Source organism: Nicrophorus vespilloides, unplaced genomic scaffold (assembly GCF_001412225.1).
Source record: "Nicrophorus vespilloides isolate i.1.1-1 unplaced genomic scaffold, Nicve_v1.0, whole genome shotgun sequence".
Lineage (NCBI taxonomy): Eukaryota > Metazoa > Arthropoda > Insecta > Coleoptera > Silphidae > Nicrophorus > Nicrophorus vespilloides.
Genome location: NW_017098109.1, coordinates 1 through 119828, shown reverse-complemented (window position 1 = coordinate 119828; position 119828 = coordinate 1). Strand labels below are relative to the sequence as shown.

Sequence of the window (119828 nt, the reverse complement as noted above, 5' to 3'; positions counted from 1 at the left end):
GTATATGTATATGTATATGTATATGTATATGTATATGTATATGTATATGTATATGTATATGTATGTAATTAATACATATTGAAGAAAATGTTAGAATTATTATTTTTTGTAACTAATTTATATAAAGTTTTATACAAAAAGGAAGCAATGCGATAGTTTATAATTTAAATAAGAAATATTATATATATATATATGAAAATTGATCAAAATAATATAATTGGGTTGATAATAAAGTAATCTAGGTTTTCACAAATTGATAGTGTTATGTTTGTTTTTAACGACTTCTGTGAATGTTATCATTTTTTTCCTTTTGTGATCATAAACCTTTCGACATGTACGTTTAAACTCAAGAAATAAGCAATTTTACACGTATGTAGAAACTCAACACTTGGCCTTACAGTAATAGAAAAGTATCAATTTCTAAAATGCACTTTCTTTCCTTTCATCTTGAAGAGGGTTTAATACCATGTAACAAATCAGTTAATCCAAACCAAACTATTTTGGCAACCAGTGAGATAATTTTTGTTTTTCTATCAATGTAAAAACAAATGTATGATTTCATATTAACAATCTTAATAAGTACATTCTTTTCATATAAATAAATAAATTCTAACATAAAACAAAAATATATATATATATATTAATAGGCTGGTCAAAGGACTAATGACCGGGGTCTTTCCGCCCAAACAATCTTATTTTTATGGAAACAAATCATAGTAGTAGTAGCGATCAAAAGAGTATGATTATAAATCCATTATAAACCATTGAGGTGTGATACCGTTATTCCTTATCACTCCTTCCTGATATTGTCATACTACGGGCTGAAGTGAGCCGCACAGTACAGGGCAGGAGTGAGACGCCTTAGTAACGGAATAAAGGTTTTCAGGGGAATAGGCTAAATTAATTATAGTTAATATAACAACTCAATAATGCTATTAACGTATGTTATTTTCGTATTTTTAAACTATCGCATTAATTGAAATTTTCAGATGTGTTTAGCTGTTTCGATTCATGGGGATACAGTAAACAATGGACGAATTTTGAAATATTCCGCCCAATACTTAATTGATGATCATGGCAAATTTACATGTTCTATCGACACAAATATAGCTTACGAGAAGAAATAATTGTTATATGTTTCAAATTATGTATATGTTTTATTTTAATAAATTACTAGTATTTCGTTTTCTACAGAGGAAACAATGTTATTATTTATTATTAAAACATGGAATATTTTTTTAGGGATTTAGTGAAGAATAATACAAACATTTCATCCAAAATTAAAAAAAAAAAAAAAAAAAACAATATAAATTATGAATTTACAAACATTAACTGTATTAATATTTAGACAAATTGTCTTAAAGTTTTTTCAAAATTATGAGTACATCTTTTTTTGTAAAAAAGCCATTGCATAACAGTTCCTTCATATTTTTGTCGGAGAAGTGTTTCATGTGCAGTTGGCAGTTCGTTTTTCTGCTAACAATTCAATTACTGTATCATTTCCTAGCCGTGTAATTTTGGTGATCAAAATTGGCCGCCCAGGTTTATGCCAACAAACCCACGACCACGACATTTTTATGCAAAAAGGTTATGGAAAACTTCGAAAAAAAGAGTGTCTACGTGCCAGCAAAGCCGATATGCTATTCCATATCAAAATTACTTCTTGCATGAATTTTGGGACACCCTTTACAAGAATTTAACGATTTTGTTTTGTCTAAAAATTTGCGTTTTCTTTTGAATGACAAGCATACTCTTATCAATAAACTACCGTCATTAAGTTTTACTGTAAGTACACAATTCTTGGAATCTTATGTCATCATCGATTAATTATAGTTTAGTTCCCTTTATTGGTAAGATTTATCGGGAAGACTGTTAGTCAACTGATAATGGTGGGAAGTTGTTGTATGTCCTGGTTAGAATTTTTATGTCGCATTCAATGTGAGCGTGTGTTCGTAAATGGATGTGTTTAAAGTTAATAGTTGTGATTTCAAAATGTTAATATTACTTCTTTTCTTGTGGTTTGGTAATTTAAGTGGCGAAGAAGCAGCATGTGAAATAACTAAAGAATGCAATATATTTTGTAGCTATAAAGCTATAATAGAATTAAAATATTTTACTTCATGCAAACATTTTAATGTAATCAAATTCCAGTACACCGATATTGATAATAACCAATTGCAAAATTTGAATAATTATTCATTTGAATATCTCGATCTGCAGTCAACTAAGAATATACAGAATGTACGTTATGCAATCAAGGGATTAAATATTCAAAAATTGCGTATATATGGTCATAATATTAAGGAATTTAAAGCAGATATGTTTATAGAAAGTGGACCTTTCATTCTAATATCACTGACTTGCAATAATATTGAGGTTTTCCAACGAAAATCGATTCCTAAAGCAATATGGGTATATCTAAACCAAAATTTAATTAAAACGTTAAGTGCAGATATGTTTACTGACATATCGTATGTGAAATATTTGATTTTAAGAGAGAATCATATAAAGAAAATTACGGCTTCATCACTGATGGGTTTAAAAGCATTTAATTTGGATTTAAGCTATAACCATTTAGAAAGTTTAGAAGACAACTCAATTCCCGAAGTAAAAAATGTGTTCTTGAATAACAATAAACTGAAATCAATATATTCTCAAATGTTCGTAAACATTTCGAATACAAAACTACTCGATGTGAGCTACAATAGTATCAGTAATTTTAACTTTCAAAACGCGGATATAGTTATACTAAATATGAGCGACAATAAAATTACAAACATATCGCAATATAGTTTTTCTGGAATGAAATGGTTAAGAAATTTATCACTGTCAAATAATCTGATTGCATCACTTGAAATGAAATCAATACCGAAAGTTGAATATCTAAATTTGAGTTACAATTTACTTACATCCATTGAATCAAACATGTTCTTCAATCCGAACCATCTAAAGTATTTGGATATAAGCCAGAATTGTATCGAAAAGTTAAATTTAAAATTGATGAAACAATTGCACATTTCAATCGGAATTTTGAATGAAAATTGCATGTTCAATACGTATACAATTGTTATATCGCAACGTACACTTTATATAATTGGAGCAGTCATATTGGTCACTATTCTAATAGGGATTATACATTCAAGTGAGTAAGTTCAAAATTATATTGTAAACATAATAGTTTTGATAAATGTTTTAGGACGGTTCGTCAAATGCTCAAGACAGGTATTTCATTTATTATAATAATTGTATTTTATGTTAATTTAAATTAGATTTTCATTTAAAATTTATTTTGTTTTAGAATTCGGAAACTTCAAAAGCGGCTGATTATGGTAATTATTTGCTTTAGTCACTTCTTTAAATTAACGTTAAATGTAAATAACTCCCAATTTTTTTTTATTGAAAGAAAACTATTTCCATGGAAATTCATCACAATTATTAAAAAGTTTTCTTTTTATTATTTGAAACAAAAATTTAATATAAATTACATTTGAATCATTTTCAATTTCCTTTATTTACATTAGTTTGCGGTAACAATTATCAATTATTCAACTATGAGTAATTTTATTTAATATATTTTATCTATTTGTAGAAAATGTCCTCACCTAGATTTCCTATAAATATAATATTTATCATCGGGTATGAAAACCGAAATAAAAATGTAGTATTACCTTCAATACTGGTTAAATGCTTAACCGGTTATGATTACTAAAATTACTTAATTTATCATCCATTTTACTAAAAATATCTTCCAATAAACAAAAATCACGATCTGATAGTAACATAAATATTATTGAGCCTAAATTATACGAATTTTACTTCTGACTATTGAATACATTTCACGAATCCCAATAACATATTAATTAAGATAAATCTTCAAGATAAAAAGTAATTTCACTTGATTATTGTTTTAGATCGTATTTCAGGTGCAATAGTTAATGACATCGACACGGGATACATAGGTACGTAATAAAAGAAAACAATTCATTAAAAAGAAATTAATAATTGAATAACATCTTTTTTAGAACCCACAAACGTATATGAAGGTAATCATGGCATAAATCTTAAAGTAATAATTAATTACAGTTTGTATAACGTTTCAGAGATCAACAGTATATTTTCAGCACGAGAATCCAGTAATTGTGAGTTATTTGTTGTTTTCGTTTTTTTTTCAATGCATTAATTGAAACTTTCAGATATGACCCCTCGCTCAACGGCACGAAGATACAATCTCTAATGTATTTCTATGCTTATTGTATAATATAATTGTAATAATAATATTAAACGAATTGTTAACACTTATAAAATTAATTGCTTTTGTATAAAAAAAAACATGTAATAATCGTTTTATATAGTGAGGAATCAATGAGATAAAATAATAAGTAAATAATTAAATATTAGATACATGTAAAATAATAAATATAGTTTTATTTTGAATATTAACAAAGAATAAAAATAATACAAAGTATACTTGGTTCTCTTTTTATGCGGAAAACGCATAAAAATAAATCGCACAAAAAAGGACTAGACACACGTATAAAAATAAAGGATACGTTCCATAATTTTTTAAAACCGCATAAAACTAAATCAGTGAGTTACAATATACCGAAAATTGCATAAAAAAGGGTTTATTAAATTTCAGATAAATAATTAGTCTTACTATATTCTTTCTGAAATGTTTATTCACTATTTTATAAAAACGTTAACAATCATAGACAAGTTTATTAAATTTCAGAAAAATATAATCTTAACATATTCCTTTATACGGAAAAATTTTACAAAAAAAAATACAGAAAATTTTGATGAAAGTTAATATTTCTTCACATTTTTTTCTTTAGAATTATCGTCGCTATATGAGAGTGTTCGGCATAATTTGCGAACTGGTTCGAAATCACTTTCATCACTAGAAGAGATAGTCAACATATCAGAACTATGTCCTGAAGATAATGATTCTTCACAAGTAAAATTACTCTCAACTTCGCATGTTAATTTTTTCCCTTTGACAATATAATCAGTGATTAAACTTTTCGATGGCTTTGCTATTTTTTTGTACAATTCCTGATATCAAGAAATGCAATTCTGAAGCTCGCGTTGAAACTTGAATGCTCGTTCAGAATTGTCATCTTTTTTGATGAAATGGTTTGTCAATTTGTGTCAAAACGTGTCAAAATGGCTTAAAATAGTTATTTAAAAAAAATGCTTCTTGAAATGAAAACCGCATAACTTCAAAACCGCATAAAAAGAGGACCTAGTGTAATAAAAAATCAATAATTAAGACGAAATAGTGTGTTGAGAAATATTACTAAATGATTAAGAAAAATAACGAACAGTAGCGCTGTTACCAATTCACGGACTTCAACTTCTTCTCTACTTGCTTTTTTCTTTCTTCTTCGTTTCTCACCCCTTCGCCATTGTCGCGACTGAAACAAATTGCGAGACGGGCATTGTTTCAATGTCATCAATAAAATCCATTTCCCTCCTCCTTTGTTATTCGTTAAACTGTAGAACACCCCCCCTTTCAACGACGTTGCATTACACTCGAGAGAAAGTGCGAAACCGAAAAGCCCTTCTTCAACACTTCTCTCCGTCTTTCTACTCTCATACTTTCTCACTCCACTCGAGTACAATGCGCCAATTACACTTAATAAAATTATTGTAAGGAATTCGGGTGAATTTCTTTGCTCCGGGCTCTGCGGAGTTCTCCGAAGGGAAAGGGCCCTAAAAAAAATTTAATCTAAGCAAACAATTCGGCTCGTTGTGAATGTGTGTGTATGTGTGTGAGAATGGTCGAAGGAGGGTATTATTAAATTGACGCAGTGGGCTTTTTATGTATTTTATCCTCGCTTTGGGGGAGGTGGCCTGGGGCACTTCAAGTGCAAGGGCCGACCCCATTGTTCCGCAAAATCTAATGAATCGTCCCACCCTATTGTAACATACTCCAGAGCGCAGTGGAAATAGCGAGATTCGAGCACACAGTGCACTTTCAGTTGAATCTTTTTTTGTGAGATAACTTTTTCGAGCGTATTTCTCAGCCCGAACACCAACGAATTTCTCATGTCTCATTGATTAAAATAGATTAAAAAACTCTAAGTTTTCCGACATATTTGAACTATCTATGTATTTAGATAGATTTCCTATATTGTTAAAAATAATATACAATCCAATCCAATCACAAATTATGATTCAAATAATAAGTTTAAACTTTGTAAGGTATCAACTTTTTCAAGCCTAAACCACCAACGAATTTCTCATTTCTCATTGATTAAAAAAAAAGAGAAAATTTTAAGTATTTCGACATATTTGAACTATCTGCCTACTTAGATAGATTTCTAATATTGTAAATTAGTTTGTTTTTGTATGATAACAACTTTTTAAGCGCATTATTAACACCAATATTTTTATAATTGAATTAAAAGAATTTACTTTTTTAAGAATTTTCACATATTTTTACATTTATAGGTCTGTCTAGTTAAATAGATTTCTAATTGTTTAAACAATTGCGTACTAATCACAAATTATAATTCAGAAAATAATTTTACACTTTGTAAGGTAAAAACTATTTCAAATGCAGTTTTCAAGTTGAACACCAACAAATTTCTCATGGAATTGATTAAAAAAAATAAGAAATATTACAGTATTTGCAAAAAAAAATAAATTTATTTTAATTTTTACTTTTGCCCAATTAATTAGAATTCAAAAGTTCTAAACGATAATATGATATTTAAAAAAATATTATTTAGAAGAAAATAAGTTTTCCGAGAAAATGTTCATTGTGAATCCCAATGAACTTTGTTCAAATAGAATAGAAATAACAAAATTGTCTACATTTTAAAAAATCTTTATAGACGTTTTAAATGTATGGTAATAAAAAGAACGGAATTATTAGGAATGATTTGTTTACTATTTTTTATTGGTTTTAATTTGGTTCAAAAGAATGAAAGAGAATTAAATAAATTAGTACAAAACTTTGTAGTTTACAAGCTTAGTATAAATTATAATGAAACTATTTGATGAAAGTTATTTATTTCCAAAATATAATACAATTTATTCTAATTAGTGATAATTATTTTATTTTGTTTATAAATTATATTGTAATTAATTGTAAGTATTGCAATAGGCTATTAATTTCATAGAATATCGAATAATATACGATCTTCTAATTAAGGAAAAATATAATTTAATAAAAATGTTATAATACTCTTATTATTAATTATAATTTGTAATATACATTAAAAACATATAAATATAATGAATAATGTATATAAAAAAGTTTTTCTGCTCTAAATATAATTTATTTTGCTAATGAGGAGGCTAAGTACACATCTTTGGAGGGATAATATTCTTGTATAAAAAAAAATGTGAATAGACATGATAATTAGTGAGGAATAATTCAAGGCAACGTAAGAAATTTATGAATAATCGGGTAATTATTCGGCGGGCTTAAAATTAATTTATTAAAATGTGTGTTTGGAGTGTTGTTGTTACAGCAATTAGGGATGAAAAAGAGGGGAGGCTGAGAACTTGTGCGTGTGTGTATGCAGTGCGTGGGTGAGGCTGTATTAACGGATGGGGGAGGCCATCACCCTTGTTAGGCCGTACGTCCATCAGGATTAAGGTTTTCGTTGTGAAGGGTCCCCTCCATCGCGCCGAATAAATTTGCCAGAATAGAAGAAGAAAAAAATAACAATGAAAAGGGAAAACAAGGAGGAGAGAAAATATTATGGTAATGCGCAATAGCCTCGCATGTATCATAAGCAATATACGAAGGGAATCAGTTGTCACCGATGTATATTTATTTAGATTGTTTTTTGGGGACGACGATGAAGAAGAAGTGGGAAGAAAACACACCAAATTGGATTCGCTATCTCGATGTCCTAGGGTTGGAGTCCTATAGTTGAGGGGGCGCTACTGCGTGATCGTTGCCACAGGAACCAGGATACAAACAAAAGCGTTCCATGTTGTCAATGACAGGTGGAGGTGGACGTAAAGAGTTCGTAATAATAAGCAATAAAACGCGATTTAGCAATATCGGAGTTTTATATGTGCGGTGGCAGTAAAAATGAAATTGAAAATTACGCTGGCCAAAGAGGCGGTACATAAAGCGGCGGTCACGTGCGTCGGCTGGAGCAGCACCGAGGAAGTTTATACCGCTGGGTAAGGAAAACATCAACGTCGTCTTATGTTAATCCTAAGAACAGCAGTCTTGATTTTATTCCATATATTTATAGAGACGATAATCAACTGTTGAGTTGGAATGTATCTAGTAATGAGTCGACGAAGATTGCACAAATGGGAGAAGAGCTTCTACCAACCGATTTGCAATTCCTTCCGAGGATCGGTGGAAGCTTGGGTAAACTTGGTGATCTGATACTTATCACGTCTGCAGATGGTAAGTTCCACGTGATGAACAGGAGCGGAAGGATAGAGAGGAGCGTGGAAGCTCACAAAGGGGCTATTCTCGTAGGCCAATGGAGCAACGACGGAGCCAGTCTCTTAACAGGTAATCATTATACGGTTTCCATTCAAATAAGGATCTGGATCGACGAATTTCCGAATAAATTTGTTGAGGCCGAGCATCGGTGTCTGTCCAATTCCAAATGTATCAATATTTAAATAAGGTGCGACGCGCAATTTATGCAATTCCCTATTTGCATTCGACAGTTCAATGTTTAAACAGTATATCGATATGCCGTATACCTTTTGCTTTGTTTTTACAAAATTATTATTCCTTGTGGCTTTCCACTACATTGTAGTGACTACAATAACTGAATTATATAATATTAATAAGAGAACCCACCAGCATCAATAACCGGCTACCCCTATACTTGCGAACAAACGAGTTTTTGTCATATAATTAAGTAATTCACAATTGAAAGTAGCTACTTTCTTATACATTATTATTATGAACTGAACTAATAATCTGATTATTTAAACACTTAATTTACAAAATGTATAAAGGTATCATCATTTTATTTTTACATTTTTTTTATAGTTTTGTAGAAGTCATTAACATTGACAATCTAGTTCAAATTCTTAATCATTTACATTTTTTACTAAATCCGTTGAAAATTTTCATGTTATTATGTTAGTATAATTTGTGGAAATTAAAATTAAATATATTAAACATTAAGGAATTTTCTAGAACAGATTACTTTATGATATATTATCAATTGTAGCAGCGTTTCCCAATCTTTTTTTTGTGGACTTATTAATTTTTATTATTTCCAAAATTTAAATGTCTAGGTTTTCCGGAGTTTCTTTTGTTCGAGTCGGCTGTGCTTTCGTAGCTTCATGTGATCTTATGAAACGTCATTGAACATTGAGCAATTGGAAATGAAAAAAAAATAAATTTTATGTATGAGTTGATCAAAAATTACTTCATGATTGATTTTTGACCAACTGTGACCTTTTTTGCAACAATTAGCATAACATAAATATTGATTTTTCTTCATTTTTATCTTTCACTTAATATAGATTATTATAAGAAACTTCATAATGTTTATGAAATATTAATAAATACAGGTTATATTAATGTAAATAAGTTGATTTCAAAAACAAATAAATTGCCCACACTTAAACTATAGGATCATAAAACAAAAATCTTATGTAAACTGATGACATGTAATATTGTTTGAAGCTTAAGTGCAAATTGACGGTTTTGTGATGCCATCTAAATTGAACTGACTACCATGTATTTCCGTTGCCACGTCTCTGTTTCTCCCTCACGCTTTCAGCGATGATAGCAAACGTTTCATAATCAGATCAAACATCCGGTGGTTTAATTAGATAAATATTTTGCGATGTCCCCTTTCCCGAAAGGAAGATCCATCCGCACGTCAAATTTTGACTAGCTGCGCCCGTTCGTCGTCATCCGCCGCAAGACATCAAAAGCACATAATGCGATTAGTTCACAATGTTTACTCGTTGTATTAATTATCCAGCGTTTTCTTATTCAATTATCGAAGTTGGTGGGTGGATAGGGAAAGGGTGGTGCGGTTTGAAACGGTGCCATTCATTAGAGATGTATCTGATTAAACTGGTGGAAAAGTTTGCGGCGAGCCCACATTTAAACGTTACCGCCAATACCGAAACTGCACCATCGACTTCCCTTATTTACATATCGAAACGTTTTAACTCAAAGTATCAATTACCAATAAGATCCACATAACATCAATTACCAGATAGTCATCAATTCCGTACGAACTTCAGCTGCGCTATTCCCACTAATCAAGACTATCTTTTTACATTTCATTAGAGAAAATACCTTTAGTTTAATTAAATTGCAAATTATCTGATTTATTTTGTTTAAACATTGGCTATAGACCAGGTTTTTTCGTCTAATTATATGAAGTAAATTAGAAACATTGGTCTAAACATGTAAAAAGTTAAATTTTCCTAGTCATTAGTCAAGTATCGTGTAGTAATTAAAGGATATGTCTAGTCGTGTGACATTTTTATGTAATAATATTGCAAAATATTTATCTAATTAAGACGAGTGTTGTTAATTTTCATTAGTAACACTTATATATCATCAATAAGATATTTGATACTTAGAAAAGTTAAGCAACATATGTCAAGTGATTATTGACAACTGACAGGTATGACATTTAACTATTGACAAGTCTAAATTTGTCATTTTGTCAGTGACAGTTGTGTTTGTAATAAATCAAAGAAAAGGATGTTACTTATAGGAAATAAGTTGTATTAATTAGTTGGAAAAGTACGAACTTCAGCTGCGCTATTCCCACTAATCAAAACTATCTTTTACATTTCATTAGAATTTAGTTTAATTAAATTGCAAATTATCTGATTAATTTTATTTAAACATTGGCTATAGACCAGTTTTTTTCATCTAATTATATGAAGTACATTAGAAACATTGGTCTAAACATGTGTATTAAAATAATATTGCAGCCATGTACGTTAAAGTTTTTATACTAAAAAGTTAAATTTTCCTAGTCATTAGTCAAGTATCGTGTAGTAATTAAAGGATATGTCTAGTCGTGTGACATTTTTATGTAATAATATTGCAAAATATTTATCTAATTAAGACAAGTGTTGTTTGATTTGATTTGATCTGATTAGAAGACGTTTGCCGTCATCATAGGATATGAGAGAGAAGCTGAAATGCACACGCAACGATGGCATTAGTTCTACGTTTCAATTTAGACGACACCGCAAGACTTCCGTGCAGAACTGGAGCGTGCTTCCTGCTCTCCGCTCCGAACCGAAGATGAATTGCAAATGGCATTTTAATTAATCAACTAGTCATTCCATTTACATGAATATCCAATGTGCGCGCCTTCGTCTTTGTCCGTGTCACTGCAGCTGTAATAATTGTAACAATTGTTTTGAAGGCGGCGAAGATGGTTTCATTAAAGTTTGGTCCCGAGGAGGAATGCTACGATCGAGCGTGGTTTCTAGCGAAAATTCAGTGTACGGGGCGAGCTGGGCCCCGGATAGCCAAGCAATTGTCTACACTCAAGGAAGATTGCTAGTAATTAAACAGCTCGCACCAAACACGAAACCTGTTAAAGTATTCATCAACCCAGTTTCCATCTAATGGCCCCGTTTCGCTAATTGATTTTTCTCTTTGTGTTTCTTCCTCTTCCCGTCGTTCAGTGGAAGGCGCACGAAGGGCTGATCTTGTGCGTGTCCTGGGGTTCGTCGAGCGAGTGGATAGTTTCAGGTGGTGAAGACTGCAAATACAGAGTCTGGGATGGTCAGGGTAGACCTCTATATTCCAGCGGGCTTCACGACCATCCGATCTCATCTATAGCGTGGTGTCCGGGTGGGGACCTCTTCGCCATCGGATCGTACAACACCCTTCGACTTTGCGATCATTCGGGGGTGAGTATAGGGGAAGCCCTTTAATGATTCAATTTGCCCTAAATAAATATTGATACTACTGCGTGTCTACAGTGGTCAAGATCGTTAGAGAAACCTGCGACGGGATCCATTTATAAATTGGCCTGGTCGTCGGACGGCACCCAATTAGCAGGGGCTTGCGCCAACGGCCAAGTGATCTTCGCCCACGTCGTCGAAAGGTCCATCGAATACGCTAATTACACTGCGACCGTCTCCGAAAGGAAAACTGTAACGGTTCACGACGTCACCACGGACACTAAGGAATACTTAGACGTTCCCGAAAGGGTCATACAGCTTTCAATGAGATATTCCCATCTTGTCCTTACAACACCCAAGCAATGTTACATCTACAACTCGAGTAACTGGAACACACCGACCATCTTCGACTTGAAGGACGGCAGCGTCATCCTTCTGCTCCAATCCGAGAAGTAATTATGCCGTAACAAACGCATCTCGGTCCGATCTTTAATTTAAACTTTCTCCTCCAAAGGAATCTATTGCTGGTCGAGCGGAGTTCGGTGGGCCTCTACAACTATCAAGGAAGATTAATCGCATCGCCACGCTGGCCGAACATGCGATTGGAGGCTTTAAAAGTCCAACACATTTCCTTATCGCCCGATACTTTGGCTGTTAGGGATGTCTCTGATCCAAAAAGTAACTACAACAACTTATTTCATTATAATACTCAATCCTGAAACTTATCTCGCAACTGCTTCCATTCCCACAGCAGCAAAACCCTACAATTTAGATAATACGAAACACATCCCAACATCATTAATCTAAAGATCAATACAAACTACTCATCAAATAATTAGTCACTTAACGTATAAGATTTATGATTTATCATCTCCATTAAGCTTTTTCTAATACTTTTTAATAGTTATATAAGTTATAAAAACAAAGAGTTTTCATAAATATTTTCCTTTTCAATAACGTCAATATACAAGAAATATATTACAGTATCATTAGTTTATAGAAAATTTTGATGTGACGTTGACGTTTCGTACAACACTAATCTATAATAATTATTAATATTTACCTCAGAATGCGTTCAGTGTAATTTAACTTAGTGTAATCAAACATGTAATTTCATTAACTTAATCCCATATCTGCAATCATAATCTAAATATTGGTTGGTATTAGGATTATAGTAATTAATAGTATAGATTAATAGCTATTAATTAATCTGGAATTATTTCCATTAATTTAATTTATAAAGAAGGAAACGTGTAAATAGAAATTCAGATTTAATATTATCATCACTTATTTGTATATTTTGACATTATGTTCACGATCACAGACGTTGATGTTTATTATAATATTACTCCTTATTAACAACGTCAATTACAAAACGCACTAACATAATTATTTACTTTAGTATAATTTGACCTAGTCTATTCACGCATGCAATATCATTAGTTTAATCCTATTGCAATCAGCATACCAATTATTGATAGGTATTAGGTTGATATTAATTAATGTAAATAGAAATTCAATTTTTCTCACCTCCTCTCTTGTGCAAACACTTTTTCACGGATATCGATTTTCGTTCAGGAATTGAATAATTCATCAGTTTATAGCTGAGCTTTTAAAACTCATCCCCGCTCTTAAAACGAAACTCAATCATTTTCGATTTATTCTTGCAAAACCGAATTGAAGATTGGTTTTATTTATTTCCATAAATCTTTCAGTTCAATTGTTAATATGAAGATTTTATTAGATTTTAAGTCAATTTAAAAAAAATGGTAATCAAAAACTTAAAGTTAGTTTATAATAATTATTATATTTGTTAAATCATTATTCTCATTACTAACAAGAAACTCTGGCAAGTCTAGAAATGTTCATCCATTAGCTTCTACACGTTGCTTAACTATTTCGTAATTAATAAACTTTCGAATATCTTTTTAAAAATTGAAATTGAGACAAATTCTTAACGTATGAAGAAACTGATTGTTGTGCATATATTTTCAGTAGGTTAATTTTCATTGTTTTCGTTAATCGATGCACGACTAATTTATTGATTAACTTGAATATAACTTGGATTGTGGCCGAAATGCGAAACGTAATACATTCATTCCACGACTGCCATTAGCTCGCATTGTGCGATCATTACGTGCATTCTCTCAATATTATTTTCCATGCACGCACTTACATTACGTAATCTATGACTAATCTATATTCAATATTTGCATGTGTTTCGCATTAAATATCGATAATTCCGGTTAATATGCGGTAGCTTCCAATTACAGCAATTAACGTAATAAGCTCTCTATAATGGAGTACCTAGGCTATGTTGAGCATTATTAATTATCATCATTTCAATATCTAAAACGATTGTTTGCAATGAATTTGTAAATTATCATTGTAAATAACATAATTGTCTAGTTGGAATCGATTAAAATTTAAATAGGATAGTTTTTATAAATCAAGCGTGGTTTAGCTTAGAAAAGTTAAGCAACGCATGTCAAAGAAATTATTTAGATAGGTGACTGTTAACATGTCTAAGTTTAAAATTAATTTTCATTAGTAACACTTATATATCATCAATAAGATATTTGATACTTGGAAAAGTTAAGCAACATATGTCAAGTGATTATTGACAACTGACAGGTATGACATTTAACTATTGACAAGTCTAAATTTGTCATTTTATTATGTAAAAATAGATTATTATTAAAAAGTTAAGCAGTGTTTATTAAGGATATTATTTTGATAGGTGATTTTTGGTATTTGTTAGTATAAAGATGAATTGAAGTAGTATTGCTTTCCTATCAAAGTGTCAGTGACAGTTGTGTTTGTAATAAATCAAAGAAAAGGATGTTACTTATAGGAAATAAGTTGTATTAATTAGTTGGAAAAGTAAATAATTTATCTGGAATTTAATGAAACGAAACCTACAAAGTTTCATTTTGGTTCTATTGGGGTAGAAGGAAAAAAACAAGATGTATCCGTCATTGATTAAGAGCATAACTTTCTGGCGGACTTAATAAAAGTGGACGTGAAATCAATGTTAATATCGTTCGCTCCGATTCATTCGGCCGTTGCCGGTCGAGCCGCAGAGTGCAGGGTTTTAATTTGATTTTGATGTTTTAATTGTCCTTACAGCTCTTCACATAATTGATCTGGCCTCGAATCGCAATATGTCGGAAAACGTTTCCACCATCCAACATGCAGGATTTATAATTCAATTAGCTTTGGATCAATCTGGGACGGCATCGGAGCGGCGTGTCGCTGTGATGGATAAGAATCGAGATTTATTTATGGTCGAAGTACGGGATGGTCATAAAACTTTCCAGAAATTGGGTTAGTCTTTATCCATTTTTATTTAGTTAATGATGGGTTGTGTTATGTGGGGAATTGTTGGGTTTTTAGGTGGTCAAATTCAGTCATTCAAATGGAATAGCGATGAGAACATGGTGGCTGCAGTACAGGACACCCGATTAATAATTTGGTACTGTCCTAGCGCCTGTTTCGATCGGGACATTTTGAAACTTTGCTCGCTGCAATACGATTCTCACGAGCTGGGTAGATCGCCGAGGATTCATGATTTCGTTGGGAATTCTGTATCGATCCGAAGGGCCGATGGGTCGCTTCTAAACGTTCCCATTTCACCGTTCCCATCTTTGCTGCACAGGTAACAAACGACTTAATCCTTGTCTTACTCTTCCACAAAATTCCTTCATTGAATTACAATGATTTTATTGGAATCAGATGAAATAGTATAGACTCATGACAACATACAAAGTTTAAGAGACGAAACATATTTTTTTCTTTAGCCCGGCGCATCCACTAAATATTGAATTAACATTTTCTTATGTACCGAAAAAAAAACTTAAATTTCACAGTTAATTACGCCAAAACCATAATAATTACAAATCTCTCCATTTTATGTAGCATAGTCTATAGTTTTTACTTTAATTAGAGTAATAATTTAAATTTTATCCTTGAATAATTGCCAAACAAATCGATAAAATGTAAAGGCTTTTTCGAAGCTCTCAAATATATGTTTATCAATTTGTACAGTTAATTATAGGAATGTTCATCATTTTATTACTATAAACTATAACAGCTACAAATGTAAAGTCTATATATTTAACTTTAATTAACAAATTAATTATTATTATTCGTAAATAATTAATTAAATGTGATAAAACTTTCTTTTTTTTCAACTTTGGCAGTTTATTGCAGGAAAATCATAGTAACAATCAATCTTTGTTAATGAACCTATTTGTATCTATAATTGGAGATTAATTGACATTTGTGAGAATGTTTACGGAGAAATACGAGAAAATGTGAAGACATTTTTTAAGGCCCTGAAAAACTCTTTTTTTTTCAATTTTGATAGTTCATTACAGGAAAATGATAATAACAATAAATCTGTCAATATACGTATTTGACATTTGTGACTTAATATTTATCGAGAAATATGAGAAAACTTAATACAAAATTTCATTAAAATTGTAATGAGTGTCAAAATTGTCAAATTTTCATTTAAAATGATTCATGTAACTTTTGGTTATGAAAAACTATATTAATGAATTTTGTTGTTTTTTTTAGCTATATACAAAGCAACAAATGGACTGACGCTCTGAATCTATGCAGGAACATCAACGAAACATCTTTATGGGCTTGCCTAGCAGTGTTGGCAACTCAATCAGATACCGAAGCCCTTGAGATTGCCGAAGAAGCCTACGCAGCGATCAACCAATACGACAAAGTCCTTTACATACAACACATAAAGGTATCCACAAAGTGCGAATCCAGAAAACCACCGTTTCTTTACAAAATCATCTTATTTACAGGAACTATCGCGACCTCTTCAGTTGGCCGGCGCTGCCCTTTTGGGAGGTCAAATCCATCATGCGGAATCCGTCCTCCTTCACAACGGAATGGTATACTACGCGATCCTCAATCACATCAAATTGCATAATTGGAGCAGGTCGGTTAGCGTTGTTCGCTGCATTCAGCTTCTCATTGCGATTTAACTTGTAGGGCCCTCGAATTAGCGGTCAGGCACAAAACTCACATCGACACGGTCCTCTATTTGAGACAGAAGTACCTGAGCAAATTGGAAAAGCAGGAAATCAATAAGGACTTTATAAACTTGAATAAAACGGTGAGCATTCGCGGCGACTCGAATTCAGCAGACCGAAAATCTTTAATCATCTCTTCCACAATTTTTCAATGTATCGCTTTTTTTTTTCTTTTCATTTTCATTCTGTTTCAGATTAATATTGATGAGAGCAAAATATTGGAACGAATGGAACTGGAGAAACGCAAACATTAATCTGTTATCTCGCATCAAATATGTGCGGGATTCCGATATTACAATATTATCGAAATGGAATATTTCATTTGAACTTTGCGGTTTTGTAAATATGTGCGCTGCGGATTATAAGGAAACTCGATTTCAATTTATGCAAACAGTGGGAAAACATCGCAGAAGCGCGAAATTGGTGAAACTTTGAAAACCGGGATTCCGGAATTGCATTAACGATCACCTTATTTTTATTATATAATCACTTTTTAAGCAATAATAAAAGTTGTTAATTTTATGTTTGTCTCTGCTTACATAGCAATTCCATTACATCTAGATGGGTTTATATAACTATCGAAAGTTAGTTTAACTAAACAGATAAAAGATCGAATGATGGATCAAAGACATAATGAAAGACAACGATTTCGAATCTAAAGTGGTGATAGCAATGTCTGGAAACATGTTTTTTTTTTCGTGAAATGCTTATGCCATTGACCATAGATCTGAACATCCCCTAAGAAAGGAAATTTCTCTCTTGGGACAACAAAATTGCTACATTAAGAAAGAACCATTTATACAACTGTAATTGGGGGAGCTCAAATCTTTGCCTCATTCTAGTATTTTATGATTGCTCATCAGATATGTCAACATGTTCAACATGATTTTGATTCATACCATCTTTTGGTCTTCTTTAATCATAACATAAGGATTAAAGATTCTAATAAGTTTTCTCTTTCTTGAGACTTTTCAAGGAAAATACTGTTTAAGTTAAAGATATTTAGATTTTAAGCTTTGTATAAAATCTCTCATGACTATGAATATAAAAAATTCTGAATCCTATGTTTCTAAAAGCATGAAAATCCAACCAATATAAATTAATTTTATTGTGATTCATTGGAATTGGGTAATAATTTTGATTTAGTTAATAATTTGCGTCCACTGAGTGCAATAATTCGAAGAAACGAATTCAATTTAGTAATATTGAATATCCCCTAATGACAAGTTCACAATAATCGAAATTATTCCATTATTCCGTAATTTAAATTACCGTAAATTTCGTATTGCGGCATTCATATACCAATAAATAGATAGTATAATAAAACCAAAAATACATAAATCCACGTTTCATTATGTCCATGGAAATTTAATGAAGTAAAATATGGTTTTTCCAGTTCGAAATATTAAAAAAAAAATACAATCCAACCTATATGAATGATTTTGTATGAATATTTATATTTTTCTATTTAAAGTATCAAATTTAAATTAAAACAAAATACGTATAGCAGTGTATCCTGACCTTTTTGCTATGACGTAAGGTGACAGCCGTAATTTCCTGATCCATTAAATGTGACCCAATAATGGTCTAATGTAAAATCAATGATCTAAACCAGCGTTTCTCAACCTTTTATGAATTGCAATCCAACCTACAGATGTCTGTAATTATAATGCGACCAAATTGCTAAGAGTATTTCGCCAATTCCTAGCTTTGAAACAAGATGACAGTTATCTTTTCACGACCCCTTAAAAATATAAAAAATATATGTCGGTGAAGTTCTGAAGTATTTAAAACCCTTGAATTTAATTTTCAGATTTGCATTATATTACTAGTAACAAAGAAGAATTTGTTATTGGGAATGTGATAAATGATTATAAAACAATATAAAAAAAGATAGGTATAGTTTCATTGTAATTGGTTGTAGGTATTTGATGTGAATAGTGAAAAAAAGAACAGCAGTGGAATGGTAATTCAATGATTTATTATTTTGGGCACCAAAAACAATTGAGCCCTAAACACATTTAATTTGGTGAAAACAAACAAGGAATAAACAAATGTTTGATTTTTGTAAAAAAAAAAAAAAATGCTTTGTATCCGATTCAAATAAAACGCACAAAAAGCATTTTATTCTGTGCATATACAACGGACATGGAACAAAATGTGGATATTTGTTACACAAACTATACAACAGGAAAACAAATACACGCGTGCAGATCGCCGATGAAAAAGCACGCGAATATCGCTTTGATTTCCAAATAAAAATCCGCATACGAAACTAACAAATAATGAATTGATGCTAATCAATATTGTTCAAACAATCGTTGTAGTGCCCTTTCCTAAGCGGATCGATTTGGATCAACGTTCTGAAACAGTCACCATCCGCAGCCACGCTGTTCCCATCACGAACACCTTTGGTTAACCAACTTTTAGCAATGTAAATCCCTGCAAATTATATTTGCAATTAATTAATGAATTTAGTTAAGGTAAAAATACTGTACATTTGCAATCGGGGTCGAGCTCCTGCAAGGACTCCAGCTTACAGAGCATGTCTTCTTTGTGCTTTTTTGTTACATCCTGACTGCTCAGGATCCATCGCAAGTAGAACCACGCGCTGCTATCGGCCGGATCAGTGAACACAGCGTTTTGCACTAAATTGATTTCCTCGTCGAGCGATTCCTGATTCAATTGCTTCAAAGTGCTCCTATAATGCCACGACGAGTAATTCGAGAAATTAATGTTAATACGTTCAGTGGAAAACTTCCGTTCGGCATCGAGATCGATTCCGATTTTCTCGAGAATCAGTCGCCTGTAATCCCAACAATGAACTATTCCCGGATCGAGGGCAGACATAAGTTTTGGAAGTAAAGAAATAAATACGAAGAGAATAATATTGAAACGTTATCCATATTATATATTCTTTTTTTTGTGTGTATACGTACAATTCCTGTCGTCCTTCATGAGGTATAGGGAGCACAATGCGAATTCGCCGTTCCAGTCCGGCTTAGGATGACGATCCAATACCCAGAATCGGTGATACCACGATCCGTACGACTTCGGATTTGCCAGAAGACATTGCTCTGTTAATTTGATTTCACTGGTCATGAACTTTCCTAACTCTTCTTCATTACTTTTATCACTGTAAATAAAAAATAATAATCTTAAAATATACGTTCATCTACTTTATTCTCATATATTTTACCACAACCTACAGAATATAACATCAAGATACAAGATGCACATTTCCTTACATAATTGCAGTATAAATCAATCAATTTAGGCTTTACCCCATTATGACATGGAGGATAGAATTCCAATATTTTTGCATGCATACATAGAATTTTAATTGCTGAATATCATAATTATCCATAAGAATTCACTTTTACCCCACTTGGGGTAATTTATCACGGTTAACCGACCACTGTTCGAAAGACATATTTTATTGCTTATATTTTATGCTTATGTTCATTTCATACAAAAAATGTAATTGAGGCAAATAATGTATAGATATTTAATAATTAACATGAATCTTTTTTGACTCTTTCTCACGTTTTAACACTTAAAATTGATAATCTTCAGACTTCTCTTCATTCCTGTTTTATATTTAAAAATTAAATCATTTCAATCAATAATGTTCATTGAATGCATTGATGTAATTGATCTTTAATAGCTGATATTATATTATTTTGATCACGTAAAACTTGAAACTTTTGCTCTACTCTCTTATATTTTGAAGAATATATAGTTGAAGAATACAATTATACTGCTGTTAACGCTATGATACCGAAGCTTCTATATTACGAAGTCCGCTCTATATATATGTTCATTAACCACTTTTAAAACTAGAAAGGTGGTGGCAATCCCGAACTATGTACCTTCTTCATACTGACTGACGATTTGTAAAAACACATCACGCCATTTTAGAGTAATGTGTTTAAGGATTAACATAGTCTATCAGACGCCACGCGAGTTTTATAATATTACTTTACCATTTTTGCAAAAGGGCAAGTTTTAGTGATTAAATTGTACATAAAAATGAAATTAAAAGTAATCATTGTTTATAGGTGTATCAAAATAATGTTTTTGATCCTCAAAATGAAACTGTTGTACAGATTTACAAAGGAATCACACAAAGAGAAACAGAAACAGACGATACTAGTAATGATGAAGATATTTTATTACATATTTATATATAAACAATTATATATTTATATAAATGAATTACTAACGTTATATTTAACGGAATTTCTCAGACACCACGCGAGTATCGATATTACCAAAAGATGCGTAAGTAATGAAGAAATTTGAAATTTTAATGAATTGAAAGAATTAAGAAAAAGTTATTATATAAAACATACATAATGTTTCTAAGTTTTTCAAAAAAAATTTGCTATGAATTCCAAAATACGTATAAAAATTTAAATTGTAATAACAAAGATTCAAGATTGTATAATCAAGTTGAATTGGAATACGTAGGAAATGCATGATTCGTGCAGTAGGCGTCGAAAATTTGTATGCCCTTTGAATTTGACAATATTATTAATCAGATATTTATTGTGCGCGTGTATGATTATGATACTAATGCATTTAATCCGTCTCCAATTATGGAAGTGGATGGAGTGCGTGTTTGCAACATGTATGTAAATACTTCAATTAAATTTGCACCATGGGCGGAATATGGGCTGACGCTGCAGCGGGATTAAAATGATTTATCCCCGGCCTACGGATCTGTGTAAGCGTCAAACAAATATGTCTGGATTTGTCGTTAAACCGACCGTAAATGTTGCTGTTATTTCTATGCCCTTTGATCACTCCCCAATCTCATTTTCAACACTCATTATGTGAATACAAAATGCACAGTTTATACATTTAATATTTCTATATTCTCTCATGAAAAATTGACATTGTTTCGTCATTAGAAAAACACTTACAAAGATTATAAATGCAGTTGAAAGTCTAACTATGATTCATCATTCTCTCCATCAAATCAATTCCAAATATAATGTAACAGAAAAAATTATATATAATATCATTACAATTGATTTTTCCATTGAAACATTCGATGATTCACCCAATATAATCAATATATTAAAACATATTTTTATATATCATAAAGTATTTTGTGAACTAGCATTTTTTTCTTCATTATATAAGCTTATATACTTTTAAAATACGAAACATATTTAAAGAAGTTGCTGTTAATCTTTGATAAACCTTATGGACTAAATGATTATTATATAATATTAGGAATGAGGGTATAAAAATTAAACTGAAATGAGTGCAGTGGTAATAAAAATTAATACTTCATGTATTAAAACTATACTAAATTAAAAATAGACATCATATCCATACTTACTATATTAAGTATTTGATTAATTGGAATATTAAAATAAATTCGTAGCTTAGGCAACCAAACAAACAGGTCTCAAATATCAATAGAAACGCAAACAAATGATGCATATCTGTTTTTTTTTTTCTATAAATATCCTAGTAATTCTAAGTGTTTACCTGGTTTCAATCTCCTGCAAAATGACCTCCTTGCGATAATTCCACAAAGTGGAAATGTCAGGGTTTGCAATCAGAAGTTGGGAGCAAATAGCAAAACTCGTTTGGTTGTAAGGCACTTCATGCCTGGTGGATAAAATCTGCTGGAATCCTTGCCGATACGCCTTGAGTTTCTCCTGCTGCTTTTTCTCCTTGATGAGCTTCTGCTCTTCAGTTGTTCGAACCTTTAACCTTCCATGCTAAAAAATAATACAGCAAATATTAAATAAACTTTTAAGATATAATTAGACCAAGTTTTCACCATTTTAAAATATTCGTTTAATTGATAAAATTAAATTTAATAAAGTACTTGTGGAAATGATATGAATTGTAAGGAATGTCACAGTCACAATAGATGTGAACACACTTGAAGTTAGCAGTTGGATCAATTTGATTAGAGTTAATCTAATCTGAACTTTAAGTAAAGTTTATTTTCAAATTTTACTAATATGTACGTTGCTTTATATTTAAATTTAGTTATAGAATAATTTAAAATAGACAAATTTGAACCTTTTATTATAAACATAACTTTCAATTCCTATTATACAAGGCTCTTAAATAATCAACCATTAAATGACAAAATAAAAATAAGGAAATTTCAGGAATTGTTGCTTTTTTTATATTAAAAAAAAATAATAATTTTGTACAAAAACATGTGTTGCGCAACGAACGTAGTTATATAATTCCTGAAATGCTAAAGTTTTAAAGTCTTATACGATTCCAGCTATTAAAATTGCAAAGTTTTTTTTTTGTATAAATTTTGGTACTAAGTAATTTTTGTGTGTGTATCAAATTGGAATCGTGTATAGGATTAGTATAAAAACGTAAAGAAAGATCAAATTTTGCAAACTTGTAAGAAACTATCGTTTATTATTCGCCAAGTCGCTTAAAAACTATCGAAAAGAAATGTAATAATTGAAAACATACTATATCATAATATTTATATGTATATATATATAAATTAAAGAAGGGACAAATTATATATACAGAATTTAATTTTATTTAATCCTTCTTAACATTTAAATACGAATCGCGTGTAAAAAATAAATGAGAGAAAGAAAAGAAGAAAAAAAAACAATTATATCATAAGTAATCATCAGTTTTCGAGGAAAGAAACGAAATCGGTGAGTTTGTATAGTTGATCTTCACTAGAAATATGTCCACTTGGCTCTGGACTGGGCCTCACTGGATGAACCATCCTAGTGTCAGCCTCAATATGCCAGCCCTTCTCAATGCATGCAGCACCTGCCACCTCGACGGTAAGCCCCGTCATCTGGGCAACAGTTTCCAACGTGATTGACGAATAGGCGTGTGATATTAAGTCTACAGCTCTAAGGCGCACTTTATCTAAAACGTAAATTAAAAAACAAAAAAATAGAACAATGCATGATTTTTTTTAAATGAGAGATGTACCTTGAACATGTTTCATAATTTCCGCTACAATGTCTGACCATTTAACTGCAGTCAGGGCTTTGTAAATTTGGGGGAATTCCCGCTTCCACATGTGCTGACCCACAGCCCAGATCTGGCCCAGCTCCGCAGTGGATGACTTAATGTTTGCTGGTATACGCTTCCATAAACACTTGGCATTACATCTGTCAAAAAAAGAAAATAATGGGAGAAGAAAGAAAGAAAATTGGGGTTTCAGTATGATATACAATTTTTTTTTGTTTTTGCAAAAGGGTGTAGAAGTTGTTCGGCTGTGGTGGGCCTGCACTTACAAATCATTCTGATATAAATAAATAGCTAATAACTGTTCGTAAACTTGTGTTGTCGCTACGCCGTTCGGGGCCTGGAAACAGTCCAAAACAGAGGAACAGAGGTAGTAGAGAAAAAACGAAAATATAACCTGCAAATGCGAATGTCACCTACCTCGAGCTCTTGCCTTTCTAATTCCTCGGCTAATTTATCTATGCTCTCCAGTACCATTGCGGTCGGCATAAATATCTAATAGTCACAGTCTTAAATAGATTTTATTATTAGGTTCACTTTGTTCTCTAAATATTTTATATACTATTTACATTAATAAAATTAAGATCATTCTCAAATAATGACAGCCGACATTTTTATTGTGAACCGGCTGCGCGCATCCAACGCACAAACATTAAAAACTTTTTTGATATACTGTTCAGTACAGTACGGATTGTGAAGAAGCGTTTGCAATTCACTATAGCCGATCACTTCTTATCGAATCGATTTTAGGTTGCTTTTGTATCAAAGGACTATTCCAGAAACCTAAATTTCAACTGTAACGTTCACTTGCTACTATCAGCAACCAGAGTTGCATTGGAGACTTGTTGGTTGCATAGCTTAGATCAATGTTTAATCCTCATATACAGAGTGGACATGATATAACCACCTGAGTTATGATACTATAGTTTTAAAGAATATTTAGAACAAGCTATCAAGGCATACATAATAAAGAACAAACACTATTTCTTTTTTTGATTATATTTCATATTAATTAAAATTGAAGGCTGTAATAAATGAAATTACACAAATATTAAATAAAATTGGACGTAAATACTGAAGTTAATAGCCTTTACTATGTATGTAGAAGCACATATACAATAAATTATGTTAATTATATAACGATTATTGCAAGTAATGCAAAACTAAATAGTAAAAACATAATCCTATTGGATTATAACATTATTCCTTTATATTACAGTAATAATAATTTATATTATATGGTTTCTTGTATTTCAGAAATGGAAGCAATTGTATACACATAATAAAGAACAAAAACTATTTCTTTTTTTTGATTATATTTCATATTAATTAAAATTGAAGGCTGCAATAAATGAAATTAAACAAATATTAAATAAAATTGGACGTAAATAGTGAAGTTCATTTACTATGTATGTTGAAGCACATATACAATAAAATATGTTAATTATATAACGATTATTGCAAGTAATGCAAAACTAAATAGTAAAAACATAATCCTATTGGATTATAACATTATTCCTTTATATACCAGTAATAATAATTTATTTTATATGGTTTCTTGTATTTCAGAAATGGAAGCAATTGTATACACATAATAAAGAACAAACACTATTTCTTTTTTTGATTATATTTCATATTAATTAAAATTGAAGGCTGCAATAAATGAAATTACACAAATATTAAATAAAATTGGACGTAAATACTGAAGTTCATAGCCTTTACTATGTATGTAGAAGCACATATACAAAAAATATGTTAATTATATAATGATTATTGCAAGTAATGCAAAACTAAATAGTAAAAACATAATCCTATTGGATTATAACATTATTCCTTTATATTACAGAAATAATAATTTATATTATATGGTTTCTTGTATTTCAGAAATGGAAGCAATTGTATACACATTAAAAATATTGCAGAACTTATAATATATTAGGTTTTCTTTATTATGGAATAAATAGATCTTTAACATCAGTAAAACACTAACAATGTTCAATGTATACATAGAAGTAATGAACAATGTATCTTCAATTCAATGTATTATTGATAAGAAAAAAGCTTAAAGTAAAATTTATAAATAAATTCTTAATAATACTAAAAATATAGTTGACTTTTGTAGAGTATTTTTCTATTTTCTTGAACAATCCAATAAGTTAGATGTTTTGGTCACTTTATTAAAATTTCATTTTTTTTCTTTTGAACCATACTTACCTTATGTTTGATTTGATTATGAATATTATTGCATCACAGTTTCTGTATAAAAATCCAAAATCTTGAAGCTGATACTGAAATAATATTTATTAAAACATGGAAAAATGAATTTCAGTATTTTCGTGTTAATTATTTTATTTAGAACAAAATTATTAGTTCGTAATGCTTTGAATACAAATATTAAAATGTTCATATTTATCGAATTAATAAATTTGATATTTGTCTTAAATATAGTTTTTCAGACATTTTCAGTGAAGATTTGAACCTGATACAAAAGGTAATAGATGCCATTAAATAACAAAATTTGGGCTGTAATTATTAAAAAAAAATAGTTAAAATAAAATTACTTTCGATGTTTTTAATGAGTTGTTAATTTTCGAACTGATACAAAAAGTTTCAAAATTCAGACATATATCTTTATAATTACAGTGGAACCTCGCTTAACGAGCAATAGAAATTGTAAGAAAAATGACTCGCAAAATGAAACACATTATTTTATATTACATTGGTTTATATGGGGAAAATTGTTTCACTACAAATCCCAAAATTTTGGAACATATTATGCTTGTTAAGCGTATATTCGTTGAGTTAAAATTTAAAGTTTATATTAATAATCTTGATATCAAAATCAGTCTTAAATTTAGTTTTAAAGATATTTTTTATTAAAGATTTGAACTTAATACAAATGGAGATATGTGCCTTTAGGTAACAGAATTAGGGTCTTATTGATTAAAAGAAACAGTAAAAATTTCATTACCTTAGCTGCTTTAATAAATTATTAATGTTGTTATTAGTATGAAAATCTAGAAATGAACCAAAAATCAAGTTTAAATATGCTTCAGTTAATATTTAAAGTTCATATTAATAATCTTGATATTAAAATCAATCTTAAATATAGTTTTTCACAAATTTTTTAGTCAAAAATTGAACTTAATATAAAAGGTAGCATTAGGTAACAGAATTAGGGTCATATTAATTACAAAAACAGTAAAAATTTCGTTACTTTTGTTGTTTTTAATAAATTTTCTAATTAGTTTTTTTTATCATTGAGGCCGTAATTCTGTTATTTAATTGCACTTGTCACCTTTTGTATTAGATTCATTAAATGATAGAATTAGAATCATAATGATTAAAAAAAAATAGTTAAAATAATTATTATGAAAATTTTTGAAAATTCAAAAAAGATAAAAGGAATTCAAAGGATAAAAGGAATTGATGTTTTGAGGGATGTATGAGGATGTAACAAGTATTATCTGAAGAGTCGTGAAATATAACAAGAACCTTAAAATATTTTATTTATTGAAATAGTGTTACAATAATAAATTTTACACACTTTAAAAAAGAAGGTAAAAAGATAAAGAAGAAACGATAGAGATAAAGAAGACAGAAAAAAAAGGGGAGAAAAAGTCAAAAATAATACATAATAATATTTGTATATATAATATGAACAGTTACAGTGTCGGATAAAAAATAAACATATAACATCGTGAAAATACAGATATACAGAAACAATCTAACTAACATACAGAGAGAGATACAGTAGTCATCATTGATTTAAGTTTTAATTAATCAATCATTAATTAATTTCGAGAGATGTACAAGAAATGAGAAAGTAGAAATAGATCCGTAAACCTAACATACATTTATTACATATCGGTTATTTATGCGATTCTCATCTTAAAAATCTATGTATGCCGAATAAAAAATAAAAAAGGAGATTAAGAAAACAAAAACAATAAAGAATAAGTATACATATTTATATAGAGATATAAAATATAATGATAATAATAATAAAGTAGGTAACATAATTTAAAGGGAGAACTTAAACAATAAGTAAATTATAAAATAAAAGGGGATGCTGAGTATTTAAAGTATAAAATTTAGCAAAAAAAAAACTGGCATTAAATGGCAAGTTATTAAATATATAGTAAGTATATAATTATAAAATTTAATTAATTAAACAAAAAAGAAAAGGAGATAATTATTATAATGGGGGGGGGGAATAATAAACATTTGTGCTTAATTTAATCCTAGAACATTTAGAGCCCAAGTACACAGTACTTGGACTTCACATCCATGCAGATTTACCATATTAAGAGATATATATTATTATTATTAATAATAATAGTTTTCTGCCACACAAATCAAATTTGTACAGTGAATTCTGCGTTTTTTTTTTTGCTTTCATCTTTTTCATAATCAAAGATTGAAGCTGAAGGATGAACATGTATTTATTGAATTATTAAAAAAAAAGCAGGTACAAATGTTGATTTTGTCCATTTGCTTCTTCGCATCTCTTCAAATTTACTCTGCTCAAACAACACATTCATTTATATTTATTTATTTAATATATTGCATGGCTCCCGTATGCCCGAACCACAATGCTACAAAGAAAGAAAATAGCGTGTGTTTTTTTGTTTTGTAATATATATATTATTTATTAGTATTCATATTTCGAACAAGAATCGGTACTATTGCAGCGAAATTGTAACATTAGGTTTTAATTAAGTACAGAGGCTGAATTACAACGAATGAAATAATTGAAATAATACACAGAAACAGAAGCTTCGATATATTATCATTATTACAATAATTAAGTTTGTTACGTCAATATCAGTTTCATTCCTTCACTAAATTAAGCGGACGGCGGATGTCGTAATCTATTTAATCAAAATAAATGAAAATTTAAAAAAAAACAATCAAATCATCAAAAAAATTAAGAGTGCATCGAAAGTACACACCATAAATTTAATATCTTCCTTCAATCATCCTGTACATATATCGTTTTCTTCATATTTTTCATATTTTTTCAGTTTAAATGTTTTATATTCTCTTCAATATACATATATAACTTTATATACCATTCCATCAGGTAACTATCGGTCAGTCCATCGTTTCCATACAAGGCAGTATTTTTTTTTTCTTCTTTTTGATATGACAACAAAAAAGAAAAACAAACATATTTAATTAATCGATAATGAAAAAAAAACAAAAAAAAAGGATTACTAAGAGGACTCGAGCCTTCTTCTGTTTTGATTGCCCATAAAGCATGCAAGCGCTTTCAAAAAAAATATTAATTAATTGATCCATTCAACGAAATTTAATCTTAATACAATATTTCATATAACTTCTTTATTTTTTATTAAATCTAATCAAAGTATTTTTTTTAATTAAAACTAATTAAAGTAGTTTTTTAAATTTATTTTAATTAATAATTAGGCCTAATACTTTAATTTACATTTGAAATATTCAATTTGTTAGAAATTTTTGTGAATTTAAATTTTATTTCCATTAAAATAACTTAATTTTGGAAACATCTTGTTTTAGAATCATTGATTATTCATACAATTCATTTAAATATTTATATTATTTAGACTCTCTGCGATTACGTTTACTCGATTTCCAAAAAACTTTCTACAAAAATATCTTCTTTTTTTTGTTGTTGTTGTTGTAAATAACATAATTTATTGTGGATCTCTCATATATAATTAGTAAATTCATTTTTTTTATTATATATTATTAATACTACAAGAATAGTAAAGATCAAATATAATTATGAAGCAAATTAGAGAGTATATTTATTTCAAGGTAGAATCTAGTAATTAACTAATTAGTCTTCGAAGATAAGGCTTAAGGTTTTGATCCCGTTTTAATTTAGTTTTTTTTTGTAAAGAAATTAAAGTTTTTATTATTATTAGTAGTAATATTCTAAGGAAATATATATTTAGTTCATTTGCGACATCTTTTTTTGAAAATATAATTATTTTATAGACATTTTCCTATATTTATTGATTTTAGTGAAAAATTCTAAATTTTGTACAAATAATTAAGAGAGACAATACAAATTTAATAACAAGAGTTAGAAATGAGTATTTATCTCATTTTTATTAAATTATGTACCAAACAAATATATATTTTATAATATTATATAATATAATCAAAGTTTACTACATTTTTTTTTAAACAATGTCATAAACAAAATATGTTTTCTAATATAGAATAAAAAGTTATAGAATAGATGTCGGCAACCTTTTTGGAGACAAGAGCCTGTTTGTATTTGGGAGCCGCAATTTCTCATCAAAAGAGCCGCATATGATCGTCACCAATTGCAACAAACTGGCTTTATTTAATTGTGAGTATGTTGTAATTCTTTTAAACTATTTATTAAACGTTTAAACGTTGAATTTTATGAAATTTCAGTAATAATTAAAACGTTTCTTGAATGGATCAATTCAGTTAAATTGAAAATAACGATTATTCTAGTAGTAAAATGTATTAATTTCTAAACGAAATCAAAGTTCGTGTCATTATATTAATAATGATTATTACGAAACGTAATTGGATTTAATCAATAAAAAAAATGAAATTAAAGCACTTGCATGATTTATTCATTCTATATTATTTCCCTTACTTAACAATTTCATAATATTTCACATAATCGATCACGTTTCTATACATTCCTTATTTTATGATATGATTCCTTCCGCACTTGCACATCCCAAAAATCTGGGACCTTGAGTATTCAAAAGACATGGCACGATTTCAGAAAAATTCCAATTAGAAATTCCCCAAAAAGTAAATCTTTCACAGCTCCAAAATCGATACAAAGTATATAAATTTCGAATCTAGATTCTATTAATATAATAGTAATTTGTTATTTTCAATTGGAATGTTAAAAATTTACATTGATTGAGAAAAAAAAAATGATTATGCATCCCGATTTTGAAAGATGTGCAAGAGTACTCTATAAAATTTCGAAAATATCTCATTCACCTTAATTTAATGTCTTTTTTTATGTAATTAAATACTGTACTTCAGCCAATATATAAATATATACAAATCTTTAAAAAAGAGAAAGAAAATCGTAGCCTATTTTGTTGTATATAAGAAAAAACTGATCACAGTTTTCTAAATTAACTGGTTTCGCGTAGGCAATCAAATAATTGGAATGGGATTCCTCTTAAAGCAGACGTGAAATGGCACAATAAAAAATAAAATCGTCAAAATTTTTCATCGACATACCAAAAAAATTAATTAATTAATTAATAAAGAAAGCAAAAAAATAATTTGAAATTGGCGCCTTGCGCCTGGTAACCGCTTCCGGCCATCGTTTAGGTAACTCGATTCGCCTTAAAAATAAACTCAATAAAAATCGTTAATAAAATATATGTATATATATAAAAAAAAATCATCTCGTTCTGTAAACAATAATTAATTAATCACACACAAAAAAAAATACATCTTTATAATAGTGCCATGACTAGGTTGTATCGCATTTTAGGTTCTCGTTTGCTGTGCTTATTTTTTTTTGTTTATACTTATTTTGCATCGCCTCCATCTTTCGTTCATTTAAACAATAAGAAAATATTTAGAGTAGTTGTAATAATAGTAATAATAATAATAATAAAAAATATGTATATTTATAGATATATATTATTCCATTTTTTTAGCAAGAGATGCCGTGTCCACAGCATCCTTTTGGTAACCATTTCCATAATATCTAATTGCACCGAAAAAATTGAATTAATCGTTAAAAAAAAATGTGTAAATATATATATGTGTAGAGTATTATATTATGTTTGTATATAAAAAAAATAATAATAAGTACATATGTATAAAATATTAATTAATTAATTTAAACGAAATAATAATAATAAAAAAAATAGTAGTAAATATCCAATGTATAGCCACATAGTCATAGCCCGGATAAATAAGGTAACTTGTATCGTCGTGGGTAACTTCCGTTCAATTAGTTTTTTTTTTGTTCATTTAAAAGTTATGAAGAAGCAAGCTCTCTCGATCCATATTCTTTTTTTTCCATATATATTACACGCATTTATGTATATTTATAGAAAAAATTTAAAACACACATTTTAAAGATTGTAAACTTGGTTAGTTCTCTTTACAAAATATACACATCCCGTATTCTTTTTGAAAGAATAGCAAAAAAATAAAAAAATAATAATAATTGAGAATAATTAATAATAATAACATTAACAAATCACATACAGTAGAATAACTCTTCATTTTGCTTAATTTCGTGCGTCGATCAAACCTCTTTCTTTCATCCGCAGAAACTCGTTCTCTTGATCTTCAATTTTTGTTGTTGTTTAGAATGGTAAACTGGCAACGAACATCTTCTCGATGAGCGGCGGCGCCGGGACGAGGTCCTCCAGTTTAAGGTAGAAGATCCTCTGGAGACCTTGAACGCTCAGGGAGCGGAGTTCCGGAAGCTTTCCGAGCAGACGGCTGAAGTAGTGCGCCTTGCGCTGAGCCTCCGCGTTGTAGGTTACGTGATCCCTCAATGATGAGATGATCTTCATCTGGAGCTGCTCGACGCGGTGCGGCTCCTTCAATCCGTGTCTCTCTGTAAAAAGAAAGGAGAAAAAAAAGGTCTCACATCAATTCACATGACTATAAATCAGAGACGGCGACGAATGCAAATCGCCGTTCCAGCGCTCGTTTATCTCAAATTGCTGCGGTCCTAAACGCTTTGCCATTTATTTCATATGCCCATGTTTAGAAATGCGAGTTATACAACCAATAAAATCCGCGCTCAGCGGGACTCTCTAATATTTCCTAGAGTTTTACAACTGTCCGACGAACCTACTTTGAATTTAAAATGTAATTTCATTACGACACTTTATTTCAATAATGAACTATAGTATTAAATCTTTACGTAATGGAGGAGATGTTGTGTCCTATTGTATTTAAAAACTTAAATTGAGATTTTTTTTATAGAATTATCAAAATTTCCTTGTCACATGGCGGAAGTATTGTGTCCATGTTACATAAGAAATAGATGAATTAACTATATATTATAAAAAAAAGGAGGTGTTGTGTCCAGACAAATTGATTTAAATATTAGGTAATTTTTATAATTCTAAGTATCGTAGCTTATTTTTAAAGTACTTAAGCACTACAAATCAAATACATGAAAAAATTCAAAATTTAGTAAATTCGTTAAATAATAAGAAATATTTTTACTTGTAAAATAAAGCTAGAAATGTATATTTCCTTGATTGTCAATTAAATTTAAAATATTCAAGAGAAATTATCTAGAAATAAATTATATTTGTTATAATTCCAATGCAAGGTAATTGGAATTAATCCAATATCCGGTGTGAAAAGCTTTTAAAGTAAATTTTCAAAACGAGGCTCTGCAAATTACAATTTGTCATTCTGAGAACGCAATTAATTAACGTATGCTATAATGAGGTTCGGTATAATCGAAATGTGCGAAAAAATATCAACGAAATTGTCGAATTAATGAGAGATATCCAGGCTTGAAATTGCAAACGCCGTAAAAGCATTGCAGTTAATGGCTCGTAAATTTCTGTACAATCATGGATTCATCGGATGCGTCGAGACAAACGTTAATATTTCAATTAGTTGTTAATCTGTTGAGGCCCCGTTTGAAAAGAATAAACATTGACTGAAATTGAACGCCACTTGCGTAATTTACGTTCGTGAGCGAGCGCTTTTCCTAATTAGGTTTAAATGATGTGAGCTTGTGCTTTTCCGATTTCGTTTTTGGCTTTGGCTATAAATTAATAATGGATTCAATTTCCTGTCTCTCGGACGCAATTAATTTCTGAGCGGTTCGTTGAATAATTCGGCTCATTGTGAATTGATGATCGCGTGTTCGGATTTCAAACATACATGGACAGTGTTGTGGGGTTGTGGTGATCTCGTAATTTTTTTTTTGTTGGTTCGTGAACAAAAAAGTGTATCATTCAATGTACCGACTCAACAAATGAATCCTTAAAGACTTAAGGATAAAAGATCGTATAGACAATTACTTATTATAAAATCTTATAAAGCACTAATTTTTAATTATTCTATCTAAGTATTAAATGAAACATACTTGTCAAGAAATCTAAAATATCTGGGTATTTTGTCGAAGGGTAGTTTACTAATATTTAAGAGTTTTTTGAGTCACGACAAAATCTAATGTGAATAATGTATTTAAAACTTTGCATATGAAGTAATTATTAAAAAAAAAATAGAAAATGTAGAATAAGATTCTTACCAGTAACGAGGGTGAGGGCGCAGAGACAGGCGAAGGCAGAAATGTCGATTTCCATGAGATGAAGGCTGCTGCAAAAGTCCATGATGGCATGAAGCCAATCGCCAAAGGAGCGCTGACACTGTTGCTTGTCGAGGACGACGCCGTTGCAGAAAGTTAGCTTGGTGTCGTTGGGATGGGTGCGGTAAGCGAGACGAAGCACGAAGAGTTCCAAAGATGCCGATTGGAATAGGAGCTCCTTGTCGTCGTGCGAGAGGTCCTGGAAGCCGGGGATTTTGTCCGCAAAGTTTCTGATGACGTCGACGGAGGTGGTAAGCAAGGTGTAGAACTGCAGGATCTTGTCCGCTTCGGGGATGATAGGCTCGATGGGACTGGGTTCGCAGTACTGGGAGTAGTCTAGGTTAGCGAGATCAGGTGTGGTGTCGACGTGGGCGCGCACCAGGGCCGTGATGAGAGAGACCGGTGGACTTGGTGGTGATTCCTGCGGGGATTTTGGCTTCGAAGGCAGCCGACCCCGTCTACCTTTCAGCGAGTCCGTCCGGACGACCTCCTTGACCATACCAACGGCCAGACACTTCTGGAATCTGCAGAACTGGCAACGGTTGCGCCTCCTCTTGTCCACGGGGCACGCCTTGTCGGCGAGACAAACGTACTTGGAACCTTTCTGCACTGTCCGTTTAAAGAAGCCCTTGCAACCCTCGCAGGTGCGCACTCCGTAATGCTGACAAGCGGCCGTATCTCCGCAGACCGCACACAGTTGGGACGGGGATGGCGGAGCTGGACCTTTGTTGGAAGTCGGCTGCTCGACACCACCCGGCGAACTTGCGGCTGAAGAACAAACGGAAGATGTTGGACCGGCCATGCGGAGCTTCGGGCTTTCGCTGCTGCTGGTGGATTCGGAGCGTTGAAGTGGAAGCGATGCCCTTCGTTGACGAGGGCTCAAAGCTGTGCTGACGTGGAGCTCTGAAGCTGCGCTCTGGTAGGGCGGAAGCGAATAGGAATCCTGCGAGATCAGCGAATCGAAGCCGGGACTGCATTGGGGCGGCGGATAGTAAGGGCTGGTGGTGTACTGATGCTGCTGGTACTCGTAATGGTGCGTTGGGGCAGCCACGTGGGCCGGATGATGATGGTAGGCGTTGAAGCATTCCTCCTCCATCTTGAAGGTGTTGTATCTGACCGAGTAGGTCTCCTGGAAGCTGGGCAGCGGTGCCGGTGATGGAGGCTGCGACTGCAAAGCTACTTCTGGGAACGGGTCAAGATCCTCTGGTGGCAGGACGGCACTCGGGTCGTCCGGGAAACTCAGCAGATCCGCAAAACTGCTCGAGCCAAACGGGGTCTGCAACAACAACCGGACAACACAGGCTCAGACATTGAATTGCATTGCATTTTGATTCGATTGATCTCAATACATAAATAACAGCTCTGGGCTCATTATATTTAGGTGTCAATCGGTGCGCTACTATAATTAACACGGCGAAATCTAATCACGGCATCGCGACCAAACGACTGACCACCACCCGACCGACCAAACAATCTATCTACACTTGTAGGCAGGGAAGGCAGGAAGCCAGGAAGGTAGTGACTCTCTTTGGATCGGTGATTGTCCGCGACTACAGGGCCAGGTGACACGACGTGATTTATCGCCTCCGTTCCGTTTCACCTAGTTTCACGCAGAAGAGGGGTTTCTTCTCATAGGCGGAGTCGCCATTCTCTTCCATTGGCCGACCCGCACCGTTGCGTGCGTCGCAACCGTTGCGACGTCGCGACGCCATTGCCCACACTCCTCCTCGAATAGGGGAGACACCCAAGACCCATCCATACCCATATACACGGAACTACTAAAGCTTCGCAGCAAAAAACCGTAGAACTCAGGAAGCGCAACTTCTAACAACTAATAACAATATCCGGGAAGTCCTCGACATCCTTAACAGTGCTTACAAAACTAATCGCGACTGTCTTAATATATCATAATTAAGTGCGTATTAATGGAGAGCAAACAGCGGGGAATGTGCAGCATGTGAAACAGCCTTCGCATGTTTGGTGCATGTATCAGTATCAGAACTCTCCGCTACTCAATATACGTTCGTGTCTACGGTACATATCCGTACAGGGACGCATTTACCAAATCTCAATTTTACGAAACGGTAATTCAACAATTACACACTCAATTTCACAGCAGCAACAGTTTGCGACAGAAATCAACTAAAATATTATATTAAAATAACTAAGAAAGTTTATCGACTCCAAAACAATACCATTACAAAATCTCCAATTACAATATTAATTATTAACTAAATTCCAAACATTGTATATACTCCACGATAATTTATTTTTATTACTAATCGATTATTGTTATGACTAAACACAAAGCACTTTTATGACTGACTAAATTCCTACAAGTTATATTATTAATACACAGACACATCCACACTATTCCCGTCTTCAAACACAAATAGCTTTGTCTCTCAGTAAAACCAAATTACTATTGTTAATAGTTGGTACACTTCTTTAAACGTATTTGTTCAATTTGAGTTAGTAATTAAAAACAAAATTATTAATAATTTCCAATATTTAACTAAGAAAAGGCATTTGTAATTAACTCTCAGACAAATTATATTTATAATAAAAGAACAAATAAATTAATACTTGCATATTTCTTGTGCCCCATAGATTTATATCCACTGCATTAATAATTAGCAATTTCAAAGAATGTTCACGCTTTCCTTAATTATTTTATTACTAATTGCACAATAAAACGTTTTGTAATTTTTCATATATTCATATAAATTTCAGTGAATTATTGTTATATGATGATATTGATACTTAAATTATAGAACAATGAATGAAAACTGAATACGTGCCTGCGCTTGTATCGATACAAGTACATCTATGTTTGCAAAACCATTCGATCTGTATTTATTTATATAATCGAGACGCGTATTTCCAAACGGACATTACGCATCGGACTTACTCATGTCCACTCGATCATTATCCCATTTATAAATAGTCATTACACGTTTCCCTCGACTCGTAAAAATTAATCTGTCGACGGAAGAGGTAAACAGAAAACGAAGAACTCGGATTCTGCATACGCATATCTCGAGTTCGGACTGGGCATTATGCAACAGCATTCATTATACATTCAGAATGCGAAATCATCGCTTGACCGTCCGAGATGAAGACTTTACAACAACAACCATTGGTCATGTCAAAGTTCGATAATATTAATGGTTTGATGAAATGTAAGGACAATCTATTAGAATACAAGGATTTCTTTGCGACTTGCACAAAATTCGAGATTTTTTTTTAGGTCATCGTTGCTTTTCTAATTACCAACGCTTCTCGGAACGCAACACTATTGGCAAAAATAATTACGATGATGGTGGTTTTTAGTAACGATTCTTTGAGTTTGAAGAATTGCATGAATCAACGAAATGTGCAAACTTTAAAGTAAAAATAATTGTTATTTTAACTATTGTATCTATATATGAAGAAACGTTGCACAACACTTTGTTTTTGGTTCATTTAATTGTTCGAAGCGCATTGAATTTATTGGAATAAGGTTCCCAAATGAGGATTTTCCAGCTCTAATTTCCCTTTTCCTAAATCAGTAGTCACGGCTCTTTCCTTCTACAGTTTACTTTAGAAAGTAAATAATTGACAATTAATTTTGATATTATCTTAGTTTTTATTATGTAATATGAAGTAATATCTCACATAGTGCGGCCTCCATCAGTCCGGGTTCTCTATAGTACGGTTTGAAAATTTCTAAACAAACTAAATTTGAATTCAGCAATCATATAAGTATATTTTCGTATCCTCAATTAGTCCGGATTCAAATATATTAACGGAAACTATGATTTAATAATAAATTTCAATGAAAAATTGCAACATTGTGGATATATTTTTTTCTAATTGTAAAATAAACGATTGGAATTGCATGCCTTAAATGGAATCTTTTAATTAATGACATCGTTTCGCATCGTTCGCAAATGGGGGGTATTTCAAAATTTTAATTTCTCAGCAATAAAATAGGAACGTATGTGAGTGTATTTTTTTTTGTCATTTAGGAATAAATTAGTGATCGCGCGACACCGAGCACTGCACTTAATTTATTACAGAATGTACAAGGATGGACATTAATTTTCGTCTTCGCGAATATCCACAAAACTTTTAAATCTCTCTCAGCATTAAATCACAGTTTAGAAGTCGAGATACGCGTTACGAAATTGTTGTCAGTGTGTTTCTTTCTAGAAATATTTGCAATGTTTCAACATTAAAATAAAGTAATTTGAATAAAACAACTAAGCAAACATTTAAGTATTATGAAAGCAAAATTTAATTACAGTTTTACAATATTTTTTTTAATTAGATTTTTTTTATATTTATTGTAATAAATCATTGGCAGATTCGATAATAATTTGATCAAAATTGGCACAATAAATATTTGTATAAAAATTAATTAATATTACACGTGTTTGGTCAATATTTTAATTTTTCTAAAAAATAAACTTATAATTGGTAGTTTTTAATCATTTTTTATTTAATAATGATTAAACATTAACAAAATTTAGCAAATTTGTTGATTTTAACAGTTTCCAAAAAAAATGGAATACTATTAAAACTAATCAAATTAGTTTTTTTTCAGAATTAAGGTGTGGAAAAAAACGGTATATTAATTATATTACATTAATTCTAATTCAAAGATTAATGTAAGATATATGGAAACACATTTATTTTATAAAATATTAATTTGCTTTGCGATTTTATTAAAATATGTTAATAGGCTGCAAATTAGAATAAATGTAACATTTCGAAATAAATTAAACTAAAATTGGAGGCTTGAAATGTTTCTACTTCGTTAATTGCAAGAAATGCGTGTTGTAATTAAGAAAATCCACTCAATTAATCTCATATTTCCTGATATTAATATGCAAATTTCAATGAAAGATTTAAAATATGTTTATTTTGTTAATGATATTATAAATTTCAAGAAGTTGTAATTAAGAAAAGACAGTCAAATTTTATTTATTTTTGTTTTCTTATACAGAAATGCCTCGAATAGTGCGTATAATTGGTTTAAAACCATATAAATCGTTAAAAAAAGAGGGTATAGCAAAACAATTTTAGATAAACATTGCTACTTTCGAGGTATTAGTATAAGAAAAGACTTTGGGTGGATATTTCTTATATCTTTACTAAGAAAGAATTTGTACAAAATCTTAAGTTTGTTACAATTTGAGATAAACAAGTAAAAATATAAAAGTGTATTAAGAATAATCAAATAATAATTTTAACATAATACTTTAGAGGTAAATATTCCCTGCTTATTAGTACTTGAGTAAAACCATTAAAATTTATCAATAAATTAGGAATGATCAAAGAAAGAATAAAGAAAATGATCATAAGAAAATATTTCTGTAACGTTGAATGAAAATCGCTAGGAAAACTATAATCAATTTAAAAAATAGATTTTAAAACTATTCAATTTTCCTTTGTATTAGGAATGTTGATACAAATAAAGATGTTAAGATTGGTACTAAATCTTTAGTAATTGAGTAAAACCATTAAAATTTAACAATACATTAGGAATGGTCAAAGGTAGAAAATAAGCATAAGAAACGATAACCTATTGATATTTTAATATTTTTTGAAATGAAAATCGTTATGAAAACTTCAATTCATTAAAAATAGATTTAAAAACTATACAATTTTATAGTGAATGTTGAAATGCATAAAGATGTTATTGCGTAAAAAGAATGTAATATAAGAAGCCACCTTGGGGTGTTAATATTTCTTTGCAACTTTGTAGTTTACTTGTTTCACTCATTGATTTACATAATTTACATTTGCGGCGGATTAAATATTAAGCCGATTTTTTATGTATTTATGGAAATGGCAAATTTATTCAGAAGTCGAACACAATGAATCGCCGTTTACATACAGATGTGTGTACACGTCTATCTCGCTCCCTCTCACCTTCATCTCGTATACTTCTTACACTCTCTCTTAATATATTTATACATAATACTATATAGTATGGTATATGCACGTGGCTCCATCTTATATCAATTTATACGGCCGGAACATAACTTCTGTTGACGGTTATTGCATGTTCATATTGTAATTTGCGATGCGATTAGAGATGGATGCATAAATATTTAAACGCACGGACTTTTAGGTGTACGCCGACACACACACACGGCTTTCGCATCGCCATCAAAAAGCCCAACCTCTTCACATGCTGCATACTACATGATACATTCCTCTTTTTTTTCTCTCTCTCTCTCTCGCCGTTTTTTTAACGCGAAAAGAACCATCGACGTTATGCAAATAGCCATCATCGAATCATGATGTTTCAATCGAAACATACAAATTGATAGAATGCGTGTAATTTAATAGGAATAATAAAAACACGCGCTGCAAACACCTACGAATTAATAATAACAAGAATAAAAAGAAAAAATAATACCCGTTTCGCTAATCACGGTTAATTATAAACTGCAGAACGTACTGGTTTCTTTTTCTTCTCCTTCATCTCCGTTTACCACCGACATTATTACCTAAGTTATGTTATGTTTTTTTTTTCTTCTTTTTTCTCTGCTTTTAATATTTGATACGCATTCATTACGTTCCGCTTTAATTACCGTCGTAAATCCATGAAAACTATTTGTTCTCACGGCTCATGGGCGCCTCACTTCTTCTGAACCTGCTGCCACTTCCATTTATAATGCAGCATAATACTACTACTACTATAACTTTATTGTAATCGAGTCCAGTTACGTATTGCAACTATGGACTTGCTGCTCTGCACTCCGGCGTAGAGGGAAAACCACCAACCAACAATACAGGTGTCTCCCAAAACAGAACTACGGGATTATGCAATTAGATTCATTCGCAATTGTTTTCATGCGTTTACTCAATTTCATACAAACGCCGTTACGTAACTACCAAACAGAGAATTGTTTATATAAATAGTGATCAAAACTTATATAGCATTTAACAAATAAACAAAAGTTTACTATATTCTTGTTACTCAGTCATTTTTTTTTTCATTTTATTTTTTAACCTCGTTTCTTTCATTTTTATATTCTATATTTAGAGGAAACTCAGATATTTTAGTGATATTAAGAAAGGGTCTATATCGCAAGCCCGACAACCGAAAGACCGTCTATTGAAATCCCGACGTTCGAAATCCCGACTGTATTAAAGTCCCGACGCTTGAAATACTGACTATGTCAAAATCCCGACTACCATAAACCCGACAATCAAAATCCCGACTATATCGAAATCCCGACTCTATTGAAATCCTGACTACTATAATCCCGACAATCAAAATCCCGATTATATCGAAATCCTGACTTCCAAAAAAATGTTATTGTAGAAATTTATAATAATTTCGATTTCGATATAGTCGGGATTTTGATTGTCGGGATTTTGACATAGTCGGGATTTTGAGCCAGCCGGGATTTCGATAGATGGGATTTCGGTTGTCGGGCTTGCGATTGCCACCGATTAAGAACACGTACAAATTAATTAAATAAAATACTTTGCCTAATTTATAAATTTATCTTTTTTTTCATTCATTTCATATTTGGCCTGTTTTTTTTCTATAATTTCAGTTTAAATAAAACAAACATTCTATCTTTAGGCGAAACTCGGCTATTTTAATGATATTAAAGAACACAAGAAAACACTTAAAAAATCATTATAGAATTAGTAAATGAAAATACTTAAAATTTACATATTTTATAAAAATTGTATCATTTTTTATTCATTCATTTAATTTGTAGCCTCGTTTCTTTCAATTTGTTTATTTTACTTCCAAATTTACAAATATTATAAAACTATCATTTAATTTTTAACTTCGTTTCTTTCAATTTGTTTATTTTCTATAATTTCAATTTAAAACGCACAAAAATTGTTATATCTTAAATCTAGATTAATTTTAAATATAAATTAAGTACGTAGAAATCCTATATAAAATTAGTGTATGAAAATCTACATTTTTTATAAAAAAAAACTACAATATATTAAAAATTAATAAAAATAGAACAAATATAATTAATTACTAATACAAAATATTATTCAAATTAAGTTTAATTAAGAAAATCTAAAACATTCAAATTTTAGAATTATATAATCTAAATATTGATTGAAGACTGTAAAAAATTGAATAAATTTCATTGAACAATAATAATCAAATAAATTTAATACAATTTATTGTAGTTTTAATTAATGTAATGTTGAGTTTTCCTGTCTGCAAGATTTTAACGATTGATAATTAATTTAGTTTTCAATCTCTGCATGAGATTCAATTCCAGTTTGAAATTAATGGGCAGTTAATTTACTAACGAACGATTTTAATTGTAATTAAACCTGATGTAGAAAGAAAATTAAATTATTTTTAATTAATGAACTAACCAATGATTTAATTCACATTTATTATCACAATAATAATCTCCACTACATTATTCAATTTTTTTGATTATAGAAAAACGAGTTTTTCTGATAGAATTTCAGTATTAAATTAAGAATTTTTTATATTATTTATAATTGAAATTTACATAAATATTTGCAGACAACAAAAATAATTAACTAATTAAAATTTAATTAAAAAAAAACTTTACGAGATATTTTTTTTAATAGATTTATACATAATAAAAGTATGTATCAAATTATAGTGAAATGTAATTATATAAAGGTGACTAAATAAATAATTAATTGCGACTTAAGTTGTTTTTAATTTGGATTAATTGAAGACGAGGATGTAATTATATTACCAAAAAAATTAATTATGAACATGCAAGAAAAATACGTTTATTGAAAGGCGGATTAAGAAAAACGTACGTTATATAAGCACACGTTAATGCGTCTTTAATAATCGTCGCCTTGTGAGGGAATTAACGCAAGTTAATTCGATAATTAATAAAAATTAGCAGCATAAATCTTCGATTAATCTCGTTGCTGACGCAACGATCATTAAAGGATACGCAATGATTTACAGTGCATTTGCGAACAACTCGATCCGTGTCTGCCGCAACAATTTAAACGGAACGATTTATTATTCATCTTTTGTCGCAAACAACAAATACCTCCGAATCAACACTTAATCTTGATCCAAAAGCGCGAAGCGATAAATCCACGGTTAACTACGAGTTTCAGCCCCGAGGGTTTTCAGTAATGCAAGGATAGGTTTAATTGATGTACGGTTTTTTCTTTTGCTCGAGCAAAATGTATCTTTCAGACGCTTTGACCGTTGCAAATAAATCATATTTAATAGTTGTTAGATAAGACGGGAAGTTACAATTTGTTTAGAATTTTCTTAAGCTATGCGTGAAAAGAGACATAAATTTCTGTCACTTGTACCAATTACTATTTCAGACCGATGAATTTTCAATGATGTCATATTAATTGGTAGGTTTGGCATAAATGTATGTTTCTTATTATATCTAGTGTGGATGCAGCTTTATTAAAACAAAAACTAATGCAATCATTCCGGATTCATTATAGTCCGGTTTGTAAATTTCAAAATAAATTAAATTTTAATTGTGCAAAATAAAAATAAATTCTAAATCAATTCTATAGACAAGTCTCTTTTTACAAGGTTTAAACTTTTGGATTAGTCCGGTTTCAAACAGTGCGAAATATTGGCGAAATTATCAATACACAATCTATGTGAGGTATTAATACAGCAATACCTCGCATAGTCCGGATTCAATATAGTCCGGTTTGGAAATTTAAAAATAAATTAAATTTTAATTGTGTAAAATAAAAATAAATTCTAAATCAATTCTATAGACAAGTCTCTTTTTGTAAGGTTTAAAGTCTTCAATTCGTCCGGTTTCAAACAGTGCGGAATATTGGCGGAATTATCAATACACAATCTATGTGAGGTATTAATGGAGTTTTAGATAAAATTGGAAGTGACGTTACTTATTGTACTTAGTGTGGATGCAGCTTTATTAACAAAAAAACTAATACAGCAGTACCTCGCATAGTCCGGTTTCAAACATTTCGGATTCAATATTGTCCGGTTTGGAAATTTCAAAATAAATTAAATTTTAATTGTGCAAATTAAAAATAAATTCTAAATCAATTATATAGACAAGTCTCTTTTTGTAAGGTTTAAACTCTTGGATTAGTCCGGTTTCAAACAGTGCGGAATATTGGCGGAATTATCAATACACAATCTATGTGAGGTATTACTGCAGTTCTAGATAAAATTGGAAGTGACTCTACTATTGTACTTAGTATGGATGTAGCTTTATTAAAATAAAACTAATACAGCAATACCTCGCATAGTCCGGTTTCAATCATTCCGGATTCATTATAGTCTCGAAATTTAGAAATTTTAACAATGAACTAAACTTTAATTGTGCAATATAAATTAGTACATAGTGATGTTTTTTTTCATATAGACAAGTGTCTTTTTCTTAAATTAGTCCGGTTTCAAACAGTCCGGAATTGGCGGAATTGTCAATACCTAGTTTGTGTGAAGTATTACTGCAGTTGTAGATAATTATAAAGCTGCATCCTCACTACTCGTGATAAATGATATAATTTTAGGTTAAGGGTATCAAATACTATAAGATTATGTGTATTATATAACTTATAGTTGGATATAGTTTTGTGTTGTTGTTTAATGAAATAATTGTATTTTGTCGTTTTGATGTGAATCAGGAGGAAAATGGAGATTCGTTTCGAAAGTCTCGGTGTGGTGTGCTGTGACTGTATGTGGAAATTAACTTGAATATTCTTTCGCGATAAATAAATTTCATATGAGAGGAGGAGAAAGAGATAGAAAAATAAGGAACGCGGATAATGTAACAGTAAATTCTAGAATCGTGTAATACATTTTTTTCATAGCTTCATAAATATTCCTATTGAAATGAACATCGAAAGAAAGAGTTGCCGTGTAGCAACAAAAGCCAGTTTCTCATACATTCTGCATGGATGAGAGGTGGATAAGAAGATGGAGAGGATGAAGAAGAAGAAGGAAAAAAGGGGCACGAAATTTATTATTGGAATTTAATTTCGAAATTAGCATTTTCGCGCGCGCCGCAGAATGCGAGGATGATCGTTTATAACGTGGCCAGGATCTAATGGGATTTACGGTTTCAGTGCCTCGCCTCACGTTTTATATTAAAACCCATATTCGTTACGTTACGTTCTGCAACGCGAAGACGTGAAAAAGAGCAAAAACAGATAAATAAATAAATAAAAAATAGGTAGAAGGAAATAACAGAAATGCAACGGTTTAATTATATGCGCGCACAATAATGGGAATGATTTATTAATAGAGCGTTATTTATATTTTGTAACGATAAATGGAGATATATTGGTAAAGATCTCTGGCGTCGATTAAGCGCTTTCAATTCCGAAAGGATCGGGTTGCGTTTTAAGGGGGGAGACGACGCGACGCTTAACGGTTCATTCGTTTGTTTATTTATTTTTTTAGGTTAGGTTGTATCCATAGGTACTCACTTGAGTCTGCAGAAGGAGCATACTTGACTGAGGACTGTTGGGGGCAGATGGCTGCGCACTCGCCGCCACCAAAGGCGCACTTGACACTTCGCCCTGTACAAGAACTGTACCTGGAATCAAAACAAGAACATTATTGCAACTTCTCCACTTACAACTAATGAACTTCGTCGCACTTCTTCACCACCAATTCCATCTAGCAGATCATGCACAATATTACCATGGATACAAATAACATATACCGTTGTATAATACGCACCGATGTTCTATAAGACGCATCACATTTTTCTTGTCAAATATTGCATGACAACCATAGCTGAATTCGCACTTATTATTTACTCTTCCCATACTATTTGACAAATAATTCTACAAATAACATATACTTGTCAAGTAACACGTACTTATACAAACAGTATCTTTATAAGCTCGCATATATTAATATATTTAAAAGAAGCAAATACAAAAAAAAATGACGCTTTTGTCAATGTTAATCATTGAATGCCTCGTGAAATGACAGCAAAAATGTAATTAATATTATGTAAAATTATAGTCGAATCATGCTCATTCATAAAATAATTAATTATGTAATAAAATCTGATTTAATTTATATAATAGTGTTCAGAATCAATCTGTATCAATCCAAATAAGATTTTGTTAATATAAATTAAGATCACGTAATTTCAGTTTAATTATTATTTTTTGTATAATTCTTCAAAGGAAAGATATTAAAACTTAAATTGTATGATGTAATCTAACTATGTAAAACGTGTATCGTAAACACGTAGAATAATAGAATCGAAAATAGTGTAATTAAGTCATTATCGTGAGTACCATTACTCCTTTGTGGAGCACAACACTTCAGCGTGGTAATTAAGAGCATACTCGATGATAAATATCCTTCAAGAACTAATGTTAAAAACAAATCTATTCAAAGTCTTCCTCAAACTATCATTAAGAAATTATCATTTCAACTAAAACAATATATTTGAAATAATTCAAAATTTTGTACTAAGATTTGTAGTAATCAGTTCATTGATTTTTTTTATTATTAATCTAAAATTATGTAATAATTTATAATTATTTTATTTCAGTTTATTTTTCATAAAATTTCGCATTAATTTCTCAGTTAAAATGTATGAATACAATTAATGAAATTTGTATAACAAATATTCACATTCTGACTTCAATATTATAATTTTAATCAAAGTAATAATAATAAATTGAAAGACGAAATGAAGCATGTATTTATGTATAGATATAAAACATTAAAAAAAGTGTAGTTTCATGCAGCATGCAAAATAAGTACGATAAATGTGCGTTAAATTGGTTAAATCCATATAGAGACGTCAGCTTATTTATCGTCGTATTATCGTCGCATGTAAAGAAGTGGTATTCCTCGAGTGACTCGAGTATGGCATGAAATATTCATCGTATTGTTTGTAGATTTTGTCGAGGAATGAAACCGCAGGCGAAAAGAACAAGGAGACACGACTCGGGCGGTTGAAAGTATAGAGAGAAAAAAAAAAGAATTATAAGAAATACATACACATACGTAAGTAAAAGAATGTGCGACTGGAGGAAGAGGAACAAAACGAATCGAAATAATAAGAAAATAAAGAAGCGATGAGTTGCATGTAATGTGGCAGCTTTATGTGGATTTTCTAATCACCGACAGGTTAATTGCTTGGCAATTGCCGCAGCTACCTCTCCGATCATCGAAGAACTTAATCACCGCGGACAGAAATTACGCTTAATAAATCCTTTCTCCTACCTTCTTTTTATCTGTTCGTATTCCAATTTTGTACCTTCCTCGATTAACTATTAAAAGGATATTCAGATTTATGGACTACCGACGATTTCTGGTATAGAAATATATAGTAAAGTGATGATGATCATATGGAAAGTTTCATTCGAATGGATAAATTTACTACAACTACAACATTACAATTAATTTTATTATCCAGTTTTCCATTCGCATTTTTTTCCTTCAGAAACCTCTAACATTGGAATATCATTAACAATAATTAAAATTATAATCGAATTTATAAATTACTTCAGTTTCTGATACTGAAACATGAAGGAATGATGATTATTACTAACTATTACTTCATTTGTATGAAAATAAATGTATTCTACAAACATATTTGAATTAATTTTATTATCCAGTTTTTTCAATATCTTAAGAAAAACAGATTTTGTTTTTCCTCTTCAACATCGTTTAACAAAAATAGAAAGCATTAATCTTAATCACTTGTGTATTTTCATTCGAATTAAGTCTTGGTTATTAAAAATTATCACCTTTGAAATGGAAATCTGTAAAGATGAGAAATTTGTAAAGATTTTAGAATTATTTTTTTATTATTCAGTTTTCAATAAACATCTGATGTTGTTGTTGTTTCCTGATATTGATAATGTAATTATTATTTCTATAGTTTACACGTTTCTACGCATAAATTCCTAAGGGTATTTTTTTTGTAATCTGATTTACAATATCTATAATTATTCAAATTGTTCTTAATTGATTCTTGTTCAAATTGATTACAATGTAAATTAATAATAACAACTTAATTATTGATTGTTATTGTAAAAGTGCTCTATATTACAAAACAACACAAATCAATGCAACTACCTTGAAAAAAGATACATGCCAATCATAAGATTTAATAGACAAGAACTTATATAAATGATTTTGATTTTAGAAAAAATAAATAAAAACATGTAAATATTGTGTTCAAAATAAAAAGTCAAAGAAATGTAAATATACTAATAAATAATTGCAAGATAATTTTATAATCATAATAAACAAATAAAAAAGATTACAAAATAGGTATTTATGCCCATAAATAATTGTTCAGAAAATAATTAGTAGAAAAATGAATTATTAATAAATAATAATTTAACAAAATCTTGAAGTTACAGAAATTGGAATGATGTAATCGTATTTTAGTTACTTTGTTAAATAATATCTAAGACAAAAAAAAAAGTAATAAATAAGAAACTGCGATGAAAATAAAAATTAACAGAAAAACAATAATTCTTAAAATCTGAATGAAATCAATCTAAAAGGTAATAAAAATTGAAAATTTAAATTTAATTTTTATACGGCAATTCGTGTATCAATTTAAATAAAAATATAATTACGTCCAAATTATTAAAACTATTACATAATTAAAAATATCAATTTATTTTGTTGTTTTAATATAAGTAAAATACGAATGAAACAAAAAAAAAATCTTAAATAATAATTTATAATTATTCAAGTATGTTTTTTTCATACTTTTGAATTCTTTAAAATTAAATCAAGGATAACCAGAAATTTGTTGTCTTATATATTTATTTTAATTAAAAATATAATAATAACAACATTTTTAAAATAATTCTACAAATATATGAAAAAAGTTCAATTAATAAGTATAAATATTATTAAATGAAGGAATTGTTTGTTTCGTAAATCTAATTTCTCTCATAATAACTTGTTTCATAGGATTTATTGCAATAATAATTATTTATTTCTAATGATACTTAAGTTTCAAATATATTAAAAAAACGTTAATTTACTTCGAAATAATTAAATATTGATTTTTATTTATTAAGATATTTTTTTGTAATAACAATCTAATTCTCTTGTCTTATTATAAGACTAATCCCAAGTTTGTTGGACAAGTTTCAGAAAAGTATAGTATTACCTTCGTATTATAGAATGCACTCCTTTTTATTATAAGTAAAAAGTTCTGTCTTACTTTTGTTGCCTATGACTGTAAGCTCTTCTAATTGTATACTCTGATTTATAAATATCGTTCCAAAACTATTTGCACCGAATCCTTACATTTCTTGTCCTCGTAAACTCTGTACATCATATCCATCCTGCGTATCACTTCATGATCCTCGCACTTGAAAAATAAAACCACTTGAAGCCTTCTACCAAAATCTTGATGATAATAATAATACGATTAACAACAAAAGGGTTGTCGATGCAACGGAAATTGTTTTATTAATGAGGGCGTTCCGGATACGTCGCAGCCCTTTTATAGTTCGCGTTGCCGCATCGTCGTCTATATAGATATAATAATAAAAAAAAGCAGAGCACAAAAAAAAACACTAGAAGAGGAGTGATGTGGAGGGAAGAACGCGAAATAATAAACGGCGGACGGGATTGGGTTTTGATATGATATAGGCCGTCCCTGGGGAGAGCGAAGTCGCTGATATTTGCAGCCCTTGTAATAATCAGGACGGTATGAGCACAGAGTTATGGCCCGGAACGAACGCTTTGTATATGATGAAGGGACGGCTTGGGCGGATCGCTCATTTTGATTATGTGGGCCTCCCGAGGACCTAATCTAATAAATAATAACGGTGGAAAATGGATGGAAGGAATGAAGAATGCGTCGAAGCATATTGCCCAATTTAACCCACCGGAATATTATTATTATTATCGGTTTTGCTAATCTACCTTGTTCGAAGCTTGCGCCCCACAGATTGTGACAAAGTGATAACTACAAAAAAGAAGGCACCCTCCTTGATTAGGATTTATTTGACTGCTGTCAACGCCGTTTTGTTTGGTAACAGAAGGAACCGTAATCGGATACCAAACAAGAGGTATTCACGCACACCCCTTAATATTTATTACACATAACTTTATGGTAATAGAACTTAATTAATAGTTTGCAGAACAAATAAACACCATACGTTTTAGGTTTTATTGAATTATTATACCTACCTAAAGCTGAATCCACACTATTTGTTTTCATGAATTAATAGTGAAAGTACAGCAATATCTCGCATAGTCCGGGTTCACTAAAATTTATTTTAAATTTAAAAATATAATTGAATAAAATGAATATAAATTCTAAACAATTAGTAGACAATTTTTGTATACATTGATGATAATGTATCATGGATTAATGGAGAAAGTTCTGCAATTGAAAAAAATAATTGAATAAAATGAATATAAATTCTAAACAATTAGAAGATGATCATATATCATGGATTAATAGGAAAAGTACAGCAATATCTTGCATAGTCCGGATTCACTAAAATTCGTTTTTAAATTGAAAAAAAAAATTGAATAAAATGAATATAAATTCTAAACAATTAGAAGATGATCATGTATCATGGATTAATAGAGAAAGTTCAGCAATATCTCACTCACTATAATTCGTTTTAGAAATTAAAAAAAACTAATTGAACATTTATATGCGATTTTAAAGCCGTCGAGTAGTGCGGTTTTAAATAGTCCGGGATATTGTAACTAATTACCCGGACTGTACGAGGTATTGTTGTATACAAATTAGTTGGTACACCTATTAAATATTCAAGTCGCATATCTGTTGAACAAATAAAAAAAAAACTTAATCGTGTTTGTTATTATGAAATAAGAGTGAAAGTGCAGTAATATACAAAGTCTGGTTTCGATTAGTCCGGATTCACTACAGTCCGGTTTTGATTAATCCGGATTCACTATTTGAAACAGTCAGGAATATTGGCGTAACAAGTCATCCGGACAATGCGAGGTATTGCTGTATTCATATTAGTTGGTACGACTCTCAATAAATAAAGTCTCATATCAAGAATAGTGCGGACGCAACATTATTTATATACAAATTTTGCAATATAAAGTTTCTATTAAAAAAAATGCAAAAGCAATGAATCTCACTCATAAATATAAATCTCACACGTTGTGCAATAAATTCGTTATAAATTTGTCACATAGAAACAATTATATATAGTAAATACTATAAAATATATTTTACTTAATATATTTATTACCTTAGTATACAAGTAATTATTTGTATCATAATGTATAAAGTATATAGATTATTTGTACATACAAAATTTTATATCAAAATACAGCCATGCCTCAGTTATCGTTACCTCTGATAACGAAGCTTCGATATATAACGCAATTTTAAGCAAAATATGACAACTTGTGATAGAAGAAGAAAATAATATCCAAGAAATAAAAAATGAAAAATCCAGATGGTTAAGAAATTTATTGAATGCAGATGATGATGGTTTTTCAGTGAAAGATTTAGTAAACTTTCTTGAAGACAAAATGAATAAAGATTTTACCGAAAAAATGTTAACAATCAAAGAGTTTTTTTTTGTGAAAATAATCATAATTTTAAATTTTCTTTGTTTTTCATTTCCATTACAAAGTAACAATATTTTTACCTCAGATAACGAAGTTTTATAATAACGAAACAATCAAAGATTTTTGAGTGAAAATAATCATCATTTAAACTTTTCTTTGCCTTTCATTTTCATTACGAGGGAACGTATATCGTCATAATATTTTTACCTCAGAAAACGAAGTTTTGCTTAACGAAATAATTTACGAATGTTACAAATAACATACAGTGTGGACACAGCATTACACAATTAAATATAGTATTTCAAAATATTGTAGAACATAAAGCACGTTACAATATATCTAATAGAAAACAAAACCAACTTAAATATCATTCATAAATATAAATCTCGCTGGGTGTATTTATTTATTACCTTTGTGTAAAGGCAATTATTCACATCTGTATACATAAAGTATATTGGCTATTTGCAGTTATAAAAATCCCAAGTAAAATATGGTTACTGCATATTTAGTAATATAAAGACTTGTCAATTTATTTTCATTATATTTATATAACAAACTAAAGTCTGTGTACATACATACAATATTCCGCAATTCAAAAGTTTATGTAAGTCAAAAAAGTGTTATTTGCATGAAATGTAGCGCGCGGGAAGCAGAAAAAAAACACGTACTACGGAATACCGGCACAGATTACTATTCAAGGTTCACGTTTAATAACCATTAATTAAGGTTAATTAATAGACTTTAATCACATATAAGTAGACGTATATAGCATTTTTCTTGCATCCAATTTGATTATTTATTAACTTTGCAAATGAGGGTAAAGAAGTTACAATGCAATTCTTGACTCTTGGACTTTATATTACATTCTTCATTATAAATCACATATTTTATAATTATTGAAGTGTTGAAGAGTAATTTATAATATTATCAACAATTTGCATTATATTCAATTACTTTTGAAAAATTATTTATGAGACAATTATTATTAATATTTTTTCTTTAAAATTTATACAGTTAAGAAAATTATTTCAATTTTTATAATCAATTTTTCTTTTTTACAATTAATTAATTAATTTTAATTAAAAGAAATTGTGTTTGGTTTAATTTTATTTGTGAATAATTTTGGATGGAAAATATGTGGGTTTTTTTTTGTAGAAAACCGGAACCCGCTGAAACCATCTAAAGTTAATAAATTACAACACCCATGGTGGTTATTCATGGGTTACGGAAAAGTCATAAATTTCAGCTCAAGGAATTGGAATGCTTCAGTCAGTCATTGAGTTACCATAAGAAGAAAATAAAGTTAATTAAACTCCACGAAAGGAAACCCGATTATTTCCGCCAAATTAACACCGACAGAAACATATTTCAATTTTCATTTCGATGTACTTTATTTTCGAATTAAATCAAGGATAACTAGAAATTAGCAGTTCCGCAAACTCCATACGTATTACTACTAATTTAGCTCGATACAGAAATAAATAAAAGAAGAAAGAAGAAAAAAAAAGAACGTTGATTTACGTGAATATTTGCATTGCTAACGGTTATTAATGCAATAAAAATACAATATTGTTAGAATTCTTCAACCATTAAATACCTGTTATGCAATCATTGTGGTTATTATTGGATTGAATGAAATAAATTAAAAAACTGTACATACAAAACCAGCTTTTGTAGATGAATTCAATGCGAATTATAGATTGAATTATTCAATAATTGGACACCGCAGTGTCTTAGATAAACAGTCAATTAATTGTTGAATGATGATCGGAAATTGATAAAGATAAAAGTGTGTGAAAAACACATTGAATAACATGTTTTTTCAGGAAATCAATTTGCGCGTGTCGTCGTCGTCTTCACATATTAATATTTTTTTTCGACGGTCGAAGCGTTTCGTCGCGCCCACGCGTTTTCTTATATAAATTTATTCCGCTAATTATAGTATTTGTGCGGCGCGTAAATATACATTTTATATATCTTCATGCAGCCTTCATTTTTAGAGATTTATTATGAATGGGTGAGAGATGGGAGACGAAAGAGATGCGCGCTTCTCGCGTTATTATTGCATAAGAACGCTAATGATTCTCAAATGTATTCATCCCGGCGTGTTTAATCATTGTTTTAGAAAGTTGAAATCGAAGAGAATTTGGCGCATTGATGCAATCCGATATCTTCGCTGTTGTGAATAGAAACGCATTTTTTGATAGTATTTAATAGAAAAATGGCATTCATCGAAGAGAATTTGGGGATTTGATGCAATTTTAGCTATTGTATTTTTGTATGTTATTTAGTAGAAAATTGGTATATTTTTAATAGAAAAACGCATCGAAATAATTAAAACTTTAATTACACTGAGTCTCAAATAACACGGTTTCAAATTGGGATAGGACTCGTAAAACACGGTACTTCAATTCCTCAAGTAGACAGTTTCACAACTCTATTACATTCCAAACTGGTATTCCATTGAAAATCGTGTTATTCGAATTTACAGAATAACACAGTTTTGAACAGGATATAAGGATAAAACTTATCGTAATATAAATGATAAATATTGAAAACGTTACACGGAGCCTCAAATAACACTGTCCTAAATTGGGATAAGACTCGTATAACACGGTACTTCATTTGCTCAAGTATACTTTTTCACAACTCACTAAATACCATTATTTTTGTCATTTTTGTACAGATTTTAATATAAATAATCTAAAACGTATTTTCCAATGAAAATCTGTGCTTTACAAAACCGTGTTATTCTGGAATATCGAATAAAACGGTTTTGAAAAGCACGGAAGAAATAATTGTAATTGTTATATAAATGATAAGTGTAAACCTTCCAATAATACGATACTTGAGATTACACCGTAAGATTAAGATCGTGTTATTTGAGACTCATTTAAAACTGGGTTAAAACTCGTGTAACACGGTGCTGAGAACACTTTTAACAACTCTAAATAGTATTAATTTTCGCCATGGAGCAACATTTAAATCCATTATTCATGAATCCGGAGTATCGAAGAACACGATTTTTAATAGCACAGAAGCAATTAATCGTGTTATACGAGGATTGACTGTATAGTTTCTTTCTACTAAAAATTGCCAATTATATTAATTTAAATGTAATACTGCGTACATAATGTTAGTCATGATTACAAACTAAAATTACAGTAGTTTATCTTTTTGAATATCTTCAGACTATATGATTACCAATTCTTGGTACATCTGATTTATTTCTTCAGTTACGCATAAAGTATATGTATGGAAAAAAAGAGAGAATCCGTTACGTAAGGATGCTGTACACAAACAACAGTTGTGCGTTGCAAAATCCTCAAAATTGGTCATTAAAAGCAAGCAAATGAAGCACCGGATCCGAAGTTATTAAAGAAGTGCATCTCCACAGTTTAACAATTTTTTTTTTGTTGTTTTCTTTCTTATATTCGTAAATACAAAAATAAATGCTCGACGGTTTCTCGTTATGCAATTAAGCATATGCCGTTTTTCGCATCGGAGGCGGGAAAGAAGCTGCGAGGAGCGGAATAAATCTCCTTCGACTTTCTTCTTCCGAAAGGCGTAATGACGGTGCGTTATTAATTATTATTGCCTTTTATGTAACGCGACGCGAAATGATAAACGGAGATGTACGGTCGGAAGAGCAGACCCTCCGGGTAGGGATTATTTATGGTCTTCGAGAGCACCTCGGGAGCCTCGACAAAGCTCAATTAGCATCATCGACACAGGACCGTCTTATATATTAAGTAGACCTAGGACCCACGCATTTTTTTAGGGCCCACGAACAATTATGGGACCCACACAAAAAAGTATTAGAATTAATAAATATACACTACTCGTCATCTACTTAACTGGAAACTAGAGCCCACGATAAACTTAATGCGTTCCTGTCTCAACACAAACGTTTTTTATCCACCAAATTCCAGCAACGAATTGCAAAAAACCGGAAAATTCTGAAAGCATTACGTAATTAATTTAATTATATTTAATATACTGACAATTTGGATTGTGAAAAAAGTGACCCGGATTCCGGACTTGCTTGTAATAAACTGCAAATAAAGTTGCCTATCTTGCGACGAACCCAACTTTATTTTACAAGTAAAATTCCGGATTCATCAAAAAGTTTTGTTGTTGTTGTTGTATTTGTAGGCTTTTCAACTGTTATTTCTTCATAGCACATAATTAATAGTTTTTATTAATTAAAATTTCAATTTATCAAACTTTCAAACATTTCTCTCGCAATATCAAATATTTATTACATAATTGAAAAATTCCACTGCGTGCTATGTAATCAATCCTTGCATTATAATTACGTCCTAAACATTAATAAACATATTTTTTTTATGTAGAAAATAAAATAATTTAAGTAAAAAATAAATAAAAAACAAATTATTTTAATAATTGGTGAAATTAATGTTAATAAAAGTAGATCAAATAACGATAAGGTAAAAGTGAGTAAAAGTTGTAAAGTTTGAAGATTTTGGAACATGAAGTGAAATAAATCACTTTTCAATGTAATTCAATAATTCAAACAATACTATTATTTATATAACATCAAGTAAATCAAAACTTTTTTCACACATAAATTAACACGTATTATTACATAACGAATATTTAAATACAATTATAATTGAAATAACTCAATTAATAAAATAGGAATGTTGGATAAAAAATGATTAATTATTATACATTGAATCAAATGAGACAATAAAAATTGTCATAAAATGTGCATGGAACTGTTTGATATTATTTTTTTATATACAATTGCAATTACATTGTTAAGCGCAAATGTTGCGTAGGCCGTTGAAGAATTAATTTAAATGAATTGTATTTTCTCATAAATTATATATAAATTATGAGATATATAAATTAAAGTAACACTTTATTTTATAGTCTATTTATATGATTAAGTGTAACGCAATGTTAATAAACGGTTCAAACAATATAATTAGAAATGTATACTTGGATTTTTATTTTTGTAAAGTATTAATAATTATTGTTATTATTAATAATTATGTAAAGTTTATTTAGTTGTCAGTTGGATTTAATTGAAATAATTGTTTTGTCGATAATTATTATCTTTAATAATAATATTTTACATTGAAAATGTTACATACATACAAGAATTTGATGGGATTTAACTTGAAAATTAGAATTAAAATTGTTACATAATTTGCCATAAACTTGTTCGTTTGCAATGTTCTAGTCGTATTCGCAGGGAATGCATATGAATTTGAGCTTTTCTAATTTTTGTATTCATATTTTGATTAGTTTCTTCTATGACTATAAAATTTGTTGTTTTTTACAGCAGTGTAATTATTATTATAGTTTGATCAATATAAAGAAACCGTTAATTCTGTGAAATAGAAATGATGTTATATAACATTTAAAATAAAATCATTTGCGTTGAAGTGAAATGTGGTTGAATACACTAATTTTGTAGGTTCAGGCATTGTCTCGTGCTTTGTTTGTGTGGCAACTGATGAACAATTATCGCTGGAAGGTGAACAGTAATTTATTGTTCGCTATTCGCGAGAACTCGAAGATCCAAACAAAACGTAACAAACCAACAACTGCAAACGAAGAAGCAAAGAAGAGGTACAAAAAAAAGTAATACTGCGAGCACTAGAAAGTTTATCTTTGGAAAACGAAACAAAGCTGATCCCATCACCTACAGAATGGTGCATAATTCGTGACGATGACATTTCCTCATTACTAAATACAAGCTAATTTAGAAGCAAAGTCTCCCATTATCGCGTCAAATCTATTCTAAACTCAACAACAACAACAATAACCAAAAAAAGAAAACAAGTTGCACCAATATGAGTTCATTATGAATTTGCAAATCCGCAGCAATTGATTTGTAGACCTAATTTATTTATGTGGATGTTTTATAATAGAAATGAGAATAATCGAATGTCTTTTGTGAAAATTCTGACATACATTTCATATGTAACTTAATAAATGAAAATAAGACTTATTACCTCGTATAGTACGGGTAATCCGGACAATTTGAAATCTGACTTTCGTGTAATTAAATAGCACTATACGAGATGTGACTATATTAAGTGACAAAACTATCATTTTTTGTATAAAAATAATTAATTTTTTATTTTGTTCAATTCAAATTTAGTTTGCTTTAATTTTTTCACATCGTACTATAGTGAATTCGCACTGATTGAAGCAGTACTATTCGAGGTATTGCTGTATTATATTGCAACAATTGTACAATTACATATGAAAAACATTACATAAAAAATATTGCATGTTAAATCATTTTAAGAAAATTTGTATATTCTATATAAAAATGTTGTACGAAAAGATTCAAATTTGATCAAATTTAACTTATAAATAATCCATTTAGAATTGGGATCAGTATAGTTAAGCATTATTAAATCGAGAAAAAAAAATACAACTAAATTATTGTTATATTTTTGTTTAAGTAAAAATAAATTTATAAAGGTTTAGAAATCGTTTTAATAATAAATTTTTTTGTATTTGTTTAGAATAATTCAAACTGCGTTTTGTATCTGAGTAAAAGAAACAAAAATTTTCGATTAGAACTTAAACGCTGTCTAATGCCTAATTAGCATACTAATTGGGCGCACTTAATTATGCGTCAATTACATAAGTTCTCCGATTGAAGGAAACGCACGTTGGAGGGGAAGAAAAACGTTGTCATAAACTTAATTAGTAATCAATTAATGAACGCAACTATCGCTTTTTTTTCTTCCTCTTGTTGTTAATTCTTCTCTTAGCATTCATCTTCGAGTTCATTCAATTTTTTTTAATTGCGTTATATGCATAATGGGTTTGAATTAATTAATGTGAATGGTGAGACGAGATCGAATTTACGTGGGTTCATAGAAAAGGTTTTAACATAATGCATCTTCGCTTGATGGTTTCTGAAGATCGAAGAGATTCAATAGACAGAACAGGTTGGTAAATTAATTGAATCACAAAATATTCCGAGAGGAAGAATCAATAAGATAACAGCGTGGAATTAAAATATTATGTTTATGTAAGAGGTGCACAATGTATGTATGTTATATGTATATCGACGTTGGATCGGCGAAAATGTCGTAATTGATGGCGGAGCTGTAAAGTTAATTGGATTTAATGCAGCGCTAATTAATGGACGTTAACGAGTATCAAGAGACACACGTCAATTGATTAAAACCGGCAATGCGCGGACAGTTTTCCTATACTTTTGTTTTGTATTACTTCTTGGTGTTTCTTCCCTTTTTCGATTTATTTATAATTACGCGACATTTGCGTTTCGAAATCTTCTCTAGCAAATTCATTTTGAAATATCGAATTAGTGTTGATTCTATGCGGATAATCGAACAATTTTGATTGAAATTACTTAGAAAATTGTCTTTTTTTAATCTTTTCACTTAAATGCTTTTATTGCATGATGAATTCAACATTTAGCAGTAAAGTAAATTACATTTTTTTTATACAACCATAATTATGGAATATTTTCAAATGATTTCTAAGTTATTATTATAGGATAATTTCTCAGCTCATAAAAGTTAAGCAAGATTCACCAAGATTTCACACAATCACACAAATCGTAATTATAGATTATTTTCAAATTATTACTAACTGACTATATGAACATTTCAATAAAAAAGGTAAGCAAGAGATTTCGTTAATAATATTCAGTTTGATGACCAAGATTTTATTCAATCATATTTATAAATTATTTACAAATTAATTCTTAAAGTAAATAACAATTTTTTTTTTATTGGAATTCATTTTTCATTCAATCACACAACTTTATACAATCTTAATTATAAATACAATTGATATTACATCATTTATATAAAGTTAAGCAACGTATTTTGATAATTATACTTGAAGTGGTGACTAAAAACTCTTAGTAAAATTGGGTCAAGTATGATAAAATAACAGAGACATTTTGTTGAAGTTAAAGTAAATAAATTAATGAAATAATTCAAAAGAATAAATGCTAACAAATACTTCTATTACTTAAATTATTTATTTTGTAACACCTATTAATTTCTTCAGACAGGAAGCATCAATTTGTTAGATTTTTTTATTAACTTTTACTATTATGTAAATGCTTTTTATATATACAAATTAATATATATAATTAGATAAGTAGACAATGGTTAATTTAAATGTATTAATTAAAATATTGATGTAAGATTTATAGAAAAAAAATTGTTTTCTAAATGACTTTGACTAAAATTTCAATATAATTCTTAAATTATAATATTAAAACTCTATATTTATTTCACATTAACTTAATTATATAATTACGTAGTAATTTCCGTTATGAATAAACAATTTAAATTGTTTTTTTAATAATTTGAAAATCGTTTGAAACGTGAAATCTTGTTTTAAACATCAACAACAGTTTTGCAAATTTACACATGAATTAATTGAAAATTAAATATAAATCATGAAAATTAAAATGTATACTTGTAAACCAAGCAGCAAATTTTAGAATATTACGTAAGAAATTTTATATTAAAAAAAATCTGTTTACGTATTCTTATTTCACAAGATTAATTTCTTATCGTGTGATTTATATGTTTATAAATATATAATTTTTTTAGTTGTTAAATATTAATAAAATATTTTCTATTCTAATTTTATTGTTATTTATAGTAGATTTGCTATCATTGATTTTGAAAGTTAAGTAATGAATTTTAAAGTAAATACTCGAATTGAAGATCTAAAAGAATAGACAACATCATTAATGTATTTTTTTTTTAAAGTTAAGCAATGAGTTTTGAAAGAAACACTTGAATGGGAGATGATTTTCCAATTCAAATAAATTTGTATAATTGCAGATGTTAATAATTGAATAAAGTGTAATTACTAATATTAATTTTGTTAAATGATGATAATTAACGTAACTGTCTGTGGTAGAAGATGCGTTTGGTCTTTTTCAAATTAATTTATATAAAAAATTCGCAGTGAAGAAGATTATAAAGATATAAGAGATTGGCTGGCTGATGAAGTAGGTATGCGAGATTGGATTGTAATTAGTTGCTTGGTAATAATGCAATTAAATCGATAACGTAGTTGAGAATAATTTCGTAATAAATTGTAACTAATGAAGATGTCCGTGTGTGTGTAAAGAGTGAGATAATAGAAGAAAGAGAGATACAGAAGAAGCACGTAGGCGGTTTTAATGCGTGATTACTTCTTTCCCGACTGTTTAAGTATTTTTTCTTAATTAGGATTTTCTCCTTATCCGCACCAGCATCGGACAAAGAAGCTTCGAGCGTCTTCCTAATGGAAGAAAGACGTGTACGTGTGTAATTGCTGAATTATATAAACAGTTTGAATAGGAGATTTGAAACAAATTAAGGTAAATCGTTTTGTTTGGTTCGCGACGCGGCGAACTTTCACTCCGGAGGAGTCTCTCTTTCTGCATTCATCTCGAAAGATGTGTGTATGTGTGTCTGTGTCTGTTTGCCAGTAAAAACATGTTAATGCACGGTAAACATACGGCCCGAGGTGGAAACGAAAATGGAAAGTTCTCCGAACCGATCGATACCAATTTCGGTTTCCTTCCCTCGGATAAATGAAAAGAAACGGACAGATGAGATGAAAAACGGGAGTGATGAAAGGATGCAGAAAAAAAGAAGCGAGAGAGGTGTACCTGGGCAAAAAGCTCTGTCATCCTAAGGCTATTAACCAGAGATGGTGGGCGGCGGTAAATTGCAGAGCGGTTTTCAATGCGAGAAACGTGAAGCAATTGTATTCTAATGCAGAGAATGGGCCAAGAAAACAAACAAAAAATATGTTATTTATTTTTGTAACATTATGCAACGCGATATTATTTAGTGCCTTTTCTGCGCACTCACCGTCTCCAAATAAACAAGAAAGTATGAAGATTCTCATATCCGAAACCCGTGGACCATATGGGCTAATTAGGCTTCAGCATCAAGCAAAGACACGTACTTTGTTTTTGTCTCTTTCGTTTCTTACATTTGTATTAATTGCATTGCACCATTTCCTTTCCATTCAATTAACTCCGTACTCCGGTGTTATAATTAAACACAAATATGTCCAGTGACAAAGCAACTTCGGATAGCGAAAAAATAAATAAAAATAAGAGAAAATAAATAACAGGAACAGCGGAATATATATATTGTAACTTGGCCTGAAAGGAGAGACCAACCAAAGAACATTGACTCCGATTTCAACCCGATTTTTCTTTACCTCCGCTGCACCTGTAATTTTTTTTCCCCCGGAGCCTCGTGACTGTGCGCTATTTAATGTATGCATGATAATTTATGAAATGCTTATTAAAATTCTAGTTCGATAATAAATCAAATTAATTATGATACGATTACAATTTTTTTTCTTATTTTACTGAATACAATTTTTTCTCTCTATATTTCCCTGTACGTAATTTAAACAGCCGAGAAAACGATTTCGTTTCCTTGCAACGCGAAAATCGAATAATAGAAAATGTCAACTCGGGTAATTTCCGCGGGAGAAATGCGCTTGATAAAAAAAAGCAGCGTTTCCTTTCGTCGGTCATTAGGGACTCTTCTTTCTTGTTTGCGGAAGCCCCGATTCTCTTTCTGTTTTTTTTTGTCTTCTGGAGATGAACTGTGGGGCATCCTCTCTTCTACATTTTCACCGCAAATGGCTAATTCTTTAGTTAAACGCACTTTCGCTTTGCGACCGAAACGCTAAATGCACGCTAAACACACGCGATTTTGTAATAACCAAGAAAACAACAATAAAAGTGTTTAAATGCTAAAGACGAAAATAAAAGTGGCAATTATACGTCGAGTGAAAATGTGCACATTTTAGTTTTTTTTTGGTTTTGAGGAAGTTAATTTTTCTTCAAATCTGTATTATCTAACTAATTACTTTTTATTATTATATTTACATATGTTTTTTTGGTAATTAAGTAAATAAATTAGAAAATATTATTATATTTAAAATAGAAATTTCAATTTCAAAGATTAATTGCATGTGAAAAAATATCAAACCTATCTAAAAAAAAAACTTAATTCTTTATTACTCCTTAATAATTATAAACTTCTAATTAATAACTCAAAAGTATATTTCTTTATGTAAGACTAAATTATTAATAAATTTAATAATGAAAACATGGAAACAGTTTATTGGAAAATAATTATGTATTTAAATATTTAGAAATATTTTTATTTATGTTCAGTTTTTTGGATTATTCTTTTGTATCTCGAGAGTATGGATCAGGGGTCGGCAACCTTTTTGAAGCAAAGAGCCATTTTTAAGACATTTATTGACACATTGCATTAAGTACCCTATTTTTACTAGTGATATGATTTTCTTCAATATAATTATCGCTGCATGAGTTAGAAGCCGCAATTTCTCATTAAAAGAGAGCCGCATGTGGCTCAGGAGCCTCATTTTGAGTAAATATTAATTACACATTTGACAACTTTTAATTATTTTGTTTGAATGAAGAAATTTAGCAAAATCCTTTCAAAAAATTAAAATATGTATTTATTATCTATTTAATTGTCATCATTGATTTATATTATAATTTAATACAATAATAGTCTTTTGTAATATAAATTTCTTAATAAATATTTATATTAAGTTTCCTTTATTTATTAAACAAAATAATATTAAACAAAATCAACGTTAATTGAGGAATTTCTAAACGAGGTCTTAAATTTAAATTTCACATACTTAAAACAAATTTCTACAGATTTATTGAAAAAGCTATGAATAAATGTAGATCATTTTTAGACTTTGAGAAGGCAGCTTTATAATGAATCAACGTTAACTAACAAACTCACAAACAAAACAATTTTCTTTGGATTTATTGAAAAGAATAAGTTATGAATAAAATTAGATCTTTTTTAAGCATCGAGAAGAATGCATTATATAACAAATCGACGTTAATTGAGGTATTGTTAAATGCTACAAAACTCAGAACACTACCCATTAGAATGATTGAAAAACAAGTCATGATTAATTTGTTGCATTATATAATTTTCGGATTAATAGATGATGAATTGAGTTATGCGTGTATTCTAATTAAGATTCAACGTCGGATTGAAGATAATCCCAGTATGATTGACTCATTGGTTATCAGATGCTCGTTAAAGGAAGGAGATTAACGATGGGCACTTTACACTGATTGAAATGGAAACACTTTTCAAACTTTTATCGACTAGAATAATCCATTCATTATAATATAAAGTCATCATAATAAAATTAATATACAAATGATTTCAATTAAAATTAAAAGTGAAAATCGTTGAAATTCAGTGAATTTTAACCAATTTATTTCTATGAGAGAAAACAAGAATTATTGTAAATTAAATAAATTAAATTTAAAAAAAAAATCTTTGTATTATGAATGAATTTAGTAATAAATTAGCCGTTAATTAATGAAACTATTTTTTTGATTAAATTTCTTCATATTATAAAAACTATTATTTTAATTATTTAGATGTATTAAAAATATTATTTAAAATTTTAATATGTTCATATAAAACATGGAAAAATTTATAAAATCTGTGAATATCTTACGAAAACTGTGTATTGTTGTCATTTTGTAACTCTATTTAAATAAATTAACAAATTGTAATTGAAAATGTGTGTTTCTTCGCAGGTGGTCTTCTCAGTGTACGAGAAACGCATTATTCAAATTTCGGAAGGAGACAGGATATGGGATGTATCAGTTCGCGTTGAATGGAAGTCGGTAATTTCAACGCGCGAGTAGAACGGAAGCCCTCTTTAAGAGTTCCGCTTGATTAAGCAAATGCAATCCAGCGATAATCCGCTTGTTTTACTTATTAATATTAATTATCACTTTTTTCCCTCTCATTCTCAGTTTATCCGTAAATTTACATTTACAAATTGGCGTTTTCAATGCTCCCAATGATCCCATTAAATTTATATCCTCCGATGCTATTCATTAACTCATATATAGTAATTTAAAATCATAGTTAATTAACACAAAACTTAAATAATTACATCATCAATTTGTAAATTATTTTTTGTTTATCCTGGATATTTTGTTACTTCAATCTAATTTAAGTGGTGTGTTTTTTCTTTTTATAAATCTTAGTTTGCTTCAACAGAAACTTGTGTTTATCGTGATTGTATAGAAAGCAATCTGGTTATTACGGACACTCAGTAGGTGTTTCTTTAACAACTCTAATTTAATGTAAAACTACAGTTGATTTGATTGAAATAAATGAGTGGAAGTCAAGTGCACTTCTTGTTTCTTTTTTGTTATTGTTGTTTCAATTACAGTTTACATTTGCGGCAAGAAATTATTGTCCCGTTACAAACTTTGCATTAACGTAATGATTTCCTACTTTAAATAATAATTAAAATTAATTAATTTTCTATACTCTCTATCAAATTCTAATGATAATAATGATGTGATTTGCTGGATTATTTATTATATATCCGCACTGTTTGAAACCGGACCAACTTTATAACAGCATAAACATTAATTAATGGACAAAATTGTACAAAAACATCATTTTGTGTACTAATTTATTTTTAATATGCTTAATTACAAATAAAAATATTATTTTTTTAAAGCGGACTATAGAAAATCCAGACTGATAAAAACCGCACTGTGCGAGGTAAAATATATATAATCAAATAATGTTGAGATTCGTATTTCTGTGTAATTTTTGAGTGTAACAATGAATCAGCGTTAACTGAGGAATCGCTAAACGAGGTCTTAAAAGCTTAACACAATAAAACAATTTTCTATAGTTTATTGAAAAAAATAAGTTATGAATATACTTAGATCTTTTTTAGGCTTTGAGAAGACTACGTTATAATTAATCAACTTTAACTGAGAAATCTCTAAACCGGACAATAGAAAATCCAGACTGATAAAAACCACACTATTCGAGGTATAAGCTATATAAGCAAATAATGTTGAGTTTCGTATTTCTCTGAGTATAATACAAGTAATTCAAATAAAAAGTATTAATAATCTAAATTGATTAAATTACTGTTTTCTTTGGAACTTGTTTCTCGTTCATTTCCATTTACGTTTGGCTATCTTTATTATAATTGAAGTTTTAATGGTACATTTTCTATGCAGAAGTTGTAATGATGAAATGGGCACGAAATACAAATTGCGAAAGCGGTTTTTTTTTAGAATCTTCGAGTTATAAGTTATTAAAAAATAAATTTCCATTTTCGTTTGGTTATTTCCATTAGAATTTCAAATTGAGTTTCTTTACAAGAAAAAAAAACTAATATATGTAGGTGTAGTAATGAATTGGTAACAAAATACATGCTTAGAATTTTCGATTTATTTATAAATATTATACATTTCCATTTCCGTTTAGTTTAATTACAATTAAAAAAAATGTTAACTTGATTTTTTTTAGAGTTCTTGAGATTTTACAATTTCTGTTTTCCTTTAGTTATTTTAATTATAAATAAAAATTTTGTTTTATTGGAATAATTTTCCAGTTGTTACAAGTAAATTTCAATTTTCGTTTAGTTTTTCTTTATAACAATGGAAAACTTTATTTTACTTCAAGCGTTATTGTATCTAAAAGAAATATGAATAAAATACAAATTGTCAACAATTTGTCTTGTAAAATCTTGAAGTAATTTTAAATTAATTTCATTTTTTTTTAATTATAATTGAAATTTTTAATTTTATATCAAGAATTATCTATTTTTGCTTTATAAAGAAATAAGAACAATTTATAAATATCATTTTCTTTATTAAGATTTTTTTTTGTAAGGATTTTTTATACTGAAGTTTGTAAGAAATGTGAACTAAATATAAATTAGATCATTTTAGAAATTATTATAAATTAATTTCCTTTTTCGTTATGTCTCTTACAATTTTATTGCAACATTTTGCATACAGTAGTTCTTAAGAAATGGGAACGAGAAATACAAATTGGCGTTCTTCTCGGAATCATCGAGTTATAAGTTATTACAAATAAATCGAAGCTGATGTTTATTTCAATTACTACACCTCGTTTCGCAATTGGACAATCCAGTAGAGTTTACCCAATCAGCTGATTTATCTGTTTGCAAGGATTGTGCGATCCGGAGGATGCAGCAGCAGCATCCTTTCAAATTCCTACGCTTTTAACAAAACGGAGACTTCAATGCGACGTTAGAAACGGAAGCCCGTTTCCACTGGAATGTTCTTTGCGTGTGCGGAATGGATTTCGATGTCGTAAGGCGCGTAAGTGACTTCGTGTGTACCTGGGGGCGGCCGCGTTTTTAATGAAAGGGTACAAAGAACCTCAGGTACAAACAAAATGAAAGAAAACGAAAAATTGCGGGAAAAGAGTGCGTGCACCGCGATTGTTTACGAGCGGTATTGTGACTGCAATTAGCTAACACGTTATTTATCGCCTCTTGTCACGACACACGGATTTGTTTGTGTCTATGTGTGTGTGTCTGTATATACATATATATTTGTGTGTGTGTGTGTTTGTGTGAGGCGAGGCCCATGGAAGAGGCGGAGGAGGATACGCAATTGAACTGTGCAAAGATCTGCTGAGCTCGTGTTCTCTCTTCATTTCCATTCCTCGTGTCTGTCTTCTCCATGAAATAAGATGACGGGATGGATCTGCTTCGGTGGTAATTAGATGCACGGGACATGAGTCTTCTTGCGAACACTCCAGATTCATCTCTTTCTTTCTTTCGCTCGTGAGAGATGCGATCTTGTTTCTTCATCGTTTTTCCACTTTTGGATACCCTTCTTCGAGTGGAGAGAAGAACGCGGAACAAACGGGCCGGATCGAGGTTACGGTTTATTTACACCAGACCATCGCCGGATACCATCTCAAATTGAGCAACATAATTGAATGAAAACCGCAACAAAACCACACACATATCCAACACCAAAGACATGGTGCTTATATTTCTTTCTCTTTTTATTTCCTTCTTCTTGTTTGCAGCTTCAAAGCCGTACAATGCTAAGAAGTCTCCTGTCTAGAATTTCAATGGATCTGATACTGCTGTTTGTTTATCCTTTACAGAATATCAGGGTATATAATACATTGATTATACTGTTTCGTTATACCCGTATTTCCATCTTTGGGCAAATGTCAAATTATCGTCAAATTGAATGTAGATAACTCAAAATGATACAAAAACTATAAAATAAGACTTCCTACATAAATACAACAATGTATACATTAATATAAAACATTGAATTTCAATGATTTAAACTAATAATTGAACTATTTTGTCCAAGTATTTTCCCAAGTATATGTCTAGAAATTGATTGTATCTTATATATTTTGTAAAATTAGTTGTAAACAATTCAAATGAATTAAACTACATTTTTTTATTTTATAATTAAATAAAATTGATTTTATTAAAAAAAACTCGTTTTTTTTATTTGGATTTTTCATTTTTATTTATTATTTTATAGAGATAATAGAAGCAATTTAAAATAATTCTACAATAATTTTCTGTTTAAAATCTGTAATTAAATTTATAAAAAAAAATTTAACAACTTTGTGAATTGATTCATCCAACTTCTAATACTCATATTAACCATGGATAATTGTTTAATTATCGAGAATTGTAGTGTTTTTTTTATTCACATATCATTTTATTTTTATACTATAACTGAAATAAAGTTTTTAACTTTTTGTTCGCATTAAGAAATAAAAACAATGTTATGTTAAGTAACCATGTAATTTTAGAATACTAGGTTTCTAAAATTACATGTTTACTAAATAAGATTTTAATGTATTTAATTTGTATAAGATAATTCAATTATGTTTTACATTTTATTCTCTATTAATTATATAACTATTATATAAATAATTAATAGAATTAATTTTGTATTATTTGCATAATTATATATGGATTTTATAAGTGACTACTCAAAACTAGATTCCTCTTAATAAAATAATGTCAAGTCTTCTATTTTGTTTAAAAAATAATGAACATTATTACTATAATTAAACAGAGATTAAATTGAATTTGCTAAGCAGTAAATCAGAAATGAGTGTTTCCTTTTATAGTATATTGGTATATAAGTTCGCATCTTACAAGAAGCCTCTTCAAAAGTTGCGTAACGCTCAACCAAACATGGCCATTCGAAATTACCTACTTTCGGGATTTTCAATTAAGCCCCAATTTTCAGAGACGTTAATTAAGCGTTGATTTCGGTGGAAGATGAAATAAAGTATTTACGAGCTCGTTAACTCGTTAACATTAGTAACTCTCTATAATATAATCTTTTTGTATTTTTTTTTTGTTCGTACTTTTAGAATTCCGATTAACAAACGGAATTGCAATAATTATATGAAATTACGCGCGAGTGCGGTTAATTAACCCATTCTGCTGTTATGCAAATCGAGTGGAAGATGAGATTCGATTAGGATGAAAAAAAAAGTGAAAGAAAAAGTCTTTTAATTATTTTTAATTGCATGCGCCGATGCAAAAATTCGGTCAATTGATTCTGAAGGTAAGCATTTTGGGTATCTCACCGATGTTACCACATCTTCTTATACGTCGGTGCTATATACTAATTAACCAAAGTCGAGGCTCGGAATTCGTTAATTAATGAGCTGCATTTATGTAACGCAGCTGGAAAATTGCAAATTATTATATAATCAAGACAATTTATTTATTTTTATTTAATTCAATTATTTGTTTTGTTTTACAGAAACAAGCACGTTTTTTTTTGTATTTACTGATGTTTATTCGTTATATAAATATTTATGTATCATTATATGTATTCAACCTTTTTTTTAATGTAATTTTCGGTCTTTTGGTTCGCTGAGCCCAGATTTAATACATATCGAATATCAAAAAAAAATAATTTAAAGAAAGGGACGAATGTTAAGAAATCGTATCGGATTACGTTTAAAATTTGGAAAGAAGGAATATATCTAATTAATTCATATTTATACAAATTGTGAAAGTTCTTTCATTATTTCTAGATTTACATTAAAAATACTCGTAATAAGTCAGAAAAAAAAGTTTAATTTATGTTATTTTTTTTTAGTTTTTTAAAAAAATATATTGTTACATTATAAAACATTATAGTTTCCAATTTATGAATGAATAATGTATATTTTATATAAAAAATGTAATTACTTTACAGAATGAATTTCTTAATCACTTTCTTAATTAATTAAATTAAATACAAATACAATTTTATAATTACAAATATACAAAACAATTTCAATTGAAAATATATATTTTTTAAGCAAATTCGTTTAATAAATAGAGAACATCCGCATGTACGAGGTATTATAGTGCGGATGTTTGAAACCGGACTAATTAAGGACTTTAATATTGCATAAAAATAAATGAAGTAGATTATTCTTACTGCAGATATACATATTTTTTTTAATGAGTAGATTAAATAATGAAATAAGCATTAAACCAATTTCGTTTTATCATAATTTTGAAATCTGCAGAGGTTAAAATCCTTGAGGTCTGCTCGATTTATTCACTCCTTTTAGCAAACAATGCTCATGAATTATTCGTTATATGTAACATAAATACGCTCGGAGGAGTCTGTAAAGTCCTCTTACGATTTTGAAATAATACACAGCAAAGCAATAAACATAGATTTTAAGAAATCGAATTTATATATACAAGTTTTATTTCATTACAAATTTACATCTTTCGATTTTGAAATAATACAGCAAGCAATAATAATTTTATTTCTGTACAAACTTAAAAATAAAACACAAATAGAGTTTTGATAATTTACATTTAATTATTAATTATTTTTTATTATCTTGTCTGTAATTATTTATGTAATTAACATTAACATAATTCATAGACAAAATTTTGTTAGTTTATTTGTTAAATTATCATTTTATTTTAGTTAATTAATATGAAATGTATTGATCACCAATCCAAATAGTGATTTTATAGTGATTGCTTAACTTTTGTAAACTGTACAAACGTTAAAAAAACATAAAAAAATATAATTTTGTTTATGTTTTGGATGAATATTTATTAAGATGTAATCATGAAGTTAAGTGTATGAATTGTAAGTTTTGTTGATAGATTATTATTATATTATACTCCAGTTATTGGGGTCATTTATCACCAATCCAAGTGGTGATGTTACAGTAATTGCTTAACTTTATTAAAACAAAAATGTTTTTGTTTATGTTTCCTGTTGAATCACGAAATTATGCGAATGATAAAATTTGTTGTAATTCATTTAAAATATATAGATCACCAATTCGAAAAGTGATTTTTCAGTAATTGCTTAACTTTTTTAGTTATGAAAAAGTTGTTGAGTTAAAAATAATAATTATCATTTTGTTTATGTTTTTGGTTTTTGGTCACTAAATTATGTCACCTGTACAAGTAGTGATTTCACAGTCATTGCTTAACTTTATCAAAAAAATGTATAAAAAATATTAAAATTGTGTGTTTTGGTTGAAGGTAAGTATACAAATTGAATGATTAAATTTAATTGGTATTGATTTGAAGTTATTACAAAAAAAAGTGATTAAGATAAACTGGTTTTGTAATTTGGAATAAAATAATTGGTAAAGAAAAAAAATCGAACAAACTAAAATTTCAACAATATATATATATACGATGATTTATCGCAGTGTGCACTGATTAATTAATACAAGTTGACTAACTTAATTTGTCTTTGTTTCATAGACTTTTCGTATAGGTGGATTCTTGTCCAGGCAGGAAAAAAAATCAAGGTAACGGTGAGAGTAAAGCGAAACAACTGTTCATATGTATTTATAAAATTAGGATGTCTTTTATAGGTTATAAATCAAAATGCAACTGAGAGTTATTGCCAAAAAATCCTTGATGCTTTTTTATATAATTCACCGATTAAATAATTTATTTGGAAATGCAATTTCTGAATGAATGAATAAATAAATAAATAAAATTCGTTTCGGGCGTCTACATATTCTAATGCGATAACTAAAGAGTTATATAAAAATAAGGAGACAAAAAAAAAGAGTGGACAGAACAAATGTAATAGATTTAGTTGATTGTTTTAATAAATATATATTAAATAAATTCATGGAGTGTGGGCGAATTTGGTTCGCACATGTACGGTTTTGTATTATGTAGTCGGATCGTGTGGGCAACTGGGATAATTTATGCCCCAGCATACTGACCTCCAGTCCCATTTAATTAGATAATGCAAATTGCTCTTAAATATACACACGTAGTTACAAAATTGATAGCTCAATTTATTGTTTTCAGTTGAAAATCTAATTTATCGCCGCCGCCGCAAAACACCTTTTGATTTATTTCTATACCCATTATGGTATATTTATCCCATCCGCATTTTGACCAAACCACGTACATCATCAAAAAAAAAACGTGTTATTATATCATACTCAAATCTTGTGTTCTTTTTTCATCGACTGTTTCGTTCTTTCTTTTGTCTACAATCATTCACCTTTCACTAAGTCACGTTTTTCAGTATGAAATTTAATCACCTAAATAATACATCAATCATGTAAATTTGATAATTTCATATAGAATTTGTTGTAAATGGTCAAAAAATATTACACGAATCTAGTGTTTTCTTCATTATTTTCATCTCTTTTATGATCGATAGTTTCGTTCTTTCTTTTGTCTACAATCTTTCACCTTTCACTAATTCACGTTTTGTCAGTATAAAATTTCTGTACCTAAATAAAATATCAATCATGTAATTCAGATAATTTCATATATAATTTGTTGAAAATGGTCAAAAAATATTAATGAATCTTGTGTTTTCCTCATTATTTTCATCTCTTTTATAGTCGACAGTTTCGTTCTTTCTTTTGTCTACAATCATTCACCTTTCAATAATTCACGTTTTTTCAGTATGATATTTCAGAACCTAAATAATACATGAATCATGTAATTTAGATAATTTCATATGAAATTTATTGAAAATTGTCAAAAAAAATATTACTCGAATCTTGTGTTATTTTGTTCATCATTATTTTCATTCTTTTTCCATAGTTTCGTTCTTTCTTTCATCTACAATCATTCACCTTTCACCAATTCACGTTTTTCAGTATGAAATTTAAGCACCTAAATAATACATCAATCATGTAAATTTGATAATTTCATATAGAATTTGCTGAAAATGGTCAAAAACATTACTCAAATCTTGTGATATTTTGTTCATCATTATTTTCATCTCTTTTATAGTTTCGTTCTTTCTTTTGTTTACAATCATCCACCTTTCACTAATTCACGGTTTTTCAGTACGAAATTTAAGTATTTAATTAATACATCAATCATGTAAATCAGATAATTTCATATAAAGTTTGTTGAAAATGGTCAAAAACATTTAAAAATAATATTAAGAATTTATGTAAAATTCTTTATTTTACACTTTTTTTATGAAATTAATACATACAAAATATGTAATTGTTGTAATAAACAACAAAATCTGTACACATTACATAAGAATTATAAAAAAAACTTACGTAATTTAAAATCAATAGGAAATTACTTTACATCAGACAAAGATTTTCAACAAGAAAATGTTTTTCAATAAATTTCAAAATCTGAATATGAATTATGTAGCAAACTTACAAAAAAATATTTATACTTAACATAAGTTTTCTTAGTAGTTTAAAAAAGATACGATAAAATGGAAAAGATAAAGTTTAAACAATTAAAGAATTTAATAAATATACAAATTCTAATAATTATAATATATTTATTTAAATGTATATTTAAATTAATTTAAGAAATTTGTAGTTTTCAACTTTTTTCTTAAAAATATTTTTAATAAAATAAGATTTTAAACTAAATTTAAAACTGATAAACTCATAATTACATAATTGAATTAAATTAAGAAGAGAAAATTGGAAATCTGTTAAAAAAAATGTTGACTATTGCTTCATTAGAATTGAATTTGTTTCCAATAATCTTATCTAATCCATTGAGAATCAAGAAGGAAGTAATAATATCCGAATAAATAGCGATTTATTATGCATCAGATAGAAGCGATTCGGAGATTTAGAAACGGGCAGGATATGGATTTAGTAATGCAAATCGATTCGGATCGTGAATTGGCTACCGTTTAAAGGATCATTTTTCAGAGCTCTCTCTTAACTTCGCCTCTGGTTGCGATCCGTATCGGAAACGGCGGTAGTCGGATTTAAATGGGCTTTTGTTGTGAACGTAATCAACGTTCATTGTTGATCAAAATATGATTTAAAATCAAACAACAAACAAACAAAAAAAAACTATAGGAAGATTTTGTACAGACAAATTTTTAATTTCTTTAGAAAGCTTAGTATAACGTAAAAAAAGACAATAATTAATATGTAGATTAAAGAGTAATTAAATTGTTTGCAATTTATTTTCTATTGATATTTTTTTTACACAATTTGTGTAGTAAATTAGATAAATTAATTTGATAATTGTTTTCAATTGAGATTTTTTTTATAAAAAAAAGTTTTTCAATGGACAAAATTGATTAAGAACGAAGAAAATGTTATTTTCATAGGTAGTTTGTGTTTAATTTTACTTTAAATCTAAAATTAGACAAACTATTATGAAATTTTAGTTGTAAATATCGTTTTTAATAGAAAACTAATGTTGATTTTCCCAAAAAATTAACAATCTCTAATAAGTTATAATTAGTTCGTTATAATTTCAATCCAATTGTTTACATCTTTCACTCTCATCCTGTCCAGTTGATAATCCATTTTATGCAGAGCAGCTTACGTAATTTATGCAGACGTATGGCGTCTGCGGCTCCGGATTTCGCTTTCTTCTTCGCGTCGAAGAGAACGAGATACACACAACACACATACACATATATTTTTTGAATTATGCATTCAGTTTGTAATTTCGTATTATGCATGGTATGCGCATGGAACGTGGGCAGGATTACCATAGAAATGTTACCATGCCAGAGCAACATCTTTAATCCCATAAACACATGTACGACCAACCAAACAATGCCCACTTTCTCGACCAAAACTAAACTTATCCTTAAATCCTTTTTATTATCATCAGGATTATTACCGTGACATTGCATATTTTTTTTTATTATATTTCTATCACCTCTCAATTAAATCGTTACCATTTTACCATAACAACTTTTTCTCGAGCGCATATTTTTTTTGCCTTCTCTCGAACAGAAAACAAATCCCAAAGAATTATAATTTCAAATCCACTTGCAGACGCCCAGTTTTATAATTACCCGGTATTTAGACTAATGCTAATCGCGAGAATCGTTTTGCTATAATCCTTGAGGCTATGATCAATTTTGGAGTTTAAATTGAAGCTTGTTAGACGATATCAGATAGACTAATTTCTTCATTGCTTCTGACTTAATTAATAAAATTAATATATATTTTACCTCCTACTTCATTTATTTCATATTATTATCACGTCTCTCTATACATAATCATGTTTTTTTTATAATCAGTTTTAAAGTCTTAATTAAGGAACGGATTCTTGCATAGTTTACAAAGGAATTCTTAGACGGAGGAGTGCTGAAGTCTAGATTTAATCGACACTAATTTGAGTATAAAAAAAGAACTTTACATTTATAATAGTCTATAATTAAAAATGCAGTGGATTTATTTGTTGGATTAATTATTAATATTGAAAGACATACCAGCATATTTAATGTAAAAAAAATGGAATATAATATATTTTAATAGTTGTAGATAAAAAAAAACATAACAAAATGATCGCCGTGCCCATGTTTGTAGCAAGCAAGGTATTAATTAATGAAATAATTAATTACAAGAATTATAACACCTTGGAACTAATGAAAATATTCATAATCTTTTCAGGAATATTGATGAAATAATTGCCTTTTCTAGGTAGAAGATAAATCAAATAATAATAGTTAATCCAAATTGATTTGTTCTAATATAGAACAAATGCGGCTCTTTTCAATTTTATGTGCGGCTCAATAGGAATGATTTAACAAGCTAGTGGCTCTTTGCTCCAAGAAGGTTGCCGACCCATGTTCTAATAAAAATAATATTCAATTTTCAAACAATTAATTAAGTATTTTTCTTTCCTAAATAAATTTGATTGAATTCTAATTAACAAACAAAAAAATATAAATTTTCCATATAAATAAATTGTTATAAAACATTAAAGATTGATGGTGTTGCGTAATCGAATGTAGGTTCGTTAGCAGCGAGTATTAATTAACTTCTGCGAAGGAACAAATCCGAAATAAAATTGCTGAAAACGCCCACACGTACTCAAAGAATCGCTGCTTGTTTAATGAGTTTACATTACATCGATGATTTTAATCGCGTAATACCGATAGATTTCTCGATTGAGCAATGCGCAGATGTAAAACTTAATTAACGGTCAAAAATTCTTGCGGGCATATTTTCGTTTCTTCATTGGTTACGCAACGGCAAAAGAAAACAATCGTAGAGAGGAAAGGAGTACGAGAATCTCTTTGCAATTTCGCAATTCGCGGAAACTTAAAGTTAATTCGAATGCTGGAGTGTGTAGATGGATAATGAGGATCGCCTGTCAAATTGTATTGCGTATGAAAATGTTGAATTTCTGCAAGTCGTGATGTTTAAAGCAGAGATGAGAAAAATGTGATTAAGAAATTAGTAAGATTTTCGCCTTCGGCACACTTTTGCGTTATCGATCAATTACATCTTATTAAGAGTCGGACGGGGAATCCTTAATTAACAATGATTAAACCTAGCCACGCGGGATTTTGAATTGCGCGCGCTTTTTTTTTCTTCGAATGCTTCACCCGAGGCGAAGTTTTCTAATCTGTATACGGCAAATGGATTCTTGATGAAATAGTATGAAGACAATAAAACGCACGTGAAGTATCGTGAGAATGGTTTTCCGGTTTCTTTTATTTCTTTTATATCCTAATTATCGGATCTCTCTTCAACGCACATAAATCACAGCTATGAAATATAAGTATCTACAGGTTGTTAATATTATAGTGTTTATTTCTATACACTTTATGATCAACAATTATTTAGTTTTAATAATCATTATAACAACGATATTTGTAATTATTTCCTCTAATTTAGATTACGTTTCAACAGTTTTTAATGAAAATCATGTAAATTTCTTCAAAATAATTCAATTAAAACTAATTTAGAAAAGTAAAGCAACTTTTCGAGTATAAAACGAGTTTTTTACAATGTAATTTTCTATAAAGAATATATTGATTAATTTTTTTTATAGGTTTTACAATTATTTCACAAAATAATGCTTAAACAAATATTTAATAATAAAAATAAATAATTCAAAAACACTTTAATGAAAATTTGTTTTATATTATAAATATGTAATAGTATTAAATTTGTTAATTGAAATACAACAAAGTGATGTTAAAGCGAATAAAAAAAATAAATTGAACAACAAAAAAGATGTGTAAGATTCGCTTGGCTCGGTTGGTTTCGAATCGCGTCGCGTCTCGCAATTAAATTCCGCTCGTTTCATTTAGTTCAGTGTTAATTGCGGGTTGGGTAATTGTTGAAATTAATTAACTTAACTAAGTGCGCAAAGTGATTTTTGATTAGCTCTCGTTGCGCTCTGTTCCTCCAGTTATTTCTTTTTTTGTATCTTACAATGTTCTGTTTTTATGTTTCACATCGCATCGAGAGATTGATGTTTTACATAGCAATTACCAGACCTTTCTTCATTCAAGTTCAATTACAAAAAAAATACACACATTTTTGTTCTATTTTATTGAATTACTTACATTTCTTGATTTGTTGTCATGTACATATTTCGTGTCAAGTACAATTTGTATAAACTACTCGTTTTTTTTTGAAGATTTGCTAATAATGGTTAAAAAAACACAAAATTATGAAATTATGAGACTATGGTATATAATTAATTAAATTATAGAGCAACATTTAAAAAAACATAATTCTGTAGACAACATTTTTCAATTTTTAAATAAATTATTTTTTTCTTAATTTTTGAATAAATATTTTATTAATTATTGCAGAACTATAATTTTCTATTACAAATATTGATTAAATTATTATTTTCATAGAAGACTCTATGAAAAGGAAATTGTAAATCCAATCCTTTTTTTTTTATTTCTTATTTAATAATTTATTTATTTTTTTAATTACTTTTGATAATTTCTTGTATTATTTGTATACAGGTTTAATAATAAATTACATAATTAATAAAATTAGTATAATTATTTATTAGATTGCAACCTTTTTGAAGCAGAGACATTTTTAAGATATTGTTTCTTAAAAAGAAGGTATAGGGAGCCACACGTAATCATTACTAAGAGCCGCAATTTCTCATCAACAGGGCCGTATCTGGCTTTTGAGCCGCACGTTGCCGACCTCTGGACTAGTATGAGTACCAACTTGATTGATTCATGAGAACGGCAATGTCAGAAATCGTCATCAAATATTTGATTTGATTTAAGTAAATGCAAGAGCATTGTAAGAAAATTGAAGAGATTTGCGCCTCTCTTGTAATTAATTGTATGTTGTATTATTTTATAACATATTTTTTGTAACCATTACCTAATATTGAGAATCAAAGTACTTTTGTATAAGATTTTGTGATAGAAGCAAACAAAGTTATTTTTCTAAGAGTTTCCCTATGAAATGGTCTGATTTGATTTGATTATGTGTAGGTAATTATATAATCTTTTATACTTTAAATGCGATTATTGATGTGTAAATATTATTTTTTTTTATATAGAACGCGAATTCTTATTGAGAAGTGACTTAAAATTTAATGATTCGCAGTGAAAAACCAGATCGAAAACACCGACGATTAATCGTCGCCGAGAGGCAATAAATGAGAACCGTCTGGACGCCATCTGTTGGCCATTAAGAGTTGCGCAAAGTCAAAATAAATATTTGTGAGGGGACATTAACAAAAAAAAAAAGAAAACGCAACTGTCACGCGAAAATGATCGGTTTATTTCGTTGATGTTTTTATGTTTTTTTGCAATTAATTACGTGAATAATTTTCGCGTAAGTTTTACTTTTCGTCCGTTACGAAACCGAATCGATGCGTTTCTAGAGAGCAGCGATAAACAGAAAGAAGTGTAAAAAAAAAAGAAATTAAGTAAGGAAAAAAAAATGTATGCGAGATGAGATGTAAAAGTAAAAGTTTAATTCCCCGATGCTTAAATAGTTGTTTATGTAAATTGGAATGGATAAGGCTAAGACATAATGCATGCGATATTAATGGCTCAGGTAATCATAATAAATAAATTGGAGGCGATTTCCAAGCTGCCTGGATTCACACGGTTCGCGCGGCTAATTGTTTCTTCTCCCAAGTGAGTGATTTAATGAGAGATTTTTCTGATCCTTCTCGAGGATCATCGAGGATCTGTGCTGCTTACGCGCAGCAATACATTTACGTCGATATAAATAAATGTAAATAAATATGTGGTTTAAGTTTTATTGGTCGAATAAATCCACGTGACTTTTACGAGCTCTTGCGTTATGCAAACAATGCATATTATTTATACGCTTTGTTAACGCTTCGGTTCCGGATTCGGCGATAACTTAAGCCGAGTCGCATAAACTTTATCACCTATATCATATCCATAACCTCCGGAATGCATTCGTTCGCAGAACTCTGCTTAACCAGTCGCTTCAACAACATGTGAAAGTCCGATTAAAGAAGACGCAAATACGTAGTAACAACAAACAACAAGAAGAAGAAAAAACAAGCAGCAGAATCAGCACGAGCAATAATGAAGAGAATCTCGTTACGCAAAAGCTTATTACCGGGCGAACGTTTTTTTTGTTTTGTTTGATTCTTCTTTTCCCCGTTTGCGTTTTTATAATAATGGTAAACTTGTAGGAATCGGGCTTCGGAAAATCGCCGCGAAATAATAATTAGCTTTTTCGAAAGGTTTCTTCTCTCCTCAATTTGGAAATAATGCGCGGTTTTCGCGGGCGCAAAAATATAATAAACAACAACAACAACATCAACAAACAACATGCATCGAAGCTTCTTGCATAACGCTTAATTGCCGTTGCTCAAGCTTTCGAGAAGTGAGATTTTGCAAGTTTTTTTTTCTCTCTCTCTCTCTTCATCTTCGACTCTCAAAAGTGTATTTTTTTGCCTCTTCTACATCGTCATCTTTCCGTTAATCGGTCCTTGCAAAATTCCCATCTTAATAAATTAATATTATTTTTTTTTATTAACATGCAACTGCGACCAATAAAAACGGTAATAAATTCGCGAAAGGTTTGGGAACAAAAAAAATGGTGAAGGACGTTTTCTATTATACGTTTCGAGTGCATCGACAAAACATATATTTTTTTTTTGTAATTCAATTAATTAGGAAAGTAAATAAAGAAATTTTGTTGTACGCGCGTTTCGTCATCGTTTTTTTTTTTTCCGTCAATTGCTTTTCGATACAAAGAGTGAATGATTCATTCATGGAAACGCATCATTAAGAATAATAATAAATCAATATTTAACAATAAATACACGCGGTATTTGTTCAGCGTGTACAAACATGTACTTGATGATGTTTGCAAATATCGCATGTAAAAACTCTTAATTTTTAATTCCGGTTTCAAATTGTCGAATTATCCTTTGAAAAAATATGTATTTGCAAATTCTTGTCCTTCTTTAATATATACAGTAGAACCTCGCTTAACGAGTTTAATACGTTATAAAATTTCCGGAGTAAACACTCCGGTAAACATATTCAAAAGAAGGCGCACAATTCGGGACTTCTCTTCTCATCGTCACTCGTTATGCGAAGCGTCGCTCGTTAAGCGAGTCATTTTTCTAACAATTCATTTTTCTCGTTATGCGAGGTTCCACTGTATTTAGAAATTATATAATTTGCAGGAATGTTTTAATTTATATCATTTATGTCATTTAGGCACAATTTTTAAATCTTCGGTTGTTAACTTATTTATCTCTGTTAAATATAACGTTAGTAATTAATTTATATGTTGCCCCACATTTCTAGTTTAAAAAGGTATGGATTGCTTATACCCACTGGCGTCTCACAGACACCGTGCGAGTAACAGTTAACATTAGTTCTGCATAAAATTCTTGATTTTCTTTGTATTGGTTGCTACCAAGTTTTCTTAATGCATTCAATAAACATCTAACATAATCTTCATCAAAATTTTAGAAATCTATTGCTGGACAATTTCTAATTTATAAGTTTTTTTTTTCTACTAGTGCAATTTCTGACCAAATTGTGGATTTCGTTATATAAAAGCTTCGTTATCAGAGGTAACGTTAACTATATCTACTTTACAATTCAATTAACTATATTAACAACATTTAATTATGTAATTAAAAATTCCATTTTAGACGATTTATATAAAAAAAATAATGAAATATGTTCTTTAAGAATACAATATTAATTAAATATTCAATTAACATCTAACTGTAAGTAATTATAACAGTTAATTAATTAAAATCAATATATTTTATCTAAAATCATGCATAAATTGAAAAATGAATGTAGAGACAAATACGTTTGTAGATAAAAGATGTGCATCGAAGTAAAAGTATAGTAATTAAAGACGTGACCATCAGAATAATTAATTAAGAATTTATTGCCACTTAATGGTAATTAATCAATTACAAAGAGAGTCTATATATTTATTTTTATTTTATTTATTTTGTAATATTTGCTTCTCCGATCATCGACGTTTTCTAAATACATTTCAGTTTCATATTCCATTAGCATTAAAATGTTTTATCGATGAACAAATACTTCCTCTTTTTTTTATTTCATTCTCTTTTCGAGCAGTGTCGAATGATGAAGAGATTTATAAAAGAAAATGACAATTAAAAACAGTTCATTTCAATCTCATCGAAATTTCCTAAAGAGAAATTGTCTAGTTCCAATACAATTGTCTTTATTGAGAAAATGTAAGAATTTTTTCCATTTCTCTTTTAGTCTACTTTATTATTATATTTTTCATTATTTAATCATGTGATCTGTTGCAAACATTCATGTAGTTTTCTTTTTGTAATTTATTTATATTTATTTTCTTTAATGATTGATAGAATAGAAATATAAAATTTATGATAAATAAATCTGCAATTTGATATGTATGGAAATAATGTAAGTTTAGAAAGGAAATCAAATCTAATGTGACAAGATTAATTATAAGAATAAGTGGATTAAAGAAAATAAAAATAATAAGATTATAAGTGCGCATATGACGTTGCAAATAATGGATATAAAATGTTGGAAGATTATCCGACAAGATTTATGATTAAAATAACTGTAATCAATATTTGAAAAAAAAAAAACTAATATTAGGACTTTCAGTAAATATAAATCATATACTTATAGATTATAGCCTGACATCATGAGAAGCACACATCGCGTTTTATAAAATATAATTGGTATATAGCTTGCATAATAAATGATGAAATGGAATGAGTTGTTTTTACACTTAGTGCGGAATGCAATTTACAATTATATAACCTATAATCACATAGGCGATTCTTGGATTATTTAATATTTTTTTTGCTTTTAATTGAAATGCGTATTATTTTTTGATCGATCGAATGAACTGTAGTAGTGAGACAGCGACTTCACGTGTAGATCAAGAGATGTAGGTTTTACTAGGGACTCTAGATGTGAGTGGGCCTTCGACGCGTGTATGTTTAAGATCCGGGAGGATCATTAGCACGTGGGTTTTGTGCATGTAAATAAAGTTTTGTAAATAGGAAGTGTTTTTACTTTTTATTTTTATTAATGAAGACCGAAGCTTGGAATGTTTTAGTATAGATTACATACTTTTTTTTAGATAAAAGTGTATTTTGCATATATATAACGTTTGTAAATAGAAACTGTTATTATATAAATACTTTTTTTTTAATTTCATCTTGAAATAAATGCAAAATTATACATTTATTTTTGTTAAATCTTATATAAATATTTCTCAATTTAATCTATAACTACTAAAATTTCATGAAATTCAACATTACAATGAATTTCATACAAATAATTGTTGTAATTTTACAATATTTTTTTTTAATAAATTAATTAAATATTCATAACTAAATTATAATTTAAAAAGGCCAAAAAAGAAAATTTCATGATTTTTCAGAATATATTTCACTAAATAAATCATCGTGAATTTCAAAGCTCTTTAAAACTTCTCGTTTTTTTAATTATTGAAGTATTGTCTAAACTTTATGAATATCGATTATGTTTTTGTGGTTTGTTTTGCTGTAGAAACAATTCGATTTATACTCCTATAACGATTCAATCTAGATTCTAGATTGAACCTCGAGGAGCACCAGTCTGTAAAGCACGTCAAATTTGATGTGTTATGGTGAAAAGTGAACAGTGCATGCGAGTGTTCCAATTAAGATTGCATTATCCTCGTCGGTAGTGATCGAGCAGCAGCGATTTTAATTGGTTTTAGAAGAGTTTGAGTTGCGATTGTGATAAAAGTTTACGAGGTGATGGAGCGAGAGCTACGTTTTACGCAAACGACGTTCGAACGTGTCACACCCACGCAAACACACAACAAGACACGTTCGCATTAGAGAAACAAAGAAAATCGAAACACGGATAAAAACACATATGTATGTATTATATGTCAGTGGTTCTTAACCTTTTTGTAGTCGCAGCCCACTTAAAATCCTAAAACATTTTAAATTTAATAATGAAAAAAATAATCTGAAAACAAAATTTATAATATTATTTAATATAAACGGTAATATTTATACTGAAATTGCTAAATTATTCTGTTTATTAATTTGTCTGTTTCTAATTGCATTACTCACTGCTAATCGCATGCAAGAGAAAATTGTGGAAAATCTCTTTTCGTACAGATATCAGAAATCAGGTGCGAATATCCAAAATTGTACCAAACTTTTTTTTTGAAAAGTGAATTCAAATTTAAATCCTTTGTCATCGTGGGTTGGTGATACATTTGTATTATAAGAATTATCCACAATTTTCTGTTATCAAGTTTATTAATTATTATTAATCAATATTTTCAATTAAATTATGAGATGTTGTTTTGATTTTCTTGCATAGTTAAATTAAGTTGGTTTAGAATGGAATGGAAGATGTCTGCCAAGGAAGAAAGTTTAGTAAATTAATTTTTTTCATGGAAATTAATGGAAAAATTTGATTTAGAAATATTTCATGGCAATGAACAAAAAATGCTTCAATTAAAATATTTGTTGAAAAATATACAAATGAATGTATTATTTGCTATAGTATAGAAATTGTAAACCTAGAATTATAGAAATTATTTCGAATCTTTTTAAAGATTTCACCTGCATTAATATAAATATTTTATATCTTTTGATATAATTGTTAACTATTAATATTTCTTCATATATTTTTTAATAAACTACGAAGATTTATAATAGGATTATATAAACTATAAAACATAAAAGAATCTAATAATATCTTGGTGGACCCCCAGGTTAAGAATCGCTGTTATTATATACAGTATACAAACTGTCTTCTATTTCGGCGCATAAAATTCGCCCGAAGATTCGAAGGACGATGAACAAATTTATGGAAATTAGCACATGCTTCTATGCATATAACTGTGTGTGTGTGTTTATACGTAAGTGTAAGTGTGTGTGGTTGGCGAAGAGTCGCCTCTTCGATGGAGAGAACGAGCGATATTGATAGGATGGCCAGAGGGAAAGAGAAGGAGGAATTTCACCTTGTGTTTGGTTTATATTTGCATAGAAATGATCTAATCTATTAACGAGCTCGACAATTGATTCTTCCACCATAACCTCTCTCGGAGAGTCTTGTAGTTTATGAAAAAGATATTCCTCGCTCGGATCGCGTTTGACCCAAATGCAACTTACTTTTACGCAACGAGTCTTTTACACATTTTTATCTTGTGCCGCAGTGCGCGCGTGTGTGTGTGTATTTATATATAAACACACATATACAAACACGATCCGTGAACAAAACTACTTCTTCTTTCTGAAATCCTGCCCCGCAGCAAAAGCCTTCGATTACTGCAATTATTTAATTACGATAATTGTGGGAAATGCTCGTTGCGAAATCTCCTCGCTCGATATCGGACCTTTATTTATTCCGTTTCCTTTTCCAGGAAACGGCACCCCCGTCCTTAAACCGCACAGCAACCGCTTTTCCTCTCTCCGGGCGAAAGGATTCGGACCTCCTTTGTAAATAATGAACAAAACAAACAAATAAAGAGCTGATACCAACTGCATCCAAGGTGGACCTGTTTAAATTGGAGTTAATTAGTCAAGGCTCGAGCCCGAAAGTCTCCAGTCCAACTTATTTTTTTTTTACTGCTGCTTCATTTATGTGCATTTTTTGTTGTTGTTGTGTGTATTTCTTCTCAGTCCCGTCTCTGGTTTGGAGGAATTGGAGCGGCCGATGGTCGCCCGGTATCAATGCAATTTAAGACCACATCTCCATCCATGGCCACCGCGGCACAAATCACCAAGCAATTCCTCTAATCGTGCAGGAAACTTCTGTGTCTTGCAAACTCGATATTGTCTCGCTCCGATGGATCTCAATATTTCTCGAGATTGCACCACTTAATGAACATGATCGAGTAACAGCCTGTCCCATATTTACACACAAGCTGTGACGCAGACGCAAACCAACAGATACAGCGTGTATCGGCGCCGATTGAATCTACTTTATTGAGATGATAAAATTTTACTTTTAACCTGCTTTCCAGCCATCATCCGATTGAGTAACTTTACATCATAAAGATTCATCAATTGTCGTGCTAATTCGGTGTCAATCCTGATGACAACAGTAGTACGGAGATTCAAGTGGATAATTGTATATCGTGCGAGATCGATTAGATAGAAATTTGGATTATATAATAATTTCGATTCCGTTTCGATTGGGAAACTTAAGTGTGGGAACCAGTAACATCACTGAATTCGTCTAAATTGCTTTCAATGCCTCCGGACTTTCAAAATTCCACAAATCACTTTTGCCTCTCGTCTTGAAATTACACCTATTTCTTTCTAATTGCAAAATTTCATATTAACATATTTAATTTACATATTCCAATGCGGAGCATCACGAATTATCTAAGTAATTGCATACAAAAAAAATCAAATCTTAGTTCCTCTAATAAAAAATCTTTAATTTATATAAATCCAAGATGATTTGCATACATTACTAGCTCGTTCTTAAGACATATTTATTATCTCGATTAATTTTCTTCTAAGATTTTTTTATTCAATTAAAAATAGTTATTTTGATGGAAGTCTCTATTAAAAATGAATACCTCGCATAGTGCGTATTTGATCAATCCGGATAATCCAGTAATCATTCTTAATACATATTTATTATCTCGAAGTATTTGATGCTTTTATTCAATGAAAAATAGTTATTTTGATAAAAATTTTATTAAACATAAATACAGCAATACCTCGCTTAGTACGGTTTCCATCAGTCCGGATTCACCCAAGTCTTTGTGTATACGGTTTATATGTAATTAACTCCTCGAAACCGGACTATTTCTTAACGAAACCAAGTTTTGATAAATTAATAATATGAAGAAGTTTCTTATGTAAAGCTGAAATTATTACTATTATTTCTTATGAATGAAGTTGAAAATATGTTAATCTCATATTTGCTTATTCATTAATAAAAGTATGGTGTGATCACAGTTTTAATCTTAATATTTAATCCTTTTTTTAAATTTATTTATCATTTGCACATTAATTTATATTATTTACGTTTGTAAATTTTAGAAATGCAGAAATGTTTCTTAAAAATCTAGAGCGCAGTTCAAGATCATGAGAACAAACTTGAAACACTAGATCTAATTATTGGTGTCATATTAATTAATTCCTTTCATATTTGAATAATTAATAATAATTTTAATCTTTTCTGCTTCAATAATTTTTATCATTGAATTATTTTTTTTTTATATTTTGATTTAATTTACTTTCTTTTATCACAACTTTCAATTTTATCATGATTTAATTTAGTTAATTATTTAATTAGACATTTGATTAATTTATACTAACTACAAGGAAATATTGAAAATCTAAGTAGAAGTAAGTTTCTAATTTATTGCAGCTTAATTACTTATTTATGAAGTAATATAATTATTTCTTGAAAGATTTATCAACCATAAATCACTTGTTTTCTATACTCTAAGACGTTTGTTCATATATTTAAAACTAAGATTTTTTGTACTTTAGTAATAATCATATAATAAAATTACTAATTTTTACGATTTTAATCCTTAATTTTGCAGGTACTAATATTATTATAATACTTTTATCATTTATAAAACAAAAATGCAGTTTTTAAATAATTCAATAAAGCAGAAGCGTCAACTAATCCGAAAAGTCTACTTGTAATCCACCAAAACCTGGACTTCCTTGACCCGCTTTAAATTCCCAGCAAACCTCATGCAAATCCCAATATTTAAATAACCCATACTCAATTAACTTCGTTTTGTATTCAAATTATCTCAATTTAAACGATTCCGAATGACTAATCCACACGATCCATATAAGTATCATATTTATTTTGCACTATAACAACGAGAAAACCGAAACTTTATATAATTTGTTTTTATTTGTTCGAATCATGTGACATAATGAATTGTAAGAAGTAATTAAATAATTAACATAACTATCAAGAAAATTAAGCAAATAAACAGTTTTTTTTTGTTGTGTTTCATCAATATTTAAATCTGTTTATTTCCGTTTTCTTTTGATGTGGTTCTTCCACGGATTGCGCAACGGAGACGACGATGATTCAGTCGAATTTATATTAGGTCGTCGACAACGCAACCTTCTGGGAATAATTTTCAATGGTAAATTCGGAAATAAATAAATTACGCACGTATCCGCCGCTCGTCGTCGCTCGTTATTCAACTATTATGTAAGCTCGCTAGTTTCTAATTATAGGCAATATTATTTATCGCCATTGTTTTAATATATTAATAACGTTTTGCTTAAATTAATGTATACATTAATGTCTGATTTAATAATACTTTTCCGGACAAACAACAAAAACCTATTAATTATTATTTTTTATAGTTATTAATGAAAAATTAAGTGAAAAATTAGTATTAACAATTCTTACATTAATTATCAATTATATGTATACATTTTATGAAAAATCTCTCTTCACTAACGCTTTTTTTTTTCAATAAAAAAAATAATTATAATTAATAAACCTTCAAAAAATCATGTGATGTGAATCATAGTATTTTCCATTATTGGGACTAATCCACTTTCTTAGTAGAGATAATAGAGATTAGTAGAATATATTAAAAAAATAGTAATTATGCTTAAAAATGACCACAAAATCTATCGAATTTGTTAGAAATTTAAATAATTGTGGTTTCAATGATTCAAATAATCTTCAAAATAAACTAGAAATTTTTTATTAACGTTAATTACGCAGTTTATATCAGTGCGAATTAACTATAGTACGGTTTGAAAATTTAAAACTAAATTCTAAAAAAATGGTTCACAAAATTATTTTTATACATAAGTTATATTTATCTATCTTTTGTATGGTTTATTTTAATGCGGTTTTAAAGCCCTGGGTTAGTGCGGTCTCAAACAGTTCGGTTTATTAAAAGAACCGCACTATACGAGGTTTTCGTGTATTATCAAAATGTATAAGTAAAATGTACAACGTTTTTTCAACTAAAATTGTTTCTTTTATTGCTTAAAAATTTAGCATGATCTAAAAAAAACCTTTATTCACTATTAAAAAAATAATGTGGGTTGTAGTTTTTTTTTTGAAACGTAACTTGTTTTCTTCTACATCGTTAAATTTAAGAATCGAAACTAAAGAGACTTGAACGATGGTATTGACACGAAACCCGCACTAAAATACTCATGTTTCTATCAATTTTTATGTAAGTTTACCGTTTAAATTTATTTATTTTTTTATTATTAATAAAACATGCATGTAATTCGGTAGAAATTATGTAAGAGGCAACGACAGAAAAGATAAAAAAAAAATGAATTTATTATGTATTTTCTAATGTTATGTAAGAAACGCAATCAAAAGTGTCAAGTTTAGAATTACGCACGTTGGAATTGTGAGTGCCTCTCGTATGTAAACCAGATTGTAATTTATGTCTTTCTGTAACTTGCCTACTAAAACCATGATATATTGACCAATTCAAATTTACACTAAATCGATTTAAAAACTTTTTGTTTTTATTATATTTACGTTAAGAGAAATTTATATAGATTCGAATGGTGAAATTCTATAAGTTTATTTAAATGTTGACAATATTTTCTACAATTTTCTGAATATATTCAATCAATATTATACTGATATATTCAAAAATTGTTAAATTTCAATAAAAATATTGAAATTATACAAGATTTGTTTCTCATAAATGAATGTTTTTGATACTTTAATTGATTGATGAAAAACAACAACAATTTTTTAATAATTTATCAAAACAACAACAGTTTCTAATATAATATACATATAAAGAGATCTTTACATAATTTAATCACGTAATAAATTGAATAAAAAAATAACATAATTAATGTACTGAAGAGACGAATGCTTATGTATGAAAGCGATTTAATTTGAATATGTTTTGGCTATTACATTAGTTTTGCATTCCTTCTTAAATACAGAAAGTTTCAAAGAAATATGTTTGTTACATGCTTAATATGCTAAAAGACACAAAATTTCACTTAAGAAAAAAACGTATTATGAATATAATTTGACTAATAAATTATTAAACTTTGCAACAAAAAAAAATAACAACTGTCTGACAGTGGACGTAAACATCGTTATGATTATGTAAGTAGTCTTTTAAACCATTACATTCTTAATCTGTTAGATCAAAGAAATAAATCACTAATGGCAAATTGCATATTTTTTTTTGGTAAATAAATTATAAAAACGTAACAAGATCAAATTCCAAATAAATTTATTTAAATTAGATTAGTTTAAATGATAAAATTTCATTGATTTTCAATATATAAAAGTTATTATACTAACAAATTAAATTTTATTGAAATTAGACCTAAGTGCGATTTTTTTTTCATATTTTTGTACTTATGTAACCAAAAAATAATAATAATAAGTTAATAAACATACATTTTCGTCTAGCCAAATTATGTAAATTTTTTAATATGGTGGAAACATCTGTGCGTTTTTTTTGTTGCTGTTGAATAATGTAACATTTTTTCGGTCGTCCTTCATTCATAACTCACGCAAGTTCGGAGACTTCAATGGTAAACTTAAACGTACTACGTTCCAGCTTTTCCTCTAGACGTCTCACATTACCATAAAACAATACGCGCACTGTGACAGAAAGACGAAGCAATGTAAAAAGGAGAGAAGAAGAAAAAAAATTGTACACAAACGTTTATTTTAAATGTTAATTATTTTGAATGGACGACAGTTTCCATTGATTACATTCGAATTTCAAATTTATTGAAATTACATGTTATGTTTATCACTTTGTTTTGATGCTGCTGTTGCTGAGTACTTGTCAATAAGAAAAAAATAAGCTAAAATGCGTAGAACACATGGAGATTTCAATGATAGATCAAACGACGAACCTGTTTGGATCGCTTAGTTATTTAAATTAATTTAAATATACAGCAATATCTACGACTTCGATTAGTCCGGATTCATTATAGTGCGGTTTGAATATTTCACAACAAATTATTAAATAAACAAATTATGTACGGTTTCAAACAGTCCGGTATATTGGTAGAACCGCACTATGCGAAGTATTTCTGTATTTATAAAATGTAATGTTAATTGACATGATTCTATTATATTTGGGTGTTAATGAAAATATTGAAATTCTTAAAAAATAATGAAACTTAAATCATCGAATTGCCCATTAATACATTCGAATTTTTATTAATTTTATTATTTATTGAAATTAACTATAAATTACTTAATAAAATGTAATGTTAATTAATAAAAGTATGTTATAAAAGTGTTAAAATGAGTAAAACATTTGCAGATTTCAATGATAGATCAAGCGACGAACCCACTTAAATCGTTCTAATTTTCTTAGTTACTTAAATTAATTTACATGTTCATGAATACCTTGCAAAGTGCGGCTTCAAACAGTCCGGATTTACTATAGTCCGGTTTCACAATTTGTCAAAAACGAATACAGTTTTGAGCAAATTAAAAATAAAATCAAAAATTTTTTTTTTAATTTATTTTTCCTCACTACATTTCAGTTTATTTTATTGCTATTTATTCATATGCGTTATTAAAGTACGCGATTAGTCTGGTTTCAAACAGTGCGGTATATTGGCGGAAACGCACTATCCAATACCTCGCATAGTGTGTTTCTGCCAATATACCGCACTGTCATTGTATTTAGAAAATGTCATGTTAATTGAGAACAATATTATTTTCTTATATTTTAATGTTAATAAATAGATGACAAACTGGAACTTAAATAATTAAATTATTTATATATAAAGGTAATGTTAATTCAAAAAAAGATGATTTTATTATGAAGAATAAAAATGCGTAAAACTCATATTTTTTCAATGAATAAAAGGCGATTAAGAAATGTTAATGTTAATTTTGTAGTAGATTGTGTGTAATTTATATAAATCGTAAAAGGCGAGTAAACAAAAGTTTTATTGTATGTAATTACGCGTATGAATTTTCTTTCATTATTTGTTTTTTTTTTATCAAGACGATAAAATGGAATTAAATGAAACTTTAATTATATAAAGATTTAAGTGTCTGGAAACAATGAGCAGTTTTGTTGTGTTTACAAACCATGAAAATCGTTCTGTGTGGTCTCACGTAGCGCAGAAGAGCCACCGTTTCCAAACCGAAACGCGTCTGCAATTCATACCTATAATTTATTTAAAATAGATCTTTGTATGAAAATTCCAAAAATCATAGTCAAAAATAGCGATGATTAATATTTAAATTATTTTCAAATTATTGTAATAAATAATGTATTGAAATTTAAATCTATATTATTATTATAACTACAGGAAATTGTATACAAAAATTGTTGTAGAATGAAATCGATACTAATTGGATGTTTATTAATAATAACTGAACACATGTTCTCGTATCAATCAGAACGCTATTATCGTTTTGCAATTAATTGTTAATTGAAACGTCGTTTTCTGTGCGAAATGCATGAAATTTATCGCCTCGGCATTATTATTATTAATAATTGCAGCGACAACAAACAAGATCGACGGTACATTAAAAGCAGCGGCGTCAAGTAAAAAACGGCAACTAATTTACTCGGAATTTGTAAAAATCGTTAAAATAGATTAACAATCCATGACACGCCCAGCGAAACGCATTCATAATCGTAATGATGATAAAAGCACGTATCTTGCACCTGACTGAGGTGAAACAAGGAAAATGCATCGAACGGAGACGGAAACGCGGATAATTGTTTTATTATTATTATTAATTGTATTAATATTTCCCGCATTGCGAGACGTTTATTTATATTTACATTTAGCATAATCCATTTATAAAAATAGATCAAGGAACACATGGGAAACGGATTGAAGAAAATAGTTGTTTCTAGTAATTGCTTTAGTAATTAATACCAATGTTTGCTTTTCCTTCACGCTTGATTTATTCACCAAAATTTAGTATTAATCGATTTTGTAATCATTTTAACAATTAAGGCATTAAATTATAAAAAAAATCAATTTAATAAAAGTACTTCGTTAAGCGAGGTAAACACTTCATTTTACAATTGCCTATACGGATTTAGTTCATTTAACAATGACCGTTTAATAATAATGTTTCTTCCAGATTTCGGATAATTATCACATTAATTCCATGAAATTACTTCGTTAAGCGAGGTAAACATATTGATTGTGCTTTTTTGTCTTTCATTTAACAATTATGTATTTAAGTAATTTAACAATGACCGTTTTTTAATAACGTTTCTTCCTGATTCAGGGTAATTTTTAAATTGGCTCCATGAAATTACTTCGTTAAGTGAGGTAAACACATGGTTGAAAGTTTATTGTTTGTTTCATTCATTTAACAATTGCCTATACGGATTTAGTCTATTTAACAATGACCGTTTTTTAATAACGTTCCTTCCTGATTCAGGATAGTTTTCACATTATTTCCATGAAATTTCTGCGTTAAGCGAGGTAAACACATTATTGTTTGTGCTTTTTTTTTGTGTTTTTGAACTAACAATGACCGTTTAATAACAATGTTTCCTCCTGTTTTAGGATAATTTTCACATTGCCTCCAAGAAATTACTTCGTTAAGCGAGGTAAACATATTGATGATTGTTTGTGCTTTTCTGTCTTTCATTTAACAATACCTATACGGATATAGTAAATTTAACAATGACCGTTTAATGATAATGTTTCTTCCTGATTCAGGATAATTTTCACATTGATTCCATAAAATTACTTCATTCAGCGATTTAACAATTGTCTATAAGGATTTAGTGCATTTAACCAATGTTAAATGCACCGCTTCTTCCTCATAATTTTCACTAAAAAAACATTTTCAATTTAATTTTAGCACATTTATTAAATTTTTGGTTCTTATTTTTTTAATTAATCTTCATTGAAATCTTTTGTTTCTTCATTTCTATTTTCTTTAATGTTATTTTCTTCTGCTAGTATAATTTCTGATCATATTTTGTCTGATGATTTTCAGGTGTTGGCCTTAATTGGAATTTTTAGAGCTTCAAATTGTGTATTTCGTTATATCAAAGCTTCGTTATCAGAGGTATCGTTAGCGACTGTAATTTTGAGTAATATTTATAAAATGATTGAATGAAACTTTCTTTGTTAAAGATATATTACGATATTTAATTTGTTTAGCTTTATAATATCGTTTTTGAATAAAAAATACTAGAAACTAGTAAATGCAATTATAATCATTCTTTTATTTGTTATATCACAGAGAGACTAATATTTATTGCACGCTCTGTGAGAGGTTAGCGATCAAAGTCTGTTTTCCGCCAGTCAGGTAAGCCGAGAATGAATATAATTAATTACATAAATACGTCCAAGCGAAGTATACTAAGTACTAAGTGACATGACTTAAACATAATCCATAATTGCAAAAGTTGACTTATTGCCATTGTGCTTTTATTTCGCTCTTTCCATGCACGTCACGGTTTTGTGATGAATGTGGAAGATTGTTTTGTGGAAACGAACGCTTAGAATGGAGAAACACTTTCAGCCATGAGAGATTTCCTTGGTCTTCTTCTACATCAAGATCAATATTGTTTATTTTATTTTTTTAAGGATTTCGTAAACGTCGCGTCAAAGCCTATATAAATTCCGGTCCGAACCGGGGGGGACCTATTAGAATTTTGAATTAGCCGCCTCATCAATTTTCACTTCTGTGCGTATATAAACAAGTGGCGGTAGTCGCGGCGCTCTCGATCATAAAGGGTTCAGTTTATACCTGTAGGAAGATCGATGACCCATCTGTACCTGCTGTAAACGGTACCCCAGGCACTTGTCTTCGATTGGATTTTCACACCTATTCTAATTTATGAGATGATCCATTGATGTTTATTATAGGGCGATTGTATAACATTATATTAAAGAGACCTGATTTGAACTACCGTATTTTTTTGTCGGTGTATTTTACACACCGTTAATCTTCAATAAATTAGTCTAAAATAGTGTTATTATAGACAAAGATGTCTTATCCATTAGGCACAGGGCTTAGGTCTCACGGGAATTTTGGGGCCCACAAAAAATGGGGCCCACGCAAAAAATGGGCCTACAGAAAATGGGGCCCACGACAAGTGACGAAGAGATGTCCCGGATTTCATTCATCATTTATAAAACTTGTGTACACATATTATGTGTATTTTTGAATATTTATACCCGTAAAAATCCGGAAATTTTGGAAGAGATTAAACTTGTTAAGCGAGGTTCCATTGTATTTTGTAATTGGTAGAATCTTTTGCAATTTCCAAGTAATATTTCTATTATGTTTTATATATATTTAATAATAAATTTAAACTATTTTTCTAAATTCACTTTAGAAAAAAAAAGTTTAAATTATTGTTTTCCTGATCAAAGTCAAGGTGCGTCTTACCTATGAGAAAAAAATATGCAATTTATCAATTAAATAAGATTAATTACTTCATGGTTATTTAATTACACTTTATGTATATTATAAATTATTAATGAATGTAATTAAATATTTTTTGCTTACAATTTCTAATATTTTTCTTTCTTTCAGTTTTTACATAATTTCACAATATATAAAGCATAAAATTGTACGTAGATATACCTAAAAACGTATACATATAAGTTATTTTCTTCTCAAATTTAAAAAGCAAATCAAAATACTTTTTATTCAAAAAAATTGTTTACTTATTTATATTCACTTCACTTTTTTAAATATGTTGCAATTCGAAAAATTTGTTACAATTATACATTGTTATTTATTTAAACTTTCTTATACTTATTTGATAATCAAATGAATCTAAATATCGTATTTGAAAAATTCAGAAATAATACAAAAATGTAAATATATTGAAAAAAACTAAGAATTTTCACATTTCAATTTTTAGATTTATTTGAAACTAATGACGTTTACTTTAGTAAACATATTCAAATTTATTTAACTAAATGATCGATAAGAAAACTTTAATCAAACGAAAACAAAACAAATACTTTCAAAAATTATATAATTTGACAAAAATTATTCTAATGTTAAAATTCTTGTAAAAACTGATTTAAGGATCTTTTTTTTATTGGTATTGTATTAGTAAATTTTAAGAATTTTAAATGAGTTGTTATGAATTTTTGTTTTCTAAATACAAATCACCCATTCAAATCCTCTGCAAAGTGAACGTTGCTTAACTATCACCAATTTTTATTGTTGTAAATTACTACCAATTATTGTAGTACAAAAAATATAAAATATCAATAATATTAACAATTATTTAAGTAGTAAAGAATAAATCCATTCTAGTTGAGGATACAAATAAGTTTTTTCTTTAATTTGAAATTAATCATCAAAAATAATACAAAAAATATATATAACATTATAGCGTTGGAATGTTATGAAATTAAATCATCAAAAAACGTGATGCAGTGTTTCTAAATGCGATCACTTCTAATAATAAAAATAAGAAAAAAAAATCCTCTATAATTTTCGGCCAATTTGAGCGTTCAATTATATTTCGGCCTTATATATTTTAACTGTGATTGCAATTAATTAATTTAAGTTTCCTTTTGCACGATTTGGAATTGCTGCAAGGATGTTTAATGAATACTAAAGGTTAGTGCGCAATTAAAGAATCAAACAAACAAAAAAATAATGAAATCTGTTTGTTTTTTGTTGTTATTAATGTCAGTATAATTTTGTTGTTTTTTATCTGATTTGTTTGCAGTTTGTTGATTGGAATTGGAGTGAAAAGCTGACGGTGGTGCGTGTGGGAAAATCTGGAAACGAGCCTGGGATTTCGGTGATAAATCTATGTCAAGACCGAGGATAGTTAAAAAGGTATTAAGGAGAAAGAGCCTCGTTCTGTCTTTCCCTCGCTAAAGTCCGGTAGCTCGGATCAAAAGTGTCAATCAATCATGCGCCATTTGACAGCTGATTCACATGCACTTTTCTCACTCTCTCTTTTAGCTCGACCGGTCTTTGGTCTCTTGTAGATCGTTAGTCTATAGACGCTATACTTTAGAATCGGCGAGAAGAACAAACAAACAAACAAACATAGCTGCCCATTTTTTTTTATTTACATTCATTTCTACTTCTTCTTCGTTCCAATGTGGCACACAAATTTTTGTAGCGAAGCGATGCGAAGAGAGAACCGTTTCGTTCGACGGTTTGAACCGGCTGACCTCGGTCCAAAACTTATTGCAATTTTTTCTTTCTCTCCGTCTCAACCGTTCGTCTCAACGTTTTCGTTTTTCTTTTTCTTCTCCTTATTTTCGGGCAATCTCTCGTCAATTTAAATTGTAATTCCTTTCTGGAAATTTATCTCGGATGTAATGATTATCAAGCGGGGATTCAATTAATCAAGGCCCAAGACATGTGCGAGAGACGATGAAAAAAAGAACGTATGACGAAGAGAGAAGTGAAATTCTCAGGTAAAATTAAGCAAAATCGCATTACAAAACGCTTTTATAAATTTATTCGATTGACCTCTTAAAAACGAAGCCTATTACACAAATGATGAATATAAAGTGATCACAACAAGAAACTTGTTCAACTCATTTTCTTTTTAATTTATTTATATTCTTTTCAAAAGTCGTAATTGTTTTCATTTTATTTATTTATTTATTTATTTTTGTTTGTAATTTGTTCGGAAATCGCGGGCGGTTGAAGGCGATTCTGGAAGGAATCCGAAGGAATCAACGTAATCTCGATCATTTGCATTATTCATTATCGCGCCACGTACACATAAATATTAATAATAAACACAATCAGATATGCATATGTAACGCATGCACATTTATGCACATTACAGAATTCTTGAAGGAATTAGAAAAGTACCGGAGAGAAACAGTAAAAAAGACATATAAATATCATATGAGAATGAATCAAAACGTGGAACGATCAAAAGGAGCCGCCAGAAAAATGGACATTTCTTGAATGAAATTTATTCATTAATGTGCGCATTTTTTGTATTTCGGATTCGTCATTACGTAGAGATCATAAATAGTTTGAGCTTCATTGCTAATCCAAGTTTAATAGTAAGTTTACATAAAGTGTTTTTTTAATAGAACGATTTTTATTATTATCCATAACAATTAAATTTACGAAATTGTAAAATATTTTACTAGTAATTCTGTATTACAATTACTTTTTTTTATTAATCTGCATAAACCTGCTGAAGTTTGAGTACTTTACAATTTAATGCAAATATGTGACTAGTGTGTACGCACCTTTACTAAAGGTTTCTATCACCAATCCAAACATTGCTTAACTTATCATCAACTTTCAGTATATCAATGTTATTGTATATTTTTTAAGATGATATAGTTTTTGATCAGAAATACATTTTATGTAAATTTAGAAAAAGTATAAATAATTTTGTATATATGTAATAGAGAAAATTGAGTAATTAATATATAATTATTAATATTATAATATAGACATAATTGAGTTGTGTTTTATAACGTTTGGGAAGTGGAATATTATCCAACGGTGAAATTATGTTAAGTCAAGTTTTGTTTTCACTAATCCGTTGGAATCGTGCCATAAAGATTGTACTTAGATATCGTAAAGCTGTTATTAAATTAAGCTCGATTTAAATAGAGTAATCCATGCGGAATCCGGTTATAAGAGAACAAACTTGGTTTCAACAGAAGACAGGATATTCTCATAGTTTTCACGAACATTTCTTACTTGACAAATTACTTAATAAGTAGGAAATGTGCATGAAAATTATCACAAATACTTACATTTTTGGTAATACTTGTTAAAAATGTATGTACAAGTTACTTGAACTAAATAACTAAGAATATTCTTAGTGTGTAAACTTATTTTATCCTTATGAAACAAAAAAGATATGTCAATTAAAAAGCTTACGTTTTTTCCAAGTTATGTCAATTAATTATTGCATTTTGTATTGTAAATCTAATTACTTCTTATATGACAATTCACAAGTAATTTGTTATAAAATTTACGTAATCTTTGTCACAGATATCACAGTATTTGTGTTTTTCTTTTTCAATAATTAAGTGCAAGTTAAATAAGTTAGAACAAAATGAGAAATCTTTAATAAATGTGTAAAAATTCGTAAAAAATCTGCATTCAAAAAAATTAGCACCTATTCGTTAACAATGATAATTTGTATGCGTTTTCTAATCTTAACTGAATATTTATAATGTATCAAATTCGCAAACAATTTCGAAATTGTTGAGAAAAAAAAAACTTTCTGCGCTTTAAATCTGCAATGATTTTAGTCGCAATTTCTTGTTTCTAATGTATTTATCTGGTATATTCGCTGTAGTAATTAATTAAGTTAAATCATTATTAAAGAATTGGTAACAATTATAAAAATTAAATTATATTTTGGTTGACCTCAATGAAGAACGAAAAAAATGTAAATATTTATTATAATTCGTACGGGATTTGAATGAATGCATTAAAAAAAAAATGTGTCAAATATTTTGCAATTTCTAGATTTTTGTCGCAAATTTGTGGACAAAGTAATAAAAAATATTTTTTGCTGCGTTTCCAGTAAAAGTCGAAAATTTAAGAGGTGTATAAATTTTTTTTTCTCTTCAGAATACATTTGCATTAATTTAATGCAATAGGTTCTTCGGCGATCTATTTTTGGCTCTTAATGTGCATCGAAAAGCGTTTCAAGGAAACCGACAAGGTTCGTGCATATACCGATCACGGTCAGGACGAAGGAATGAAACGAAACGAAAGGATAACGGATTTATTAATGACGAATGCATTTTCGAGAAATTTTTATTGATTTTCGCAGATGAGACGGCATGGATTCGAGATATTTCAATGTAATTGTGCACGTTTGTGTATTATATATATGTGTGTGTGTGTTCGAGTGAGTGTCCTTGGCGATTCCAAGGATAAAGCACGCTGAAGCACACACATCTCGCGTGGACACCGACGAACGAAACGGATAAGAATATGAAACAAACAAAAAAAAAACGAAAGAAGTGTGTTAGAAGTGAGCAAGAAGTGGAGGAATGTGCCGTTTGATTATCGCTCGGTTCGCACACTGTTTCCGGTATTATCGTGGAGGGAAAACGTAATTATGATGTATTAATTAAACGGCGAGAGGCATTTAATTGGAATCGATCTTGGCTTTAGCGCCTTAAAAGGTGTTTTTCGCTTTTAATAAACACGCCGGGGGCCGCCCGAGGGCGATTCCATTTTTACCGCTCCTGCTGCCACCTATGCAACGCATTCGCAGATCATGCCACAGGTGTAATCAATAATTTGCCCCGAAATGAAAAAAATCCGATCTCGGAATATAATGAAATATGTATGAACTAAATCCCTACATTACAATAATAATTAGTTCGTTACATAAATAACGAGAGCGTACTTGCTCGATGAGTGGACGCCAATTAGGTAGTAGCATTATTACATCTCGACAACAACAACAACTTCTCTTTTTTTTCTACTTCTTCATCTACAAGAACAACAAACGATATAAATCAAAATCCTATTATTATTACTGCAACCAGCTTTTTTTTTTCATCCAACCGAAATCAAAATTCGAAAACCGAAGGACGCGATCAATCAATGCAAATCTAATTATTGTTGTTGTTGTTTTTACTTGCTTCTCGTTTCCATTGTAATTATGTAATTTATTTATAAACTTTTCTTCGAACTTTCGGCGCCGCCTCCGGTCCAGAAATCGCTCATATCGAACGGAAAAGGCTTTGAACTTGTCGGAGGAAAAGGTTAATAAAATGCTAATTTTAACCTGGATTCGGATGATCATGATTTTGTTTGGAGAGGAAACTGACCGAAAGGGCAGCAACAAGTTGCGGAAAAGTTTCGGTTTTCACGTGGGTTCAATTCATTTCAACGGAGTAATGCCCTTTTTGTTAGATCGAAAATAACTCATTTACTTTTACAATTGAATTACTTACGCATTGAGGATTTTCATTTATTTATGAACGAAACAAAGAGATTAATTTAACAAATAAAAAATATCTTCAATTAAATTGAATTATTTTACAAGGCAAAGTTATTTTTTTTCTTTATAATTTTGATTAAAAGAAATAATCGCTGTATGCAGCAGTAGCGTTTTCTATTGTGAAGTTATCCGATTTGCCAAGAGGTGTATGAACTACTCTCACCTCTTGTGTTTTCATCTTCGGTTTAACGATTACATCGATGCCTGCGGACATGGCGTTAAGATGAACATAAAAAAAGCGAAGACTTAATGTTTTATTTATGAATGATAACTGAAAAATAATGAAACGAGATTAGGCAGAGACGTAAAAAACAAGTCCTTGGTTTCGTCTCGCGGATGCGTAATTTATAGGATGTTTCAATATTTGTGACATCCATCAATATTTTATAGATGAAATGTGTTTGTCCCAAATCTGTTGGAATGAGAAATTGAGAAATTTGCATAGAGCGGAGAAGAGAACGAAGGTTGTCGTTTGTGATATATGTGTATAAATGTGTGTGTAGAGTGGAAACTGGAGTCGGGTTGAATGGGATTGTAATCTTCGCGAAAGTGCGATCCTCTAGTGCACATGAGTAGCTTGTACAAAAGTACAAACAAGAAATTAACACACATACAGACGTTGCGTGCATGTGTGTAGGTATGTGCATGTACACGGAGTCGGAGACTGTGAGAGAGTTAAGTGGATGCGAGATGAAGAGATGCGGTGTTGTGTTGAAGAGAGAGAGAGAGAAGATGTGAAGAGAAGAGAGTTGTTGCGAGGAGGTGAGGTCAGGATGTCGTTCCCACAGTTGAGGGAAAAGTTGAGAGGTATAAATATAATAGCAAGGTGAGCTTTATGATCGGATCTGAGCTGTAAAGTGCGGACCTCACATTGGTATAGCATTAGGTGTTCCCATTAGAACTGTCCCTTTGTTCACTTTACGATCCTCGAGGCCCGATCGCTCGCCCGTGCCGTGACAGTTATTGCCCGCAATTATATGATTTCTTCGGTGAGCCACTTCATTGTTCATTTCTGCCTGCTCCTTATACCGGCCGTTCTGCCATTCCACGCCTATGCATCACATAACCTATCCACTTACATAACTACTAACACGCAGGTCCGGACGCAATCTACAATACTCCAAAAATCTTATAATAAATACACCTGACAATTATTTAAAAACTGTTGTTCAGAAATCTTATATAATTGCTTCTTATAAAATAAACAAAAGAAATAAAAAGATAAGAAAAATATGTATAAGTAAAAAACAGTGGCGCCATCTAAGTTAACATAAATTACACAAAAACTTGCAGATTTGCACAATACATTATTTGTATCAGCCTTTCTCAAACTATGGGTCGCATATAAGGCTTAATGGATCGCAAAATAACAGCAGTCACCTTGTTTCAAAACGTTAAAAATGATGTTTTAATCCCAAAATTGGTGTGTTGCAGGGCTAGAAGATTGAGAAATGATGATTTGTATTAAATCTAATTATACATTTAATTATGAAAATGTAAATAAAGAACCATTTTATCTAGTATTGAATTTGCTAACTTACAAGTTCAATCAAAATAATAGTTGGTACACCTGATACACAAATGTGTATATGAAGTATCAGACGTGTTCATATTAAAGTCTTGGCTCTATAACTAAATAGGTATAAGAATTAGCTAACTTCGAAGTCCAATCAAAATAGCAGTTTGTATGCCAAAAATACATTTACTTCTCCGTTTAGACACAGTGTGGATGCAGTTTAAGGTTACAAGTAAACTCACTGAGAAGTACTACACAACATCAGTTCAAGTGAATCGATTACATAATTGCATTTCTTTTTCTGCTCTTTATTGTTCGTTTCCCAATTGCTGTATTGTGGAGGGAGAGAGATTATTTATTTGCTAGAGCCTTTTTGCCCGGAGGCCGGTCCTGCTTGCATAACACACGCTCTCGCTCATGCCATCATCATCTCTTCGAGCTGCACGCAACCGCGGAGGAAGAGGAACGACGACCGATTCCCTCCGTAAAGAAATCGAAATTTGTATTGATGACACACTTAAGACCGATAAATTGTGCCTGAAACCGGCGAACAAGAAACTAATTTGATTCGCAAAGCAGGCCGCATCCTAAACGGGATCCACACTAAATTTATGTTATCTTCATGCATGTCGTTTCTCGTTATTTTCTTTCTCTCTCTTTGTTTATTTCTTCTTCTTCAACTTCTCAATGTTCATCTTCTTCCTCCTCTTTATCTCGGTAAAGTTGATGCGCATCCATCGATTTAGAAATCCGAATACATTTCGAATGGGAGGAATCCTCCTTTTGGTTTTTGCATAATTTGAAAGTTCCACGACGCTTCGACCGAAATTTATTGCTCCTTGTGAATCATCAATTTCTCACAGCTCGTTTCTACTGGACTCTCGTTTTCGGAATCCCACGATTCGGGGGACTTTCAAATTTTTCGATATCTTAATGATATCTGCCGCTTGTGGAATTATACAAAAAAAAAATATATATAAAATAGCGCACACTTCACACGAAATTATAGAAATCCAAATCCATTAAGACTCGATTATATAATACTCGGAATCTGTTGAGTGACATATTAAAAATATTCATGCATATTAGATTTAGAATGCATTAAAAAAGTAATGCTTTCATCAACTAAACTTTTAGTTTTTTTTATTCAAATTAATTAAAGTTAAAAAAGTAAATTAAAAAATATTGCGAACTAAAGTAATTTTAACACCATATTAAAAAACATGTTTCAGATCAAAATCAAACAAACTTTGAAAATATTCTAAAGAATTACAGAGATTTATTACATTATAAATAAATATATTCAATTTTAAATTTACTCTTTTTTTTTCTATAGTATTCAAAATGACCTAGGAAATGCATGATATTCATTGTTAATGAATTATATAATTAAATTAAATCGATTAAATAGTTTTTTTTTACTATAAACTAATCTAAATATAATATAAATAAAATTAAATAACTCGAATGCAAAAAAAACTGGATTTGAGTATATATTGTTTTAAGTCTAGCAACGAATAACACGGAAGTATAGTTTTACACTTAGTCACAAACGAAATCTATAATAAAATATGGTAATCACTAATATAAAAGTTCATTTTACGACTTGCACGAAACTAATTGGTAATATATGGATTATGTTAATAGGTGACACAAATCTGGATTCACTTTAACCTTCCTAATATTTTTAATTAATTTTAAATTAATAATTTTAATTAAATCCATATATTTTTTTGTTTTTTTTTCTTTAATTTTGAATTTTTAACATAAAATTTATTATTTTTTTTATTAATTGAACTTTCTTTAAAACATTTTATAAATTTATTGTTAATTTTTCAGTAATTGATGTATTCTGTAAATTTAATGTTAATGGACATAAGGATAAATGACATATATACTGTCAAATATGTACACGTGGCAGAAGACTATGACAGCTGTCAGTACTGTTTAACTGTCATAATGCGTATTCACTAAACTTGTCTTGTCGTATCCATGACTACTTATTAAGTAGCAAGTAAATAAGGTATGTAAGTATTACATTTACTTGTCAAATATTGCGTGTATCTCTTTTAATATGAATATCATACATGCATTAGGTTATTAGTAAATAACAGCTTGGAAATTTGTTTGGTCTTTGCAAGACTATTTTGTATGTACTAAGGTAATTTCGTTTATTTGCATCATCGAAAGAGACATGCATATTTTGTAATAGGGAAAAACCCATCATGGAAATTGCGAATTCTTCCATATGAAATATGTGTGTACGCGTGTTTCGGACTCAAGAAAAGATTCTAAAATTACACCTGCAGACTACTCTTCTCTGACGCTTTTTAACAGCAAATGCAATTAAACGTGCGAAGTAAACACACAAACGGAAAGCGCACGTGAACCCCGTATTTGAACAAACGAGAATAATAATAAATCCCTACCGCAAAGTTCCGTATTTAGTTTGTTACAACAACAACAAACAAACAAAAAACAATAGAGAAGTAAAGTTTGCACAAACTCGGATCGAGCGTGCGTCTCTTTTGATGACCGCATGGCGTGTGCTGTCATCATCGATCAGTGACGTCGCGACGCCACCACAGCCGCCGCCACCGCCGATTCGGTGATGACGCAACAGATTCTATAAGGACCCCATGACGCCATCGGCGCCGCCATAATCAGCTGATTGCATAATCGATTCGCGACGGCGGCGGCGCTTACATAACGAGCGCTCGCTCGAAAGGTGCGATATGTGGCATAAAGGGATCAAGGTTAAGGTAGATTTTAATTATTGACAGGCCTAAGAAATATAGAAAAAAAATAATAAATAATAACGAGCGAAATTGTATTGCAAATTAAAGTTATTGGAGCATAATAGCAAATTGTTTTCGACTCAATTAAGGACTTTTAAACGAACCACCTTTCATATTATATCACATTAATCATACGTTACTACAGCTGAATAACAACAATATTTAAAGTAGATCAAGTATTTATTAAGCAGTTTTACTCAAAATTTGCTATTGATCAAAAATCTCTTCAATTATATCAATTATTTAAATATATTACCAAAATACTGAAGATAATCTAAGAATTAATTAAAAAAACTAACATAAGTATTCAGAAATTTCATTTTTTTATTACAAATTTATTTCATTATTGGCCCTAATTCTGTTAAAGACTTTTCGTTATTATTTATAAAAAGTACATAATATAATTTCTAAGTAAAATAAATAAATTCATAAAAATAGGAAAAAAATATTATTCTAATAAACTTAATAAGTGTTTTTTTTGTTATTAAGTATACATTTCTAGAAGAATGAAATCTTCAAAGATTTAATGAAAACTTACGCAAGCAATTGAGAAAGAACGAAAGCGAAATCCTCTAAATATTTTTAGAAAACGATAAATTAAAACATTATTTCCATACACACGCGCTCACAAATAATAAAAAATAATAGACAATAATTGAGTTTTCCCTTTTCGTTCAACGATTTCGGAATTGAATTTAGAATTCTTACGCTATTAATTATATTTTCGAGGAATGCGTTTCTCTCCTTTTCTTACTCATCTCGCTCAGTTTCTTTCCATCGTAATTATCTAATTTGTCTTCATAATTTATTTAAGTTGCATAAAAATCGTTACGTTATGGGGGCATAATTGAATACGATTTTCTTTTCGGTCGTACATAATAAATAACAGCAACGATCATCGTAAATCTTACAAAGTGGACAAAGCGAAAAGGTGTGTACTTTGTACCAGCATCAATCAAAGATCTTATTTTCTTAAGGAAACATATGGTAATTACTTTTTTTTAAAATTAAGATTTAAATAGAGAATTAAAAAATCAGAATTGGTTAATTAATAAACTATTTATTGTGTTTAAAAATATTTGTTATAGAAGATTTAGTGATCTTCAAATTTCATTGAGAAACTTTCTTAAATTAGGATTTTATAATTGTCTTTCATTTTATACCAAAATTAATTGGATTATACGGTTATTTGTGAATATTCTTAAGTTTAAAATATTGAATTAAATTAAAGAATAAAATCTAATAGTTATAAATTAATAACTAATTTCAGTTTTGTGAACTTTAACACATTTTAATCACTATCAAATTTTCATTAAATTAAGGGGTCGGCAATCTTACTGGAGAAAAGAGCCACTTGTTTGTTAACTGTTAGAGCTGGGAGCCGCATTTTATGATTACAAACAAAACTATAGAAATATAAGAATTAATCAAAGTTTATTATTGAATAAAATTCAGGAAATAAATGTTCTGAAAAAAAATGTGTTGTTTCTTAATTGGAATAGAAAATAGTGTTGTAGGTTAAATCAGATGTTCAGCAATGATCTCCAATTACTGTAGAGTTAAAAAGGATGAAGCACGGAACAAAAAAAAAGTCGTGCGGCAATAAAGAATGTTGTATTCAGGATGTATCTCGCGTTTTTCTAAATCAAGAATAGAGCAGAAGAAATAAAAAAGAAGAGAAGATAATAGTCCTTATCCACTCTTGTGTAGATTCACATCACTGCATGTACCTTCTTCCTCCTGTTCTCGCTTCTTATTTTCCACGCGAACCTCTTCAACTCCGTAACGTAACGTTGTCGTAATACCTTTTAAAGCTGTAACTATTTATTTATTATCCAGTAGTTTGCGGTTTCCGTTCGGTGTTTAGGGATAGATAAATTCAGTGGAAAGCGCGCCGAAAGGAAATTGTTATCGTTGTTCCATAAATAAATATAAAAGAAAAACCTATTTCATTCCCTCATACTTCTCCTTTTTTTTTTTTCTTCCTATTTGGTTTTGTACCTGTACCTTCTTTCGACATTTAAACCAAGAAGTAAAAAGAGGTAAAAGAGAGCGGGGCACGAGTCTCGGGACATAATTTACAATTAGCGTCGGCTTCAGCTCAAAGTCCCGATAATTAATCCAATTGCTGTACAAGAAAACTTCAAATTTATCGCGCGCAACGTGAATGCTCTTGTCACTTGATTTAAATCCAATACGATTTTATTATTCAACTTAAAATACGTCTTATTTCCACATATCATTCAGTAAAATAAAAGTATACAAATCTTTCAGATTTGATTTTTTATTGTCAGTTTGAATACTTCCTACAATGGTTTCAAATAATACACTTATACTTTTATATGAAATAACAATTTTTATTGTATTAACTACAAATTTCATGTATGTGTGTGAAAAATAAAATATTTTTCACAATTTTTAACAAATTATTTTCTATTATTATTTTGATACATTTCTATTATAATTTTAGAAATTTTTTTTTTTTAATAAATTAACAATTGATAAAAGTAATGTAGAGTAGTTAAATTGATTATTTGTACATTTTTGTCTGTTTTATAAATTACAAAAGTAAAAATTGCAATTTGTTTAATAATGGACACCTGCTTTTTACATTGTATACGTAATAACTATTATTTTCATGGTTGGAAGCACAAAACACTTGTTTCTTGTGGACGAGATTCGATCTCTGGTCGAGAAATGTGATGGATTGCCAAAAGAATAATGTTTACACTTTACAGGTGTACTATAAAATAATAGGTATGTCATCGCTGTAATTCCAACGATTAATCCAGATTATTCTAATGAATTGATCGAGGTTTTCCTTAAGTAACAAATTTGTTCCGTGAGAACGAGGCGCATTTAATTAAAATAATAAATATTACCTTCCACACACACACAAACAGATAGAAATTGTTAAGTTCGTGTAAACGTGCCCACACTAACTACAAAATTAGCAAATTGTTATTATTTTCCATCTTGTTTTTCCTTCACAATAAATAAGTCGTAATTATAATGTAGAAAATGCAATTATATTTAATGAAACCTTATAGTTAATTTAATTATTTTTTTTAAATAATTTTTAGTTGTATTTAACACAAGGTTTCACTTTCTATTAAACATAATTAGTGAGTGATTTATGATATAATTTTGAACTTTATTTGATCACCTACCCAAATATTATTCCGAAAAGGCTACTGTTTAACTTTCATTCAGTTAATCGTCAGATGCGTGATATTATTAACAATTACTTTATTAATGTTAAGATTTCAACATAAGTTGATCACCTTTGCAAATATAATCCTCTACCATCATTGCTTAACTATAATATATCTAAAGTTAGGTGGGTTATATTATTAATAAACTATTCAATACAACATTTTTATAGTAAATAAGAAATATCTTTTCAATGAATAGTAAAAACACAAATAAGAATTTGTAAACAAAAAATGTTGGAATAACCCAACAAAAGTTAAAACAGGTTAATAAATTTTCCACTTTATATATTCCAAGTCCAACAAATAAACTAGAAATTTCGTTAATGGAAACAAATGAGTAAAAACCCAGTAACAATTATTAATTGTTATGTAAAATTTATTTATAAAAAAGAAAAATTATGTAATTTCGATTATTATTTTTCTGTTCAATTAAATACGTATATCATTCATTTAACGCTTTTGTTGATACGTACAAATTGAAGATTAAATTGTATTTTTTTATTAAATCGTTTTATTGTGGATTTAATGAGAAAGTATGGAAATCGCAACAGTTGTTTAATGATTGCTTTGCAAATTATATTTGCGTTGCAGTTCAACGCTATTGTAAACACACGGATTCCTATAATGCTTTTAATAGATGCGTATAATCGTGTTGTTGGAAAGTTTTATAATAATACATTGATCAAAACACTAATTTTTCTTTCATTAATTTGATTAAAATTTCATCATAATTTTTCACATTTTTCATTACCTTATTTATTTATTTCAAATAGATATTTTTTCATGAAAAAAAATATTAAAACAAATTATACAACTCCAATTCTTAACTAAGTTTTTATTAGTTAAAATTACTTGTTTTTAAGTGATAATAATAATCATTTGTGAACAAAAGCAATAAGAATACTTAAATATACTTGTTTGATAATTAAAAATAAATGGGTCTTTTTGAACAAAAGTTATTTAAGTTAGATGAATTTGTTTATTAATGGTTGGAAAACTAAAGACTTTCCCTTTTCGGTGTTTTCAGTTGATGATTAGGAGCGAAAACAACGGAGCTCGAAAATACAATATCTCATGAATTTATCGATTCCGTTTTTCACTCTCTCTCTCTATCTGTCTCTTCTTTTCTCTCTCTCTCTCTCTCTCTCTGTGTTTCACGGAGCGAAAGTAAAAGTTCCTTTTAGTAGGTTCTGACCTATGACACCCGTTCGGATGAGGACAATACAAGCAAAAGCGTTAAAAAAGAGACTTACTTACTTTGCTCGACGCTCACGCTTCTGTTCGCTTCCAGCGCGGTTACGTAAATAAGTTTTCGGTGGAAAAAGAAAATGAAAGAAAATAAATACAGAGAGGAGAGAACAGCAAAAAAAAAAAAACTTTCGCTGTGACCTCGAGGTGAGCGCGAAAATCGCGTCACGAGATGGGAGAGGGTATGATCGATCGTCGCGACGCTCGAGCGTCACAGGTGAAACGGCGTCGTGACGTCGGTGCTGGCGTCACGACGCCGCTACGTCACTTCCGCGCGTTTTGAATGGAAGAGGCTGAGGTGAAGAAGCGAGGCGAGGTTGAGGTAAGTTCTGCAGTCGCCGCTTCACAATCGCGATTATAAATATATACGACGAAGCGGCAAATATTCTTTGGCATGCAACATTACCTATTAATAAATCGATTAAGTTCCGACGGCGCTCGCGATGCACGAGGCGCGTGCAAACTTAAGTAGAGTTAAGTAACTAAGTAGGCACTAAGTGTGCGTCGGGAATCTGAGTCCATGTGACCGCACCGCACCGCACAACAAGTCGTAGGTGGAGAGAACTCTCTCTATCAACCTCACACTCTCTCACGACCTAGTGGAGGAGTATTTTCTACAATTTACACGAGATCAGTTCTTTTTGGCAACAGGCTTGGTCCCCTGCTCCAAGTCACAAGTCTGCACGTGCCCATTCATTCGGCACTTCCCCAAATACAAATTAACAATGACAATATTGGTTAGTAAACATAACAAAACATACAAAAAATAAATAAATAAATAAATAACAAAACCCAAACGGAAAGAAAATAACAATAAAGCGTTAGTTAAAGATCTTTGGAAGGCTGCGTTGAAAGATAGATTTTTTTTTTATGAAATTTTCTGTTGACTACATACACTTGTTCCTTAGGTAGCTGTAACTGGGTGAATTGTTGTTGTTGCTGTCAGTGTGTTGGACGTTAAGAGAAGATGATTGCAGCCGGTGTCTTAGCGGCGGCGGCCCGGACCGCATGTCGTGGCATTGCTATATGAACTCAACGAGTTCTTCGCGAAACGTCTTTGAAGTGTTATTTTATCACAGATTCTAAGTCTCTAAATTTTGCAATCCGCACTCATCGGAACGGCGTCGATAAATGGTAGTAAAACAGTCCAGTATAACAAATAAGTAAATTCTAAAAGGGCATGCAACAACACAACATCAAAATAGACAAATTATGGTACACTTAGCATGCAGAAACTGTTGAAGCTGTGTTTGATGCTATTTATTTCAATTTTTTTTATCTATGTGATGTGAGGAACTTTGATAAAAAAAAATATGTTGGTGTATAGTTTTTTTTTGTAGTGTTTCTTTTTTTTTTCTGTTGTCTATTCTACAGTGGATGCCGGACACATAAAATCACCTGGCGAGTTCCGGAATTCGGTTTCCGGAGAAGAGGGTGAGCGCGCCTCTTCCGCACCGCTCCGGGGTGACTCCACGCTTGGATCTCTAGATATCCTCATGTAAAACACATTCTTTTTAAAGTCACCACAGAAGAGAAGATGTTAACCGGTAACGCGGAGATCCAAGGGTTTTATATATTTAAATGTTCTTTCAACTTTTTGCGCACTTCGAGTTCTTTAGATACTTATTAAAAATTGTTGCTTTTGGTCACTTTTGCTGCTGCGGTTGGTTGTGATACTTCTTCTCCCGAAGATGATGATTGTCTGCCCGTTGAGATGTTGTGCGGCGTTCGCGTGTGTCTTTTGGTCGGTGTTTGTATATGTGTATGTATGTTTACGGTGTGTGTATGTATGTAATGTAATGTATGTATATGTGTTGTTTGTGGTCGCGGTCCAGATCACTGTGAGATTTGCACGCGACTGGACGTTCTCGACGAGGCCGTCACACTATATCCCTGCCACTCTCAACCGGCCCATTATAAAACCGCTTGTTCGCGTTCCCCCTGACGTCATAACTCCGCAGTGACGTCACCGACGTCATCGATTTCGCTACGACGCCGACGCCACCGACGCCTCCTCGCACCCCTCGACCCGCTTCCGCGTCGCAACGGCCGCCTGTGACGTCACAACCGTTACATCCCGGTTGTGACGTCAAGACGAGGCGCGTCTCCCTCACACCAGAATTCCACCCATCCCTTTGGAACGGAACACACACACACACACACACACATCGATTTCGCGGCATGCAAATCACCCTCGGCCCGCTTTTGTTTATTGCATTTCTCTTCTAAACGATCCTACTCTAATTATAGACTTCTCTACCTAGATATTCCGATATTCAAATTACCGGAATCGAAAGAAGAAAACACACAAACACCCAACAACCAACCCCCGACGACTTTGCATTCGCGAACTTCCGGTTAACTCTTTGACAAGGACGTATCTCTCCATTATTATTTTTTTTACCTTCCCCATCGTAGTGGCAATTAATTGATTTTTTTTAAACTATTATTAGCTACATTTATTTACTCATTCCATCAAGTAAATAAATTCCATTTATATTGTAAATGGAATAAATATATTATCTAACAACATTAATATCTACAAAAAAAAAACATGAAATATATAATAACTAAATTAACTAACAAAAAATTACGTACATATTGAAATCGAAAATTTTTGTTAATTGTAAAAATTGTTTTTAAATTTGATTAGTTCTATAATTATTGCAACAAATAGCATTTATTTATTTTCCAAATCTATTGTAAACAATAAAAATTTCTTTTACTGCTTTAAACCCATTCACTTACAATTTAGATTTAGTCTAACTGTAAAGGTAATAATCCAATTTTTCTGCATTTTCTAATGTTTTAAATATTGAAATCAAATTTATTAATAATAAATGTAGAATAATTACAAGATATAATTATGTATTAATAAGTATAATAATCTTATTGCAATTTTGAATGAACGTAAAATAAGTAAAGTAGAGTTTTCTAATTCTAGATTTGTTGCTTATTCGAATTACTTTGTTAAGTTTCAAAAAACGAACTCTGGATAGGGTAATGTTTACTGAAATTATATAATAGATTTAGTGTTATAAGATTATCATATTTTCCCAAGTATAATACGCCTGAAAGACGGGAAATTCCATTACAAAAATCTACAACTACTGTATAAGACGCACCCTGTTTTTAGACCCCAATTTTTTCAAAAAAGAATTGGACTTAAAAGTAGATTAATTTGCTTTCTTCAAACAAATATTTGGTATTATTTACCAAGTATTTTTTACAAATATTTGTAAAATCAGTTATAGCAGTTTTGAAGACTTTGAAGATAATCTTATGATTTATATTTGTTACGAAAAGTAAAGAAATGAGTATTTTCAATCCATTATGTATAGTAGATACTTTCTTGCCTGTACTTTTCACAATGTTTTTTTATATCGTGTAATTTTTCTTCACAATCTGTTCATCAATGTCAACATTGAGTAAATTTAATATCGCGGTTAACATTAGATAGGTAATCTTTCCCGGTGGATAATTACCATTATGATGATTTAATTTTTAATTTGTTGGTTGGCTGTCGTCTTGTAGGTTAACTTCAGTGGTATATTGATGCCCTGCGATTCCACTATTTCCTTTGACTATGAATCTGCTGCTATCCTTAACACTGTCATTGTCCATTGACTTGACTGAAGGTCCATATGCTGAACCTCATTAATTTCACTGTCCATCTGTGATGAACAATGGCCCTATTGCTGCAAGCACCGAGAGGGCTCACAAAGGGTCTGGCTTGACCAGGATTTGAACCTGGATCCACTAGCTCATGGGTAGGGCGACTTAACCATTCGGCTATTAGTCGTCCATTTCCACAAAGTAAAACTAAAATTATTATCTGTGTGCGATACAAAAATTAATTAACTTAAATAAAAGAACAATTAAAAAAACTACATAAAATCAAAAACTGACATATTAATATTTGATATCTTTATATGAAATTAAGGTATGTCTATTTGAAATATAAGATCTATTAATTAGCAAATAAATGAAATGAAATAAATTATAAATTAATTAAAGTAAATGAAGATATTTTAATTGCAGCTAGAGAGAATTCGATACAGATGCTTATCGCTTGTCAAGCGAAAATTATCGATTGCAAAATAATTGATTCAGAAAAGATGCAAAAAAAAAAAACAAATAAACTCGAACAGTTTTATAATTAGTTTCGTATGCAAATGCGCCCAGATCAGTAGATGAAATTGCAGTCCAATAAATTATTTATTCGTTGAAAAGCCAAATTAGCAGCGCACATTTTTTTTTTGTATCACTCTTCATTTCATAATAAATCTGTCAATTATTGAAATATGTTTTTGATGCATTCATTTTTTGATGAAATTTAATCCGTGTTCCAAATTAATTTATTTTATAAAAAAAATAAGTTGATTTAATTTGCTAGAATTAGAAATGGAGATATTGTAGATAGTGAATTTGGAAATACTCAAGATGTTCTCTAATCCTAATAGTTAATTATGTTTTCATATATTAATTTTGATTAATTTCAATTAATAAGTATTCCATTTCGTTTGAAATATGTTTAATAATTTGAACAGTTTTAAATAATTAAAGATTTATTTATGTATGGAATAAACTTTTAACATAATATTGAACTATGAACTTGCCTTAATTTTTATCCTATTTAATTAGTGAATAATTTAATTAAGAAACTTTTATATACAAAATTGACAGCTGTCAGTTTATTATAACTGTCATTTCATATTATGACAACCAATAATTCTACTAACAAACAACTGTCCGAAACCAATCCATAATTATGTAACATTGAATACATTAATTCAATACAACAGTTTAAGTTTATACTACAGTAGTAATGTTATACATTGCATAATATGACAAATAAATATTTGTTAGGCTTACCAACTCCTATTTACAAAAATTACTGACAGCTGTCAGTTAAGTTTAAAGGTCAAAATAATTTAATTTAAGTTAATTTCACCAGACTATTGCAAGAAGACGGAAATATAGTCGAATTATTTTATATTGAATTATGATTAATTTGAGGAAGTTTAATCAGTGATATGAAATTTTTATTACATTTCAATTCTGTTTAAAAATCTAAGCTTTTATAAGAAATATGGGATGTGGGTTTGGAGATGCAGTAGGCCGAAGAATTGGAAATAATCAGGTGCATCGAGGATCCAGGAAATGAAGAGCAAGTAAATTGGACGGAGGATGAATGGACGGAGTATGCAGTGGGAGGACGGTTTGACGGGATGCGTAATAACTTGTGTTATATGTATATTTATTGATCGGCCGAGGGTGACATCGATGCAAAAGAGAGGAGGAATGGCGTGGGTGATGCTGGTACGTACCTGCCGATGTCAGGTGGGTTGGATAATGCGTGGGTGGATGAAAGTCCTGGAGTTGGGATGTACGCAAAACTGGTGAACATACTATCCTCATGAATGAACAGCGTAAACCCACACTCTGTTACATATACGCATCTCCGCAACAAAAGTATTGTACATCTGCTCCGTATTGAATTTTATTCTATTCACAATATTTTCCATTGATTACCGTACATTACGTGCGCACATTCAATACGAAAATATTACAATTTAATCTGATTGAAAACTACTATATTTGATATTGATTCTCAGTATTAATTAGATGATTTTACTCATAAATGGCTATCAAACTTTTTTTTTAATACTTTAAACAAAAATTACCCAATGATTTATTTTCTAGCAAAATTATAATGTTTAATTATGTTTGATTCATGCTTTTAATATACACGAACAACTTTTATATACAAAATTGACAGCTGTCAATTTAATATAACTGTCATTTGACATAAAGACAACCATTAATAGTTGATACTACTGTCAAACAACTGTCACTTGTGTTAGGCTTAGTGTGGTTGCAACTTAGGACAAATACCAATAAGTCCATGATATTCTTTAATATAATATCAGCAATGTTACATTATACATTATGTGTAATATGAGATATAAATATATGTCAATATTACCAATTCCTATGTACACAATTGACATCTGTCAATTTAGTTTAACTGTCATTTGATATGATGACAACCAATAATGATAAAAGATAACTATGACTTCTGTCATGTTTATTGTGACTAGTTTAAAAGAAATACGAATTGCAAACTTTTTAGAACAGTTCCCAGTAGTGTTGCATCCAGACAATGTAAAATATAATAAATAGATGCGTCTTCTCCTATGTTCACAATTGACAGCTGTCAGTACAACTGTTACTCTTATTACACTTAGTGTTGATACAAGTTAAGACAAATTCTAACCTATCCATAATTTAATTTTATGTAATGATGAATTGAATGTTTCATAACAGTTCATCCGTATAATATACTAGTATGAAATATGAGTCAATATTACCATTTCCTATATACACAATTGACAGCTGATTTGACATTTGTTATAGTGACAACCAATAATAGTTGGTACTATTCAAATACGACAATTACTGTTATTACAATTAGAGAAGATGGAACTCAAGACAAATACCAACTAATCCATCAATTTCCTTAATCTAATATCACCAATGATTAATTGAACGTTTCAAAATAGTTTGGACTTAAAAATACTAGTAAGGTTAGATCCTCACTATGCGTAATATGACACATAAATATGTACCAATTCCCATTGACACAATTGACACCTGTCAGTTTAATTTAACTGTCATTTGATATAATGACAACCAATAATTATCAAAAAAAAAACTATGACTCTTGTCACGTTTATTAACTGTTTAGAACAGTTTACAGTAGTGTTGCATCCATACTATGTAAAATATAATACATAAATGTGTCTTCTTCTGTCAATTAAGTTTAACTGTCATTTTTATAATGACAACTAATAATAATTGGTACAACTGACAAGCATTTATGACTCATGCCACACTCACTCTGGATTCAGCTTAAGACAAATACCAAGCAGTCATTAATCTTCATTAACATCACCATAATCGATTTTTTTTAAATCTTAAAACTAATCTATTATGTTCAATTAATCCTAATAAATAATATTCATAACGTCTTAGGGTTGGTTCCATTCTGACATTAATAATCACCGAATTGCAAATTGTGCCATGAAAGCTTTGTCCTCAACAATGCGAGGTCTCGTTCAACAATATTTACGACGGTAAGTCTAGTGGAAGAAAAATTGCTAGAAGAAAATAAATTCAAATAGAGAGAAGAAAAAAAATGTGGACAATTTTATATTTCTCGTATGCAAATTTTATGCGTTCCGAGAACGCATTAGTCGCATGCCAATTGAAAAACCTCATACGTGATAAAAATATCCGTCCAGTTTTGATATACGTCTTTGCATAACTTGGACTGTGGCAGGTCCTAAACAATTTTCAATTCAACAGGAAAAAACCGATTAAAATTTAATTAGATATTGATTTTGTTGGAAAATATAAAGAAACGATGATGTTAAAAAATAGAACAGATTTACATTTGTTTATGTGTTTTTTTTATATATTCAAAGCTAGAATAAAACCTCGGTTTTAGGACAATTTAGTTCGAAAACCGAAATGAATGATTTTTTTTAATGAGAATATATTTGTTTATATAATGTATTTAAGTTCTCAAATGTACATACGTACTAAACATATTTAGTATGTAAGTACCCTCGGTCCTCGAACACATGGGTTCCCGAATTTGGTTTGTAAACAAAAGTTTTTTTTTTAATTAAATATGAAGACTTTCACTTTTACTTATAAATTAAATTATATTAACGTTAAAATCAAGATTTTGCACGGCAATAAGCATTAAATTAAACGGTTACTATGCCAAAAATTTTAAATTTAGAAACTGAGAAACATTTAAACTAAATCTGGGCAATCCTTGTTTTAGTTTAAATAAATTTGATTTCATATTGTATGTAAGTAATAAATACTAATATTAATTGTCACGGTAGATACACCCAATAATATCTATCTATAAAAGTCAATAAGATTTATATCCCTATTATCTATTATCATTCGGTATATCTATGGTCACGACATGCAGTATCCTGACCCTCATCTGTTTAATCCAAATCTTCAACAATCTTGATCCTATTTTATTTGTGCATTAACATTTTAAAATCCTTAGAATTGATATAATTAAATAATCGAATTGATAATTTGACAATTTTTTTTTTCATCAAAAAAATTGTGTAATAAAAATCAATTGATATTTTTTTCACATATTGTAAAAAAATCAAGAAAACATGTGAACATTTACTATAATTCTAGTAAATTAACGCAATTATCACAACAATTTAAATTAATAAATAAAAATAATTTTATATTTTGTTACTTTCTTAAATATTGTGAAAAATTTAAGAAAACTTATAAAAATTACTATAATTCCAGTAAATTAACGCAACTATGACAACAATTTAAAAATTAATAAAAAAAAATAATTTCACAAAAATTTTATGATTAAAAAATTTCTTACAAAAGAAATAATTAATATTTTTGTTACATTCTTAAATATTGTGAAAAATTTAAGGAAACCTATAAAAATTATATATAATTCCAGTAAATTAACGCAATTTAAATTGAAAAAATAATTTGACAAAAATTTGATGATTAATAAAGTCGTATAAAAAAATTGGTGTTTGTGTAAATAATTAAAAAAAAAGTGTCATTAAAATTAATTGTTAAAATCTTATTTTCAATGTTTGTTGTAGATATTTGTTATTTAATTTTTTTGTAAATTAGCAAAACGTGACAGACTAATTATCTTTTTTTATTCATAAATTCTGATGAATGGAATCTAATGCAATGCAACTTTGATTTTTTGTTGTTATTGTAGTTGCTTGTAGTTAATGATACAGCTGACAAATCATTTTTTAATGCTAATATACAAATAAGTGGAATATTGAATGCAACAATAAAAAAGCGTATTTATTGCTTATATACATGTTTTTCTGCTCCAACATGAACGCACTTAATATTATACCACATTAATTGCACTATAATCAGAGCAAAGTGTTAAGTGTTGAGAGGCAATCGCTTAACAATGATGTAATAACGCAGTTATGACAACGATATAAATTCAAATCAAATTAAAGTGTTAATTTAATATAAAAAAAGGACACGTTGTAAGGACACTTTTATTGTAAAAAAAACAACAACAAGGATCTTCCGTTAGATTTTAGAGTTATAAACATAAAATTAACTAAAAGTCAAGATTTGCTATCTTGAATTTAACACCAGTTTTTATATTTCGATTCCAGACGCGTAATTTTTTAATAAATTATATTATATAATATAAAAATACCATGTAAAATAAAATTCAAGGTAAAGAAGAGATTCTAGATTATTTCGTTATATTCATGCGATCCTGATGTAAATTTATATTAACAAAAAATGTCACTTTCCGGAAATATCTGAGCAATGATTACATATTTTTGTGTCTATGGGTACAATGGAAAAATATATATAATTTTTTATAAATAGAAAATAAGTAATGTTAGTTTCCCGAATACCAGTAAACTGATGGAATAGTAAAAGTGTTTAAATAAACACACGAACATTTATTACGCATTCAATAATTCACATCGCTCGAAGGAAAAAATGCAAAATCGGGGATTTAAGTTATAACTGGTATTTTACTATTGTTACTCATAAATAATTAGTGTGTATAAATAATATGTATATAGAAAAAATAACAGTTAGAGCGATGTCATCGTTTAATACGGGAAACCGCACGTTACTTTCCTATCTATATTTGGATTACATTAGATGGATGAGACACGATGTTTAGAGGAGAATGAAAAAAAAAAGAACAATAAATTGTTAAACAAGAAGATTTATTGCATTGTTACTCAGAAATAACATCAAAGTAATGACATTAACTTGAATGTATCTTTTACACTAATTACTGCATTATTATATTTGTCATAGAAAACATTTTATTACCAAAATTAATTTGAATAATTGTATAATATTAGATTCAACAGATATATAGATTTTTTTAAATAAGAATCAAATTTCTTTAAATAGTTAAAAATTTATCATGAATTACTACACTACCTAAGACGCACATTTTTTTATATAGAAAATAAACTTAAAATTTGATTGTGTCTAAAAAATATGGTCAATATATCAATCAATAAAGTATATTATTTGACAATATAAATAATATTACATGAGAATTTGATTTATTCATTAATGACTTTAATTAATCTTCTAATTAATTATTTTATTATATATTTGATTCCGATTAAATTTATTATATTAAAATATCAGATTAAAACTTTAATTACTTAAATGAAAAAAAAAAAACTCTTACACAATGCCCATTATAGTAATGATGATTATGCACTAAATCGCCTAATTTCACTTTAAATACTTTTACCATGATATTTATAATTAATGCACGAATTTGAATAATTCACTCCAATTTTAATTCTATTAAAAGCATTCATCATGCTGAGAAAATTATATATCATTAAGCCTTAAAAAAAAACCGTTTTGGAAATTACGACTCTTGGTTTAACTTGATTTAATGATGTAATCACATGTAATAAACTACTTTAGATACGAATCTTTCAGGAACTGTTGAGTCTTAATAGAAGTAATTATTTTTATTACCATGGAACTAATTTTGTTCTTTGTTACAATTATATTATGACTATACAGTTTTGATCTTTTTGAAATTTGAAAAGATGATATAGATCAGGGAATTTATAAGCAACCTGCGGACAGCATGCGCTTTTCAGTGCGCCCAATCAAAGCATTAATTTTTGATTAGATTACAAAAAAGGCTTTTAAATTACATTAATTTTTATTTTTCATCTCAAGTGTTTATATTTTAACAAATTTATTTAATTCTGTCCGTAGTTGATGTAGTTGATGTAGCTGATGTAGTTGATGTAGTTGATG

The 119828-nt window shown here is 29.6% G+C and overlaps 5 protein-coding genes across 6 annotated transcripts; 2 read left to right on the top strand and 3 right to left on the bottom strand.

Annotated features, from left to right (window-relative positions):
• The first annotated feature begins 2873 nt into the window (after positions 1-2873).
• On the top strand, positions 2874-4234 carry LOC108561692. Its single transcript, XM_017919763.1, has 7 exons — positions 2874-3142; positions 3197-3222; positions 3299-3329; positions 3912-3959; positions 4023-4043; positions 4101-4139; positions 4194-4234. Exons 1-7 carry the CDS (start codon positions 2926-2928, stop codon positions 4232-4234), a joined length of 423 nt encoding a protein of 140 aa, XP_017775252.1. The 5' UTR covers positions 2874-2925.
• Positions 4235-8056: 3822 nt separating this feature from the next.
• LOC108561696 (intraflagellar transport protein 80 homolog) lies at positions 8057-17355 on the top strand. Its single transcript, XM_017919769.1, has 12 exons — positions 8057-8151; positions 8226-8497; positions 11355-11533; positions 11620-11847; positions 11920-12293; positions 12356-12519; positions 14971-15168; positions 15238-15499; positions 16423-16606; positions 16668-16804; positions 16858-16981; positions 17093-17355. Exons 1-12 carry the CDS (start codon positions 8057-8059, stop codon positions 17150-17152), a joined length of 2277 nt encoding a protein of 758 aa, XP_017775258.1. The 3' UTR covers positions 17153-17355.
• A 1542-nt stretch (positions 17356-18897) lies between these two features.
• LOC108561693 (geranylgeranyl transferase type-2 subunit alpha) lies at positions 18898-22806 on the bottom strand. Its single transcript, XM_017919764.1, has 5 exons — positions 22702-22806; positions 22404-22639; positions 19838-20034; positions 19397-19723; positions 18898-19340 (listed from the first exon to the last, which is right to left on the bottom strand). Exons 1-5 carry the CDS (start codon positions 22702-22704, stop codon positions 19195-19197), a joined length of 909 nt encoding a protein of 302 aa, XP_017775253.1. The 5' UTR covers positions 22705-22806; the 3' UTR covers positions 18898-19194.
• Positions 22807-23450: 644 nt separating this feature from the next.
• Positions 23451-24675, bottom strand: LOC108561695 (COP9 signalosome complex subunit 8). Its single transcript, XM_017919768.1, has 5 exons — positions 24461-24675; positions 24312-24400; positions 24161-24231; positions 23853-24034; positions 23451-23786 (listed from the first exon to the last, which is right to left on the bottom strand). Exons 2-5 carry the CDS (start codon positions 24378-24380, stop codon positions 23536-23538), a joined length of 573 nt encoding a protein of 190 aa, XP_017775257.1. The 5' UTR covers positions 24381-24400; positions 24461-24675; the 3' UTR covers positions 23451-23535.
• Positions 24676-32149: 7474 nt separating this feature from the next.
• LOC108561694 (probable nuclear hormone receptor HR38) lies at positions 32150-110821 on the bottom strand. Of its 2 annotated transcripts, none has more exons than XM_017919766.1 (4): positions 110346-110821; positions 45622-45731; positions 34138-35470; positions 32150-32472 (listed from the first exon to the last, which is right to left on the bottom strand). In XM_017919766.1, the coding sequence occupies exons 1-4, from the start codon at positions 110443-110445 to the stop codon at positions 32216-32218; spliced, it is 1800 nt and encodes a 599-aa protein (XP_017775255.1). In that variant the 5' UTR covers positions 110446-110821; the 3' UTR covers positions 32150-32215. The 2 variants fall into 2 exon arrangements, with proteins under 2 accessions (XP_017775255.1, XP_017775254.1); XM_017919765.1 differs by having other exon boundaries at positions 109843-110428.
• Between the last annotated feature and the right edge of the window lie 9007 nt (positions 110822-119828).

What these genes read in the sequence shown, in the direction of transcription:
- LOC108561692 (XM_017919763.1), top strand. Translation starts at nt 2,926, where the DNA reads ATGTTCTTCAATCCGAACCATCTAAAGTATTTGGATATAAGCCAGAAT. An exon ending in AATAGGGATTATACATTCAA is followed by an intron (nt 3,143 to 3,196) that starts GTGAGTAAGTTC and finishes TAAATGTTTTAG; the next exon opens with GACGGTTCGTCAAATGCTCA. An exon ending in TTCAAAAGCGGCTGATTATG is followed by an intron (nt 3,330 to 3,911) that starts GTAATTATTTGC and finishes TTATTGTTTTAG; the next exon opens with ATCGTATTTCAGGTGCAATA.
- LOC108561696 (XM_017919769.1), top strand. Translation starts at nt 8,057, where the DNA reads ATGAAATTGAAAATTACGCTGGCCAAAGAGGCGGTACATAAAGCGGCG. An exon ending in TTCCCATCTTTGCTGCACAG is followed by an intron (nt 15,500 to 16,422) that starts GTAACAAACGAC and finishes TGTTTTTTTTAG; the next exon opens with CTATATACAAAGCAACAAAT. An exon ending in AAATTGCATAATTGGAGCAG is followed by an intron (nt 16,805 to 16,857) that starts GTCGGTTAGCGT and finishes TTTAACTTGTAG; the next exon opens with GGCCCTCGAATTAGCGGTCA.
- LOC108561693 (XM_017919764.1), bottom strand. An exon ending in TTGCAGGAGATTGAAACCAG is followed by an intron (nt 20,035 to 22,403) that starts GTAAACACTTAG and finishes TTTTATTTACAG; the next exon opens with TGATAAAAGTAATGAAGAAG. An exon ending in CATGAAGGACGACAGGAATT is followed by an intron (nt 19,724 to 19,837) that starts GTACGTATACAC and finishes ATCCGGGAATAG; the next exon opens with TTCATTGTTGGGATTACAGG.
- LOC108561695 (XM_017919768.1), bottom strand. Translation starts at nt 24,380, where the DNA reads ATGCCGACCGCAATGGTACTGGAGAGCATAGATAAATTAGCCGAGGAA. An exon ending in TAGAAAGGCAAGAGCTCGAG is followed by an intron (nt 24,232 to 24,311) that starts GTAGGTGACATT and finishes GACTGTTTCCAG; the next exon opens with GCCCCGAACGGCGTAGCGAC. An exon ending in TATTTATATCAGAATGATTT is followed by an intron (nt 24,035 to 24,160) that starts GTAAGTGCAGGC and finishes TTTTTTTGACAG; the next exon opens with ATGTAATGCCAAGTGTTTAT.
- LOC108561694 (XM_017919765.1), bottom strand. Translation starts at nt 109,957, where the DNA reads ATGCGGTCCGGGCCGCCGCCGCTAAGACACCGGCTGCAATCATCTTCT. An exon ending in TGCTCCTTCTGCAGACTCAA is followed by an intron (nt 35,471 to 45,621) that starts GTGAGTACCTAT and finishes TTGTTGTTGCAG; the next exon opens with ACCCCGTTTGGCTCGAGCAG. An exon ending in CGCCCTCACCCTCGTTACTG is followed by an intron (nt 32,473 to 34,137) that starts GTAAGAATCTTA and finishes TTCTTTTTACAG; the next exon opens with AGAGACACGGATTGAAGGAG.